At 37.2% G+C, this 123,544-nt stretch overlaps 1 protein-coding gene across 1 annotated transcript; it reads right to left on the bottom strand.

Annotated features, from left to right (window-relative positions):
• Window positions 1-20,884: 20,884 nt before the first annotated feature.
• Window positions 20,885-122,140, bottom strand: Homer1 (homer scaffold protein 1). The gene is made up of 9 exons (XM_070031203.1): window positions 121,139-122,140; window positions 88,802-88,958; window positions 86,531-86,662; window positions 84,496-84,588; window positions 78,088-78,227; window positions 43,933-44,089; window positions 38,118-38,228; window positions 34,798-34,878; window positions 20,885-24,281 (listed from the first exon to the last, which is right to left on the bottom strand). The coding sequence occupies exons 1-9, from the start codon at window positions 121,141-121,143 to the stop codon at window positions 24,093-24,095; spliced, it is 1,065 nt and encodes a 354-aa protein (XP_069887304.1). The 5' UTR covers window positions 121,144-122,140; the 3' UTR covers window positions 20,885-24,092.
• Between the last annotated feature and the right edge of the window lie 1,404 nt (window positions 122,141-123,544).

The following is a 123,544-nucleotide window of genomic DNA, read 5'->3' as shown; positions in this document are numbered from 1 at the left end:
GAATAACTGGAATGTCTCCATGGGTAAGTGGGCAGAGTAGGTATATTCCTAAAATGTAGTAAGAGTCATACAATGGAGTGCTGTAGCACATAAAAAATATGGCAACACAAAGTAATTTCCAAGAATATCTGACAAAACAGCAAAAAGAAGATGGCAAGAATAAGATTACACTCAGATGAAATAAAAAATTGGCAAGACTAAAACTCCAGTGGTTACTGATGAGATTGAGGTAGTAAAGTTATGAAGAAAAGCAGGTGATGACCATGGAGATCAGGTCAACTTTATCACTGCAAGTGATCCCTACTGAGACTGGCAGTGAATGTCCTTTTTTTTTTTTTTTTTTGCCCAGTCGTGGGGTCTGAGCTTGGGGGCTGGGAGCTGTCCTTCAGCTCTTCAGCTCAAGGCTAGTGTTCTACCACTTTTTATATTTTATATGTTTATTTATATATATATATATTATACATATTTATATTGTCTGCAGCAGCAGGTGTGATTTGTGTGTGTGTGTGTGTATGCATGTATGCACACACGCGCATGCGTGTAGATGCACCAGTCCTGGGGGCTGAACTCAGGGCCTGGACTCTATCCCTGAGCTTTTTTGCTCAAGGCTAGCACTCTTACCACTTACTTGAACCACAGTTCCACTTCTGGCCTTTTGCTGGTTGTTAACTGTAGAGAAGAGTCTCACAGACTGGCCTGAGCTGGCTTCGAATTAAGATCCTCAGATCTAGCCTCCTAGTTGCTAGGATTATAGATGTGAGCACCCATGCCTAGCTGGTGGGGAAATTTTAACTTTTAATTAAAAGAAGCTATTCCATCAGCATGGCATAATGGCCAAGAAACAGGCCTCGGGACTGGCTGTGTTGCTTGGTATACATACAGTAGCACATACTTAGCTGAGCTGTGATTCCTAGCACCACATAGAGTAAAAATTCATGTCCACCTTCTTGTGCAGATTTGGGTTGATTACTTCTCTGTACTTCTGTTCAACAATGGAGAGGACAAAGGTTCCTATCTCATAGTTATGGTGTGGGTAAGTGATTAAAGGTGTAGAAGAAGCTGGACGCTAGTGGTTCATGGCTATAATCTTAGTTACTCAAGAGGCACAGTGAGATCTGAGAATCAAAGTTCAAAGCTCTGATTAACCAGCAAAAAGCTAGAAGTGAAGCTGTGGCTCAAGTGGCTGAGTTCTAGCCTTAATTTCAAAAGCTAAAAGACAATACTGAGACCCTAAATTAAAGTCCCAGTACCAGATACACACAGACACACAGAGGCATAAAATAGTTCCTGACATCCTGCTGAATGCAAAATGCCAAAACTTCCCACCAAGACCCCACGGATGCTGGAGTAGTTGAGAACAAGGTATCAGAAGCCTTATGCTTTGTTTGCATATCATAAATGTCATTAGCTAACATTTTTAAAATTTTTATTGTGAAGGTGATGTAGAGGGGTTATAGTTACATGATTCAGGCAATGAGTACATTTCGTTTTGAACAGTGTCACCCCCTCCTTTATTTTCTCAGTTTTTCCCCTCCCAACTTCCCTCTCCCCAAAGTTGCATAGTTCATTTCCAGCATAGTATCTAGTGGGTTTCAGTGCTGAATTGGTTCACCCTTTGCCCCACTGTTTCTGTGCTTCCCCTTCCCTTCCCCAAATCAGATAAACTTAGATACAAGACAGAGGGTATAGAATTAAAAAAAAAAAAAAAAAAACAGAATCAGAAGGGAGTAAATCAAAGAAAAAAGGAAAGAAGAACAGCAAACAGTATAATAAAAGACTTCCTCCATTGAAGTTAATTTCAATAAGCATCATTTTATATGATCTTATGCACAAAGCTATTGGGCCCTTACGATCCTCTCCTAAGAATATCCTGCTTTATTCTCACTGTGTGAATGTGTATAGACTGCTGTTTAAGTCCATGTGTCAATTATTTGTCTTTTTGTCCATTGGGTTTACTTGTACATTTATAGGCACAATCTAGTTATTGCAAATGAGGGATACCATGCAACCTATGTTACTTTGGGTCTGGCTTCTTTGATTAATATAATTTTTTCCAAGTCTTTCCATTTCCTTACGAATGGAGCAATATCAAGTCTTTATGATGGAAGCATATAATTACATTGTGAATATATGCCACATTTTCTTGATCCTCTTGTCTACTGAGGGGCATCTGGGTTGATTCGATATCTTGGCTATGGTAAACAGTGCTACAAGGAACATGGTTGTGATGGTAGCTCTAGTGTAGCCTGATGTGTGGTCAATTCTATAGATGCCCAGAAGTGGAATTGCTGGGACATAAGGACGTTCTATGTTTAATCTTTTGAGGAACCTCCATACTGCCTTCCAGAGTGTCTGAACAAGCTTACATTCCCACTAACAGTGCAGTAGTGTTCCCTTTTGGCCACACCCCTGCTAGCATCTGTTACTGACAGTTTTCTTGATAATGGCCATTCTAACTGAGGTGAGGAATCTCAATTTTTTTTATTTGCACTTTTATGGCCAGAAATGTTGAGCATTTCTTCATGTGTCTATTGGCCATTCTTCTTCTGAGAAGTTTCTCTAAGTCTTTAGTTCATTTATTAATTGGGTTGTTTCTTTGAGGATTTGTTTTGGGGAGGTTTAATTTTTTGAGCTCTGAGTATATTTACTTCTACCCCCCCCCCCCCCCCCCCAGTTCTGAGGCTTGAACTCTGGGCCTGGGTGCTGTCTCTGAGCTCTTCTGCTCAAAGTTATAGCACTCTACCACTTTGAGTCACAGCACCACTTCTGGTTTTTGAGTGGTTTATTGCAGATAAGTCTCACAGGGACTTTTTGCCTGGGGCAGGCCTCAAACCATAGTCCTCAGATCTCATCTTCCTGAGAAGCTAGGGTTACAGGCAAGAGCCAGTAGCACCAGAGTCTGAGTATATTTTAGATATGAGGCCCTTATCTGATGCATAGCTAGTAAAGATCTTTTTCTCAGTCTGTGAGCTTTCTATATCTGACTAGCTATCTTTAAATTTTTTTTTTCTAGTCTAGGGGCTTGAACTCAGGACCTGGACACTATCCCTGAGCTTCTTTTTGCTCAAAGCTAGCACTCTACTAAATTACCCACAGTGCCACTACTGGCTTTTTCTGTTTATGTGGTATGGAAGAATTGAACCCAGGGCTTCATGCGTGCTAGGGAAGCACTCTACCATCAACTAACATTTTCAACTGACACCTCCATACCTTCACATTTTACTTTATAAAAAGAAGTGAGTGCAACTGAAAAATACAGACTTCTGATTTCAGAGTAAATGTGTGGAAATTAATCTTAAGAATCATATTGCTGGGCTGGGAAGGTGGTTCAGTGGTAGAGCGCTTGCCTTGCATGCCAGAGGCCCTGGGTTCGATTCCTCAGCACCACATAAGCAAAAAGAAAAAAGCTGGAAGTGGGGCTGTGGCTCAAGTGGTAGAGCACTAGCCTTGAGCTGAAGAGCTGAGGGACAGCGCCCAGGCCTAGAGTTCAGGCCCCATGACCGGACCCTCCCCCCCCCCCAAAAAAAAAAATCATTGCTCAAGGATGCTGATGTAGCTAGTGGTTAGAGTAATTGACTTCACTGCTGGTTTGGATCCCAAGCACCACAAAGAAAAGATGGAAAGGAACCTTCCCCAAATATAGTGAACAGCTATGAACTGTCAGTTAAGTATGGTAGACTGAGACATGCTTTTATCAGCCTCTCCTGAAGCCCTGGCATAGCAATGAAGAGGGAGAAAAACAGGCTTCCAGTATGCCAACAAATTAATGGCAAATTCTGATGGAGACAGCTAAGCTGTCTGCAGGGAGCTCCTGCGAGGCAGGGTCCTGAGGGAGAATCCTGTATAGAGGTACCACATTCTTCACAAGGTGGGGAGGAGAGGCAGACTGAGGAAGGGGAAGTAGAACGTTTGGAACTAAAGCCGTTAGATCCTTTCCCACCTTAAGAAACTGGATAAGAGAAGACAAGATCTGGGCAAAGTTCATGCTGGATCCTGGCGGTTTAAACTAAACTATCTTTAGAACCCTGAGATCTCTGGCTGCCATCTGCCTGGTTCTTACAGGCCCCCAGCTAAGCATAGCTCTGAAGGTCTTTCCAGAGATACTGAGCAGACACAGGAAAAAGACCCACATGTTGATGTGTAAGGAGAGAGGGGGTGGGGGGTGGGGAGTGCCAAGTGACAAAGCTGGTGGCCTACCCAATATCCCTCACATACCACCATCAGCATCCCTCCTCAGCTCCAGTGTTCCACTACAGAACATAGCAAGTTGAGCTGCGGCTGCCTGGGACTCTGGGACCCAACCAGCAATACTGCAGCATTCAGATGCAGAGTTTCCACAGTGCTAGGATTTGGCCAGCACAGACAGTGACACAGACCAGGAAGGAAAGACTGCAAACATCCATACTCAGCTGGTCAGCCCACAACCAATTCTAGGATCAGTGAGAACCCTGCCAGGGACCCCTCTCCCTAGCCCCCATGAGAGACCAGTGCTGGTCGTGACCCAGAAAGCTTGCAATTACCTCCCACCCAAGAAGGGGAACCACACTTGAAGAGGACAAAGAGGCCAGAGCCCCTCCTCACTCCTCCTCACCCCACCTGTTGGCTTCTAGGGGGAGACCACCGAGACATACTGGGTGGGCGCTAGGACCCTGTATCCTCTGCAGTCCTGGCCGTCCACTGGGAAACCTGACCTGCTACAAAACAGCATAAACTCCAGCACACACTGGGGAGCCTGCCGCTCTGGAAGCCTCATGCCCATCCTGGAGGCCTGAATCTAGCCCCCCAACGCCCACCCCAGGCTGGACCAAGCACCCACCAGCCTACTGAGAGCTTGCCAAATGGGGGAGGGAGGGCTGGGGGCTGCGAGCCCCAGGCCAAGGGCCAGCCGCCACCCAGCACTGGGACCCAACCTCCCCCACCGACATGTCTGCTGGCAGGGAAACCTAATCTGCTACAAGGCAGTAGAGACAAGCTCCCACGCACCTTCTGAAGCTCATGACCAGCCCAGAGGCCTCCTCAGCCCCTGCCCCAGACCAGACCAAGCGTCCACCAGCTCGCAAAGAGCTTCTGGCCTGAGGCCAAGCATGGGCTAATTCACCAGTGTGAGCCCAGGCCAAGCACAGGGCACCGTGACCTGTCAGACCTGGGCAGGCCAAGCTTGGGTCACAGTCCTGACAATCCCTGAACCCAAATGCCTAAATCTCCAAAAGATTATGAGATACATGAACAATTAAGACAACAAAGTAAATCCAAAAGCCCATGACAATCCAGGAAAGGAAAGACCCCAGTTTCAATGAAGAAAAGATGGAGAACTAAAGAACTATTAAAGAAATGACAGAATTGGACAACAAATAAAAAAGGAGATGCAAAACAATTTCAAGAATACAAAGAAGAAATGACAAAATCCAGGACTCCCCAAAAGATACGGAGATAGAAATGCTATATCCTTCATTAAAATATGAAATTAACACTATGAGAACTGTCTGAAGCATAAAAGGTTCAGTTTCCACACTGCAAACCACAGTGAAATGTCTAGGTAACAGAATAAGTGAAATGGAAAACAGTATCAGGAGCTGAGTTAGGACAAAAATCAAACCTCAGGATCTGCCATAGGGAAATCCAAGAATTGGCAAACTCAGCCAAGAGATCAAATTTACACAGAGTTGAGATTGGTGAATGGTGAAGAATTCAATACTAAAGGGATTGGAAAGTTATTCAGTAAAAAAACAGAGAACTTCCCCAATTTCCCAATCTTAAGAGACAAAACCTCACCCACCTGACAGAAGCCATACAGAAAGAACCTCTAGTAGACAGAATCCAAGAAGAAACATTTCTAGACACATCATAGTAAAAACATAGACTTGAAAAACAAGGAATTGATTTTAACTGCTGCAAAATCAAAGAAGGGCTTTTTTACAATGAAATAAAATCCAAATCACTGCAGCTCTCTCCACACAAACTCAATTTAAAGAGAGTCTGGGGGCTGGGAAGGTGGCTCAGTGGTAGAGCGCTTGCCTTGCATGCTCGAGGCCCTGGGTTCGATTTCTCAGCACCACATAAGCAAAAAGAAAAAAGCCGGAAGTGGCGCTGTGGCTCAAGTGGTAGAGCGCTAGCCTTGAGCTGAAGAGCTGAGGGACAGCGCCCAGGCCCAGAGTTCAGGCCCCACGACCGGATCCAAAAAAAAAAAAGAGAGAGCCTGGAACAGTAAAATTCAAGCCCTGAAGATCAACAACTGCCAACCCAAACTGGTGTACTCAGTGAGGCTATCATTTACATTTGATGGTGAAACTAAAACCTTCCACGACAAACAAAAGTTAAAGGAATTCATGAACACTAAACCAGCATTACAAAGAACATTAAAGGGAAGTGTACGATCTGAAGAAAATCAAAGCCAAAGAAACAGATTAGACAAAAAACACCAGAAGGCCAATTTAGTAAGCACAGGAAGAGAAAGCAAAATACAGGAAATCAAGAAAATGGCAGGCAACATGACACATCTCTATAATAACTCTAAACATTAGTGGACTCAATTCCCCAATCAAAAGAAAAAAAGCAACAGATTGGATCAAAAAACAAGATCCATCCATTTGTTGTCTCTAAGAGACCCATCTCACAGTCAAAGATAAAAAGAAACTCTGAAGTGAAAGGATGGATAAGATCTTTCATGCAAGAAGGCAGGAGTAGCCATATTGATGTCTGATAAAATAGACTTTTCACTAAAATCAGTATGAAGAGACAAGACCATTATATAGTAATAAAGAGAATGATCCATGATGAGGAAATCACAGTAGTCAGTATGTATACGCCAAACAATAGAGCACCTAAATATGTTAAATACTTTCACACTTATAGAACAAGATAGACCCAAACACAATAGTGGGAGATAGAGGAAGTAACCAGAAGTCTCCCAACAGGAAAAGCACAGGCCCAGATGGATTCACCACTGAATTCTAGAAGACTTATAAGATGAACGAATACTAATACTCCTCAAGGTTTTCCATGAAATAGAAGCAGAGGGAGCGATCCCAAACTCATTCTATGAAGCCAATATCACACATTCCCAAACCAGGTAAGAATCTAGCAAAAAAAGAGAACTACAGACCAATCTCTCTGATGAACACAGATGCAAAGCTCCTCAAAATATTAGCCAACAGAATCCAGAAACGAATTATAAAATCATGCATTATGACCAAGTAAGCTTTATCCCACAGATGCAAGGCTGATGTAACATAAGCAAATCAATAAATGTAATTCACCAATCAACCAAGCCAAAATCAAGAACCACATGATCATCTTTAAAAATGCAGAAAAAGCCTTTGACAAAATACAACATCCATTCATGTTAAAAACTTTAGATAAACTAGGAAAAGAAGAAACATTCCTTAAAACAATAAAAGCTATAAATGACAGATCACCAGTCAATATCATACTAATGGGGAAAACTAAAACCATTGCCCCTAAAGTCAGGAACAAGGCAAGGATGCCCACTCTCTCCACTTCTCTTCAATATAGTCCTGGAATTCTTAGCCAGAGCAGTAAGGCAAAATAAATAAATAAATAAAAGGACATTAAAGGGATTCACATAGGGAAAAAAGAAATCAAACTATCTCTATTTTCAAATGACATGATCTTATATCTAAAGGACGCAAAAAACTCCACCCCTGAACTCCTAGAGCTAATTAACCACGTTGCCAAAGTAGCAGGAAATAAAATTAACCCAGAAAAATCTGTAGCCTTTCTGTATGCCAATAATGTACAAGCAGGAAAAGAAATCATGAAAACAACCCCATTTACAGCAGTCTCAAAAAAAAATAAAAATAAAAAAACAGCCCTAGGAATTAATGTAACCAAAGATGTAAAATATCTTTATAGTGAAAACTATAAAAATCTAAAGAAAGAAATCAAAGAGGACACCAGGAAATGGAAAGACCTTCCATATTCATGGATAGGTAGAATCAATATTGTGAAAATGGCCATTCTGTCAAAAATTCAATGCAATCCTCATCAAAATCCCAATGATGTTCTTTACTGAGATAGAGAAAACAATCTAGAAATTCATATGGAACAACAAAAGACCTAGAAGAGCCAAAGCAATTATAGACAAAAAGCAATGCAGGAGGTATCACAATAGATTTCAAGCTCTATTACAAAGCCATAATAACGAAAATAGCTTGGTATTGGCACAAAAATAGACCTGGAGATCAATGGAACAGATTAGAAGACCCAGAAATAAAACCACATACTTGTAGTCATCTGATATTCAACAAAGCCAAATCGAGGGAAAAGAGTGAAAAAGTACAGCAGTGGAGTGCACTGGCTGCACTGGACATTGATAAAAGTGAACTATGCAACTCATGAGTGGAGATGGGAGGGAGAGAGTAGAAAGAACATAGTCTCTTCAATACCTGGTGTTGGAAAAACTGGGCAGCCATATGCAGAAAACTAAAAGTGCTTGTCACCATGCACTAATATCAACGCAAAGTGGATCAAAGACCTCAATGTCAGACCCGAAACTCTGAAACTACTGCGAGAGAGTAGGAGAAACATTATGACTTATAGGTATAGGCAGAAACTTTTTGAATAGAGTCCCAATGGCACAACAGATAAGAGAGAGACTCAACAAATGGAAGTACATTAAAATAAAAGGCTTCAGGGCTGGGAAGGTGGCTCAGTGGTAGAGCGCTTGCCTTGAATGTATGAGACCCTGGGTTCTATTCCTCAGCACCACATAAGCAGGAAAAAAAATGCCGGAAGTGGCGCTGTGGATCAAGTGGTAGAGCACTGGCCTTGAGCTGAAGAGCTGAGGGACAGTGCCCAAGCCCAGAGTTCAGGTCCCATGACAGGACCCAAATAAAATAAAATAAAATAAAAGGTTTCTGCATAGTTAAGGACATAGTTACTAAAGTAGAAGATCTTTATCAGCAATACATGAGATAAAGGCCTAATATCCAACATGTACAAGGAGCTCAAGAAATGAACCCCTCCCAAACCTAATAAATCAATTACTAAATGGGCAAGGGAGCTAAGGAGAGACTTCTCAGAAGAAATAAGAATGGCAAAGAAACACATGAGGAAATGCTCATCATCCCTGGCCATAAAGGAAATGCAAATCAAAACAACTCTGAGATTCCATTTCACCCCAGTTAGACAGGCCAACATCTTGAATTTGAGCAACAAGTGCTGGTGTGAATGTGGGGGGAAAGGAACCCTACTGTACTGCAGTCTGGAGGTTCCTCAAAAAATTAAACATGGACCTTCCCTACGACCCAGCCATACCACTCCTAGGTATCTACCCTGAGCATCATGAACCAGGATATGATATAGACAACCTGCATATTCATGTTCATTGACGCACTATTCAAGATAGCCAAGATACAAAAACAACCCAGATGTTCCACAACAGATGAGTGGATCCAAAAAATGTGGTACTTACATAAGATGGAATTTTACACAGCTATTAGAAAGAATAAAATAATTTCATTTGCATGGAAATGGATGGAACTGGAACAAATCATGTTAAGAGAGGTAAGCCAATATCAGAGAGACACATAGTGTACATTCTCCCTGATATGCAGAAGTTAGATATAAAATGCACTGTGATGTGACAGATTGTATAGGATTCCAGATACTCACATACAGTGAGACCAAAAGAGATAGTCATAGGAGAGAATCTCAAAGGTATAATGCCTAAGCACCTCTTCATATTTATATAAAATAATATATATACTGAAATGAACTCCAAAGATACAGAAACAAGATTTTTAAATTTATTTTCTCTTTTGCTGATGATTCTGTATTCTTTACCTTATATATGGTTTATCCACATGTACATCTGCACAGAACTTGAGGGAAAAAGGATGAAGAAGTGAAGCACACTGGACATTGATGAAAGTGAACTATATAACACATGGGTGGAGATGGGATGGAGGGAATGCGAGAGAATGCGGGAACTGTGTGAAAGGAAATGTACTAATTACCTGTAACCTCTCTGTATATCAAACTGTATAACTATAAAGTTTTTACAAAAAGTACTTTTTCTCTGAAGAATAAAATGTTGCATCTATGGAAAAAGAACAGGATGCAATAAGAAGAAATAATCCAAAAACAAGTGAAGATGGACACTCAAACTATGAAAGCAGAACTTACAAAATCAAAACAAGGTATAAAAGATAAAGACATGAAGCTCCTTAAGCCGAATAGGCTAAAGCTGGGGAGATGAACAGGGGTAGATCTAATCAGTCTAATCAATGGCTGGAAGAAGAGAACCCTGGAAGAGAATAACTAAAAACAGTAAGAGAAACTTACAGTTCTCCTTGTAGCAGTTGGAGTTGGGCTTGTGAGGAAGACTCCCTGGGGCAGGCAATATGGAAAACCCCACTGGTTACGTTGGTAAGAGTAGTTTTGCCAGAGTAGTGGGGTTAAATCCAGAGTGAGGTCTGAGGAGTGAAGGGATAAATAGGTTACAGTTATGAATGAATACAGTTTTACTTTGTGAAGTGTGATTCAAACCTATAATCCTAACACTTGGGAGGCAGAGGGTAGAAGGATCAGGCTAACCAGGATGAAATAGCAAAACTCGCTTCCCTCTTCCCCCTACCTCACGACATCCCCTATATACAAAGAGGAATAAAAAAAAGGAAGAGATGGAGGGAAGAAAGGAGGAAAGAAGGGAAAGAGGGAAGGAAGGTAGGAGGGAGGAAAGGAGAGAGATAAGTAGAAGGACAGAGGGAGCAAGGGAGAAAAGGAGGGATGGAGGGAGAAAGGAAGTAAGGAAGGAAAGAAGTCAATTCAGCTGCCCAAATACTAGGGTCTCAATGATGGGTATGAGTTGAATTCAAGGAAGTGGAAGAGATGGGAAAAATACGGTTTTAGGTATGTGCCATGGTTATATAATGGACATGAAAATAATCTGCTCAAAATAAACTGCTGGAAAAGCAGATAAAGACTCAACAGGGGGCTGGGAAGGTGGCTCAGGGGTAGAGCGCATGCCTTGCATGCCAGAGGCCCTGGGTTCGATTCCTCAGCACCACATAAGCAAAAAGAAAAAAGCTGGAAGTGGCGCTGTGGCTCAATTTGGTAGAGCGCTAGCCTTGAGCTGAAGAGCTGAGGGACAGTGCCCAGGCCCAGAGTTCAGGCCCCATGACCGGACCCCTCCCCCCCCCAAAAAAAGACTCAACAGGATTCATTTCACACCAGTCTGCATGTCAGTACATGTGAGTCTACTATAGTCCAAGGTGGTGGAGCTGGGAGCAAAGCCCAGATCTACTGTCCTCTTGGTGATGAGTAGAATAGGAAGTGCTAGACACCTGTCCTAGACCCAGGTGAAGTACCCACAAAGTCATGTGATTGAAAAGATGTTTACCACCAACACCAAGGCCTCAGGAGATGATGACCCTGAAAGCCAGAAAGATGTCATCATTGGGAAGTGTGTACAGCCTCACCCCCAACAGCCCCCACTTAGAGGAAATCTTAGTGCTGCTTCCTTACTGTGGTTGATTCCAACTCCCTGATATCTTCCTCCTAAAGTTCTCCTCTGGCCATTCTGCTCCCCTCTATCATCAGTTTTCTGGGAAGTTTGTAAGAAGAGCACTTCTCTTACCAGCACAGCAGGTAAGCAGAAGGTCAGAACTATCTCCCAAACCATTGGCTCTTTAGTGTCACCAGGAGAGGACACCATCACCTCCAAACCAGGCACTACAGGGCTTTATGTGAGGGAAGAAGGGGGCAGAGACAGCTCAGGCTGGGCCTGCCAAGCAGCTACTCAAAATTAGAGTCATGTTGGACTGAATGTTAGTTCAATTTCCAGAGAGGCCTAATTTACTAACCGGCAGTGGCTGATTCACTTGAAGAATGTGATTCAATTTCAGTCAAGAATGTGTTGTGATGAATGTTTTGTCTGTATAAAATAATTTTCTTTCTTTCTTTCTTTTTCTTTTTTTTTCTTTCTGTCTGTCTGTCTGTCATAGGACTTCAACTCAGGGCCTAGGCACTGTCCTGAGCTCTTTTGCTCAAGGCTAGCGCTCTACCACTTTGTACTACAACTCCACTTCTGATTTTCTGGTTAATTGGAGATAAGAGTCTCATGGACTTTACTTCCTGCTTCCTGAGTAGCCAGGATTACAGGCTGAGCCACCAGTGCCCTGCAAATATCTGCTATTTCAATAGCCATCAAAGAAAAAAATATGAGTAAAAGGAGCAGTAATGACCAAGAAACAATTATCAGTCACAGAGGCCTTCTACTCAAGAAATAAAAACATCACATTAAAAAATAACAAATGAAAATAAGAATGGGAATTTAGCATAGCCATTTCCTTTATGTAGCAGGCTTTATAATTTCTTCCAAGTTGTATAATAATCATAAATATTCTCATTTATTCACTCACTCACATGCTGAGTTGGGTCCTTATGCTTCCTCACAGTATGTCAGAACTGACAGCTAGAACCCAGACATTGTACAGCTTTCACTGAAAAAGAGTGCAACAGAGTTGGATGTTGTGATGCAGCCTGCAAGCCAGCGCTTGGGAGGCAGAGGCAGGGAAATCAGGCGTCTCAAGTCAGTCCAGGCTACAGAGTGAGAGCTCATCTCAAAGTAAAACCAAACGACCATCAAACAAGATTCAAGGTCTGGGTTGAGGCTGCTAAAGATAGGCACATTGTTAGCAAGTCATAGATGAGCAAGATGCAGTGGAGATTCCCTGAGGGCAGAAATTTTTAGTCTTGTTCTGCTGTGTTGGTTTAGGCCAGTCACCCACTTCCTCTGTTTCAGCCTCAGTTTCTTCCTAGGGGACATGAGGTTGAACAGTTCTTTCCAAATCTCCCATCCTATAATTCTGTGAGTCATACTAATTAAAACAAGTCAGTCAGGGTGGGAGAGAGGGGGAAGAGATCACCAAAGAGCTCTAAAGTTTTCTAGTTGCTGATTAAAAGTCCAAAGTAGAATCAGTTCCTAAGCTGGCAGATAAACCACCTGAGGCAGGGTGAAGGGTTGCAGGTATTAGGTCTGTCATGGTAAAAAGGATGCCTGCCACTGTCAGAATGCCTCTTTCCCCTGCTCTCAGGAATCCATCCACCAATGAGGGACCCTCTTTAGTTTCTATGGTAGTTCTTTGTTCTTGGGGACTTAGGTCAAATCATAAAAGTCCTACAACTTTATGACTTTGTGCATGTGTGTTCATGGAACTGGGGTTTGAACCCAGAACCTGTGCTTGATAGATAAACACTGTACCTCTGGAGCCATGCCCCCAGCCTTTGTTTGCTGATAAGGGCTCTTAATTTTACCCAGGCCAATTTTAGACCATGGTTTTTCTACTATGACAATTCTAGTTCTGACTCCTGCATAAATATGATAGTGTGTACTATCATATTTAGTTTATTTGATATAGAGTCTTGCCAGCTTTTTGCCTGGGCTGGCCTGAAGTTACAATTCTACAGATTTCTCTCTCCTAAGTGGTTAAGATGACAAATATGAGCCATAGTGCCCAGCAGGTCTGACTTTCACTCAACCTAATGAGAGATTCAAGATGAATGTGTGTGTGTGCATGCACACACATGTGCACGCATGTGCACACACACATGTATGTGCATTTGTGCCAGTCCTAGGGTGTGAACCCAGGAACTAGACATTGTCCCTTAGCTGTTTTGTTCAAGGTTGGTGCTCTACCATGTGAACCACAGCTCCACTTAACAGCTTTTTAGTAATTGTAGGTAAGAGTCTTATAGACTTTACTGCTTGGGCTGGCTTTTAACTGCAACCCTCCTGATAGCTAGGTTTACAGGCATGAGTCACCAGTGCCTGGCTTGTTTGTTCATTCTTATTGCTAAACAGTAATAAATGGATAATGGATTCTCAGCTTTGTTGATCAGCTGGTGCTCCACCACTTAAGCCATGTCTCCAAACTGGAGCCCAAGGGCTTTATTATCTTAGAAATGGGGTCTCATGGACTTTTCTGCCCAGGTTTGCCTCTAGATCTCAGCTTCATGAGTAGCTAAAATTACAGGTATGAGCCACTGGGAACGCAGCATATACTAACTTCTTGATGAGGATCGTAGTTGGAAGCTATTGTGGGAGAAGATTCATCTTTGTGTGGATCTTTGTGTGAATATGTGCTCTTGCTTTACTTGAATAACTAGGAGTAGAATGACTAGAGCACATGATCGGTATATGTCTAAAGAAAGTTCACAATTGTTTTAGACAAACAGTGACTGCCAGGCATGCCTTTGCCCTCAAGAATAACCTTTAAAGTTTCTTTAGCAGTGGTAATTTTTTGGCTGGCTCCCATAATGTTTTGAATATTATTGGCTTAGAAAAAGAGGTAATGAGATAGAAACCACTTCCCTTATTTCCAGAGCAAGAAACTGGGGATGGGGAAAATAATTGTTCCTATCAAACCAGTTCTGGCATATGTCAAAGATTTTGGTAGGTCACATGTGTGAAGAAGACTGACAAACAGAACTGTGTGACATTCTTTAGGGAAGAAGAACTGTATGGCTCCCACTTTTATAGTTATGGACTGTCCACACTGGAAATTACTTTATCATTCAGTTTGGGTAACATTTCATCTCTCCCCACAGTCTGGGGGGGAGGAAACCTCTTTTTTAGTGTGAGCTTCTGGTAAAATCCCCCAAACTCCAAAGATTTAACAGATATTTGAAGAGACCTCACTTTCTTTCTATACAAAGGAAGGTCTGGGTTTGGGAGTGAAAGAACAGCCCCATACCTTATGGGGATGCTTTATGCCTTAATTCAAAACGACTAGGAATACTTTACTTGAATTTCTGTCAGTCAAATCCAATGGCAGTATCTGTTCTCCTTTCATTCTCATTTATTCTCCAAACAATGAAGTCACTACCTATCTTTTCTTAATCCAAACAAAAGCTTAACAATTCTAATTAAAATTAATTCTAATTTAAAATTAAGATTCTAATTAAAATTCATTTACATTTGATCTTCATTGCATATAGTAGGCATGGTTTTTAGGACTATTTGTGAGGCCATCAATGATAGCTGATCTTACTTTTAGGCAGGATGCTGCTTGATGCCATGACATTTAAAGAGTTACAGTCATAAAGTTCAGAAAATATTTTGAGGAAAAAAAAAACATGTTATCAGAAATGACTTGACCATAAAGTCAGCAACAAATAACATTGCTTTTATTCTCTAAAAACAAACAACAAACAACAACAACAACAAAACCAGCCAAGCACCGGTAGCTCACGCCTGTAATCCTAGCTACTTAGGAGGCTGAGATCTGAGGATCATGGTTCAAAACCAACCTGAGCAGGAAAGTCTGTGAGACTCTTATCTCAAAAAAACCACCAGAAAACTGGAAGCGGTGCTGTGGCTCAAGTGGTAGAGTGCTTGCCTTGAGCTGAATAGCTCAGGGACAGTGCCCAGGCCCAGAGTTCAAGTCCCACAACAGACTTAAAAAAATACAAAAAGACCCAACATTTGAGGGACGCATTTGTGATATGTAAAGAATATATTGGTCAAATGTTTCTTGGTCTGTTTTTTTCTTCAGGAAGTGAAAAAAATTGAAATGAAATTAAAAAATTCTTTGAACAATAAACAGAAAGAAATAACTGCTTGCTGAGAATTCTTATCTTTATTAAATTGTCACATTTGTCAGTCTTCTCTAGGGAAAATGTTTTCCAAAGAAAACAAAAGTTCATCATCCAGTGCTCCTTGGAAGCCTGGAGAGGAAGCTGCATCTCAAAGTTGAGTACTTTGTGGTCTCCTGCTGCTCCATGCAGTAAGGAATGTTTTCCTGCTGTCTCCAGAGACACTGTCAGCTCCTAGTCTGTACCCTCAGTGTTCAGCAAAGGTGGATCTGAAATCTTCATGTTGAAATCTAAATTGCTAGAGAAGGTATATGGGGAAAGACAAAGTCCTCTTTTATTACACTGATCCCTTTGTTATCTGATTTTGACTTCACAGCCCTGGGGCTCTTTTCAGAAGCTCAGGGAGAGAGATGAGAGTACTAACTGTGCTCAGTATTACTGCCAGAATTTTTAGCTGGAATTTTTAGAATTCCAGGGACTGGTTTTCCAAAAGCCTGTCCGCGAGGCTTTTAGGGGTCTCTGTGCATTACTGTATTCTGTCATAAATGGAAGTGCAGCTGAATCATTGTGTCAACTGTATGGAACCTATTTCCCTCCATGTGCAGGCCTAGGAGCACCAAGAACAAGGAACTTGGTGGGAGGTGTGCGTACTTAAGACACTCAGGTGTACCTTCTCACTCCCAGGATTTCAGCACACTCTTGGGAGTTAAGTTACAATGAGGCAACAGAAAGGAGACTAGAATCTTCCTAGCGATCCCCTCAGTCTCCAGCAACAGCCTCAAAAGAGAGCAGCAGAGCCGGGCGCCGGTGGCTCACACCTGTAATCCTAGCTACTCAGGAGGCTGAGATCTGAGGACTGAGGATCAAAGCCAGCCCCAAAGTCTGTGAGACTCTTAACTCCAATTAATCACCAGAAAACAGGAAGTGACGTTGTGGCTCAAGTAGTAGAGCGCTATCCTTGAGCTGAAGAGCTGAGGGGCAGTGCCCAGACCCAGAGTTCAGGCCCCATGACACCCCCAGCCCCCCTTCCCCCCCAACAAAGAGAGCAGCAATCAACCCCATTTCTTTCAATATCCCTTTTATGGCAAAGAAAAGCATAGACCTCTTAGGAAAGCCATCTGAGTTCAACTGTAGTTAGTCCTGGGCCTGGGAAGGTGGCTCAGTGGTAGAGCGCTTGCCTTGCATGCATGAGGCCCTGGGTTGGATTCCTCAGCACCACATAAGCAAAAAGAAAAAAGCCGGAAGTGGCCCTGTGGCTCAAGTGGTAGAGCGCTGAGGGACAGTGCCCAGGTCCAGAGTTCAGGCCCCACAACCGGATCCAAAAAAAAAACCAAAAACCAAAACTGTAGTCATTCCCTTACTAGTTCAGTGGTACAGGGTAAGTTCTGATTCCCTGGAGGCTCTGGGTGCTTCCTGTGAAGGATAGTCAACACTCACCTGCCCAGTGCAGTGGTAGGGATCAAACGACATAACATGTAAGGCACCCAGCACAAGGTATGTGTTCAAGGTGGGTTCTGATTCTTCTTTCCCATGGCCATTTCACTTTCAAATAGTATGAAATCTGTTGAGGAAATAATGAAAACTGGAATGATACGTTGGAGACTTTTTGACACACAGATGTCATTAAAAAAAAAAACAAACACAAAAAATTCACTTGTGAGAAACGTGTCACTGATCAATCACCATAAGACAATGGAGTTCCATGTTGATATTCTAAAGGAGCACTAAGATTTTAATATGCAGAATATACTCTGGGTGGGGGGAGGGTGGGAGAAAAATGAGGGAGGGGGTAACAATGTTCCCCAAGAAATGTACTCACTACTTTACATATGTAACTGTAATCCCTCTATACATCACTTTTACAATAAAATTAAAGAAAAACAAAGAATATAATCTAAAATAAAGGCTCTACTAAGGAGATCAAGATCACTAAGTAGAAAAATATGAATAGCATTGGTTTAAAAGTTACTGTTTGACAATTCAGAAATGACTCTCAAATTTTATGGGTTATTTTGGGATATAGGTTATTTGGGATAACCCATAAAATTGTAATGTTGATGCTGGGTGCCAGTGTCTCATGCCTGTAATCCCAGCTACTCAGGAGGCTGAGATCTGAGAACCATGGTTCAAAGCCAGCCCAGGCAGGAAAGTCTGTGAGACTTTTTTTCTTTTTGGTCCAGGGGTGGGGGGGGGTTGGCTGTACTCTGGGCCTGGGCACTGTCCCTCAGCTCTTCAGCTCAAGGCTAGTGCTCTACCACTTTTGCCATGGCACCGCTTCTGGCTTTTGCTGCTTATGTGATGCTGAGGAATCGAACACAGGGCCTCATGCACGCAAGGCAAGCACTCTACCACTGAGATACCTTCACAGCCCCATCTGTGAGACTTTTGTGTGTGTGTGTGTGTGAGACTTTTATGTCCAATTTTAAACCACCAGAAACCCAGAAGTGGCGCTGTGGCTCAAGTAGTAGAGTGCTTGGTTGCCTTGAGCTGAAGAACTGAGGGACAGCACCCAGGCCCAGAGTTCAAACCCCATGACCGCAAAATAAAATAAGCAACAAAAAACTGGAATGTTTAACATGCTCGATTATCCAAGTAGGGTAATTTGTATCTATTCAAGGAATTCAAACAAATTTTAAATGTAACAAAGTAGAAATAAAAATAAAACACCATACAGCAGTGTAAAACTAAACTCAAAACAATTTTGTGGTTGTTACCATTTGAGATAATTGCTATTGGAGAGAATATGTACAGTTATCTCTTTATGGATTACTGAAAGAAGGCAGGAACTTTATTGTAAATGCAAACTTACCTGGACCTAGTGATAAAGACATCAGATCTAACATGGTAACAAGTGATAAAACATCTCACCCCAAATCATTAGGGAAAATAGAACTATTTTCATAAAGAAACATGAGACATTGTCTAGAGAGGACAGATGTCACCTTCCAGAGATGTTTTTGTTTAGCTACATGCACTGAGAAAGCCCCGAGGAATTCTTTCTCAGCTCACCTAGTCTGTGATACAAAAAAAGGGCTTACTACCCAGAGATGGCCTTTTCTTTCAACCTGTGGGAAAAAAAACCCCACAAATCTGCTAACCTGGTATCTCATGATGTCTGCTCAATTTCAATGTTTTAAAACATTAAACTCAGTGTATTTGTTTGTGAGTTTTTATTGCCCTTACAGCTAAGATGTATCTTAAAAGTATCAGTAATCCTAGCTCTTCAGGAGTCTGAGATCTGAGGATTGTGCTTTGAAGCCAGCCTGGGCAGGAAAGTCTATGAGACTTGTATCTCCAATTAACTACCAGAAAACTGGAAGTGGCACTGTGGCTTTAAGTGGTGGAGCCCTATCCTTGAGCAAAAGAGCTCAGGGACAGTGCCCAGGCCTTGAGTTCAAGCCCCAGGACTGACCCCACTCCCTCCCCAAATCAACTATCAGTGAAAGATATCAACTGAATAGTATGATGACCATTATTCCAAGATAGGAGTTGAGGAGCTGTTTTGTTTTATGTGAAATCTGGCTTTCTGGAATTCCATTCTCAGCTTCCATGATGAGGCCCAAGTTCATGTACTCATCCTGAACTCTTTACATTTCTTATGCCCTAATCACACAAAATTCCCAAATGTACATCTTCAAATGTCTGTGGATTTTTCTCCTAAGCTATACCTAAACTCAAAGCTGCACTCAGATATCCTACAGGCTTGCCAAACTCAAAATGAAACAAATTTCTTTACCCTAGCTCAGCAGAGGAAGAAACAAATCTGCACAGAAACTTGTTCATCTTCTCTCTGCCTCCTCACCTCCACCAAACCAAGCTTGTCTCCACCTTGAGTTCACTAATGGTTGTCCAATTCAAGAGGTCAAGTGCCATCCTATACTCTTCTCTGGCCTGCCATATAAATGAATCAAGAAGAGCAAACTACTTGCTGACTCCATCACTGGGTTTTCCCACCCCCTCCCCCTCACATGCTGTTACAGCAGTCTCTTAGGAGGGTTACTGTGATTTATAAAACTGCCTGGTCTTGAAAACTTAAATTTGATACTATTCCTTTGCATCAACAAAATAACAAAGACCCCTTACTATCTTTCCATTACCTTTAAGAATGAAATCCAAATCTTCCATATAACCTTAGAAAGATCCTGACCTGCCTTGCCTTCTCCTCTATCCCGTTCCTCACATCTTATCCCATGTTTTATCTGTGCTGGCCTACTCTCATCTTCTAAATGTCTGAATACTTTTCATTTAAGTTTGTCACTTAAAATCAATAGACTGAAATTCTGCATACGAAAAGTTACTTATTAGAAATTGAATTTATGGGCTGGGAAGGTGGCTCAGTGGTAGAACGCCTGCCTTGCATGCATGAGGCCCTGGGTTTGATTCCTCAGCACCACATAAACAGAAAAAGCCAGAAGTGGCGCTGTGGCTCAATCAGTAGAGCGCTCACCTTGAGCTGAAGAGCTGAGGGACAGCGCCCAGGCCCAGAGTTCAGGTCCACGACCAGCAAAAAAAAAAAAAAAGAAATTGATTTTGCTTCAAATTGAGACTAAAATATGCTCTATAAATAAAGCATGGACAAAGAAAGTATAATTTATATTGCCAAGAATTATAAGCATTATAGAAGTTTAAAAGTGAATGTAAAATGTATTTAGTTAAGTGTCTTATGATGGATGTGGTGATGACTACCTGTGATCCCAGCTACTTGGTAAGTGGAGATCATTATGATCTTGGTTCTAGGCCAGCCTCAGCAAAAAGTGAGACTTGTAGAGTAAAATGAAATACATATCTATTTCCATTCCAAAATTATCCTTTTCTAATGATTACTAGAAAGAATTATCTTAACAAATAACTTATTCCTGCTGAAGTGAAAGCATTGAGAATTATTTAAAAATGCATCAGTCTCAGCTATTTCTTACCTGCAAGTTTTCTTCTTTAAGATTTTATAGGGGTGCAGCTCATTGGCAGTGTACTTGCTCATGATATTCAAGGACCTGGGTTTGACACACCCCCCGCCCCCGCCCCAGCATTATACACAGAAAAGATTTCATCGAAACTAATTTACCTCATGAATGAAGAGGGAACAATGCTACACATGCAAAAGACAAAAGCTGAATGAAAACTGCTTCATGTTTCTAAATATTAAATTTCAGAATGATAAATCATTTCATACCAACCAAATAAAGGGGTGAAACTACAATTTTAACCCCACAAGCTTTCCCTTAGTCTTTCTCCAATGCCAGCACAGCAGAAAGGTAGGACCACAGAAGAAAGCAGCTGGAGTGCATGCTCCAGAGTTAAAGGAAAACATGGACGACGGAGGCACACATGGTAAAGAATATGTTTAATTTCAACAGGGCAAAGAAATGAGTTTTCAAAGATGATTGTGTTGGCTTAATTTTGAGTGTCCTTTTTAGTTTCACCTAAAAAAAGTACAAGGATTAAAGTATTTCCCAACAGTTCCATGGCAGCCAAACATAAAATCTATAATGGTGCAGGAGGTCTTCAATAGGGACAAGGAAGGATGCAACTCGGTGAACTCTTTCTTGTTGCAGGGGTGGGCGGGGGGGAGTGAGGCAAGGGAGGGAAGAATGGATTAGGGCAGTAGGAGAAGTATAAAAACTAATTTTCCAGGCAGGGAATACTTATAAAACCTTTTATGTGAAAGTTAGGATTTCACAGCATGACACACTAATGTAAAATCCAGTAGCACCTGTGAGATTTAAGTAAATGCCGTCATCACTTAAATGCTTTAAAATATAGGTAAAAGACTGAAGAAAAAAAAAGATGAAGTACATTCTCCAGAGAACAACAAATTATATTTCAAAATAAAAAGTGTATTTTTGTCTTTTTTCCAGTTTTCAATTTTGTACAAGAACTCAGTTATCATGGAACTTATACACAATGGGATTGGTCACTGCTTTTCTCCTGTGTGTCACTCTAAGTCCACGTGTTCAGGCTATAGTCCCCAATATTATGTTCTGACAAATATATTACCACAGTTTGATCTCAAATATAGATACATTATAGAATACTAGTCTCTGGGAAAAATCAAATTTTAATATGCAAATGTTATTTATATAATACAGAAATGAAAAAAATTACAGTACACAACCTAAATATGACTTATGATTTCTAGATACTCTCCTAACTGTAATATAAATAAGTGTTTAAAACAGCCTTAATAAGGTTTTATTTATATGTGCACTTGTGTCCACCTTATCCCATTAGCTGTACATGTCTATTGACAATCTGGGAATTTAAAGGTGCAGCCCTCAAGAAATTGTTAAATCACTAAAAAAAAAAAGAAAAAAATCAACAATTATGCTCTATTGGACAAGGAAGACACTCACAAAATTTCCAATTTTAAGTTTCATATCAGTAGGAAAATATTAAAAATAATTTTCTGTATATACATATGGGTATATGTATATATTGAATTACACGTCTCACATTATCAATACAATTCCTGTGGAGACATTTTGGTGAGTTATTTTCCCATTAAATGATCACTATGCCAAAATTTAAAAATATTTTATTACATCATTAAAATAATTCACTTACCATTTCAACAGCCTATATTGGTTTTTTAGATTGTTTAACCTTTCATAACTTAATTCCCTGATCCCTACTTTTAGCCCCTTATTTAAATTAAAACTTGTCATTCTGTTTTGTTCAGAAATTCATGGATAAAACCATATCCACTTCAAAATTCTATCCTCAGTTACATTTTATTACCTGATTTATCAGAGAAACATCTTAGCTCTGAGCATATGAACCTAAACTATTCTCCCTCTAATAAATAGGTTAGGAAATATCCTAAAGTAGATGGAGGCAACTTACATGATGTTACAGCACATATAATACATGAGGAGTGTCAGAGACACTTGCAAACTCACTTGCAGAAACTAACTTTAGAAACAAACCGTTTATTTTCCACTCTAATATAAATTAATATGTATGTATTTATGTACATACACATAAATATAAAACAAAATTATCTAGTGTTAAATAGCTGTTTATGAGTGAAAAATGGTTACAAATTGATTAATTAGCTTAATTTTGTACTTAACAATTCAATCATTTGGGGTACAAACAAAATCAGTGCATTCATCAGCTCCATGAGTCAGATATTCAGGCATACACTAAAAAAGAACCTTCCTCAACATCACAGGCATTGTACAGCAAGAATATATGTACTCTGATGCAATTCCTACTCCATAGCAGACCAGATAGCACTTGGCTTACTTTTAAAATAGCTTCATAAAAGAAATATATAAAGAAATGCATATTTGCTAAAAGTCTTTTAAAATTACATCAAAACAACATTAAAACCTGCTCACTGAGAAGAGCTTGTTGAATGTAATTCCTGTTTTGAAATGCCTAGTTAACAGTTCAGAATATTGCCTTGTGAAGTTTGAATAAAGATGTGGTTGATGTAAAGACCAGATAGAGTACTTAACTCCATCTCATATGCCACGATCACAATTTAGATATAGTCCTCTGATGTAAATGGATCCCCTTGAAAATTGCTATACACCTTAAAATTATCTATAATAAACAGTTCCCCAACAACCATTAATATTCATAAATTGAAATGTATTGATCATTCAGAAAAGGTTTCTTGCAAAATATATAAATAAATGTAACTGCATATTTTTCTGTAAAGATACTTAACATCGCTAGACCAGACCGTCAGTGACGGGCTGCTGTATTTCAGTTCTGTGTTGTCAAATTTATTAGAAATTTAAAAAGAAAATTTCTGAGGGACTCAGCTGCCTTTGTTAGTTGGCTTTAAAATATGTAATAAAATGGGAGACAATATCCTCTCATAAATACATGGAATCAATATGGAAAAGTAAACTACACAACAGACAAGCTTTAGAGAACACCAGAATGTACCAGAGTAGTCACCAGAGTGAAAAATCTTCCAGTACAAAAAAGGGAAGAAGTCTATACACCCAGTTATAGTGTTTTTGTTTTTTTTTTAAATTAAAGATGCAGCGTTCTCTCACTCCTGGCAAGAATTAATTGGTAATGGCACTGCTTCTCAGCAGTGCAAAAATATCCTGAGAAATTATTTAGATTACAACAAAAGACAGGGCTGTCATTACTCAGTTTTTGCACAAAACACAGCTCTAGATATCATAAATAAATTAATTTTAAGAGCCGATAATCTTCACTGTGTTGAACACAAAAAAGAGGATGTGACCCAGACATTGTTAATTCTCCCATTGGCTAATATCAGAAAAAAAAGATTGCATTAAGTGTCTATTTATATCATTCTAGTTAACTATGGCCAATAATATACATGGAGGTAATTTGTAGTTCAAGTTTTTCATCCTTTTTTTCCCCAACTACCTATAAGCTGAATTCTAAAATTTACACTGAAATATACAATTCCAATTTTCAAAAGATTCTCCTCCTGGAGGAGTGATAATCAAAAAATTTTGTGCAATCTTGATGCAGAGCCCATACAGTCCTATGAAAAGAGACAGTGTATCTTTTAATCAATTGGCACTGAAATTTAACTTTCCTTAGCTGCATTCTAGTAGCTTGGCCAGGTTATCTCGTAATTCTGTTAGTTCAAATATTTTTCCATCCAGAATCTCTAAGAGTGTCTTCAGATTATTGCGAAAAGCTTCTTGTTCATTTTGACTCTTCTCCAGACGTTGCTCTAAGTCAGAGAGTTGTCCTTCCAGGTCTTTGTTCCGAATTTCTACTTCCTTTAGAAACAAAAGTATAATATACATAAATGTCAATTCATTATTTATAGAACAATATAACTTTCTGCTATTACCAGTATCATGTAGTAAGTCTGATGATCAGGATAAGCTTCTGGAGCTCAGTTTAACATGACTGAAAGAAATATCAGATTAGGTCATCTTAGAAAGTCATATGGTTTATGAATCCATCTATCCCCCCAACAAACTGTCAGCGTTGATTTCTTACTTTGTGCCAGGCAGCACTCTAGGTGCTTCACATACGAGATAGGCTTAAATACCTACTTTGAAGAATATTTGCATATAATTTTTGTTGTTGCCTAGCTACTGTAGGAAACATGTAACTACAAACAATCCCAAGTGAAATCAGGTAACTCTGGAGAGCTAGAGTAGAAAGTAACTCTCAAAAATAGGGCTGAAGGGTTGAATACATTAATTGTTCTGGTCTCAAATATCAAAGGAATGAACTATAAGAATATAGTTCACCTGCTAAAAAATATAGTGAAGATACATACTAACTGTACATATTAGAAATATAAAGCTGTCAATTCCACTAGTCTGGAAACCGAGAAGAGAAAAACATGACAGAAGGGAAACAAGAGTTTATAACAAAAATTGTTTTACAATTTTCATACAGAATAAACTGACATACCTGAAAATTATTAGAAATTATTGTAGCACTTAACAGTGTTTCTAAACATGAAAAATATAAAAAAAATGCCAGGAAAGCTAATATGCTTTAATTTCAATTAAAATTCAAATAAAAAAATGGTAAAAATCAACTATTAGGCTTTAAATAAGATTCAGATAAGCAATGGACTGAAAGTTATGAATTAGAAAACACATATATGAGACAGTATGACACAAATCATATTCAAATATGAATGAGACAATGGAAAACATGTTAGTTACACAACATGAGTTAGCCACAGAAAATAGGATACTTCAAATATATCATCTAACTGCAAATTTCTAAATGACCTTCATAGTTTTTAAAGAACAGTGGAAAAAAATCTTAATTGTATTTTTCAGAGACAATCTGTTAAACATTGAGTGAAAAGAACAGATTAGGAAGCAGCTCACTACAACTGGGCAAACACCTGTTACTATGAGGACAAGCACTGGGAATCAGTGCACAAAGAGAAAATAGGAAATAGTTCTGCTGTTGGGATTATGAGCACTTTGTCCCTAAATTTATTTTTTTCACACTACATTCAAAAATTAAATTGAGAAAAATAATTAGAAAATAGACTCACATACATTTAAGAAAACAGTAGTAGATTTAGAATTCTGACAATAACCACATTAAAAAAAAATTTTTTTTTGTGGGTCGTGGGGCTTGAACTCTGGGCCTGAGTGCTGTCCCTCAGCTCTTCAGCTCAAGGCTAGCACTCTATGACTTGAGCTACTGCACCACTTCCAGTTTTCTGGTGGCTTATTAGAATTAAGAGTTTCATGGACTTTCCTGCCTGGGCTGGCTTTAAATCACAATTCTCAGATCTCAGCTTCCTGAGTAGCTAGGATTACAGGCGCGAGCCACCTGCGCCCAGCCAATAATCAGATTTTTGTGGCACGAGAGTTTGAAATCAGGGTCACACACTTGCTGGTCATATACTCTCCATGCAAGCCAAAATCCGTCTTAAGTTTTAGTTACTTTTTAGATAAGGCTTCATGCTTGTAGCACATGTAGACCTTAGACCATGACTGTGGCCTTTTTTGGTTTTCCAAGTAGCTGGAATTACTGGGAATGAGCCACTAAGATTGGCTTTAATCACGTTTGACAGATAATTATGTACAAGTCAAGTAAGTATGCCACAGATGAGTTGTAAGAGTCTTGCAATATTTAAGAAGGAAATAAAACATAATGATTTATAAATGAAGAGTTTAAGGATACAATTTCATCTCAAAGTATTTACTGTTGACATATATTAGCTATATGTTTCTATTTTTCATTCTTTGAAAGTCTGCAAGGTGCAGATAAGAAAAAAAGAACACAATCTGAAGTTAATAAAGTACAAATTCAAAGGCCAAATCCACAGAGGGTATAAACTATGAAGAAATGGTTATTATAATCACATGTGAAAATTCCACTCATGATTGCACAGCATGCTTTTATGCTGGTTTATACAATAAGCTTAAGAGATAGAATGTTTCCAACTTTAAAAATAGACTGAATGTCATTCATAAGCAAACACCCACATCACCAGCCACCACCCAGTTTGCCCTCTAAAGCCTTCCATAAAATGAAAGGTCCCTTGTTCTCTTTGCCAATCAATGAAACAGCCAACATTTTCAATGGAACCAACCAAAACAAAATACTTTCAGTTACTAAATTTTCTTATACCTCTAGAATAGATCGCCAACTCTAAGCCATTTCTCTGTTTAAAGGAGTTTTACTTGCTAGATAACAAAATGGATCTAATATAATTCTTATGATTCTAGTCTACGTTTAGGCAGAACGAATATTTTCTTTTCTTTTTTGTGTTTTTTGTGTGGGGCTTGCACTTTGGGCCTGGTTGCTATCCCTAAGTTTTTTTGCACAATGCTAGTGCTCTACTATTTGAGCCACAGATTTACTTTTGGCTTATTGGTAGATGATCATCAGTCTCACAGACTTCCTTTTTTTTTTTTTTTTTGGTCGGTCATGGGCCTTGAACTCTGGGCCTGAGCGCTGTCCCTTAGCTCTTCAGCTCAAGGCGAGCGCTCAACCACTTGAGCTACAGCGCCACTTCCGGTTCTCTGGTGGTTTATTGGAGATAAGAGTCTCACGGTCTCTCCTGCCCGGGCTGGCTTTGAACCGCGATCCTCAGATCTCAGCCTCCTGAGTAGCTAGGATTACAGGCATGAGCCACCAGCGCCCGGCTCACAGACTTTCTTAACCAGACTGGTTTTAAACCACAATCCTCAGATCTCAGCTTCCTGAGCAGCTAGGATAATAGGTATAAGCCACCAGTGCCCAGCTTGAGAATATGTTCTTAGGGAAGAATAGATAACCTAGTGAACAAGGGACAACCAGACATAATTAAAGCAAGGGCCAGCAATGTCAAACTTCTCCTCTATGATTTTTGCTCTCTCCCACATTTAGTCTTCTACTTAATATGTGCGTTTATTAATTCCCTCTTTTCCTTTACTGATGTAAGACATATACCACAAGCATGATTCTGACTCAAAGAATATTTCAGGTACAACTTTCAACTCCATTTTAAGTACTTTAAAGGGCAAAAACTAAGTGTCTAAAATTCAGCTGGGCAGGTCAATTCTGTATTAGTTAGCTTTGGAGATTAAAACACTAAAGCTTTAAAAATTTATACTATACCAGGTGCTGGTGACTGACACCTGTAATCCTAGCTACTCAGGAGGCTGAGATCTGAGGATTGCGGTTCAAAGCCAGCCTGGGCAGGAAAGTCCCTGTGAGACTTTTATCTCCAATTAACCACTCAAAAAAAAAAAAAAAAAAACTCCCTGGAAGTGGCACTGTGGCTCAAATGGTAGTGACCAAGCCAGAGTTCAAACCCCATGACCACCACCAACAACAACAATTTATATTATGACCATCACCAATAAATCCAAATCAGTTTTTCACTAAGTTCTAATCCTACATCATTTAATCTATATAAAGCCAAAACTTATCTTTATTAATACCTTACTCGTCTGTACCATCCTATATAATAGAACATAAACATAAAGACAAGTATAAAAACTAATTTTTGACCAGAAAAATGGGTAGAAGATGCACACAATGTACATTTTGAAGAACAACTATTAAACAACTGGTGACTAAATATCTTCTATATCTTCTATTATTAGGTATTGAGGATAAAGTAGTAAATAAATAAAGAGGTTTTTTTCCTTTTGTTTTGTTTTAGTTTTGTTTGGTTTTGGGCCTTGAGCTCAGGGCCTGGGCACTGTCCCTGACTCTTTTTGCTCAAGGCTACTTGAGTCAGAGCTTCTCCTTCCATTTTCTAGTGTTTAATTGGAGATAAGAGTCTTATAGACTTTTTTGCCTGGGCTGGCTTTGAACTGCAATCCTCTTTTCTCAGCCTCCTGAGTCACTAGGGTTACAGGAGTGATCCATCAGTGCCCAGATAAAGATAGCTCTTGTTTTAATACAGTATGCTTCCTGACCACCATCACTGAATTACTCTCTGACAGCAACAATGGACTGACATCTCAGAAACTGAGAATCAAGGAAGTATGTTGAGCAAAATGTGCTAATCCCACAGCTGAGAAGGTATTATTAAGAGGTTTCATAATATGGGCTGGGAAGTAGGCTCAGTGGTAGAGCGCTTGCCTTACATGCCTGAGGCCCTGGGTTTGATTCCTCAGCACCACATAAGCAAAAAGAAAAAAGCCGGAAGTGGTGCTGTGGCTCAAGTGGTACAGTGCTAGCCTTGAGCTGAAGAGCTGAGGGACAGTGCCCAGGCCCAGAGTTCAGGCCCCACGACCGGACCCTCCCCCCCCAAAAAAAGAGGTTTCATAATATATCTTCAGTTTTCTCTGAAAAGAACTGAAGAGTGAAACATTTACACAAAATATTACTTTGAAAATATGAATATAATTCATTTGTGGAAAAGACTAATATTAGGTATCATGTCCAATCATCCACTGGAATTAAGAATAAATATAATAAGCCAACTTTTATTATTTGCAGGAACTGTGTCTTTAATAAATTTCATTTTTAATATTATTTTAATTTCTTAAATTATGTTATTATCTTTAAGTATTTGTACAAAGGAATCACTGTTCAACAAACCAGTTTATAAATACAATGCATCTTAATCGATGACACCCATTTCATTATTCTCTCCCTTCTCTCTCAACCCAATCCCTCCCTTCAATTTTCTTTCTACAACCTGAGCCATGCCTCTAATCCTGCAATTTTCTTTTTTTTTTAATAAGTTTTTTTAAATTGTGAAAATAAAGTACAGAGGGGTTACAATCACATGAGCAAGGTAATGATAGTACATTTCTTATCAAGGATTGTTGCCTCCTCCTTTGTTTTTCCCCTACCATCCCTTCCCTCCCACCTCCACAAAATCCTGCAATTTTCTTAATTTTATAGGATATTCATTGAATAATTGGGCTGCATTCTCCCCACCTTCCTCATTTAATGGGTTTTCTTTCTTTCTTTTTCTTTCTTTCCTTCTTCCCTTCCCTTCCCTTCCTCCCTTCCATTCTTCCTTTCTTCCCTCCCTCCCTCCCTCCCTCCTAGGACTAGTTCACACAAGATTTGGAGTTGCCACTTTAGTAGAAACATCAGCATGATCATTTTAAGAAACCATTCTAGCCCAGCACAGATGGCTTACGAGCCTGTAATTCTAGCTACTCAGGAGGCTGAGATCTGAGGATCACAGTTCAAAGTCAGCCTGGGGAAAATCTATGAAACTCTTATCTCCAATAAACCACCAGAAAACACGAAATGGCTGTGGCTCAAGTGATAGAGTCCTCATCTTGAGCTGCAGAACTCAGGGACAGCATCCAGGCCCAGAGTTCAAGCCCCATGACTGACCAAAAAAAAAAAAAAAAAAGAAAAGAAACTATTTCAAGCTATACACCCCTATATACATGTTCTTTAGCCATTAGCCATCTGGCTTTTTTTTTTTTTTTTGGTCGGTCGTGGGGCTTGAACTCTGGGCCTGGGTGCTGTCCCTCAGCTCTTCAGCTCAAAGCGAGCGCTCTACCACTTGAGCTACAGGGCCATTTCCGGTTTTCTGGTGGTTTATTGGAGGGAGATAGGAGTCTCACGGTCCCTCCTGCCCGGGCTGGCTTTGAACCGCGATCCTCAGATCTCAGCCTCCTGAGTAGCTAGGATTACAGGCGTGAGCCACCAGCGCCCGGCGCCAGCCATCTGGCTTTTGAGGACATTGGATTATGTACATCAGTCATGCCTACAATGCTACAATGATTATAGGATTCATTGGACATGGAGCCCTGTGGCTAGTTGTGAAGCCCAACTCTGTTGTATAGTAACATTTAGTATAGCTGAGTGCTTCCTGCTGGCTCCCCTGGCCTACAGTTGCTATGTGGCCATCAGCTCACTCCTGCTTTTTTACATCCAAATGTTTCAGTATCTATATCCTCTTATTGGAACCTCCTATACGGCTGTTTGTATGAATGTTTGGACATTTACTAGTTGTTTATTGAGTCTGTGCTTTCATAAATCAAATCAGATAGATCACTTTTTTTTTGATGATTTCTCTTCTTTGTTAAAACTTTCCTATTCAGTTATCTCTGTTACTGAACTCTGTCATTGTCTCTTTCACATTGTGATGAGAATCCCGAATTGTGTTCCACTAAAGAGCAACACAAAGTCTTTTCTACCTGTGTCTCTCATCTCACTGAAATCACTCTATTACAGAATTATTGCCTTCATTTTGCGATGTCTAAATTCCCATTTGTGTATAACAGAGTGACATCTGTCTACAGTCTGAAAAACAGGGATATAAAGGATATGCTCTACAATCTGAAGGACAGGGAAAACAAAGAATACCCGGAGAAAAGAAACTGCCAGAATATATTTTGAGAATTTGTTCTTTGAATTTCAGTACACTTATAAAGATTTCCCTTGTTCATGTCACATTCACTGCTTAACTTATTGCTTTAAGTTAAAAATGTATTTTTTGTTCTCTCACCTTTATATACTTGTATTTTACTTGAAAGACACCTCAAAATCAGTAAAAATGACAGAAATAATTATCACAAAAATGAGCAATAACTGTTACAAAAACAGTAAAGCAAGAAATTTTCTATACAACAAGGTGACGGTGTACACTGACTTCTACTAATCATCCTCTTCAAACTATATCAACAGGTAAAAGGAATAAAAGCATTCAAGTCTCATGACTTTAATGCAGCTACAAGAAAGAAACTGAATAAAGCTCAAGTTGCCTGTCATTAAAATATATAAGTTTGATCAAGATGTAGGCTCACTCAAGAGACTGAGAAGTGGAGGATCACCCATGGAAGCCAGCCTCGGTATAAAAGTCTGTGAGATTCCATCTCCAATTAACCAGCAAAATACTGGGTCTGAGGTATAGCACAAGTGGCAGAGTGCTAGTAAGCAAGCGAACTGAGCAAGTGTGAGGCCCTTAGTTCAAGATCTAGTATTGGCAAAGAAAGAGAGGGTGGGGGGAGAAAGAATAAGAGAGAAAAGAATGAGAGAGAGAAAGAAAGGAAAATAAAAGGATAGGAAGAGTAGGGAAGGAAGGAAGGGAGGAAGAAGAAGGAAGGAAGGAAGGAAGGAAGGAAGGAAGGAAGGAAGGAAGGAAGGAAGGAAGGAAGGAAGGAAGGAAGGAAGGAAGGAAGGAAGGAAGGAAGGAAAGAAGGGAGGAAGGAAGGAAGGAAGAAAGAAAGAAAGGAAAGAAGGAAGGAAGGAAAGAAGGGAGGAAGGAAGGAAGGAAGGAAGGAAGGAAGGAAGGAAGGAAGGAAGGAAGGAAGGAAGAAGGAAAGAAGGAAAGAAGAAAGGAAGGAAAGAAGGGAGGAAGGAAGGAAGGAAAGAAGGAAGGAAGGAAGGAAGAAGGAAAGGTAAGAAAAAAAGAAAGGGAAGACAGGAAAGGAATGAAGAAAGGAAGAAAGAAAGAAGAAAAAGAAAGTGTAAATACTAATTTATGCAGAGTACTTCTCAAGCTCTCTTATCTTTTATTGAGGGAGGTCATGGGGACAATGCATAAAATAGTGAAGAGAAGATGGACGATCAGAAACCGAACCACAATAACCCTACAAAGGAGAAAGACCACTGACAGTTCCAAGACACTAAAAAAGTAGTAGTAGTAGTAGTAGTAGTAGCAGCAGCAGCAGCAGCAGCAGCAGTAGCAGTAGCAGTAGCAGTAGCAGTAGCAGCAGCAGTAATTGTTGTTGTCATGGTAGAACACAATGGATAACTTAAAAAAGGTGTGGGGGTGGGGGGACTCAACCTGTAAGCCTAGCTTATATCTGTAATTCTAGCAACTCAGAGGCTGAGTCTAAGGCTTGTGGTTCAAAGCCAGCCTGGGCAGGAAAAGTCTATGAGATTCTCTAATAAACTACCCTCCATCAAAAGCCAGAAATAGACCCATGGCTTAAGTGGTCAAGTGCTAGCTTTGAGGAAAAAAAACAAACAAACACGGATAGCACCTACCTCTGGGTTCAAGCTCTAGGACAGCACTAAAAAAAATTATATTTGAAACTTGAAGAGGCAGTCTAGAGATGGCAACAGCCTTTTGAGAAAAGGATAAAAGGAAAAGAGCCTTTTAGAATAAAGGGGAAAAGAATTAAGGAATAAACCATTTTAGATTTGTAGATTTTTCTTCACAAGCTATGGACACTATAAATGAGAAAAATTTACACTGACAAAAATGTTTTAAGTGTAATTAGGGATGGCTTAAGTATTTGTTGCTAAAAACATGTGGTAGATACAGAAAGGACAGAAGCTTTAGAATCAAACAAGTACTTTGATGTAACTTGTTAACATCTTTGAACAAGGTAGCCAAGGGCCTTGATTAAGCTTAATATCTTTGAACTGGTCTCGGCCCTTGATACCCTACTTGATAGTGTGAGAACTAGAGGTAATGTATGTATGTGAATAATAATTTATCTGAGTAATAGCCAAGTCGTAACATATAATGGAGTCACTCAAAACTGGAAAGAAAAAAACTAGGCTGAATTCTTCCACATCATTTGCTTCCAGCTCATATTACATGCTTTATATTCTGTTTCTCCCTCAAGGTTTTTCAACTTCATTACTCTAGACATTCTGGGACAGATAATCTGATGTTCAGCAGCATTCCTGGGTTTACCTAGTAGGTGTTTGGTTATAAAAATGAAAAATATCTCCACACATTGTTAAATGCCTCCTGGATGTAAAATGCCCCAAGCTGAAAAACAATTAAAATGTAATTGCACTTTTTAGACTAGAGCTCTACCACTTGGGCCATACCTTCAGTTCTGGTTCTGTTGCTGTTGGTCCCTTATTTTGGAGATAGAACTTCATAGTTTTCTTCTTAGGCTGGCCCAGAACCACAATCCTTCAGACCTCAGTTTCCTGAGTAGCTAGCAGTATAGATGTGAGCAACAACTGACCAGCTTAAAATGAGAAATTTCATTTCCTTATACTATGAAAAGCCAGTGTCAGTAGAGGCCAAATGAAACAGTTTGGTAGAAAAGGACATAAGTGTTAGATTTTGGCTGTTTCCATTTAAATATAAGTTCAATAAATTAATTTCTCTGAGCCTGGAATTCTTTTGGGTTTTATTGTTGTATGAATTAAATGTATAATGTAAGTAATGTGCTTAGCACAGCAGCTGTATAGAGCATGTACTTAATAAATGTTGTTCATTCTTTTTTTTTTTTTTTTGCCGGTCATGGGGCCTAAACTCTGGGCCTGGGCGCTGTCCCTCAGCTCTTCAGCTCAAGGCTAGCACTTTACCCCTTGAGCCATAGCGCCACTTCCGGCTTTTTCTGTTTATGTGGTGCTGAGGAATCGAACCCAGGGCCTCATGCATGCAAGGCAAACACTCTACCACTGAGCCACCTTCCCAGCCCATGTTGTCCATTCTTTTTTCAGACTTTTTAAATTCTTAAATTTTTGTTATCTTTATGCAGTTGTACAAAGCTGTTTCAATTCAATATATCAGTTTATAAGTACAATGTATCTTGTTTAATGTCACCCCTTCTGTTGTTTTCCTTTCTCTCTCTTAACCCCATCTATCCCCGTCACGTTATCTACTTCCATATTCACGTTTATTGAATTTATAATGACTATTCATCCACAATTTTCTCTCTGGCTCTTTACATCTCTGTCTCCCTCACAAAACACGTTTTAGCTTCCTGTATTCATTTTTGTTCATTCTTACTGGTTCACTCATCTGGTATTCTACGAATCTATCACATTCCTCTTAACTTGTCCTATTAAAATCCTTTACTCAGTAAGTACATTTATTTCGATTCTAAAGTGGTTCTATATCTTCTTTGAAGCACTCTCAGGTTAACCAAGGAGATATAAGAGGAAAAAAGTGCCTGAGTTGGCAAGAGGAGAATTTTGTAATGAATTCTGAAAAATTTTTCTTCACTAAGTCTGACTCTCATTGATGATAGGATGCATGTACATAAATGAAAATTAGGAAGCATGTTGCTTATACAAAGAAAAATAAAATGAATTAGAAAAATCTTGCATTTTACTAGGTTAAAACCACTGTTGTAAATTATATACCAGCTCAATAGATCTTACAAAAGCAGAGTACCTAAACAGAATGAAAACTATTAGAGAAAAATTTTCATAATTCATGATACTTTTAATGATAAAGGTAGAAATTTCCAAAATAAATTAATAACAATTTATAGATGGTGACCAATAATTATAAGCTACTTAGATGAAATTACCAAGTAATTTTTGAAAAAAAATCAAAGATTAGGTATGAATCAGAAGCACTGGAAAATAAAAATGTCCGAAGTCTGCTACATACGATTCAGAAAAATGTCATCGCTCAGTGAAAGAATAATGGCATCCTATTCTGAAATAAAGAAAAATTTCACTGTAACTCACCTGTAGTTTCTGAGTCAAAGAGTCCCTCTGTTCTTGTAGTTCTCTGGCATTATCAATTTCTTGTTTTAATCTTTCTATTTCCTAGAAAAGATAGAGCAATGCTTTTAATAATAACATTTAAATTTATTTTCTCCAACAATGATTAATCCAGATCTTAGAAAACATTAATTTATTCAGCTTTGCTTTATAAGCATTTAGATTTCATTTTACCGATATGTTATCTAGAATAGAATGATTAAAAAATAGCAAATATCATTGTATAAAAAGGTTCCAAAGGGCTGGGAATGTGGCTTAGTGCTTGCCTAGCATGCGTGAAGCCCTGGGTTCAATTCCTCTGTACCACATACAGAAAAAGCTAGAAGTGGTGCTGTGGCTCAAGTTGGTAGAGCCCTTGTCTTGAGCCAAAGAAGCTCAGGGACAGTGCCCAGGTCCTTAGTTCAAGCCCCAGGACTGGCCAAAAACCTCCAAAAAACAAAAAATGAAGTGGTGCTGTGGCTCAAGTGGTAGAGTGCTAGCCTTGAGCTGAAAAGCTGAGGGGACAGTGCTCAGGCCTAGAGTTCAAGCTCCATAACCAACAAAAAAAAAAAGAAAGAAAGAAAGAAAAGAAAATATTTATTAAGCTGGTCACCAATGGCTCATGCCTGTAATCCTAGCTACTCAGGAAGCTAAGATCTGAGGATGATGGTTCAAAGCCAGCCTGGGCAGGTAAGTCTGTGAGACTCTTATTTCCAATAAACCACCAGAAAACTGGAAGTGGTGTTGTGGCTGTGGTAGAGTGTTAGCCTTGAGCTGAAGAGCTGAGGGATAGCACCTAGGCCCAGATTTCAAGCCCCACGACCCACCAAAAAAAAAAAGTTTCAAGGTGCCATTTCATGTCTATCTATTGTATTTTGATCATATTGATGCTCTTTCTTATCCCTATCCTCTTACCCCGCCTCTTATTTTTAAACAGTTTTTAGTAGGTTTCATTATGTCATCTTCATATATAGACTCAATGTAATTTGATATTACTTTTTTTTGTTAGACATGGGGTTTGAACTCTGGGCCTGAGAGCTGTCCCTTAGATCTTCAGCTCAAGGCTAGCACTCTACCACTTGAGCCATAGCACCACTTCCAGATTTCCAGTGGTTAACTGGAGATAAGAGTCTCACAGCCTTTCCTGCCCCGGCTGGCTTTGAACCACGATCCTCAGATCTCAGCCTCCTAAGTAGCTAGAATTACATGCATGAGCCACCAGTGCCTGGCTACTTTGATATTACTTAATTCCCATTTTCCTTTTCTTCCTCTCCCTTTCCAGTCCCACAATTACATTCATGTTACAGATAAATAACATAATATAAATGTACAGAGACATGCACACACATACAAACACACACATATATTTTAGGTATTGATTCCACATATAAGAGAATATATGCAATATTTATCTTCCTGAAATTGGCCTATTTGACTTCACATGATAACTTCAGTTCCATCCATTTTCCTACAAGTAACATTCATTCTTCTTTACAGCCTTGCATGAGTGTCTGCTGTTTTCTTCCAAATTTTGGCCCTTAGAGATCCTTCTGCAGTTCCTTTTGTATGTTTGGTGCCGATTCCCTTTGGTTGGGAGCCTGTAGCAGTTCCCCTATAGGTGTAGTGTGGGCATGATGGTTGGCTCTGGGTGCTATAGCTTCAGGGAAAGCAGGGTTGTGATGGCCAATCCCTAGCATGCAGGTGGAATTCTTTCTGTAATATGTACAAGCAAGAGGTGCTTCCCAGCTCTGTGACTCCTAATACTGCTGGGGGTGTTGCTTGGGGAGGTTCATGGTGGTACTTCTCAGTATGATGGTTCTTCCAGAAAGCAGGGAACTTCTAGCTCTGGCGACATATCTGCTTCTGAGATCATGCAGCCTCAATATTGAGGTGGGGTAAGTCTCTTTTGATTTGATTTTGGCTGTGCTGCTTCCAACAAATGGGGGTTCAAAATGCTTCAGTTACTACTCAGCCCAAGGTTTATGCTGTGAAAAGCCTACCCTCACCTTCTAAATTCACTAAGTAGATCATACAGTTGTATATTACACTGGGTTGTCTCACATACATATATATAGTTCATTGTCTCAAAAAAATAAAAATCCCCACTGATTTGCTAAGTACTTGGTTAGTCCTTTTCCTTAGTGCAGTTGAGGAGGCCTTTGGGGGTTGGAGGAAGAAAAACAAAACACAATAAAAAAAACAACAAAAAACAAAGGTTGAGTCTGTTCTTCAAAGTGGGAAGCTGGACTTTAAGACCTTTTAGGCTTATATAGAGTCCTCCCTTCATAGAATTCAATGGTAAATGAGGATGGACAGGGAGCTCTAGCTCTGCTTTGTGACTGCTGCACAGATCCGCCATCCTGAGCTTCATTTATATAAAGTGCTACACACTGAAGCAGTCTCTGCCTCACTAAATTCCTGCAATGGATAGGAAGCTTGGACAGTGGTAAGTTGTTATTTTGCAACTAGAATTACAAGCCTGTCACCAGGGTCCTTTGGCTACTTTGTACTTCCACTTTCAGGTTCCCTTTCCTCACCCGAGGGGAGCCTCGTTAGAGTTTGGAACTATTTGCTGCTTTTCTCTGCTGATTGGTTTCTCCTTACTTTTCTTCTGATTGTATTCCTCTTTCAGGTTTCCAAAAGCTGTTCTTCTTATTTTCATTCTTCAAAAGATAGTCTCTCCTGAGTTATCTGACTTTTCTCATTCATGGAGTCAAATGGTAAATGCTCCTAATATGCCATCTTGCTTACTTTTTGTTTTGTTTTGTTTTGGACAAGGTCATGTCATGGAGCCCAGGTTTGCCTTGAAATCAATATAGTATTGCACTATCACACCTGGGCCTGGATCAGAATGATCCTAAGCAACAAATTCAACTTGATGGCTTTGATAACAGCACTACTTAGAAAAAAACAGTATTGACTTTTTATGACTGCTTCAACTCAGAGATACAATTCTATCCCAAGACATAGATTTTGACTAGAAACTGGAAAAAGCAACAGTTTAAAATTCACTTAATAATCTCATGATTTTCTGTTGATGCTATGAATAAAACTCTCACACATAAGACAACAGGCATTCTCTTATTTATTCTGATTGCCTCACCATAGTTTGATTGACATACTTGATAGCAACAGTAGAAACAAGCATGAAGAAAATATGAATAAGATTTACACTACTGAAGAAAAATGTCATTTAAAAAAATCCCACAATTCTACTTTATTGCATATCTTTAAATTTAACATGGACTGTAATTTTTATACACATATATAAGGTAGATTACAGGAAAATGAAAAGTGGTAAATACCTCTTCCTTTTCTTTCAATGTCTCTTCTAGTTCTTGTATTGTCTGATTTAATTCTGTTTTATGAGTATGCACTGCATTTGCTTGGCTACTAACACACTCAAGTTCAGTGACCTAAAATTAAATGAGAACAAAGGTTAAATTAAATGGCAATTTCAAAGGGTTTCTTACTGAAAACATAGAAAGCCTCTGATAAGAGAATACTTAATTTTAGATAGATATATGAAAATAAATTTTGAGAACTATCAAGACATTCAGAATGAAACAAATTGATTCTTTAAAGATACACATTTAAAACAAAGAAAACAGTTATTTCCATGCTTGGTTACAGGACAGATAAGGAAAACTTAAATGATTATTACAATAGAGAATAAATTCACAAGAAAGTCTTCTTTAAAAATTTCTTTTTAGGGCTGTGTGTGGATCAGAGTAATGTGCTTGCCTAACATATGTAAGGTGATGGGTTTGCTCCTCAGCATTGCAAATATAACAAACTTAAAAAAATTTCTTTTGAAAATATATCCAATATCAGACATGACCATCTGCTTTCCCATCTGTAATGTTCAAACTAAATATTGATTCTGAAAACTGGCCTTGCAAAGAATTTTTTCAAATACATTTCCAAAATGATAGAGAATCTAAAGAAAAGATATGTTTAAAATATAACAAATTATTTGAATCCACAAAAACTTCACATCAATAGTACCTCTTTTTTTTGTTTTTCTGTCAGTTGTGGCGTTTGAACTCTGGGCCCAGGCGCTGTCCCTCAGCTCTTCAGCTCAAGGCTAGCGCTCTACCACTTGAGCCACAGCACCACTTCTGTTTTTTTGGTGGTTAATTGGAGATAAGAATCACAGATTTTCTTGCCTGGTCTGGCTTTGAACCATGATCCTCAGATCTCAGCCTCCTTGGTAGCTAGGATTACAGGTATGAGCCACCAGTGCCCAGTTCAAAAAAGAATAGTTCTTTAGTCAATAATAAATTATTAAATGCTCTCCCCAAATAGGCAATTTCAAATAGTACTTGATATTTTTTAAGATAAGAGAAAAGGGGAGTCTCCTTAAAAGTTACACTAGCCAAACCATGGCTCATGCCTGAAATCCTAGCTCTTCAGCATGCTCGTAGCATCCTAGCTACTCAGAAGGCTGAAGTCTGAGGATTGTGGTTCGAAACTAGCTCAGTTAAGTCACTGAGACTCATATATCCTCCAATTAACAACCAAAAAACCAGAAGTGGAGTTGCGGTTCAAGTGGTGGACCAAAAAGCTAAGGGACAGTGCCCAGGCACTGGCACGCATGCACGCAGGCACACACACAGAGTTAGACCATCCAGAAAGAGAACATAGACAAAAATCATATAATTAGAAGTGTGTACATATATATACACATCCGGCACAGACTGTAAAAACTCTTAATACACAACAAGCTTACAAATTTGGGTAACTAGAATATAGTAAATCTTTTGAATTTTCTCAATACCTTATTACTCTCAACATTCTATTCGTCTACCTCTTTTATCACTTTCAATTGTTCTATTCACATTTTAATAGCTTTATACACCATTATTACTTAGGCCTATACAAAAGCAATGGCCCCAAGATGGACTTAATTATAACTTAATTTGTTTGTTCTAACTTTTACGTAACTGCTAACAGATTACATCTTTATTTATTTATTTATTTATTTATTATTGTGAAAATACTGTACAGAGGGGTTACAATTACATGGACAAGATGAGTACATTTCTTATCAAGCATTGTAGCCTCCTCCTTTGTTTCCCCTTCCCATCCCTTCCCAGCCTCCCCCCGCTCCCCCAATCCCTCATATCTTTCACTAGGTGATTCCTCCATTCAAAGTCTTTCAACTGTTTATATTTTTAACAATTCTATCTTCAAGATCTCTATAAACTGTCCTCAAATGACTTAACCATCTTCTTTGGCCAAGATTCATTATGTCCAACTAGTAGCAGGCAAATCTCCTAGGCCATGGTCCCCATGACCATGCCCAACTTGTTGACTAGTGTCTCTCTTATTTCTGAAAAACATTCTGACCTTATCAAAACAACAAATCACACCTTAGTACCTATTTTCTTCAGAAAGCCATTCCTATCTCAAAACTCTCCTTTGCTATGCTTTACAAAATAGAACATCTGATCAAAAATCTTGGAAACACGGCTGGGAAGGTAGCTCAGTGGTAGAGTGCTTGCCTTGAATGCATGAGGCCCTGGGTTCTATTCCTCAGAACCACATAAACAGAAAAAGTCGGAAGTGGCACTGTGGGTCAAGTGGTAGAGTGCTACCCTTGAGCTGAAGAGCTGAGGGACAGTGCCCAGGCTCAGAGTTCAAGCCCCACGACTCACAAAAAAAATTAAAAAAATAAAAAAATCTTGGAAACTATTTTCTTAGTGTTTAATATATATTAACTTTGTTTCATTAGATAATAAAACCTTCAACACAGTTTTAACTCTGATAGTAGAGCATTAATGGAGTGTTTTTTACTAGCATAACCTTCCCACAGATAACAACAACAAACTGCAAGTGTAAAAAAAAAAATTAACTGAAAGTCCTGACGAGTAGACAAACTGGCAAATGTCTGAAATAAAGCAATAACTTGACAGGCTGTGCTTCTTGGATGAACTCAAGCAAAAACTCCATTTATATTCTTATTTTCTTAGGTGACTGAACATTTTAGGAGTATTCAAAGTAGTTACAATAGTTAACAAATGAAGAAATGAAAGAAGGACCCCAAATACACAAATCTCTAGGTGACTCTAAAATTGAACATGCAGGGAGAATCCAAAGAGTCATGGTGGGGTTGGGATGGGAACTAGCTGTAGAAAGAACTAAGCTGTGGTATTATTTTCCATAGTGAAAACAGTTTGAAAGTCTAGTCCTGTCAAGTGAGAGGGCCTTGTAAAAAGTTTAAGCTTTCTAGTGAAACTCAGAAGGATTATGTATTAGAGATAAAGATGCCCTGGGACTAAGAGATTTATCCTAGGAGTTGGGAAAAATTAAAATAAATCAAATCTAACATTTAAGCCCACAATTCCATAAATTTAAAGTAACATAAAAGCACTTTAAGTACTTGCTAATACAACAAACAAAATCCCCCAACCAACACTCTTCAAGAAATGATAAGAAAATCTATGATTTCTATAATACCTCATTTGCAATAGCCAATATGTAGCTAAATGTTTAAAAAATGGAAAAGATAAAAATGTCTAAATAAAAGCTGAGGTAGTTTCTTGCCAGTAACCAGTATAAAAATGCTAAATAAAGTTATTAGGATACAGGGAAATAGCACTTGATGGAAATTCTGATCTACAGAAAAGGACAGAGAAACACTAGAAGCTATAAATAAAAGATCTCTCTCTCTCTCTCTTTCAATTTTGAGAAAAGGTCCAGGGTGGCCTTAAATTCATGGTCCTGCCTCAACCTTTAGCATGCAGATAGTATAATACCTGCACTACTTCTTTCATTCTAAAATTCTTTAAAATCTTTTGACCAACACAAAAATTCTTTGAAGGCATGGATTATATAATAAGGAGACATGATTCCTTCTCAACAAATATTCATTACAAGGTCTTAATAGTTTTAAGTTAGACTTTTGTTGTGATAACAAAAATTATAATATTAACCTTTTTAAGTTCAAAGCTTGGTCAGTAGTTTTCAGTATATTCGTATTATTGGGAAATGGATATTAAAATAGAATGCTGTTTATTCAGGATCTAGTCTTCCTTCCTTGTCTCTATTCCATTTTGGTTTACATCTCTGTTATTCTATTATACTCCTCACATTGAACTATACCAAGCAATTTCTTATTTGGCATCCTTTTATGTTTTCATTTTTCATTTAAATATATTTTTGCATTTAAAATTGTAATTTTTAAGTAGTTGTACATAAGGGCTACAATTCTCTAAGACAGGTTATGAGTACAATGCCGCTTGGTCAATGGCATCCCTTCCTTCATTCTTCCCCATTTCCCCCCTCCTGTCCCTACCCATGTTACATAGTTCATTTTTTCACATAGTGTACATTGAATACAATGACTACACTTGCTCACCCTTCCTCCCTCCATTCCTGTGCCACCCTCAAAACATGTTTCCACTTCCTAGTATTCATTTTGATAAACAGTACTTTAATTGTTCAAAAGTTATGCCTTTATATTTCTCCCCTAAGTATTCCCTCCTTTAGTCAGTTTGAGAAATTAAGGGCACCTGCTTCCTGTGGGGTGAATTTATTTCTATGCTTTGAATTTAATTTTTTTTTTTTGGGTCGGTCATGGGGCTTGAACTCTGGGTCTGGGCGCTGTCCCTCAGCTCTTTAACTCAAGGCTAGTGCTCTACCACTTGAGCCACAGCACCACTTCCCATTTTCTGGTGGTTAATTGGAGGCAAGACTTTCTTGCCCAGGCTGACTTTGAACCGTGATCCTCAGATCTCAGCCTCCTTAGTAGCTAGAATTACAGGCATGAGCAACCGGTGCCCAGCTGAATTTAATTTTTTTTTATTAGTAAGTTTTTTTATTGTGAAAATACCATACAGAGGGGTTACAATTACATGAGCAGGTAATGAGTACATTTCTTTTTTTTTTTTAATTTAATTTTATTTTATTTGTGAACATACTGTACAGAGGGGTTACAATTACATGGGCAGGATAATGCGTACATTTCTTACCAAGCATTGCACCCTCCTCCTTTGGTTTACCCTTCACATCCCCTCCCAGTCTCCCCCCTCCCCCCCAATCCCAATCCTTCTCCTCCCCCCCCCCCCCCCCCCCCCGCACTGACGTTGTAAAGCTCGTTTTGGACATGACAACTTGAATGAGTACATTTCTTATCAAGCATTGTTGCCTGGATGGTAAGGTGAATTTAAAATTTTAAAGTAATTATTTGAGCTTATCCTATTAACTATTATAATTTCTGATTTTTTGCCTTACATCGCTAATATTGTCAAATTTATAAAGAATTTTCTAGCTACATTTAAAAAATCATTCCTTCTTTAAAAATAAAAATAATACGCTAATAATCAAAATGATAAAAGCAATTATTGATTCACTGTAATACACTCAATCAGTTCAACTAAGTGTCATAGAAATTGTACAGAACATGGTTGTATATTTTTAATTTTTTTACTTACTTACATACTTACTTAAACAAGTACTCACCATATTGCTCAGGCTGGTCTTGAATTTGTCCAGTGGAAGCAATGCTCCTCCTTTATTATCCTGAGTAGCTATACATAACTATAGTTATGTATTGACATACGCAGATAGAATATGTATTTTGACTTAATCTCACTAAATGCTAGAGTCTGAATTTTCACAAGAATTATATAGAGTATATAATATTTCTGTGTTATAGAGCTGAAAGAAAGTTATTCAGCTAAAAGTGGTAAAACTAGAATCTAAAGTCAGTTCATCTAATTTCAAAAAGCTGTTTAATCTTCAAACTTATCAAACTATGGCTATTTTTCTAATCTGGTAAGAATGTTTTAATTCATGGTCTCATATTTCTATCATTTGAGCCATACCCCTAGCCATTTTTGCTGCAGTTATTTTCAGGCAGTTCTCAATGTTGATACCCAGGGTTAGCCCATGATCCTCTTACCTCTACGTTTTAAGTAGCTGGTACAGATATGAGTTACCTGGCTAACTCTGGAAATATTTTTCCTAAACTCACATGATACAACCATGCATGTATGGTATGTTCTGGCAACCAATGAATATTTTTGGATTCCCCTGTGTTGAATCTACATGCATATTTCCTCTGAACAAGGAAACCTGTTATCTCTAAATCCCTGAGAGCAGCCCTGAACTCACCCGCTTGTGCAGGCGTTCTGCTTCCTCTTGATACGCGGCAAGTTGCTGTTTCCATTGTTTCACATTGGCAGTGGACTCCAACAGGGCTGCAGTGAGTTTAGCATTATTTCCTTTGAGGGTAGCCAGTTCAGCTTCCCAGTGTTTGCTGATTGCTGAACTAAAATAAAATAAAGGAAAATTATGAATATGGTTTCTGAAAGGACAGCAGTACTCGGTTCTATTATTGGGTTTATTCCTAAGGATATTTTCAAAAACAACTCTAAAGCAATAAAAACCCAAAAACTGCACAGTTATGTCTTTGAGAAGAAAGCATGGTAACAAAGGAAATACAAGTACCAAAGGACTAGGCTTAACAAATGTGGGATAGTCCCCCCTTTTCATTGTGTCAGATAGTTATTCTTATAAGGAATAATCACTATACTGCCCTACTTTGCAATTCTAAAATAACATCTTACAATATATTACATTGTTTTTGTTGCTGTTGTTCTGATCCTAGGGCTTGAACTCAGGGTCTAGTGCTCTACCACTTGAATGATAAGGCCACATCTGGCTTTTTGTTGTTGTTGTTGTTGTTGCTTGTAGGGCTTGAACTCTGGGCTTGAACACTGTTCCTTAGTGATTCAGCTCAAGGTTAGCGTTCTACCAGTTTAGCCACAGCACCACTTCCAGCTTTTTCTGCTTATGTGGTGCTAAGGATTTGAACCCAGGGCCTCCTGCATGCAAGGCAAGCATTCTACCACAGAGCCACCTTCCCAGCCCACATCTGTCTTTTTGATGGTTAATTGGAAGTAAGAGTCTCCTGCCCAGGCTGGCTTGGAATTGCAATCCACAAATCTCAGCCTTCTGAGTAGCTAGGATTACAGGTGTGAGCCACTGGTGTCCAACTAATACATTATATTTTTAAAGGGAATCAAGGCTTACAGTACAATTTTATTCCTTAACGAAACATATTTGGATGCTTAAATGACAAAGTTTAGGCATATAATGTATTTTTTCTTTTAAAATTCTTAATTTATAAATCATTCAGAATTTTAAAATGCCAAAATAAAAAATTATTGTAATAATTTTATATACTAGACCTAGAAATTGGTTCTAGTGACTTTATATTATCACATATAGAATACTAAAGCAATTTTCCTTTCTTAATTTAATACTCTACTTAGTAAGTTACCTAGAATTAAATATCTAACCATGTCTCTTTTCTTTTTTCTTTTCTTTCCTCTTTTCTGTTCTCTTCATCATTCGTGGGGCTAGACCTCAGGAACTGGGCACTGTCTCTGAGCTTTTTTGCTCAAGGCTAGCATTCTAACACATAGAGCCACAGAACTACTTTCAGTTTTCTGGAAGTTAATTGGCGATAAGAGTCTCATGAACTTTCCTGCCCAGGCTGGGTTTGATCCACAATCCTCAGATGTCAGCCTTCTGAGTAGCTAGGCTTACAGCCGTGAGCCACCAGAGCCAGGCTAAGACTACTTTCGATTACAAAGACAATTCTATTAATGGAAAGACACCTCTATTTATAATTCCTGTCTTAACTGAATTGCCTTATTTGAAAAAGGTTAATTTTCTTTTTCATTATTGAAGTTTATTTCTATTAGTGAAATTCTGCTAACCTTATCCATTAAACAACTAGTGATGTTGTATCTTACTTCATTCTTTCTGTTTTTGGTAAGTATTTGTATCACAGTACATATGCTTCAACTGACTAATACTTTACAGTATTGTAATATATATTAAAGAAAGCAGTTTCCATCTTCAAAGTTTCTAAAGCTCATCACTAGTGTTAAGATGTATCTCATGGGACCCTGCTACAATGCACAGAGAAAAGATCATTTCCTGTGGGATTCTTGAAAAAACAAACAAACAAAAAAACAATGCAATGAGTCAAGTAAGAAAGAGGTCATATAACCCCCAACTTAAGAACCCTCATACTTCAAAAACAACAGAAGAAAAAATGAATTAGTACTATTAATATTACTTCAAAGAAGATATATAAATGGCCTATAGGCATTTGAATACTAACCATTAGGAAAAAGGAAGTCAAGATCAATCAGAGACTATCTTACACATAGGACGTGGGGAAGCTGAAACTTTTGTGTGCTCTTAGTAGGAATACAAATAGAGGGAATTCAAAACAGCACAAAACCAGTACTGGAAATGTTCCCTAAGCTTTTCTTTTATCTAAAGTCAAAGTCTTGTTAGAAAGCATTAAAGTTCATTGAATTATATAAAATAAAGTACTTCAATAGACTATAGAAGTCTTCCAGCACAGAAAAAGTGAAAGCAGAGATTTTCATATGTTCATGTGCATGGCAATATTATTATTATTGTTGTTGTTGGTTGTGGGGCTTGAACTCAGGGTCCCTGAACTTTTTTTTTTTTTGGAGTTGGGTTGTGAGGCCTGAACTCTGCGCCTGGATGCTGTCCCTCAGCTCTTCAGCTCAAGGCTAGCGCTCTACCACTTGAGCCACAGCGCCACTTCCAGCTTTTTTCTTTTTGCTTATGTGGTGCTGAGAATCGAACCCAGAGCCTCAGGCATGCAAGGCAAGCGCTCTACCACTGAGCCACCTTCCCAGCCCAAATGTTTCGTGTTTTTTTTTTTTTTTTTGGGGGGGGGGGTCCGGTCATGGGCCTGAACTCTGGGCCTGGGTGCTGAGCTCTTCAGCTCAAGGCTAGCACTCTACCACTTGAGCCATAGCGCCACTTACTTTTTTCTGCATATGTGGTGCTGAGGAATTGAACCCAGGGCCTCATGCATGCAAGGCAAGCGCTCTACCACTGAGCCACCTTCCCAGCCCCGGTCCCTGAACTTTTATACAAATCTAGAGCTCTATCACTCTGAACCACAGTACCACTTTTCTGGTGGTTAACTGAAGATAAGAATTTCAAGGACTTTCCTGCCTGAGATGGCTTTGAACAAAAATCCTCAGGTCTCCTGAGTAGCTAGGATTATAGGCGTAAGCCACCTGCGCCGGGCTAACAATATAAAGGTAGGGGCTGGGAAGGTGGTTCAGTGGTAGAGCGCTTGCCTTGCATGCCTGAGGCCCTGGGTTTGATTCCTCAGCACCACATAAGAAAAAAGCCGGAAGTGGTGCTGTGGCTCAAGTGGTAGAGCGCTAGCCTTGAGCTGAAGAGCTGAGGGACAGCGCCCAGGCCCAGAGTTCAGGCCCCACAACCGGACCAAAAAAAAAAAAAAGGTAGAAACAACCAAAGTGTCCAATAATATAGTTGGATAAACAGAATTTAGTATGTATACATATGGAATGAATACTCTTCAGCCTGAAAAAGAAAGGAAAGACATTCTGACACATGCTCCAACATCAATGAACTCTATACTAAATAAACCAGTCACAAAGAGAAATATTGTATTTTATTATTTGAAGTACCTAGAGTAATTAAATCCAGACAGAAAGAAAGTAGAAGGGTTGCTGTCAGCGGTGGAGAGAGAGGAGAATAAGCACTTGTTTTTCAGTAGATACTATATTTCAGATTTTCAAAATGAAAGCACTTATAGAGAATTAGAGTGGCAGGAGTAGTAAAAGAGCATGAGAGAATTTTTAGGGTCATAGACTATTCTCTACCTTGACAGCATTAGTAACTATGTGTCTGAATCTGCCAAACTCATAAAAGTATAGATTAGAAAAGAGTGAAATGATTCCAAATATAAATTATACGTTAATTTTTAAAAACTGTCTTATTGTCAAAGGAACAATGTATTTTTAGATACAGCTATGTCTTTTTAGATATAATTTCAGTGACTATAGAATTACAAATAATCATAAGAATTGGAAAGAGGCCTTCTCGGATTAAATAGATTGATCTTTAGGTTGCACCATTTCTGTCTGGATTTTTTGGCATGGAAAGGCACTGGGTGGGTAGAAAGCAAGAATTGCTGTGCTACAAAATAAGAGAGTCAAAAAGGAAAAGGAAATAGATGAGTGAGGCGATGAAGAAAGATAGCAAGTAAATGAGAGGAATAGTTTCAGAGGCAAGGTCATGTAGAAAGGGGACATGGGCTTACAGAAAAGTAGGTTGGAGCAGTAAAAGCCTAAAGCAAGTCCACAGGAACAATACAAAAAAAAAAAAAAAAGATAGAAGGACTCAAGTCTCAATATATACAACTTGTTTACTCGACATCCAGGGTTTGGGCCCTCAGTATATTAAGTAGGAAGAGGTGACAACAGATCTTACTATTTAAGATTTTCATGGATCTTTTCATTCATGACTATGCAAAGACCCAAAGCACTACTGATTGCCCTAAATTTAGTAAGAAAATAAAGAAAAATATTGTATCAGATACTTTTATGGATACCAAAACATTTATGGAAAACAATAAACCATGTAATTTAAGACTTAATATTCATGAAATGAATTATTAGGAGATCAGTTCAGTAAGCTTGTGTTTCTATTTTTTCTTATAATTGATTCTAAGGTAAATAAGTATGTTCTTAAAGCTATTTTCAATAATAAAGTTTTGTTGGTTTGTTTTTTGGCCAGTCCTGTGACTTGGACTCAGGACCCAGGCATTGTCCCTGAGTTTCTTTTGCTCAAGGCTAGCATTCTACCACTTGAACCACGGTGTCACTTCTGGCCTTTTCTGTTTATGTGGTACTGAGGAATCAAACCCAAGCACTCTACCTCTAAGCCACATCTCAGCCCAATAATAAAGTTTTATTACTTAGTAAATCTGAATCTTTGAAGAACACTGTTATTCTTTGCTGTATGAGGTATTTCTTAAGTAATCCATTTTTCTAGAACACAGGGTAAAATATAATGTAAGATAAAATTTAGTCAATTTCTATTTTTCTTAAACAGTCCATGCTATCAAGCATACAGATGTTTTTATGCTTTATACAATTTCTACTTATAATAAATTTCAAAGTTATTTTGAAAGAAGTTCTGTATTTGAGCTCTTTAGATGTCTTAATTCTTAAACATATGTATGCATTTATATGCATGTTTTTTTCATTGATCTTCAAATATTGTATTTCTCCCTGTTAGCTGATATTTAGCAGTAATTAATACTTTAAGTCTAAGGTATTAATCTGTTGTCAACATTTTAAGTTGGCATCAGACATTTCAAAGCACTAAAAATGCTTTGGTTTTCTGGAGATTAATTTGATCCTTTTCTATAGGAACAGTTGTTTTCATTTTTGTTTTGTTTGTGCTGGTACTGGGACTTGAATTCAGGATCTCAGGTCCTTGTTCAGCCTGTTCAATGAAGGCTGGCACTCTATCACTTGGGCCATCACTTGGGGCTTTTTGCTGATTAACTGGAGATAAGAGTTTCAAAGATCTGTCTGCCCAGGCTGTCTTTGAACCACCACCTTCAGATCTCACTTCTTGAGCAGCTAGGATTATAGGTGTGAGCTACCACTGTTTGGTACAGTTTTCATAGTTTTACCTTAATTATTTATAAAGAAATCTAAATGGTTTAGTCAGAGATACTAGTAATTCAGAGATAATGAAGAAACACTACTACGATTGAATGTCTAAATGCTGGAATAAGGAGAAATAATTTATATTCTTATGATTATTCTGTAAATATTTCCTTCAGAAAAGACAAGTAGGCTTCCTGTTGGCTTCAAATCTAGATGGAGTTCAAAATGGTCCAAAACCAGGGCTGGAAATGTTCCTTAAACTGGAATTTTTTATTTTATGAGAAAACACTAAGGTTCATTAATCATGTAAAATAACCATAAAGTATTTCAATCGTCTATAGAGTAAAACGAGTCAAATGAGTAAGTCATTTACTTACTTAACCTCTTAAATAAAAGTATATGTGAGTGGTTTCCTGCAAAGTCTAAAACCTGTCTCCATGGTTCTGGGCCAGTCATCAGTCTCTAGAATGGTAGTCCTTTGAATGTATTCTCTGAGAATGCTAACTTAGAAAAAGAATATCTAGATAATCTTTTAAAAGAGAATTTAAGAATAGGTTACAGAATTATTTTTTCTTTCTCTTCATGATTTTCTAGCAAGAGTTATATCAATATCTATCTATAAAAGCATTGTGCAGTACAGCATTGTTTCAGCATCTACCTGCTGATTTCTCTCCTCACTTTCTATTCCCTAATGGTAGCAATCAATTCTAATTGTTACTCCTCAAAGTGTCTCACTTTGGGGGCTAGGTGCTTTTACATTAGCCCATTAGTCTAAGCTAGATCCATTTTAAAACTATTTAGGTGTGTGTGTGTGTGTGTGTGTGTGTGTGTGTGTGTGTGTGTGTGTGTGTGTGTGTGTGTGTGTGTGTGTGTGTGTGTGTGTGTGTGTGTGTGTGTGTGTGTGTGTGTGTGTGTGTGTGTGTGTGTGTGTGTGTGTGTGTGTGTGTGTGTAACATCTCAGGGTCTAGATTTGGGGGCTAGGTGCTTTTACATTAGCCCATTAGTCTAAGCTAGATCCATTTTAAAACTATTTAGGTGTGTGTGTGTGTGTGTGTGTGTGTGTGTGTGTGTGTGGGTCTAGATTTGGGGGCTAGGTGCTTTTACATTAGCCCATTAGTCTAAGCTAGATCCATTTTAAAACTATTTAGGTGTGTGTGTGTGTGTGTGTGTGTGTCATCTCAGGGTCTAGATTTGTGTGTGTGTGTGTGTGTGTGTGTGTGTGTGTGTGTGTGATCTCAGGGTCTAGATTTTTCTTTCCTAAAATTTAAGTGTCTTTTTTATTCCCACATTTTTTATTAGTATCAGTTGCACAAGGGAGCTTTATTTTGAAATGTCCAATTATGCACAAGTGTATATTGATTCATCACTCTCCCTTATCCCTCTTTCCTAAGACAATTTCAACATGCTACATTGTTCTATTTCCAAACATACATATAAAGTATTTTGACCATATTCACCCTCTTCACTCTCTCCATTTATTCCTCCCACTAGTATCTCCCTACCCTGAGCTATTTTGAATTATTGTCATTCATTTTTAGCATATGCTAAAAACGCATTTCATTGTGGCATTTCACACATGCATATACCATATTTAAATGTGATCGATACCCCCCTTTTACTATCACTTTCCCTATTTTCCATTACTACCTACTATTCAGCAACTTTCAGTGAGTTTTGTTTTGCAATCTTCCTTCAGAGATGTTATTTATTTTGTCATTGCTTACCTTCTATCCATCTCCTTTTCTCTCATCTTAACTAGTCTCACAATTACAAAGATGTTTTCATATACATATTATATATATGATACACATACATAATATATATTATCTTGTATGTATCCTTTTAAATGTAAGATATTCCTTTTAAATAAAAGGAGCAACCTTGTGCATAAATTATATACATGTGTATGTACACACACACACACACACACACACACACACACACACACACACACACACACATATTTCAAAACAACTTGCATGAGTACAGATTTCAGATACAGCCAGGCAAATAGCCTAGTATATGAAAGCAATTTTCTGCTAGGTTTAACTCAAAGTCTTAACTTGCCTAAATATTTAAAGAGACTCTAAAACTTATTGTAACTTTTCTGACTTTGTGACTCAGTAACTTACATATCAATCAGGATAGTTCTTTGGATTTTTTCCCCCAATTTCTTCAGGTGGGGACTTGATATTTAGCCTATTTTGGTCTCAAACTCCATCCTCCTATGTCAACCTCCCAAATGCTGGAAATATAAGTACATGCCACCATATACAGCTCTATTTGGGACTCTTCCAAATGTTTTAAGTACTGCCTCCTCTGACCCTTGTCTTTTTTTACTGGATGCCTTTATAATGTTCCCAGTGTTGCTTTCTACCCTACCCCTAGATTCCTTCCCTGCCTAACTTGTCATCATCTTTTGCATACATTCTGATGAGCCTGGATTAACATACAATACAGAAACTAGTGGCCATGAGTAAATTGATTAAACTACATGTTTGCTGGAAAAGCTTTAAAGGCAGTTCCTGAAGTAAATGGGAAACTATTTTAAATTGATTAAACTACATGTTTGCTGGAAAAGCTTTAAAGGCAGTTCCTGATGTAAATGGGAAACTATTTTGACACATTCTGAACAAGTGTGTAGAACTGAAATGGAGTTGAAGTAATAAACATTGGTTTTAGAGAAAATCTCAAAAGATGAGAATGCATTTTTTTTTGGTAGTACTGGGTTTGAACTTGTGCTTGCTAGGCAAGCATTCTACCACTTGAGCCGTACTTCCAGCTCTTTTTGCTTTTGTTATATCTCACTTTTTCCCTGGAATGATTTGAATTGTGATTCTCCTATTTAAGCTTCCTGCATATGACAAATGCATGCCACCGAGCCCAGGTTTTTATTTGTGAAGTCTCACTTTTTTTTTTTTTTTGCTCAAGCTGGCCTGAGCTTCAACTCATCTAGTCTCAGGTCTCAGCCTCCTGAGCAACTAGGACTATAGGCATGAGCTACACTATACACAGCCAAGAGGAGGGTGATGTTTAAGAAACACTTATCATCAATGCAATTGATGGCATAAAGCTGAAAAAATATGAAAATAAATTATAAAGTAAAAAACGGAATCAGGGCTAGGTAAGGTGATGTAATTCCCAGCTTGTAGAGAGACAGGAAGATCACATTCCAAGGCCTGTCTGAGCAAAAGCGTGAGCAAATCCTATCTGAAAAATAAACTAAGGTAAAAATGGCTGAGTGTAAGATTCAACTGATAGAAGGTTTGCCACAAGTGTAATGATCTGAAATCAATTCCTAGTTTAACACACACACACACACACACACACACACACACACACACACACACACACACACACACACACACACACACACACACACACACACACACACACACAGAGTTAATCAGTTTTTCCTGAAATGAATTGTTTTAAATTGGAATAAATTTTGTTCCTAAAAAAGAAAAAGAGTGAATCAGAAGAGTGCGACTCTGAATCTGAGGAAATGTAATAACACCTTAAACTATTTATTTTGCATGTGTACAAAAGTAGCATATATTAACATCTGTGTCTAAATCTAAATGCTCTCACTCATAGTTTAATGGAACTTTATTTTTTTGTAAAATGCAAAATAATGACGAGCCCTGTAGTCTAAGGTATTTTAGCTCATATAAAATTTATTTAGCTCTTAGAAAATGAAATACTGCTGACTTTTAAAAATAAAGTATAGAATTTAATCAAATTACTTCAAAATGTTAACTAGCCTATATTTCTGAATTGTGAAGAATTTTAGTAAGTATATACATATATATGTATGTATGTATATAGAAGTATTCAAATAGTAGTTAAAAGCATAGGCTTAGGAGTTGGATGAGTTGGTTCAAATCATGACTCTAGTATCATTTGCCAGTTATAGCACATTAAGTAAGTTATTTAATCTCACTAGGTCTCAACTTTCTTATTTTAAAATTAGAGTCAATAATAGGATGATCTGAAGCAATAGCCCACATAAAACATATGGTGCTCCAATACAAATGTGTTCTCTTCATGCATAAACAAAAAGAATACTGAAAGAATCTTCAGTCATCTAAAAACAAGCCAAGAAAGAGTTAACCTTAGTGGCTTTTACCTATAATCCTAACTATTCAGGAAGCTGAAATATGAGAATTGTGGCTCAAAGCCTGCATAGTCAGGGAAAAGACTTTTATCTCCAATAAAGTATTCAAAAAGCCAGAAATGTTGTGTTTCAAGTAGTTGAGCACTGGGCTTGAACGCAAAAGTACAAGGACAGCCCTCAGACTCTGAGTTCAAGGCTCAAGGACTGGCATACACAAAAACATGTTAACCTTATTTGAAAAGGGCTTACTGATGAGAAGTTGTAACTTGAAAAATATTCAATTCTTATTAGGTATGCACTCAATGATTTAGGCTATCTTCCTTAGGTACAAGAGATATTATTTACAAGTTTAAACCTCTGTTGTAGATCTCAAAGAATCTATTAAGTTAATGAAGGAACACAAAAAAATGAGTAAACAAGTGATTCTCAAAAGCACTATAGTTGATTTTGATGGTAAGAGGTGAGAAGCTGTGAAGCCTGACTCTGAATCACATTATGTAGACCTCATAAAATATTCTGCCCTTCAGTGCAGTTTCCCATTTGACTTTAGGGGACATAAAAAGTCTAGCTCTACCTCCATTTTTATTCACTAAAACGCAAAGACCCATAAGTGACCCTCAAGCATGCTCTCACTGAGAGCAGCATTTCTATGTATAGATGGATAGCTCTTACTGGCAATAGGCTCTCACTGGAGATGGCTCTGTACTAGAGGTATGTTTGCTCATATTTGCACATTGCCTGCCTGGCACAATGCTTCCTATATTCTTTAACATGAGCCCCACTGTAGTTGTGGCTGAGAAATGGAAGTACAGGATAAAGATCATGGCAGGGAGGGTGGGGGTGGAATCCTATTTGAACTCCCACTTCATATTTTCACTGCTAACTCCTAACACTATGTTCTAAATCTCTTTGAACATTTATAGCAGGTTACTCTCTGTAAAGTAGGTGTAGATGTTTATTTTTTATTCAAAGACATTTATTATGTATGAAAAGTTCAACTTGCTTAATAGGTTGTTCTTACTCTTTTACCATAAACCATAGTTTTTCTCCATCAGTGAATTTGGAGGGTTTAGGGTCAAATCTAAGGAAAAAGCTAAGAGGAAAAAGCTATTCTGTAGATTCACTGCTACTTTGTAAGTAAAAAGAAAACCTGAATGGACCCAAGGAAAAACTGAAGTATACATCTATTATATCTATGCAAGTCATTATTTGTGTCATTCCCTTCTTAAAAAACTGATCATTAACTAAAAGCTTTCTTTGGAAATTTAGTCACCATAAGGTATTAGATTATTCTATTGGAGAGATGTCTAGAAGAGACTCATCTTACATATTAGGAAAAAATTATGTTTCTTCCAACTCTTATGAATATATATTTATTTCTGCAAAGAGATCAATTAATTTCAAGCCTGTCCTCTCATTTACAAGATTATAACCACTACAATCTATTCAAACCAAGAGTTATTTTTAATTATATATAATCTGATTTAATTTTAATGAGGGAGTAGAACATTTGTTTCTTTTTGAAAGCAAGCCACTTAAGAAAAAAACTGCCCAGAGAGTGAGGAAGGGAGAGGGAAAGTAGGAGAAAAATGAGGGAAGGGATAACAAGTTGTAACTGTAACCCCTCTATACATCACTTTGGCAATAAAAAAAAGAAAGGAAAAAAAACTGCCCTAAAAATTGCTTGGCATTTTAGCATTGTTGGGAAAAACCATAAGTAACAGAAATGACTCTAGGAAGTGGCACAATTGCAAAGAGGCTTTGCCAAAGCTGTAATTGTGTAGAAATAAATGGAAATGTTATAATGTTTCCCAATATCTTGCCATGAAAAAATATCGTATTTTATAAATTAGCAGTCAATACTTTTTCCCTGGTCACTAGAATCAGAGCAATTTGCATATTATTTTAGAATTATTTTTGAGGATCAAAATCAAAAGATATAATATTAAATAATTTAATGTTTAAATGACATGAACTTGTTTCTTGTTTGAACTTTGTTTCTTTTCTTAAACTTGTGACTTGTTTCTATTATTCTTTTCTTAGTTAAGGCAACAATCATCATTACCTCCATTTGTTAGTGCTAATACAAGCTATATAAATAATATTACAGTAAGGCCCTAGTCAAATTTTATTACATCAATGACTCTAAAGGAAGGAAAGATAATAGAACACAGAATAATAACTTAATCCATTACTGAATGTTTGGCTGCTTGGTTTGTCCTTTAAAACCTTCCTTAATGGTCTGGATAAAAGCAAAAGCTTCTGTAATTCTAAAAAACAGTATTTACTAGCCAATTTGATGAGGTCTGACTATATTCCAACTCCAGGTTAGTTCATCCTACAACTGAAATATGTCAGCAGGAAATTTGCTTTACTATTCTGTTGAACATATTTTAAAAACTCAATTCCTCTTGCTCATCTAATACCCACTTAAGTAATCTGTGACTTCAAAAGAATTTTTCTTTGTGTGAAATTGTCACATACAATACGAAGACCAGTGACCAGTGGCTTGGGCTTCATTTATACTCTTATATTAATAGTAAATCTGAATTAAGTAATACAGAATATTCAACCTAAATTCTGGGATATATTATTAAGCCCAAATGGGGATATAAGCAAGAGAGTTGGAACTTTAGCTACGATTCCTGCATTATGGTTTTTCCAACTAAGCTATAATTTCTTTTATAATAGTACTACTTCTGCTTCACTGCCTGAGTAATTTGTAATTGGTTATATATAGTCATATAATAAGGGTATTGCAGCAAATGTATACAAGTCACTAAAATGACTAATTTAATTAGTTTGAAATATGATTAATAAAAATTACTGATAATAAATTGGACTATTCAGATATGAAAATGTGAAAGTTAGGGATCAACTTGAATAGTTTGAAGACTTTATTGTGGAAATGGAAGATTATATGCTTTGCTTATATTTACATAAAAAGTATCTTTTGTTGTTGTTATTATGAGCTGGTATTGGGAATTGAACTCAGGGCTTCATGTTCTTGCTTGGCTTTTTTACTCTAGACAGGAATTCTACTACTTAAGCTATTCCTCCAATTGGTGAAAACAAAATAATTTTATACCATATTTAGATGTATTTCGGAAACAACTTCAGACCCTTTTATTAATATTTGCTAGACTGCTTCCTATATCTATAGCAATGAAGATTCCACTAAAACAAAGTGCTCACAACTAAAATGTACTTTTTGCATCTTAGTTTCTTCTACGTGAGAATTTTTATTTCTAATTTATTTAAACATGTAATACTAGTATCTGATGATCATTATGTAGCCAGTATATTATTACATATAATACAGCAACAGTATTTATTTTTATGTGCCTAATATTTTCAAGAATATAGATGTAGAAAATATTTATCTTATTCTTTCTACCATGATCATAAAAAACAAAAAAAGCTAGGGTCTGGGGGCTCACACCTGCATCCTCGCTACTCAAGAGTCTAAGATCTGAGGATGGAGGTTCAAGTGTAGGCCGGAAAGTACATGAAATTTTTAATCTACAATTTTAAACACAAAAACAAAACATAACAGCAACAAAACCAAAAAGCCAGGAGAGTTGTGTTTCAAAAGGTAGAGCCAAAAAACTCAGGGACAGAGCCCAAGCCCTGAGTTCAAATCCCAGTATTAGCACATAAAAAGAACATACACACACACACATACACATACATACCTACACACACACCTAATATATAAGAAATAAGCAGTGACTTGATTTAACAAATATTTACTGTGCATGTGCTATGTGTCAAGCACATAATAAGCTGCTTAATCATGCTATTGTCTTTCAAAAGCTTGTAGCTTAGAGAACTAGAAATATATTTTCTTTTTATTCCATTATTCTCAGAGCTAAATCATGAAAAATTGTTTCATTTCTTCTAACACTGTTGTTCTCTCTCAAGTCTTTCCAGTTGTCATTAATATTACCTCAAGATGAGGAGAAAAGAGAGAGGGAGAAGAGAGGAGAAATGGAGAAAAGAGAGGGGAGGGGTAGGTGAGAGAGGAGAGAGGGAAAGGAGAAAAAAGAAAGGAAGAGAGGGAAAAGAGAGAAGAGGGAAAGGAGAGAGAAGAAAAAGATATTTTCGCTTGTTCACTAATATTTGTCAAGTGTATATAGGGCACTATAAAGTCAGAGTGCTGAAATAGCCATTGGAATAGCTAAGAGGCTCTTCTTTGAGCTTGCAGAGCACCCAGTGGATCACTACTTTGCATTATCAATATTACTTATATTCTATTAGCACATGAATCTTCGTAAGAAAAATAATTTTCACCTTTGTATCAACATCAAGATAAGCTCAATAGTAGGACACTGATGGCTCTCTCCTATAATCCTAGCTACTCAGGAGGCTGAGATCTGATCTGAGAATAGAGATGCAGCCCAGGCAGGAAAGTCCATGAGATAATTAATCAGCAAAAAAGCTGGAAGTGGAGCTGTGGCTCAGATGGTAGAGTGCTAGCCTTGAGCGCAAATGCTCAAGGACAGTCTCTAGGCTCTGAATTCAAGCCCCAAAATTGGCACACACCACACACACACACACACACAAGATATGCTCAATAAACGACTTGGAAGTATTAAAATGGACAGACACATGGATAACTGCCAGAAAGGGCTACCCATGATTAGGATGATAACTTATGTAGGTGTGCTCATGATGAATCTAACATGTTACATTATTTCTAACACTAGTGATCTTAATTTAAGCTGGAAATTTGTTCATTTCTTTCTAACACTTTACATAATTATTCAAATCTAAGATCCCTAAATAGTTTTGCTTTGCAATTATAAACTACCAGTTACATAATCATAACTAGAACTATATAGACACACACATGTATTCACACTTATAATCATAAATATGAGTCAAAGGTAAGTACTTTAATAATAAAAAGAACATTACCATGATAACCTAACTTAAAGGCACAGTATGTTGTCAAATGAATAAATGCCTATACTCAATATTCATTTAAATTTCAACTTTAAATTTTAAACATTCATAACTTATGCTAAATTCATAATATTGTACCAAATAATGAATAAATTCTGTTAATTGTCTCTTTTTGATATTTGGGATCCATTTGGAGATTAATTTTCTTCAAGACACTTTAGAGGAAGACTGAAGCAGAGAAGCAAAGGATTAGTCGAATTCTATTTGAGATTCCTATGGATTTTTTTTTTTTTTTTTTTTTTTTTTTTTTTGCTGGACGTGGGACCTGAACTCGACCTAGGCGCTGTCCCTCAGCTCTTCAGCTCAAGGCTAGCGCTCTACCACTTGAGCCACAGCACCACTTCCGGCTTTTTCTGCTTATGTGGTGTTGAGGAATCGAACCCAGGACCTCATGCATGCAAGGCAAGCACTCTGCCACTGAGCCACCTTCCCAGCCCTTCCTATGGATTTTTAAAAAACTTTTTTAACCTCCTCATACTTCAGTATTTTTTCCCTCTGAAAATGTGTAACTGTGTCTATTTCTCATGACTGTAAAAAAAAACCCATAAAGTAAAATTAAAATTTATAAAAACATATAAGATTAAAAAAATTTGACTAGACCATTTAATGAACAGACTTTCATATACATAATATCACATGTCTGTACTTTCAGCTACTAGGAATGTGGAGGCAGAAGAATTTTGAGTTTGAGGCCAACCCAGGCAAAGTTAGCAAGATTTTATATCACAATAATATACAAGCAAAGGGTTGAGGGTGTGGCTTCAAGTAGTAGAATATCTGCCTAGTATGAGGCCTTAGATTCAATTCTTCAGCCCCACCAAAAACCCAAAGTAGTAAGGATAATGCACATAACCTAGCATTCAGTTTTGAACTGGTACAGGTAAATAAATTAGATATTAAAAACAATCCCTTCAAAACAAAAAAAAATGGAAGAACAAAAAGTATGGTCTTTCATTTGATATCACTGAACTTCGGTTAATTAAATGAAGAAGTATTCTTCCCTTGTTTTCTTGCACATAATGCTTTTTTTCTATATACTAGTCTAGAACTTGTTTAGGTAGGACTCACAGGTGAGGTTAAAACTAATGCTATTTGAAGTGCTAAATGTCTGTGCTATTTTTCAAGTTGCTTTCCCCCCAAATGACATATATCATACAGACTTGAGCAAAGTATTTTTCAGTATGCTATTTTTTTTTTCAAGGTTGGAGGCTGAACCCACTCAGGAGTTCACTGGGCTATATCCTTTGCCCTGCTGTGATTTAATACTGCTAAAACCCATTTACAATTGTAGAATAGTTAATTCATCCTATGTTATTAATCTGGTATATTCTAATAATACTAGATTATTGTCTACTTATGTCTAGTTATCAGACAGCTGTATAATTCACCAATTTATCTCATTAAAATAAGTAATTTCAGGACATTATGATGTTATCTATTATGTTAGTGTTCTAATTAAAAAATAGTAACTGATAGATCACATATTCTGAATCAATTTTAAGGGAATTAAAATAATTTTCATTATATTACACATAACAAACATAAGGTATTACTTTCACCTAGTGTTCTATTTAAAGACAGATAGCTCATCTGCCTTACACAAATGAATTTTCATATTAACATTACTAGTGTTTTAACAAACTCTGTCCTGAATCTCATGCACAGCTAATAAGAGACGCGAAGAGGAGGTAATTATTCATTTCTTGAACTAGTACAGATGAAGATACTTAGAAATCACATCCAAGTCTTTCTCCTTTATTTAACAGATGAAACCGCTACTCTAAGAGATAAAGTTATTTGCAAAAGTAAATGGAATAGCTCAAAGAATCTAAGTACAATACTTGGATATGACCCAGTGTAAGCTTGAAATTCATTTGTATTTCATATCCAATAAGCCAGGCTTCATATTTGTGCATTTTCTGCTATCAGTCTTAACCAAGCCCAGTCCCAAAACAAATTAAAAAACAACCACCACTTCCTCTGTGAATATGATGTAGTTCAGTAAATGTGAAGAAACTCTCAGTCCTAATTATCTTCAGTTGTGTTTAAACTCTATGCAACCTCACATTCTAAGGTTTTGTTTTAATGGCAGTTTCTTTGGAATTATGTATTGGTAGATACTAAGGGTCTACTCGTTACCTTATACACATAGGCTGAATTTCATACAGTATTTTTGTTCTGCCTGCATTTTTAGTATAACCTGTCACACGAGGTCAGATGTAAAAATTTCCATTTATGGCATCATATCAGCACTGAATAATTTCAGATTTTTGAACCATTTCACATTTTTAGAACAAGAATGGTCTACCTAAATTCACATTCTTCCCAATCATGTTCAAGATGCATTGTATAAAGAGAACTGATATAAAAAAGCCATTCTAAGATTTAAATATTGGAAAAATAATACTAAGAAGAGTTGTAAGTACTGTTAGATTTCTTCATTATTTCTCAAGCACTTATCCACTAACTTTTGCTTCCTGTAATTCATTTAGCTAGAAGAATATATACTATATTAGATGCTATTGTATTGTGGGGCAAATAGCACCCTTTCTCTAAATATTTTAATTGAAACATGACTTACTAGAGTTAGATTCTATTGTTGTTACTTTAAAAATAAAGTTCAGAATTATTTTTAAGAGGCTTTATTTTTATTAATTCATATGTAAAGTTTTATCAATGATTTCATAATTATCCTCAAATTCACTACATAGACCACTGTTTACATAGTTTTATTATGAAATCAGGATTTTCAAAATATTACTGGTTCAGTAAACACATCACATTAAGATGGATATGGTCTAATAAATACATTGAGTCCATTTAAACCACTCATATTACAAGTAAAATGCTTGAATGAGTCTAAATCCAGCCATTTCTTTCACTAACTTGAGTTAGCAAAGAAAAGTCCCTTCTAAGATTCCCAGTCCTACACAAAACAATAAGCTAACAAATGAGCATATAAGATAGCAAACCTAGGGTCTCTGGTGACCTTTGGAAGCCTTATCCAAAAACACTAGGGGGTGAAGCTCATAGTGAAGCACTTGCCTAACATATTCAATGCTCTGAGGCTAATCTCCAACAGTCTTTCCTAGGCTTATGATGTTTTCTTTTTGCTTCAACGAAACAAATACTTAAGAGATATTTTAATTTAGGGAAAAACATATTTATTTGCTAACATCAGCTTATTAGTTTGAATGCCTTAATTTACTTTGAATTGTCTTTTGCTACTAAACAGGAACAAGCAATGAAAAGTAGAAATTTGATAGTATTTTTAAAGCTTAGTTCTAGGAGCCAATATATAATTCGTGTGATTGTACTTAAGGTTTGATTTGACAAATTAAAAAAAAAAAAACCCTGAAACAACTAGTGGGTTGACTTATGCAAAACAGAAAATGTTATATAATTACTTCCCAGTTTATTATAAAAATGAAACTATACAAATGACACCAGATTTTGCAGGCTTTTAAGAATTTTCTATGTATAAATTTTAAGTCATACTTAAATGTTTTCTCTGATTTAGTAGACAAAAATTTTCTTTTTGACTTTCATGCTATGATATGAAACAAGTATTTATCGTATCTCTATTCCTACAACGATCCTATTTTTCATGAAAATATTACTGATTTCACCTCTAAGATCATAAGAGCTTTACTCAGTTTTTGAAAGTATAAATTCTGAGTATCTCTATATTCTTGAACCTTATTCCATCAACTGTTGCTTTCTCTTTAAATTCTATTTCATTGTATTTTTCACTTTTAGCATTAGAATTTGCTAAGCTAGGTTATCTTTATCTAGCAGGTATGAATAATAAGATCCCAATTAAATAAAAGGGGAAACCAGACATTTTTACTTTAGCTTTTCTTTAATTATAATTGTATAAAGTTCTTGATTGAAAAAGAATTTTACATTTCATGCAAATTACTCTTCATAAAAGGAGGCTCATGGATAAATACAATTTCATTATCTTACATTTAAGAATGTTACCTAATATCCATTCATAACTATAGTAAAGCACTTGTAAATTTAAAAATAAGCAAAATCTTGGTATAGAAACTATCAACAAAGAATAAAGAGTTATTTCTGATCTTTCCTTAAAAACAATTAAATTTTGCCTCACAACAACCCTGTGAGGTAGGGAGGTAAGTGTTTTCATATGACTACATTTGAAGTTGAGCAAGATTACAGGTACCAGAATTTATATAGAAAAGTGGCTCAAAAGAAAAGGCATCTATGGTGTCAGTGCTACATAAGTCCAGAAAAATTAAGTTGCTTTTTCTCCATCGATGGCTTTTAAGTCTTTTTTTTCCCCTCTGAAACTGGAACTCAAACTTGGTAACTACCAACACTTTTTACTCATTGGCTGGTGCTCTACCACCTGAGCCACACCTTCAACCCCGTAAGTCTTCTGAAAAACAGTGAGCAAGTATTATGGCATTTTGCCAAAAGAATAGCCATAAGATGCCATATGAGTCATTCTTTTCTTCCTCTTCACGTAGACAGACAGCATGTCATCTAGACATACGCAGGAATTCAAGCAGCTAAGTGTCTTCTTTAAAAGTACTAATCCTTTTGGCTCTTCCAAGTTAAAATTGTGATGTCTGAGTCTTTTTAAATGGCTGGGTCTCTTCCACTTTAGTTTTAGTCAGGGATTACTTGCAGGTTTTCAATTAAATCAACTGTAGATCTTCTTCTTTCAAGGAAAATAGTGAGTCCACTAAGTTCCAATACTAAATGAAAATTGTCCACCAAGGAACTGTCTGTCTCCAAAGTGAGGGAAAATTCAACTAAGAACACTGATTTTTTTTTTTTTTGAGTTTCAAAAAACTAAGTATTAGGTATCAGAATGTAAAGGGAATAGAGTCCAGCTTTTCACAAAAAAGCAGAATTTTCTTTTTTCTTTTTGTTTTGTACTGGTACTTGGTCTTGAAACTCACAGCGTAGATGCTATCTTTTAACTTTTTTCCATTCAAAGCTGGTGATCTACCACTTGAGCTAGAGCTCCATTTCTGGCTTTTTGCTGGTTAATTGGTGATAAAGAAGCCCAAATTGGCTTCAAATTGCAGCCCTCAGACCTTAGCTTCCTAAGTAGCTAGAATTATAGATGTGATCTCAGTGGTCCTGAGTAGGATTTACTTATTTAAAGTGGTAGTGGGGAAAAGGGATGGGATTTGTATGTGGCTTTTTTTTCTTATTACCTAGTGCAGTGATTGACAACCATAAGGTCTTATGGGTTATAATAAAGTACAACTAACTAAAAATTATCTTCCTTTCTTGACAACAAACCTAGGACTTTCTAACTGTATGCAATAGAACAATTCATAATGGCTTTGAAAAATAGCTAAAAACTGTTACTATTCGCTAGTTTTTGTATCTGCCTGGAATTAACAGTACTTCTGGAATGAACAGTACTCCTGAGAATGGGGGAGGAGGATTATGAGTTTAAGATGACCCTAATGTGAACACTTGTTAAAAAAAGGCTTAAATTATATTATATAGGGAAACCCTGTCACAAAAAACAAAACCAAAAATAGTATGACTACTGTACAGTAGCAGTGTTCTTGGAATCAGGTGACATCTCAAAATACTGTTCTTCACATATGTATGGTATATATATGCAGGCAACGAAGGGAAGCCAGGAGGAGGACTAGGAATAAGTGGGAAACGGAACAACCCATAACAAAGGGGCCCATCAGCTGCACTGGACATAGAAGAAAACGAACTAAGCAACCCAAAGACAGTGATGGGAAGGGAGGAATGAGAGAGAAAGAGGGAAAGCTTACACTAAGCAAAAGGAAAGAAATGTAAACATCACCTGATGTGGGAGAAATAATTGTATTGTCAAAGCTCAGAATTCACAAACTTTATAAACCATGATAAAGACAATTTTCCTTGGAAAGGTTAAAATGTGTTTGTGACTTTAAGTATCATTATTCCACAATACTGTGAAAGATGTGAAATTTATGCAATCACCTAATCTTAATTTAAAAAAAGAAAAGTGAGAGAAGGGATAGGTTAGGAGCAATGGACAACAATGTTGTCAGACATCTTGTATTTCTATACTGTTTGTAGAATGGGAACTTCTTTGTACAACTACTTAAAGGTAATAATAAAAAATGTTAAAAAGAGATTCAATTTTATTCCGTGCTAAAAAAAACTGTCCTTCACATAATTTAACAAATTATGAATATCCATTCTCTATATTTTTAAGAACAATGTCAGTTACTTTTGGTTTCTTTAAATAGTGACTTGGCTTATAAGTAAAGCATATAGTAGAATGATCAAATTTTTAAAACAACATTAAGCCATAGGATCCAATATGTTTTCTAAAGACATGTTAACACACCGTGACATTAACCTATGTTATAAATGCTCAGGCAGCTCTGAAGGAAATAATTTTCTGTAACTATGACTAAGTTTATATTGTCATGAAGAACTTCTATTACTGAAAATTAAAACAAAATACAGTTTCCTTTGGTGCCTCAGGTAAGTGAGACTTTAAAATCTGGGATCAATTTATTTAATGCCTTCATGTTCTATTTTGAATATATAGCTTTTCCAATGTCCTATGACAGGATTATAGAATTCTTGTATTGCTTCAAGATTAATGAACATGTATGCTGAATACTCTTAATATAGCTGTGCCTAAAAACACAACCTCATGATATAGTATTTAGAACACTTGATTAAAAAAGGATTGGGTCAAATTACCTATTGTTTAAAATAATCTCAGTTAACATTTCTATACTACATATTATAAAGAGAAAAAAAGCCCAAGTCTTTTCTAGAGTAGTAAACTAGAAATCAATTATTTGAAACAAATAACTCTTGGTATGTATATTTTTATGTTTAATAAAAATATGGTTTGTGTTTACTGATGCTATAATTTATCTATCACATATTATCTCTCTCTCTCTCTCTTTGTATATATATATTTAAGTTTTGCAAGGATTTATTTTAACTAGGTAAAAGTAGTGAGAAACAGAAAAAGAGAAAACCATTTCCTGTTCCCCATGCAGGAAATGGGAGTTCAACTCCTAACAAATATATTCTTTTTTTTTTTTTTTTTGCCGGTCGTGGACCTGAACTCTGGGCCTGAGCGCTGTCCCTCAGCTCTTCAGCTCAAGGCGAGCGCTTGACCGCTTGAGCTACAGCACCACTTCCGCATCACTTCCAGCTTTTTCTGTTTATGTGGTGCTGAGGAATCGAACCCAGGGCCTCATGCATGCAAGGCAAGCGCTCTACCACTGAGCCACCTTCCCAGCCCCAACAAATATATTCTTAAAAGGAGTTTTTATATTCCCCTCCCTTAAAAAAAAAAGTCTAATTTTTTTTTTTTGGTCAGTTGTGGGCCTGAACTCTGGGCCTGGATGCTGTCCCTCAGCTCTTCAGCTCAAGGCTAGCACTCTACCACTTGAGCCACAGCGCCACTTCTGGCTTTTTTCTTATGTGGTGCTGAGGAATCGAACCCAGGGCCTCAGGCATGCACGGCAAGCGCTCTACCACTGAGCCACCTTCCCAGCCCAAAAGTCTAATTTTATTACTTATTTTCTTTCAATAAGTAATACCAGCCCCCCCACCCCCCCACCCTACCCCCTCCCCCCCCCCTGCCAAAAAAATCAAGAACCACTTCATGGGCCAGGTATAGTATTTCATACCTATAATTCTAGCTACTCAGGAGGTGAAGCTCAAGAGGATTACTAGCTCAAGCAAAAAATGTTGGTGAAATCTGATCTCAACCAATAAGCCATACATGTTGGCCCATACCTGTAATGCCATGTATTTGGAATACACGGGTAGGAAAGATTGTGGTATAGGCCAACCTGGGAAAAACCAGGAGATCTTATACAAAAAAAACAAACACACACACACAAAAACTACAGCGAAAAGGGTTGGAGAATAGAACACCAAATGGTAGAATAACTGCTCAAACTCCAGCACTGCCAAAAAAATTAAAAACAAACAAAAAAGAACTGCTTCATATATTTTAGAGAGAGAAAAGAAGACAAGAAGGCTTCAAATTTTACACAGGAAGACTAAGACTCAGTGATAAACTTTTCAAAATGTGACATTAATAAAAAGTCTTTCTTTCAATTCAGTTCTTTTTATCCTTAAAATATCCGATGAAGTACCTTTCCAGAAGTAAGCATTAGGTAACAACACTGCTCTTTGTCAATGCCTAAGTACTAAAGCTACCATAATATGGGATATGAGGGAGGAAAATCACTAGTCAAGAGGAATAAATACTAATGAAAAAATGCTGAAAAGGTAGAAATACAGGGGAACTTGCTCACTCTAATAACAAGCACCATGAAATGTGCATAGCTGGCCTTATACTTAATAGTATACTTAATGTTTTACCCACAGACAAGGATATTCATTCTTGTCACTTGTTTAACATTATATTGGAGGTTCTAGTCAGGACAATTAGTAAAGAAAATAAAAGACAGATTAGAAAAAAGAAAGATACTTATTTGTAGATAATTTTGTATATAGAAAATAATAAGGAATCCACTTTAAAAGCTATTAACACTAATTAGCTTAATAAACAATTGCTATCAGACTCTCAATTGCTTTCTTTATGGAAATTCACAGTGAATTTCTTTTTCTTTTCTTTTCTTTTTTTTTTTTTGTCAGTCGTGGGGCTTGAACTCTGGGCTTGGGCACTGTCCCTCAGATCTTCAGCTCAAGGCTAGTGCTCTACCACTTGAGTCACAGCACCACTTCTGGTTTTCTGGAGATAAGGAATGTCACAGACTTTACTGCCCAGGCTGTCTTTGAACCAGATTCTCGGATCTCAGCCTCCTGATTAGCTAGGGTTACAGGCGTAAGCCACCAGCGCCCAGCTCACAGTGAATTTCTATGGACTAAAAGTTTTCACGGAAACTTCAGGTACTTAGGAGATTCAAAATAAATCTTGCAAGGGAAGAATAAGTGCTTGAATCAATCATACTTTCTAATTTCAGACCTTACCTCAAAGCTACAGTAATTAAGACAGTTTAGTACTGGTGTAAGGAAGATTAGAACAATGGGGAAGAATTGAGATTCTATCACAAAGTCTTCACACTTAGAGTAAATTGACTTTTTGATAAAAGTGCCAAGATAATTCATAGGTAAAGAAAATAGCAGGGACAACTAGATAATCACATCAGAAAAATACAATTCAAAATGGATCAGCTTCAATATAAGCACTGAAACTTGAAAACAAGTATAAATCTTATGACTGTGGACTAGGCATTGATTCGTAGATGCAGTAATACCAAAAGCACAAACAACTAAATGTTAAAAAAAAGCCAGGCACTTTTTGTATGTATGTATGTGTGTATATATATATATATATATATATATATATATATATATATATATATATACATATATATGTATATTATATGTATATTGTATTATATATGTATATATACATATACATAAAAATGTCTTGAATAAGTACATGAAAGCGTGCTCAAAATTATTAATCACCAGAAAAATAAAATTCAAAGCAACAATGAAATGCTATTTCATTCACCATGATCAAGTTTTAAAAAGTCAACTTCAAATTATACTACAGAGCCATAAAAACAAAAACAGCAAGGCACTGGCACAAAAACTGACATGATCCTGGCACCAGCAACTCACACTTAAAATCCTATCTACTTAGGAGGCTAAAATCCGAGGACTGCAGTTCAAAACCATCCTGGCAAGAAAGTCCATTACAAGCTACAGTACTAGCTATGAGCACAAAGGCTTAGGAATAGTGCCCAGGCCCTGAGTACAAGTCCGAGGTTACACACACACACACACACACACACACACACACAACACACACACACACACACACACACACACACACACACACACACACACACACACACACACACACACACACACACACACACACACACACACACACACACACACACACACACGAAGACTAATGAAGAGAAGATCCACGAATAAAACCATACAGCAAGCCAAGGCCGGTAGCTTACATCTGTAATCCTAGCTTCTCAGGAGCCTGAGATCTGAGGATTGAGGTTCAAAGCCAGCTTGGGCAGGAAAGTCCGTGAAACTCTTATCTCCAATAAACCACCAGAAAACCGGAAGTGGTGCTGTATCTCAAGTGGTAGAGTGCTAGCCTTGAGCTGAAGAGCTGAAGAGCACTCAGGCCCAGAGTTCAAGCCCCACACAGCTACAGCCAACTAATTTTTAACAAAAAAAGCCAAAAACATATAGTGTTCAACAACAAGTGCTGGGAAAACTGATTACAGTATGTGCAGAAGACTGAAACTAGATCCCTATCTTTAACCTGTACAAAAGTCAAGTCCAAATGGATCAAAGACCTAGTGTAAGTCCTGAAACTCAAATTACTATAGTAGGAAAATAAAGGAAAAATTCTGAAAGATATAGGTATAGTAATTATTTCTGTAATAGGAATAAAAACATTCAAACAAGACTGTATCAAATTTAAAAGTTCTGCATACTGTGGCAGGTGCTGATGGCTCATGTTTGTAATCCTAGCTAATCAGGAGACTAAGTTCTGGAGACTTGCAGTTCCAAATCAGCCCAAGCAGGAAAGTTTGTGAAACTCTTTTCTCCAACTAATGAGCAAAAACCTGGAAGTTGTGGTTCCTGTGGTGGAGCACTAGCCATGAGCAAAAAAAGCTCAGGAATAGTGCACAGACCCTGAGTTCATGGTCCAAGAATAGCATTGCCCTCCCCGCTAAAAAAGTTCTGCATATCAAAACAATTACCAGAACCAGAAGATAACCCACAGAATAGCAGAAAATCTTTACCAGTTATGCAATGAATTAAGAATTGGTAGAATATACAAAGAGCTCAATAAAACAGACAATCCAATTAATAGAAATGGGCAAATTGAACAGACAAATGGCTAATGAATTCATGACAATAATGATAATAGTAAAGAGTCATAAGTGTAAAAGTTACTAGAAGGGGACTATTCAGTGGGAGAGGAAAAGATGAAAGAAAGGCATACTGGGATATGAGGACTGAAGGATGTTATATGTGTATGTTAATGTATAAAATCTGTTTAGAAAGGGGAAGAAAAAGGTAATGGAAATATGGTAGAAGTGAATATGTTTGAAGTGCATGTGTGCACATATGGACTAAACAATAAAATCCCTTTATATTACACACACACACACACACACACACACACACACACACACACACACACACACACACCAACAAAACAAAACTATCAGTGCTCATGCCTGTAATCCTAGCTACTCAGGGGGCTAAGATCTGAGGATCGTGGTTCAAAGCCAGCCTGGGCAGGAAAGTCTGTGAGACTTTTACCTCCAACTACTCACCTAAAAACCAGAAGTAGAACTATGGCTCAAAGTGGTAGAGGACTACATAAACAAAAATAAACACAACAAACAAACAGAAACACAAAAAACTTCACAACCATAGTGACAACCACTCAAAGGGTAAAAAAAAAACAAAACAAAAAACCAGGAAAATAGAGGGCTGTAAGAGTAGTTCAGTGGTAGAATGCTCAAGGCCTGTTTAGCATCCCTAGCACCAAGATATGGGGGAAAGGAAAGACAAAAGAAGTGTGATATTAAGTAGGTAAATTTGAACTTTGTTCACTTCTGGTGAGAATGTAAAATGGTATAGCATGCTTTGTACAATAGTCTGGCAGCTTCTCCAAATATTAAACACAGAACTACCATATGATCAGCATATTATTATATGATTCTGTGCACATGAAATATTCAAGATAACAAGTACATTAGTAGTTGTTTCAGGTTGGAAGAGAGGTAGATGTGTGTGTGTGTGTGTGTGTGTGTGTGTGTGTGTGTGTGTGTGTGTGTGTGTGCGCACAAGCATATGTATGTGTGTGTATAGGGAAAAGAAGTGGCTGTTAATGGCCATAGCATTTTTAGTATATTTACCTAGTTGTGTAACTTCCAGTGCTGATTTTTACACCTTACATGAATTGTTTGGTGTATAAATTCTATCTTCAAAAAGCTATTATTAAAAATAGCACAAGATTGTTAACAGCTAAGTGGGTCCTAATAAAATAAAGGCATAAGCCAATTATTCTTCAAATCAGTATTTTTCATGCTCTACCCAATGACACTTTTATGTTAATGATCAGGTTGCACCAATCTTTTTTTTTCTGTCATCTCACTTAAAAGAAAAAATATATACACTTATTTAACAAACTTATTATCTATAGCATTTTTGATGGCAAGAAATTACATAGGATATCTAGAAAAAAAATAAAAGCTAGCTCAGAAACCAAGAATTTCTAAGGAAGTAAGCTTACCATGTAACTGCCATTGTTGAACTATGATAAAAATTAGCTTGTATTTTAAAAGTGAGAGAAAAAACAAACCTTGGAGTTTAGTGATTTGAGCTGCCCTAAGAAGGAAAATCTCTAATGATTTCCCTGGAGTAACCTAACCATTACCAAATAATGTTACTAAATACCTCTTCCCTAGATTTGCGTCCAATTCTATAAAATGAAGTAGTTGAGCAACATATGTAACAGCCAAAGCTCCTTCAATATTCAAAGTTCTAATATCAACTTAATAAAACATACTTAGATGTTTATTTACGAACTAATTTTTCTTTTTTTTAAAGTTAATGTAATTTTATTGTTATTATTAAGGTGTCCTACAGAGAGGTTCTCAAGTGAGAGAATGATTGTACATTTCTTATTTGGACAATGTCACCCCTTCCTTCACTTTTCCCGAATATCACCCTTGATATCAACTTTTAAACTTCAATTTGCAAGGGTCACAAAAATCAGTGATTTGATCAACACTGGACATATGGCTAAATTAAACAGTAAGTAAAAAATGAAAAACAGATACAAAGCACAATATATATTTTTTATTGTTTAGTTGTACCTACATTTTACACACTCCTTATAAGTGCCTCCCTAGACACAGCATGACTACTTTCAATATATTTCAGTGAATTCTCAGCTTATTTCCATATGAAATGTGAGTCTAATGTATTATCTATCCACAAGAAGCAAGAGTTGGCCCCAATATTTACAAGTGTTCCTTTTGAAAACCTAGACTAGGGTCACCTCCACTTCATCCCTGACTTAATTCTTTTTTTAAACCAACAACTAAAACAACAAAAAAACGGTATCATTAGATAAATTCTGCATATTTTACTTTACCACAGACCTCTCCATTCTTTACTATCATACACACCACAAATTTCACACATATATATGGCTTGCTTTGCCTCTGTCTAGGTTCTGTCTTGGCCCGTACTACTCTGCTAAGAGGGAAAATAGAAAGCCAAAGCCAAATGAAAAACATTTTCCCTGCTAAGTGCTAGAGTTTTAATGAGCTAAGATTTTTAAAAGACCTCCATTGGGAAGATATAATCTAGGATCAATCTGACCCATGGCAAATTACCGCACCCTATAACTCTAGCTATTCATGCTAAAAACAGCAGCTGATCATAACTAGAGATGGAATGATGAACATTCCTTCTCATTAATTACAGCAGAGAAAAGGACTAAAGGGAGGTAGCTTAGCAATATCCTTTTTTTTTTTTTTTTTTTTTTTACTTGTCCTAGGGCTTGAACTCTGATCCTGGGCACTGTCCGTGAGCTTCTTTTGCTCAACACTAGCACTCTACCACCTGAGCCACAGCACCACTTTCAGCTTTTTCTGAGTAGTTTACACATGAGAGCATGTCATGGACCTTCCTGCCTAGCCTGGCTTCAAACCATGATCCTAAGATAGCAGGTTCCTGAGTAGGATTACAGGTGTGAACCACCAGCACTCAGCTAAGTTCCAGCTTTATTTAGTTTTATTCAATGAATGTTATCTACAGAAATGTTATTTCTTTCTTTTTTTTATACTTACAATCTTCTAAGTTTTGCTTTCTATATATAAAAGAGGGAGATAGATAAGATAGTATGGGGAGTTTCAGTAGTGAGATTGATCTCAACATCATTCACCTCTATTTGTAACATCTTCAAAGACCTATAACTGTATTTAATTCAAGATAAAGTACCTTTTGTATATTTTATTTTATATTTATACTTTTATATTTTAGTGAAAATGGATGTAAAATTTTGAATGAAATTTTAGCTTTTGAAATTGTATAAAAATCCTTAGTCACAATGATAAAGTAGTGGCTTTCTGATGCTGTAATACGCACAAGTAGAGAAATCTACCCAGAAATAATAACTTTGGTAATATTATAGTTATTGCACTGGTTTAAAGTAAAACCAATATACTACAAAGTAACATTTCTGCATCCATTCTTTAATGAGTATCTGTTGGAAACATAAACACATTAAGTAGCAGAAATATCCCTTAACAGAATAGAAGATACATGCAGTACCTCCAAAATACATAAAGTCTAGCAGCACCATAAGAACATTCTATCTAAACATTAGAAGAATCCATATATAATTAGTGCTTTAAAGAGTCTAATTTTCATATAATAAACTTATCAAAATTTCTCAGTACAAAAATACCTTCACAAACTATTAGTAAATGCCTGTTCTCAACTCTCAAAAATATAAGCAGTTTTATTTGTGAATATAGTACTGCATATCTGAGCATCACAAAGTATAATGAGCAAAATAAAAACTTGTTTTCAGGATTACATTTCAGTATAACATTCCAATAGCAATAGACTACTATAAAATTAACTATTTCCAAAAGAATTCTAAGTATTTGTAAATCTTAAAAAAATCTATTATTACTTGTAAGAAATAACAACTTCTACAATTCTACACAGATGACCAAACAATGCCCTTGAATGACAGAACAAAACCTTTTCCCACTGTAAACTCTAGTCTATTTAGCCTAGAACTAATCTAAGACTTACAGTCTAAAACGATGCCCTAAATACTCCAATGTATATTTTATCAATCCCAAAAGGTTTTTATTATTTAAGTTGAAAATAATTTTTAAAAGAATAGCAATTTAGATAAAATCAAGTAATATATCCTCAAAGAAATTGGTGAACATTTCACCCTTGCGTGAACTCCCTATTGTACACATTCCTAAACCTTTAAAGCATTTTTTAAAAATATGCTAAGAAAGTATTAATTCATTGAAACTAATTTAATGAGAATATTTTGCATAGTTTATAACAAGGACATAAACAGAGCTATAGCACTTGAATAAGTAGTATCAAACAACCCATACATTTAAAATTTAGCTCAGCAGTATAATTGAAAAACAAAACGAAGTAATCTATAATGCTATTCAATCAGGTAAAATATAAAAAGTTGCAATAGTTCAGTATATAAGCTTTAAAAATAATTTAAAAAATTATCCTGAATGGAATCTTATTCTAGGATTTGCTTGACTAACATTTGTGTGCATTGGGGTCTGATCCTCAGCACACTCTCTTAAAAAAAAAAAAAACAGTATAGAGGAGTGGCTGAGGTAGAGATGAAACAAGACTCGCCATTTTTTAAAATAATTTAAGACTTCCTAACAAAAAATTGTATAGTAAAAAGATACAAAAAGTAAAAGAAATTAAAAAAAACTCTCTTAACTCTAAAGCTACATAACTTTAAAAACTTAAAGCTTATAGAGAGTATAGACAATCTATAACTGTAATACTAAAACTTTCAGGGCTAAATGAAAATGAAGGCTTCTATTAGTATCTTAATGACTCATGAGATTCAGGCATACATTTTTATTTCAAGAAGAGCACAAGAAGCTGTTTTTTTTTTTTTGGTTGTGGGGCTTGAACTCTGGGCCTGGGCACTGTCCCTCACCACTTCTGGTTTTCTAGTGGTTTATTGGAGATAAGAGTCTCACAGACTTTTCCTGCCTGGGTTGCTTTGAGCCAAGCCTCTTGAGTAGCTAGGATTACGATGTGAGCCACGGCACCCAACACAAGATGCTATTAGTATAAATCTTTTTTATATTTTTGCCTGTCCTGGGACTTGAACTCTGGGCGTGTGCGTTGTCCTTGAGCTCCTTTTTGCTCAAGGCTAGCGCTCTAGTACTTAAGCCTTAGCATCATTTTCAGCTTTTTCTATGATTAATTGGAGATAAGGATGTCACAGACTTTCCTGCCTAGGCTGGTTTCAAACCGTGATCCTGAGATCTCAGCCTCCTGAATAGCTAGGATTACAGGCATTCAAGTCAACTTTTAATTTAGTTAACTGGGTAGGGGGTTCCCTACATTCTTTTCTTAAAGACATTCTATGATTTTTGCTTACTTTTTAGAGAAGCATTTTGCTTTTTAAACGAAGTACTGAGACAGAAGGGAAAACAGTCTAAATAAGCCATAAATAATCATGATTGTCTTCCTTTGCATAGGTAAAAAGAATAGTGTATCCAATTTAAACATTTAAGAGTTTCAGGTTAAAATAAATATAGTCTAATATACTTTCTGGACCTACTTTATGAAATACTAACCTTATTTCTATATGGCCCTCCTAGTATAGGCACAATAATATGATCATACTTGCAATTTATTTTAAATGTACTATTAATCAACAGTAACAACAAGGGTGGACAAAGCTGAGCTGTCAACTTTTACTAATGAACTTGTGACTATCTAGGACAATTTGCCTACACTCTGGGATTTAGTCTTCTTACCTGTCCAAAAAAAAAAAAAAAAAAAGCCTTCAAACTTTGACATTTCACTAATCCAGAGCTTATATGTGCACACACACACACACACACACACACACACACACACACACACACGCACTACTGAAATAGGTACTACTCAATGTGAGTTTTACTTTGATGTTTTCTACATATTTTCATTTTCAGAATGCCATGGATAATTACTAAATTGATTTCAAGCTACTACAGTTACTCCATACCTGAGATATCTTCTATTTCTGACATTCTAGGATTCTAGAAATAACTACAGAACACTCAGTCTACCTCACATGGAAATACTGATTTCACCAAGGTACTAGGTGAATACTGATTAATTAAAAAAAAAAATCACAAGATGAAGTTCAGAGTTCTAAAATTCTAGTTACATTTTTGTAAAATAATAACTGTAACATGACATAATACTTTTAAGCCAACTAAAATCTTAAATAGACCTACTAAGCTTCTTAACTTTATAAACATATTTATAACTGTCAAACATCTATCTCCATGGTAAATCTATAAATTTGAGTAGTCAAGAAAGTTTATGTTCAAAGTAATTTTTTTTTTTTTTTTGGGTCGTGGGGCTTGAACTCTGGGCTTGAGCGCTATCCCTGTGCTCTTCATTTCAAGCTGAGCGCTCTACTTCTTGACAGCGCCACTTCTGGTTTTCTAGTGGTTAATTGGAGGTATGAGTCTCACGGGCTTTTCTGCCCGGGCTGGCATTGAACCATGATCCTCTGATCTCAGCCTCCTGAGTAGATAGGATTACAGGTGTGAGCCACGGGCGCCAGGCTCAAAGTGACTCTTAAGAGACTCCTTACAGAGAAAAAGTAATAGATGAAGACCAATCCCTGTTAAACATGCCAAATACTAAGGATCAGCAAAACAGGGAATATGAAAAAAAAAATTTAGGTACATAAAGTAAACTAGAAATAGCTTTTACAAATGTTAAATTTTAAGTTCTTATTTCTAAATGTTTAATGGAGATGGCTCAATTTAGGTGTTAACAAAATCAATTCTATAATTAGTTGAGTACAGTTAAGTTTATTTATCAAATGGATATGTTAATTAGAACTTAGAAGTCCAGAAACTTTTCCTTCCCTCATCATGAAGTATTTTAAAAATTGTATACTTAATTATTTTTGAAAGTGATACTAGGGTTTAAACTCAGGGCCTTCCACTTGCTAGACAAGTAATGTACCACTTACTTAGCCCATATCATCATTGCTAATTAAGATTATAAAAATTATAGTCTCTGATTAAAAGATTGCATGTATAACACATCAGTGTGAATATAGTCTTAGATTGGAAAACTAAAAATTTTCCTGTCTTTAGTCATCTTTATAGTTTTAGAAAGAAAAATACACATGCTAACTACAAAGTGTTTAATTTATGCAAAATAATTATCATTTTAAGCAAAAAGTAACCTCAAATTATTTTCTTTTGTTCATTTCTTTAAAAAAAAACCTTCTTTCTCAATTTTATTCTTCTTCAGTCTAATTACAAGGTCTTTCAATGCTAATTTCCAATGATCCTAACATTTAACAAATTTCAATTTTAATCAAAATCCTCATAGTTTAAAATATTTCACACGTGTGTGTGTGTGTGTGCGCGCGCGCACATGTGTGCCAGTCCTGGGGCTTGAATTCAGGGCCTGGGCACTGTTCTTGAGCTCTCCACTTAAGCCACAGCTCCACTTCTGGCTTTTTGGTAGTTAATTGGAGATAAGAGTCTCAGATTTTCCTGCCCCAGCTGGCTTTGAACCACAATTGTCAGACCTCAGCCTTTTAGTAGAGCAAGAATTATGGGCATGAGCCACCGGCACCTAGCTTTCATTTCATTTCACAATTCTTAATATGCCAAAGAACTTGATTTCCTAAAAACTGGTCTCTCAAAAAACATACAATAAGGTCTGGGAAGGTGGCTCAATGGTAAACTGCTTGCCTTGCATGCATGAGGCCTTGGGTTCGATTCCTCAGCACCACATAAGCAGAAGAAACTATAAGTGGCACTGTGACTCAAGTGTAGAGCGCTAGCCTTGAGCTGATTAGCTGAGGGACAGTGTCCAAGGCCCAGAGGTCAGGCCCCATGACCGACCAAAAAAATTAAATAAATAAATAAAATAAAACATTAGGAAGTTACATTTCTTCCCCCATCCAAAATGTATTGAAATCTAACTATACAGAAGTGATACCTAAGGACTCTCATTGGACTTTGGAGCTTTGTAAACTACTGGAAGCACAATGCTTCTCATTATTTTCATAAAAAGACAATAAAATTCTGCTCAGTATGTCAAACAAACTCCTTTTTTTTTTTTTTTACTAAATTAAGGTATTTTCTTACACTTATAATGACTGTCTTCTGCTCATTACAATTATTACATGAAAAGAAATCTTAAATTCTGTATTTCATTTGATAGTTTTAACTAAAACTATCAAAAAATGAAGTTTTCAAATAAAATATTTTAAAACAGATTACTGATAGATATTTAATTTTACAGTACTATAATATCATAAGCCTCCATAAATACCTCTTAAAATACCATAGTATGGTCAATAATTACTGTAACTGGTTTGCAACACTTGTAGGACAAACTATCTTTTTAAAACATTGAATTCTTTTAAAATTCAGAAGCAAATGAACTTCTTTTTCTTGATGTACAAAAATATTTATCATATTCCCTGGATCCCTACCATTTCCTTCAGTGAAATCATGCTCTTAGGTAACTTATAGGACTACGGTATAATTTCAGAATGGGAATTCTATTTTTTTTTAATTGCAATTTCCAAGCCTTAAAGAACAGATAGGAAAAAGAAAACAAGTTAACAAAGAGGTTTTTAAAAGCCTCCTGTTAAAAATAGGCAGAAGGATTTATATTTCATTTCACTGAATATTATAAATTCTGTAATAAGCTCAATATAACCTTTTCTAAAGGAAAACATTTACCTCAGTCCATCTCAGCAACTATGAACAATACATTAATAAGAAAAAACAATCTGCCCTGGTACTTTCATTCAAAGATTATAATTCTAAAAAGTTCTAAAACCAAATATATTTCCATATGTACACTTTTTACTTAATCATGATTGCTGAATTAAATCTGTACCTATGTGAAAATGGCAATGCATTCTGAGTTGGTTCAGCCCTTGGCTCTGAGTTCTGTGTCACATCAGGTGTTCTTTCATCATCCGTCCCATTAATACTTTCTGGTGTTAAAGGAGACTGAAGATCTCCACCTGCTGATTCCTGCAAGAAAAGGGGTGGGGGAGAAAAAATAGTTACACTTTTGTTTAAATATACATCTGACTTTTTTTTTTTGTATTTCTTTTAACCTCTCACATCTTAAAGAACAAAACTTCAATAGAAATTTAAGAAAAAGCTTAAAAATAATTTAAAGAGAAATATATTTTGAAGCAAAGCAAGCTATAAAATTCACTGAAACACAATACACCTTAGAATGATAAGCATAACACAATTTGGAAATGTAGTTTCAAAAAACTTGAAAAAGCTGGGCGTCAGTGGCTCACATCTGTAATCCTAGCTATTCAAGAGGCTGAGATCTGAAGATCATGGTTCAAGGCCAGCCCAGGGAGGAAAGTCTGTGAGACACTTATCTACAATTAACTACCAGAAAATCAGAAATGGCGCTGTGGCTCAAGTGGTAGAGTACTAGCCCTGAGCTGAAGAGCTCAGGAACAGCGCCCAGGCCTAGCATTCAAGCCCCATGACCAACAAAAACCAAACCAAACAATACAAAAACCTTGAAAAAATTTGGGACACTACAAGCAATTATTTGGTCAGAATAAAAGGTATTCAAAGGTGGAGTCAGTGGCTCACTACTATAATCCTAGATATTCATGAAACTGAGATCTGGTTTGTGGCCAGCCCAGGCAGAAAAGTCCTTGAGACTCCATTTCCAATGAACTAGTAAAATGTCAGTCTGAAGACATGGCATTTAAAATTCAGAAGCAAATTAATGTCTTTTTCTTTTTTTTTTTTAATGTTTTTTTCTTGATGTACAAAATTATCTATTATATATCCCTGGATCCCTTCCATTTCCTTCAGTGAAATCATCCTATTAGATAAACTCTAGGACTAGGGTAGAGTACCAGCCTAGCTCACGGATCTGAGTTTAAATCCATGGGCTATCAAAGAAAACCAAGTAGTCAAAGAATTACTTAAAAAAAAAAAAAAAAGATTACAGTGACTGTGATGGCTCATGCCACTCAGGAAGCTGAAGCCTTGAGTTTGTGGTCAGTCTGTACTATTGAGTGAGACCCTGTTCCAAAAAAACCCCAAAATAGCAGAAAAATGCAAAACAAACAAACAAAAAGTATGTAATCTTGCTTTGGAGAAAGAAGGAACTAGACGAGAAGAAGACAATGAGGAAAGGAGGGTTAAATGAAATCTGCAACAAATTTAAAATTTTAATCTGCTCTAAATTTCAAATCATTTAGAGCTATTTGGAAATGTAACCGGAAATACCTTAATAACATATATCATAATACTACTAGTACATTCCAGCTTTCCTTCTCTAGTAGTCATAATAGAATTGTCTTCACAAATCTTATCTTTACTTTTAATCAAGATTTGCCTATCAAAGTAAGCTTACTTTATTCTTCTAGAAAATAAAATTCAATATGTAACCCAAGTTATTACTTATTTTTTTTGTCCGTCATGAAGCTTGAAATCTGGGCAATATTTCTTCTTGTAAGTAATAAAAATAATAATTTATTCTTATAAGTGATTTCTAATACCTGGTTATCATTCATTTGATAAACCTGTTACACAGTAGCACAGAAAAAGAGCAAAAGGAAGAAAAAGAGAAAAAGAAATAAAGATGGGGTGGAGATCTCAGATAAACATCTTCTAATCTTTTGATATAAATTATTTCCTATCCTTGGTCACCATCCAGAGCTACTATCTCTGAAATCAGGATTTTCAGACACTCATAATAGGTCCTTTAAAAAAATATTTTATTGCTTTTAAGTAGTTGTACAAAGGAGTTGCCATTCACCAAAGCAGTTTATGAATACAGTGCATTTTGATCAATATCACTTCTTTCAACATTTTTCACCTACCTACCTACTCCCCACACCTTCCCGTAACTTAATTTTAGGCTAGGTATTAAATTTTTTTTGCAGCAAAGTAGTTTATGTGTACAATGCATCTTAATCTCTGTCACTACTTCAACATCTTCACTCTTACTCCTTCCCTTATATTTATCAATTCTGTAGTATATACAAGGAATTCTTGCCTGCATTCTGCCCCCTTCCTTTTTCATTCTTCTGCCCTTCTCCCCTTGGCCCATCCTCAGCTCCAGTGGCACAACTTGTTACTTTTAGGTGGAGTCAAAATAGTTTTTATAGGGCTACAGATATAGCTCAGAAGTAGAACACTAGCCTACCATCTTCAAAGCATCAGAACTATGGGGGGAAAAATCTCTTTCTGCATTAGCAATGTTCTGCCTTCTCTATGGTAAAGGGTATTGACTGATGATGCACAAGGTTAGTGGGTTATTCTTCATTCTTCTTATGTATTTTTCACCCACCATTTTCATTAAATGCTTAATACTTGTCCCTAACCTATTTATATCAATTATATTCATATAATGACTATTTTATAAATTAATAAAGTATGAATATAAACCAGAATGATTATCTTAATGAAAACCAAATGAAACAGTGAAGGTAAATGGCTAAAAATTAAAATATACCCCACAACTGAATTAGGCATATGTAATTTACTCTGTATTATTATATATCATAAGTACCACTATATAGCAGAAAAATGACATAGAAATCTAATATCACACTTACGTTTTTTGTTTTTTTTTTAATGTAAAGACTGCAGGGAGCAAGCCTCTGGGAATTGGGAGGAAATTCACTACCAGTATAGTTTATATAAGGAAGAAAAGGTGGAGGGCAGGGGTTGGGGAACATGGCTCAAGTAGTAAAATGTCTGCTCAAAAGCTCAAGGCCCTGGGCTGGGAAGGTGGCTCAGTGGTAGAGCGCTTGCCTTGCATGCTCAAGGCCCTGGGTTCGATTCCTCAGCACCACATAAGCAAAAAGAAAAAAAAGCTGGAAGTGGAGCTGTGGCTCAAGTTGTAGAGTGCTAGCCTTGAGCTGAAGAGCTGAGGGACAGTGCCCAGGCCCAGAGTTCAGGCCCCCACGACCGGACCCAAAAAAAAAAAAAAAAGCTCAAGGCCCTGTAAACAAAGGAGGAGGCTGCAATGCTTGATAAGAAATGTACGCATTAACCTGCCCATGTAATTGTAACCCCTCTGTACAGTGTGTTCACAAAAAAATAAAAATTAAAAAAAAAAAGCTCAAGGCCCTGAGCTCTAATCCCAATAACACTATACTAAAAAAGAAAAAGTAAAAAAGAAAAAGATATGGTAGGATTCTAGACAATAGATCATAATCAAAGTATTAGTGAAAAATAAGGCACTGTATTACTGAGTTTTAATTTATAAATTATAAAAGCACAAATTCTTTCCTAAGAAACTTCTCACATTAACTGACATCTGATAAATGGATTACTGGTTTTAATTCCAACAAGATAGTTTATGCTGTACAACCTCCTGTTCTCCCAATCCATCCCACTCCTTTACACATACATGTTCTTCAACCTTACCTAAACTGGATGCAATCTCTTGACTATAAGCTATTGTGCTACTTGGTCAGGCTCATTCTAGATTTAATTTTCTATACACATCCCTCCAAAAGTCTAAGAACGGTGAAATGGAACTTTGCTCTAAATGCCTGGCTTCTTTCTACTCAAACCTTTACGGAGGCAAAATGTCTACATACTGCTTCTAAAAGCATAGTCCAAACAGCATCAGCATCTCAGGAGTTAGAAATGCAAACAACCTGAGCCCCATCTCAGCTTTACTAAGTAATATAGTGGGGGAGGGACTCAATAATGTGTGTTTTACAAGCCTTCTACAGAATTGAGGCAACATGTATACAATTAAGGCATCTAAATTGTATTATGTAATTCTTATGTGCCAGCTACCATTTAAAGGCTTTATATCAGTAGCTTCACCATTATAATCACAACATCAGCCACAGATATTTACATTTATTGAGCAATTACTACATGCTAAATACTTCCCAACCCTCACTGAACTCTTCCAATAACCCTAGTCAGAATGTATTTTTCCCATTTTGTGGACAAAACAGGAGTACTCTGTCTTAATTTCTTAAAATTAATAAAGGTTAGATACAAGATTAAAATCATCCAATTTCTTTTTTTTCTGGGGGGGGGGGGGGAGGTCCGGTCGTGGGGCCTGAACTCTGGGCCTGCGTGCTGTCCCTCAGCTCTTCAGCTCAAGGCTAGCACTCTACCACTTGAGCCACGGCGCCACTTCCAGCTTTTTTCTTTTTGCTTATGTGGTGCTGAGGAATTGAACCCAGGGCCTCATCATGCAAGGCAAGCACTCTACCACTGAGCCACCTTCCCAGCCCAAATCCTCCAATTTCTATAGCCTACATTATTAAATACTCATTCTTCTAAACCATTCTATAAAGTAAATGTTATGCTAAGGCTACCAATATATATATACATATTTGGGTAAAACAACTTTCCCAAGATCCTACAGCAACAGAAAAAGGATTTGTCTAAATTTATCCGACTTGTAAATTTATACTTTTTTCTTTTTGATGCTAGGGTACCAGGGCCTGATAATATGGTAGGCAAGTACTCCACCATTGAGCTACACCTCCATTCTGAAGACCCAAAGTACTCTTAACTAATGTGTTAACTATGACCGATTTAGTATCTATTACTCTTGATTATTTCACCTAAACAGTAACTCATTATTCTGTTTATTCTTCTTTCTGCCCAATTCCTAAGTAACAGCCTACTTTTCAGGCAGAGAATTAACTCAATAGTGAATTAAGCCCCCAATTTTAGGTGAGTAGGCTAGAAGTTGGCCTAGGGTAATGTACTTCAAGTGAAACAGAAACATTACAAGAAAGAAGAGTAGGAAAGAAATGAAAGAAATACCTTTTTGACTACACTCTCTGGCTTAGACACATGACTAATCAGGTAAAATATTTTGAAAGATAAAAGTATGCCTATTTTGGGTCTCAAATGCTGATGACTTTGATTTTACACTTCCCTATTTTTTTTTAATTTTTCACAGCATTTCCCAAATATAAGTATCTTTGATATTTATCCCTCTGGCAAAAGTAAAGGCTTACAGACAAGCATTCCATGCAAGAGGAGTAGGTATCCAAACAACAGGTGATAGTATACAACTAATTAAAAAATATGTTATGATAAAGAGAAAGAAACAATGGCAAGCTTTAATGCACTATAATTAGTGTTCTTCAACTTTCTCTTACTTAATGTGTTGTTTCATCTTCCTGTAGAAACAGAATTACTAACTCAGGGCTTCATACTTCCTAAGTAGGCACTCTACTCATTTAAGCCAGGCATTCTGGTAATAGGGCTTTCATTCAGGGCCTAGATATTGTTCCTGAACCTTTCTGCTCAATTCTAGCTCTCTACCCACTTAATGCCACACCTCCACTTCTGGTTTTTTGGTGGTAAATTGGAGATAGAGAGTCTCACAGACTTTCCTGCACAGTCTGTTCAAACCATGATTCTCAGATCTCAGCCTCTTGATTAGCTAAGATTGTAGGCATGAGCCAGCAGTGCTCAGTTGGTATTAACTATTTCTGAGAAAGGGCTTCATTTTTTTTGTCTGGATTAGTCTGGCCCACAATCTTTCTATTTATACTTCCTGTTGTAGCTGGAATGACAAGTGTGTGCCCTATACCCAACGTTTTCTATTGAGATAGAGGGGGTCACATTACTTTTTTGCTCAGGACGGCCTGGAACTCAACCCTCCTGATTTCAAGCCTTAGAGGAACCAAAGACCCTGCAGGAAGTATCCCATTTGATATCAAATTACTAGCTCAAAGCCACATCTTCCTCTATCTGGCCTTCATACCTCAGAGACACTATTCCTTTACCTTAATAATCCTAGGGCCAGATGCCAGGTGACTTGATGCTATTGATAGCTAATTCTAAAGAGTTTTCCATGGAAAACCCACAAAAAGCTCTACCTTGGTTTTCCCTTTGCCCCTGCTTTCTGCCTGACCATCCCTGAGGCTTTCCCAAGGGACTCTACATGGTATATCATGCCTAGTTTCCATATCCTATATCTTGTATTTTTTCTGAACCTCTATTGTGGTTCCTTTCATGTCCTAATTTGTCTGACCACCACCATCTATGAAAAAGAAAATGAAATAAAAGCACAGGCCAATCTATATCATCTTTGGGTACTTTGCTTTTAAGTTTTATGTAGATTGATCTAAGTTTTCATTAATAACTTGAATTTTTAAATATTCTTACAATGATATGTACAGAAAAAAAACTACCAAAAGAGATCAGAGAGTGTATTTCTATGTCAACTTTGTAAACTTTTCCCAAAGTAACTCTAGCATAAAGGATAACTGAAACTAACAAGTCACATAAACAGAAACAGAAATGAAATCTTTACCTGTGAAGGTGTACTGGTAAGTTCCATCTTTTCTTGTGATTTCTCCTTTGCTAGTCGAGCAGCTTCTTTAAATTCCTGAAACTTTTCTGCAAACTGAATGTATAAAGACTATCTACATTAACAAAATAAGCCACAGCGATCATTTTTACCTTAGTTTGCTTTCATTTTCTTACACAAGCAGTACAGCCTCCAAAGCAATAACTTGTAATATGACAGAAAAAGAAGCTTATCATCAAATAATTATTATACATAAAGCACTCAAAATCAATTTTATAAAAGTATTATAAATATAAATAAGTTGGAATTCACTATTAACCATTGTATTTATATACCTCTGTTGTTCAGAAATTATGTAAGACCAATGTGGGCAGAGGGTGGGAAGTAGAATCAATAAAGATAGCATACTATGTTTTCTTTATTACTAAGAAAACTGAATTTAGGTATCTACTTATTAACATCAGAGTACTAAGGAAATAATTTGTTATTACCAAAGTATCAGTATTACAAATGTACTATTATCAATGACAAAAATAAAAATTTATTCCCAAAGATTTCTAAACAGTAATGTTTAGCACCAGAAAAGTGTGAAATACTTTACAAGGTCTTTAGGACTGATAATTTGAAGACAAAATATTGCTCATGAAATGCTAATTCTTAGAAAAACACAGGAATAAAATTCCTCACCCTGTTTATTGGCTCTCACTTTGTATTGCATCAGAGTTGAGACTCTAAATCCAGATAAAATACCATTTTCCCTAATATACTAATTTATATGTGCCTACTTTCATATCAAAAAGCTGAAATCTAGTTGAGTGCCAGTGGCTCATGCTGTAATCCTAACTACACAGGAGGTTGAGGTCTGAGGATCACAGTTCAAAACCAGACCAGGCAGGAAAGTCCATGAAACTCTTATCTCCAGTTAATCTCAGAAAAAGCCAGAAGGGGAGCTGTGGCTTAAGTGATAGAGGGCTAGCCTTGAGCAAACTGAAGCTCAGGGACAGCACTCAAGCCCGAAGTTTAAGCCCTAGAACTAGGGGGTGGGTGGTGGGATGGAAAAGGAAGCTGAAATCTGTGTCACTATTAGATTCAGAGGGATTTGTGGCAGGAAGTTACTGGAATTTGATCCAAGGGCTCTGCACTAAAGGCTCTGCACTTGCTAAGCAGAAATTCTACCACATTAGCCATGCCCAAGACCTTCTTTGCTTTAATTTCAGATAAAGTCTCATGCATTATTGGGCAGCAGTCATCTTCAGAGCAAGATCCTCTTACCTATGCCTCCCAAATAGCTGGGACTGCAAACATGAGCCAACATGTTTGAGATGTCTTACTTTTTGTCAGTTAGCCTTGAATCATATCATCCTCATTTCTGCCTCCAGAATAGATAAGATTACAGGTGTGTGTGCCACTATGTCAGGCCTTAGGTTCATGTTTCATAATTCAGAAGAGCTTGATATACTTTCCTATCTTGAAGACAATGCCTAACTGAGAGGTGTTAAATCTCTGAGCAAAACCCCTTCTGAAAGGGTAAGTCCCAACTTTTATATCTTGTCATACAGATAATAAAACACAAAAGCCCTTCTTAATAAATGCTAACCTTTTTTTGGGGGTGCTAGTCCTGGGGCTTGACCACAGGGCTAGAAAGCTGTACCTGACCTTTTGTGCTCAAGGCTACTACTCTACCATCACTTAGCCATAGTTCTACTTCCACCTATTTTGGTGTTTAATTGAAGGAAAGAGTTTCAAAAAATTTTCTGCCTAGGCTGGCTTTCAACTGTGATTCTCAGATTTAAGCCTCCTGACTAGCTAAGATTACAGGTATGAGCCACAGGCGCCTGCTATGATGACTATTTTTAATGTATACTATTTCTAAGAGACAGAGGAATCTAATGATCTCTTGCTTCTTGCTCTGAAGTCACTACTGCTATTCTGAGAATATTAACCAATTTCCCAAGTATTTTATAACCTGTTTGCTGTTATATATTCAATATGTCAGAATTAAAGATGAAGATTTTACAGATATTATGATTTAACTTACTTTTGAAAGATGGTGCTCAGAGGAGAATCCCAATCCATAGACAGTATTTGCCCGGCTATCGGCCCACTGGCCAAACTTCTGAGATGTTTTAGTAAATGTCATGTTTGGGGTGATGGTACTATTTATTATTGCCTGAAAAATAAAAACAAGTATGTGTAACCAGGCCAAAATTACCAAACAAGCATTTAAGCACAGAACTATTTAGTTCTAAAAATTTAGGATCACTGAAAAACAATCTTTAATGTATTAAGGTAAGTGTAGAAGTAGTTTCTGGCATAAATGACAATGGAAAATACAGTAACTAGCAACTATAAATACAATGAAATTCTTTCCACTAAAAATTCAATATCTTATATTTCAAAGTTTTTCTATAATCTAGAAAACATCAAAGCATTTTTAGCATGGTCAGTTTCTTCCCCATGAATGTTTAAGGTCATTGTTTATTGAATTTTAATGACATTCACTAGAAGCAAATAGACCTCAGTCACAACAGTGTTTGCATATTTAACAGAAAGATCCCACATTACAAAAAAAATCTTTCAAAACTGAATAGAAAAATCAATAGAAAAAGTGATGCTGGTTTTCTATATCCATAAGAAAAGAAGTTTTCCTAAGGTTGACTTACCTGAAATATATCATGATACTGAAAAGTCTTTCAGTTTTTCCTTTACTACAGGGGACAAAACTTACTAAATATAAGCTTTAACTTCTTTTCTTATATAAAGTAGTACAATTCATGACAGTATCACTTCTATTTAACACATAATTTCTTAAAAATAGTACTTTAACATGTTATTAAATATTAACTTGGGAGATCATGAAGATAGATTTCAACTATTACAACATCTTAATTCATTGCTCTGCCAGTACCAAAGTCATTTTAATGCTCTCCAAAATTAAAACTAAAATGTAATTCCAACAGTAATAAAAAAGTTAAAAAAAAAAAGCATGCATCTGAGAACATAGAAGAGGATCACAATGGCTCAATAGCTATGTCAATATGACCATATAAAATGATGTTTATCAAAATGAACTCCAAGAAATGGAAACAAGAGGTTTTGTTTTTTTTAAAAGTGGCACTGTTTGCAGTTATTTCTTTTTTCTTTCTTTTTTTTCCTTTTGTTTATTCCCGGTCACTGTTTTTGATTTCTCTATCCTTTGTCCTGTATGTGTTTATCTGATTTGGGGAACTGAAGGGGAATCACAGAAAAGGTGGGGACAAAGGGTGTATCAATTCAACAGTGGTACTCATTAGCAACTAGGTTGGAAATGACCTTTACAACTTGCAAGGAGGGGAGTCGGGGGAAGTGAGAGAAAATGAGGGAGTGGGTAACACTGTTCAAAAGAAATGTACTCGTTACCGTACTTACGTAACTATAATACCTCTGTATATCACCTTTACAATAAAATTTAAATTAAAAAACTGAAAAAAATGCATGCTATCAAATCCATAAACAGCCATTTGGTGAGCTATTAAAAGTGGAATGAAAAGTCAAACATAGAATAAATTTATCATACACACAGTGTAAATATAAAATACTTATGAGCTATGCAGGTACGGATGAATAGCTACATGGATACCTGCCTTATTAAAGACAATAAAACAAAACTGGCTTTCTCCTTTCTTGGACAGAAAGTAGATGTGCTGTCTATTGTTATATGAGAGCACCTTCTTTTTTATTTATTTATTTATTTTTGGGGTCCGGTTGTGGGGCCTGAACTCTGGGCCTGGGCGCTGTCCCTCAGCTCTTCAGCTCAAGGCTAGTGCTGTATCACTTGAGCCACAGCGCCACTTCCGGCTTTTTTCTTTTGCTTATGTGGTGCTGAGGAATCGAACCCAGGGCCTCATGCATGCAAGGCAAGCGCTCTACCACTGAGCCACCTTCCCAGCCCAAGAGCCCCTTCTTAATCATCAGCGTAGGCAAAAGTCCATGATACTCCATCTAAGTGAGAAAAGCTGGATGCGATGGCACATGACTGTTATTCTAGCAATCATGGGAAACCTAAAATAAACTAATCAGGTTCATGCATACACCCAGGTGGGAACTGAGTCCCTACTGTAAACATAATTAGTGCAATAAAGAGCTGGAGGTATGGTGATGTGATTCAAGTAATAGAGCACCAGCTTAGCAAGCACATGGCTCTGAATCAAACTCTAGCACCATAAAAAATAAGTTTCAAATATTTTAGTGAAGATGAACCAGAATAAAACAGAAATGCTAAACAGTATGTAGCAAAACATCAAGATTATATAAAGTAAATGTAACTTACCTTTGAGCCATCTAAACTGATTATCCTATACACATTTCTTGTGCTATCATAAAAATAAGACACAGTAACTGCGTGCTTGCTGGTGGGTACCCAATTCTTCTTTGTGTTTGGGTCAATCTGGAAGACATGAGCTCTAGTGCTGAAGATAGGTTGCTCCCTGCAGGACAGAAAAGAAAATGGCAAACTGAAAGCAGCGTATTTTATTTCATTCAACAAAACAACATGAATTAAAGGAATGACTCTGCATAGCTAACAACTCCCATATACCCCAAATCAGGAGAAATTTTATTTCTAATGTAAATATTAAGTATTCAGTTATAAGCTTCTTTAAAACAATTATAGAGCAGGGTGCTGGCGTCTTGTGCCTGTAATCCTAGCTGATCACAGTTCAAAACCAGCAGCCAGAAAAGTCCGTGAAACTCTTATCTCCAATAAACTACTCAGAAAAAGCTGGAAGCGGTATTGTGGCTCAAGTAGTAGAGTACTAGCCTTGAGCACAGAGAAGCTCAGGGACTGAGCGAAGGCCCTGAGTTCAAGCCCCAGGACCAGAAAAAAAATTATAGTCCATCCTTGTTATTCATATTCTACATACACAATTTCACCAAATAAAATTTACCTGCAACTCCAAAGCTAATACAGCATATTTTTACTATTAAAGATAGCCAGATCAGCGGAAAGATGTGAGCCATCTGATATGCTTCCATCTGAATTTAATCGAGACAACATTCTACCTTCTTTCTTCATCATTCATACTATATAAACAAGTGTCCTTTTTTGCATTGTTGGTATTTTCACTGTTTAAGAAGGTGTTCAACATAGTGCTGAAATGTTCCTAACTAAGCTGTCTGTTTCTAGGTACAGCAAAGCTATATATGCCTTGTGGAGAAAACATATGTTAGATAAGCTTCACTCAGGCATGTATTACTGATGGCCATGAGTTTAATGTTAATTCAGTAACAATACATAAACAGAAAAACACAAAATCTAGTTGTAGTGCCCCATACTATTATCTCAGGCTCTGAGAAGATGGGACAGGAGGATGGCAAATTTGAGACAGCTTCGGCCAAACAGCAAGTTTAAGGCTGGTCTGTACTAATAGTGAGATTATATTTCAAAAACAACCTCCCCCCAAAAATAGAAGAGATAAGGAAAGGAGGAAGGGATAAAGGAAAGTGGGGAGGAGAGAGAGAAAGAGGGAGAAATAAAACAATGTTATGTACTGCTAGTTTACAAAAATGCTGGGAATAGAGGCTTGCAGTCAACTGTACTTTTCCTAGAAACAATTGTTCAGTGTTTGCTAATTCAGTGTTCCTGGTGCCTTCACAGATCATAATTCTACTGTGAAGAATAATAATAATAGATAACTTTAAAAAAGTTTTGCCTGGCTCAGATCTACCTGTTATTAGGAAGTATAAGTTCAGAAAAAGTAGTACAGCCTTGCACTGGAGATTCATACCTGTAATTCTAGCTACTTGGAAGGCTGAGATCAGAAGAATTGCAGTTTGCAGTCAGCCTACACAAAACAGATCACAAGATCCCATATCTACCAATAAAAATTTATAAACAACAAACGGGTGTGATGGCTCAAACTTGTCATCCTAGCATAAATATAAGGAGTCAGGGTCTAGGCCAGATTAAGATTCTATCTCAAAAATAATGAGTGCAAAAAGAGCTGGAAGTATGGTTCAGGTTGTGGAGTCCTTGTCCAGCAGTGCAAGACCCAAGCTCAAACCACAGTACTGAAAAAAAAAGTATCTTCTATTTGACCATCGCATGCTTAACAGATTTTACCTATTTAAAACTAGGCACTGGTGGCTTATTTTACCATTTATAAGCCAGGAACTGGCAGCTCAAACCTGTAATTCTAGCCACTCAGAAGATTTATATCTGAGGCACTTGATTCAAAGCCAGGCTGGGCAGTAAAGTTCTCCAGACTCTATCTTCAATTAACCAGCAAAATGTCAGACTGCAGGTGTTGCTCAAATGGCAGTGCCAGCTGTGAGTGAAAAGGCTGAGAGTATGAGGCCCTAAATTCAAGCCCAAGTACTGGCACCCCACCCCCCACCAAATATCCCTAGATTATTCTGCTAACAGACAGCTTACTCAAAATATTTATGGTTAATATACTATATATACTTTCTTTTCTGAAGCAATTAAAAGTACAAAAGAACATTTTAACTGGTAATATTAAATGTTGGAAATTAAATGAATTCACCTTTTTTCACTTCAATAATATCAAATACTTTTTTATTAAAATATTGAAGAAAAACAGTAACATACAAAACAAAAAAATGATAAAAAGTCAAAGCAAATCTGGGCTGTTGGCAAAATGGCTCATCAGGTTGATAATACTAAGTAGCTGGGTATCACAGGTCTTCTGTGTCCATTTTACCTAAGTGTGCTTGATGTGAAAGGGAAGTACTTTTCCTATAAGTAACCTATCTCCCAGTTTTCTCTGGGAATGTCCAATACAACCTTTATTTTTCCTTTATTCCTTTCTGACGACTCATTCCCTCCTTTTCCTCCCCTTACCTTCCTTCTTCCTTCCCTCCCTCACTCTTTCCTCCTTTCTCTGCTTTCCATTCTCCTTTTTCTCCTTCTTTCCAAACAGGGTCTTGCTACATACATCCTGACTGAATCTGCCATCTGCCATCCTCCTGAGTGCTGTGAGTGCTGAGTCCTGGAATTACATATAGGTCTTAATTTTCCCTATATAGAATTTCTTCTGAAAATAATTGATAATTTTTTTGCCATTCCTTAAAAAATGAAACAGAAAGCTATTCCTTCTTGCTTAACTGCTATTATATATGGATTCATTTAACAAAGAATTACTAATCTACAAGACATCGTGCAGAGTGAAGAATTCTGATTTGTAAAGTCTTATTCTTTCCTCTCCCCCCCCATTCTCAATTCTTGACTTGAAGGAAGGTTCTGTTACAACTTGAGTTATCTTCTAAAAGCTGTGTAACTTTTTCCACCTTTTAAAGTTCCTGGTAAAAATGTAGCTTATCAAACTAATCATGGCTAGTTCTAAGTAATAACATATAACTCTATTAAAGAATATGAGGAAAGAAGACAGGGCCTTATTCTTTAGTGACTTGATTTTTTTTCTTCTGTCAGTTGTAGGGCTTGAACTCAGGGCCTGGGTGCTGTCCCTGAGCTCTTTTGCTCAAGGCTAGTGTTCTACCACTTTAAGCCACAGTGCCACTTCTGGTCTTCTGCTGGTTTACTGGAGATCAGAGTCTCATAGACTTTCCTGCCAGAGCTGGCTTCAAACTTGCAATCCTCAGATCTCAAAAAAGCTAGGATTACAGGTGTGAGCCACCAGCATCCAGCTTGAATTATTTTTTGTTTTTGTTTCATGTGTAGTGCAGGTTAAGGATTGTAGGACTGTGTTCTAATAGATAAAAAACACAATGATTTTCAAGCTCTCTATAACCAATTAAACAAATCCACACTCAATGAAAATGCAAGGTTTTCAGTCCAGTAAAAGCTCTCCAGCTGGGTGCTAGTGGCTCACGCCTGTAATCCTAGCTACTCAGGAGGTAGAGATCTGAGGATCAAGGTTCAAAGCCAGCCCGGGTAGGAAAGCCTGTGAGACTCTTATTTCCAATAAATCACCAGAAAACCACAAGTGGCGCTGTGGCTCAAGTGGTAGAGCGCTCACCTTGAGCTGAAGAGCTGAGGGACAGTGGCCAGGCCCAGAGTTCAAGCCCCACAACTGACAAAAATAAAATAAAAATAAAAAAGCTCTCCATATCCTTACAATTTAATTTTGTTCTGAATTTTAAAAAGTCTTTTAGTTATAAGGAGACAACATTTCAATATATCTTAAGTACACAGTTTTTTTTTTTTTCCCAAAATCTCCTATGAACAGCTGGCTTCTTAAAGAGTTATATTTCAAGATTTTTCTGAGATCAAATGCCAACCTATCCAAGTCTGGATGATAAATACCAGGGAAATAATTTTCACTAATATAAGGAAGAAAATTCCTACAATGACAGTGTAATGCATCTGAAAGTACATACTAATGAATCAGCCAACCTTTTATTGAATTCCAAGATGGAGGCTGGGGATGCAATCTAGCATTTGCCTAGTATGTGTTAGGCTCTGGGTTCCCAAACTGCTGTCCTTCTCACGAAAAGTAAAGAGAAAAGAGAAGAGACCAGGGACAATGCCTGTCCTTTAAAAGTGAGAGAAGACAGACGTATTTAAAATAAAATACGCTCCCCATCATGAACAATTATCTGAAAATAAGAAACTGAGGAATATTGAGTAGTATGAGGGAGAAACTGATGCTTAGAGAAAGTTTGAAACAAATTATGGCACAGTGAGAAGAGAGCACAGTACACTATTGTATTCATGAGGAACATTAATAAGTATGAGTGCCTTTGAATGAGACTGGAGTGAAGAAATAAAGAAGCCAGTTCATGAGGGTATGCACTGGAATTGACTGAAATTATAAATAGGAAATAGTCTTGCAGTTTGAAATTAAATAAGACAACGCTGTGTTTGCCTAGTATACACAATGACCTAATTTGGATTATTAGGGGAAGGAGAAAAACCCCAAAAGATTGGCATGTAGTAGGAAGCAGCCACTTTTGTTGCTGAACACATACAATGCAGGACAGATAGCTTCTTACAACCAAGAATTATTCAGCCCAAGAGTCTGGGCCAAAGTAGGGAAATCCTGATTAGGATCCTAATGAAGAAGGAATCTGAATCTTCTAGATTTTTAGTCTGGGATTGACTGAAAAGATCACAGTGCCAGTATGCAGGAAGAGAAGCAGAAAGAAGAAGATTAAAGGATCAGATGAGAAAAGCAATACTACACATGTTAATAAATGTCATTTAGGGGAAAATAAAACTTTTAAGAAAGCTGGGCGCTGGTGGCTCACGCCTGTAATCCTAGCTACTCAGGAGGGTAAGAGCTGAGGATCATAGTTGAAAGCCAGCCCAGCAGGGAAGTCCATGAGACTCTTATCTACAATAAGCCACCAGAAAATGGAAGTGGTGCTATGGCTCAAGTGATAAGAGTGCTTGTCTTGAGCTGAAGAGCTGAGGGACAGTCAGGCCCAGTGTTCAAGCCCCATGACCAAGAAAAAATTAATTAACTAATTAAGAAGTAGCAGAGAAGGCATAACTGAAATCTGAAAAAACAAAACTGCGAAATGAACTTGAAACTGATTGTCCCAGATGTCCAAGTATTCTGGTTAATATCTTTTTTAATACAATGGCTAACAATTATAAAGATTAGAAACACTATTTTCTTTATATTATTTCACACTCATACTAACCGGATCAAATACTACGGAACAATAGTCTGAGAAATGTGCTGTATATTTAAATAAGTTTGAAATATGTAAAATATACATTATAGTAGTGAAGGGTCTAAGAAATTCTACAATAGAAATACATTTAGCCTGAATCATTCAGTCTAGGGGAAATTATTTGGCCTCAGAACCCTTTTCCATGAAACACACATTAACAGCTCATAAAATTTAGATTTATTACAGTAATTAGGAGACACAAAGATAAGTTCAAGATACATACTACCTCACTGATAGTTGGTTATGAAATTCTATCATTATTACTGATATCACTAATTATATTTAGTTAGTAATGATCACTAGAAAATATATATGACAGCTCAAAATTAGGCCTTAAAATTGGTAATAGTTTCATTATTTCTTAAATATTTGTTAAAAATTTAACTTTACTAAGAAAATAAACAGTAATCTAAAACTCAAATTTTACTAGTGAATAGGTTTGGCATAAAATGCTTTAGATTAGTGTAGAAAAACTACACAGATACTACGGAATCACTTATATGGTAATGTCTTAGTATCTACAATCAGAATAATAAGCACTTTTAACTACTACATGGATATATGAAAAGCTTGTTAGATTACTTTCCTGTTAGTTCCTTAAGCAATTCCTCAAAACTGTTATAAAAAAAATAATAAGGCTTCATCCTGGGCTAAAATTCTGTCTTAGTACTATATAATGACAGGGTCTAAAACTGGAAGAATGTTAAGTATAAGGTAACTGAGGAAAAAATTAGTAATATCAGAATCTTGTTTTAAAAGTGAGGCTTTATTATTATTATTATTATTATTATTATTATTATTATTGGGGCTGGGAAGGTGGCTCAGTGGTAAGAGCGCTTGCCTTGCCTGCCTGCGGCCCAGGGTTCGATTCCTCTGCACCACATAAGCAAAAAGAAAAAAGCCAGAAGTTGGCACTGTGGCTCAAGTGGTAGAGCGCTAGCCTTGAGCTGAAAAGCTGAGGGACAGTGCCCAGGCCCAGAGTTCAGACCCCACGACCGGACCCAAAAAAACAAAAACAAAAAAAAAGTGGGGCTTATTTAAACTCATGTGACATTACATAACAAATTACGGTATTTAAACCAGATGAAAGTGTCACATGCTTATAAACTAGCTACTCAAAAGGCTGAGATTTGAGAATCTTAGTCAGACGTCAGCTCAGGCAGATAAATCCAAAAAACTACATCACCAATTATCCAGAAAAAAAGCTGTAAGTAGAGTGTGGCTCAATTAATAAAGGAACAGCCAAGAGTGAAAAGGCCAAGTAACTATGGAAAGCCCAAGTACCAAAAATCAATGAATAAGTATTTTTTTAAAAATTACTATATTTAGCTCTGAAGCATCAGTGTAATGAGGAAGAGAGTAGCCAAAAAAATAAGTGAAATGAGTATTTGCTGAGAAATTTATGTAAGTTCTACAGGAAAAAAAAGCAAAAAGTTAATATTTGTCATTTGAATATGTTTCATTAAAGAAAAAAATCAGTGATAACATTGTTTGAAATCACTATATGTCACACAGTATTTGAGAATACTGTGTGATTACTCACAGTATTGCATCTTTGTTCTGAGGAAATACAAAGTTATAGGCCCAATAAATACAATCAAACTCAAGAGAAAAGAAATGATACATTTCCTAGTTTACATTTAAAGCTTAGTTTACAAATGTTCTTTTTCGGAGGAGGATACAATGCTTGATAAGAAATGTACTCATTATCTTGCCCATGTAATTGTAACCCCTCTGTACAGTATTTTCACAATAAAAAAATAAATAAACAAATGTTCTTTTTCCATATGTAAGTACAAACAGATACTCCAGCAAAGGAGATAGAAAGGTTATGGTTTCAATTAAGTTTCCCATTTTATTTCATTTTTCAAAAGAAAGTAACATGGCAGAAGTCTTAGAAACGATGTTGGTAATACTTTCCACTGAGAGTTTGATTGTTGCAAACACTGTTGGCAGACTATCCATCAATTATGCTTCCTGCTCCTATCTAACAAACCTCAAACACTATACCCTTCTCTACACTTAAAATAATCATGTCAATCCCATTCTTACCAGATGCTAGCTTAGAAATGGATCTTTGAAGCAATTTTGGTCGATGAAGTAACTGCAGAAAGTTTTCTGGAAGCTTTTAAGGTCACTCATGAAGAGATAACCACTCATATAAGAAAGGGTGTTCTCATAAATAATGTTTGCACATGACACTCAGACTTGATGAGGCCATTGTAGCACCGTAATAGGAATATACCCGAGAACAAAGCCAACATTCTTAGTTAAGAATAGATGTCTGCTGATAAGCCCCTCACAATCATAGTTAACTTTCCAAAAATCCACTAGGCTTTTTGTAAAAATGTGTGTCAAACATAAACCTCACAAAATAACAAAGTACAAGAAGGGCAAAGATTCTATGTGCCCAGGGAAAGCAGTATTGTGACAGGAAGCACAGCGGTTACAGAAAAGGCTAAGCCAAACTCCCAGAAAAGAAGCTGAAACTACCAAGATTATACTGGCGGGCTGTGTTAAAGCCGTTTGGACATCTTGTTGGCTATTAAGAGATGCAAACATTCTGATCTGGAAGAAGATAAAAACAGAATGAGGCACATGATCCTGTTTTAAGCTCTAACTTTTGTTTTGAAGTCAATAAAATCATGAAGTCTAATTTCAAAAAGAAAAAAAAAAGTAAATGGAAAAACCTGGTTCCTTGATATGTCTCTGAACTTATGAATCAGTCTACCTCTAGACTGTATTGTAATAAAATAAGCTTCCCAGTAGAAACAGTTATCATTATAAAGATTATACAAATGACAATTGAAGAGATTTATATATAATGAACTTCGCAATCACATCCCTTACCTCCAATAAAACATTAATGTAGTCCTTGAGAACTCTTGACTGATGGTTCTTCCTTAACTTCCTAATAATTCCACAGTATCCATAAATGGACTTTAGGGATCCCACTTAAAATTGTAGAGCTAATAAAGAAAATTATTTTTTTTAACTGCACTGAGATGAGTGGGAGAAGAAATAGAAACAAGAATATGGAAATTGTGACACTTCACTATCTGTTGACTTTCTTCTACAAATATTTAATCTTCAAAGCTTCTAACCAAAAATGAGCAGTGAAAGAGTTTGTCAGCCACACCAAAACAACAACTGAAAAAACTAAGAACAGGGATCTTTAAAAGCAGTTTCCTACAGGGACAGAGATGAATGACAGCATTTTATGGGATAAGGGACTACTACTTTTTTTCATAATCATTTAACTATTTAACTTTTCAATCTTGTATAGGTACTAAAATTATCTTTATAACTGGTACTATGGAAAAATTAAACTCTGAAAAAAACTGAAGAAAGAATGCTATAGGGAACATTTTTAAACACTACTGAAAAACCATAAAGTGCCTACTTTTAGGAAAAGTGCTTCTATTATTCATAGAAAAGATAAAAATGTGGTGCTGAGGAATTGAACCCAGGGCCTCATGCATGCAAGGCAACCACTCTACCACTGAGCCACTTTCCCAGCTGGCTTGGGTTTTTTTTAGAGTGTAAAGTGGTAAGAAAAGCTGGACAAGGCTAAAATTGAGGACAACAGTAAGGATAAGTCAAGGAGTACACAGACCATTTACCCAATGGTCATTTAACTTCATTGGTAATGTCTGAAGAATTTGGTTTCAGTGCTACTCTAACCATACAGCATACCTTCACAGATCAGAAGGAGCTTAATCATTCGAATTTTTGAAAAAGAACTGGCTGAGTAAGTTAATATTAATTGCTTACCAAGAATCTGTTATCAATCAATCTCACTGCCCCTTCCACCTAATTCCTCTTTCTTGCATGAGGACATGCACACACATATATACCCCCTACAAAACTTAACAAAAAAGTTTTTTAATGCTGTTAAAGATTGCATACTGTGTAAAAGAGAACAATAAAACCCATTTTGTTTAAAAAGACAGAGGGAGACAATAAGTAATTATAAAGGGGGTGAATTTGATCAAAGAACCTAGTATGTATGCCATATATGGAAATACTATAATGAAATCCCTTTGTAAAATTAATATGCATTGACAAAAAGAAAAAAAAGCACATTATAACTGTATATTCCTATTACCATGGTATGTATTTAACAGCTGATTGCTCATCTAGAGAATATTCTTTAAATATATAAGTTTGAGGAAAGCCAAAATTACAGTATTGATGCCTATCCAATACATGTTATACAGCAAGAACTCCATCTAGTGATGAACAAAAAACATAGCAGGTCCAGGTTTTTTATATTGATCAAGTTACTATATATAACGAATACAAATTTTTAAAGTGATATTGCTAAGAAAGGTGAACAGACTTAAAATGTGACACCAACGAAACAGAGATGTGGTTCAAGTGATAGAGCACCAGCCTTGAGTAAAAAATGTAATACTAACTAAAAAATGTCTTCCCGAAAGTTTTGGGTTTTTTTGGTCAGTCGTGGGGCCTGAACTCTGGGCCTGGGCACTATCCCTGAGCTCTTCAGCTCAAGACTAGCACTCTACCACTTGAGCCACAGTGCCACTTTTCTGGCTTTTTCTGCTTATATGGTACTGAGGAATTGAACCCAGGACCTCATGCATGCAAGGCAAGCACTCCACCACTGAGCCACCTTCCCAGCCCCATTCCAAAAAGATTTTTTTTTAAATTATACTATCTGACTTCTCTGGTCCTTTAGCTGATTTAAAATACATATTCAAATAACAGATTTTTTGTCTAAATCACTGCATCAGAAATACGTTCATAACATGAAGTATTTAATTAAATTTGCATATTCCAGTAGATATCAAATGACACTGTACAGTTGGAAATTTTGATTATTAACTAAAATATACTTAAACAGTAGCATTACTGTTTATATTTTGTAGTGATAGAGTACCAGTACCAGCCTTTAAGTGTAAAAAAAGTGAATAAGCAAGAGCTCAGTCTCTGAGTTTCAGTCTTAGTACTGGTGTGTACATGCGTGCGTGCATGCACACACATGCACACGCACACAATGATTAAGGAATATGGTAATATTCAGAGTAAAGAGCAAGCACGCCCATTCAATGTCAAAAATCTGGGTTTGTTATTTATTAAATAATAGCCAAGTGACATTGTCTCTACATTTTAGAGACCTATTTAAAATACTAGGTTATTTTTAAATATTAAAGGAACTATGCCTGATACATATTACATTTAAAATAACAGCTTTATAAGTACATTTAAAATTAGTATACTATTTTCAATTTTATAAGACTATTTTTCTCTTCCCCTGTGATTTTCAATAAATAAAGCTAATTCAGAGAATTGACAGTATACACTAAGGAAATCTAATGAAAATAGTCTTGTAATGACTAGAGTGTAATTCCTGTTATTATAGGTGCCATATTACTAAAAACCTAAAATGATTCCCAACAGACATCTAGTTTAAAAAAAAAAAACACTTCAAAAAAGAATAAAACATTAAAAGGTCATTTAAGGGCTGGGAAGGTGGCTCAGTGGTAGAGGGCCTTGCATGCATGAGGCCCTGGGTTCGATTCCTCAGCACCACATAAACAAAAAGTTGGAAGTGGGGCTGAAGAGCTGAGGGGCAGCACCCAGGCCCAGAGTTCAGGCCCCACAACTGGGGGATGGGGGGATGGGGGGAAGGGGGAGCCATTTAAGTTTGTTCTTCTCCCTAGCTCTCCCCTTCTTTTGGCAGTATTGGGATCTGAACCAGGGACTGAAGTACTTTACTACTTTAGCTACAAAGCCACTTCCTGTTAAGTTCTAAAATCACCTTTAAGAAACAAAATTCTCTTCTTTTATGCCTGCTACTACACACTAAACAATAGACATTTTATATGAATGTGTAAATATTTTAAATATACAGAATTAAAACAAAAGATATGTAAGTACCATGGCAAAATATTAACACCTGCAAACTTGTTTATTCTCTAAATTATTTTGCATATTTCAAACTGATACAATTTTTCTGGTTCTAATTAACACTAAATATTTGAACAATTGGTCACATTTTATTTTCCACATGTATAGGCAATTTACTTTAACTACCATGTAAGAGGACATGCTATAATTAGAACCTCCCTATCATATCTGAAAGCCTCTAACCACACTACTGAGCATTTGAAATATGACTAGTATGATTAAGAAAATGAATTAAACTATCTGATATTCAATTTTCTTTCTTCTTTCTCCAACAGTTAACTTCATGAAACTTAAATTTGGATCAAGTACTTAGGATAAAAATTTAACATCTTAATTGAGATGTTTGAAATGCTATATATTTTTTTCAAAGACAGTAGAAAAAGAGAATGGAAAACATCTCAATTTTGAAAATATCTCACATTTGAAAGATAATATATCTTTAATATACATCAGATATATTAAAATTAATTTTATCCCTGTTTTTAGTGAGATGGAGGTTTGATCTTGGAGCTTCATGCTTCCTAGGCAGGTGGTCTGCCATTTGAGTCACAACCTCAGTCCTTGATTTCATCCTTTGTGAACTATAAAACAAATAAAATTACATGTTGTTCACATTATATTCTTAATGGAGAATGCTGGACTAGACAATGGCTACTGTATGCAGCCATTTTCCTTACAGTTTGCTCTCATTTTTGCACACAATGTTTCTGTATGCACATATGGTAAGAAATACACTAGAAGCAGAATTCTTGATCATATCCACCCAAAGCATATATCTAAACTGTTCTTCCTAGCATGTATACCAATTTATACTCTTATTAGTATTATATTCTACCTTCACTTGTAAATGTCCAATTAACATCTTTAATTTGTGTCAATTTAATGGGCATAAAATGGCATTCCTTGCTTAGCTTTGAAGGCTAAGCAACTTCTCAAGTATTTCTGAGCTCTCTGAGACCAGTGGTTTTCTGCATTCACTTGTGAACTTGTTTAAAATCTTATTTTAGTCCAGATAATAAAAAGCTAGATCTACAATTCAGCTCTCAAATCATATGTATGAGAACATCTCATATATCTAATATTAATCAGTAAATATTAAAAATGAATTAAATAAAGGCAATACCCACTACAGCACAACTGAGGTGCTTCTTTTTGCTCAATTTGATGACATTACATCATTATAGTACAGATATAGAATTATTTATTTTTCTTTCCCAAAAGTAACAAGGTTATTCCATATAAAATTTAATTTGTATAGGCCAAAATACTGACATTTGTCTAAATTTTTCTATGAAGTAGATAATTAGAAACAGTAAAGAATAGTAAATGCCTTAAACTTTTAACTTAGTCATTAAAATGTTTTAGTCCAGCATCAACTAACAACTTAAATAAAACATACTTAATCTTAAATTGGAGATCAAGAGTAATAGCACAATTATATTGTCAATTAGGTAAACTCCTGAATGGCTTTTTAATAGTAAACATCACTCCATTTTATGTCCCTCAATGCATTTTAATTCCAACATCCTCAGTACTTAAAGACTTACTTTCATCCTATCAAGTTTTCTCTCTTCACACTACTTCTAAGAGCTACTTCTGAGTGGTCCTCAAAGTCATTTGGATATCTAACAATGAACAACATCTGGGTATTTTATGTACAGTAGTCATACATCCTCAATTATCTAACTTTCAAATTCTTTTCTGTTGGAAAAAGTTGTATTAAAAATTACTAAATATGGGCTGGGAAGGTGGCTCAGTGGTAGAGTGCTTGCCTTGCATGCATGAGGCTCTGGGTTTGATTCCGCATAAGCAGAAAAAGCCAGAAGTGGCACTGTGACTCAAATGGTAGAGCGCTAGCCTTGAGCTGAAGAGCTGAGGGACAGTGCCCAGGCCGAGTTCAGGACCCACGACCGAAAAAAAAAATAAAATAAAAATTTTAAAAATATATATATATTACTAAATGTGAGTTAAATTTTGTCAACTTCTCTAATTAATATCAATTATAAACAAAATTCTTTTTCCACATGTGTCCCAATTTGGGAGTCTGCACTACAATTCCTGTAATAATGCAGTGTTTTGACTCAAACATGTATCTATTTCACAATGGTACTAATTATTCCATCAATAAAACATAATAGAAGCTCAAACAAATATATTTTCTGATTTTGTGAAGTTATTTAATGTTTGATACATGAATGTAGTGTTACTCTGGAGGCCTTTTGTTCGGTTTCTCTAAAAGTAAATTTTATTAGATAAAAAGAGAGGATGACTTCTGAGGTACTTGATAGAGGTAATCACTGAAGATAAAAGTGGACTAACAAGATAAAACATAACGATTTATTTATTGAACTCTGGGCCTGGGCGTTGTCCCAGAGATCTTCAGCTGAAGGCTGAAGCACAATTCTGGCTTTCTGGTGGTTATTTGGAGATAAGAGTTCATGGACTTTCCTGCCTGGGCTGGCTTTGAACCGCAATCCTTAGATCTCAGCTTCTTGAGGAGCTAGCATTACAGGTGTGAGCCACCGCAAGTACCTTGCTACAACATAATTTAGAACAGTGCTTTTCAAGCCAGAGGGCTGTAATCAATTGAATGGTGAATAAGAGCATAGAAAAAATTAACACGGAGTAGTGCTATGGCTCATATGGTAGAGCACTCGCCTTGAGCAAAAGTAGTACAGGGACAGGGCCCAAGCCCCAGGGGGATGCGGGGAGGGGACACACACACACACACACACACACACACACACACACACACACACACACACACACACACACACACACACACACACACACACACACACACACACACACACACACACACACACACACACACACACACACACACACACACACACACACACCAGACATAAAGAAGACAATATACTCACAAGGGCTGGGAATGTGGCTTAGTGGTAGAGTGCTTGCCTAGCATGCATGAAACCTTGCATTCGATTCTTCAGTACCACATACAGAAAAAGCCAGAAGTGGTGCTGTGGCTCAAGTGATAGAGTGCTAGCCTTGAGCAAAAAATAGCTCAGGAACAGTGCCAAGGTCCTGAGTTTAAGGCCCAGGACTGCCCCCCCCCCCAAAATTAATGACCAGGCACTGGTGGCAGCTCACACTTATAACCCTGACTACCCAGGAGGCTGAGATAGGAAGATCCTGGATTGAAGTCAGCCCAGGAGAAAAGTCCCCATGAGACTCTTTATCTTCACTCAAAAACCAGAAGTAGGGGCTGTGGCTCAAGTGCTAAGGTACTACTAGCTTTGAGTACAAAGAGGACAGTGCCCAGGCTCTGAGCTTGAGGCCTATAACCAACAAAAAGAAGAAAAAAATTAACATGAATATAAAACATCTAAGTGTATCACATGTGACAAGGGCATGAGTGTCACTCCAATTTCATGAAACTCTTGGCTACACATTTAAAAGTGTGTGATATAATTTAATTTTTTTACACTGTGGATCAAAGTCAAAAAGTTTAAAAACTTAGACCATCAAAATTCTTTAATGTTCATGAAAATCCTGTGAAGCAGAAGTCCTAAGTAACTTCAAGTCACACAACTAGCAAATTATACGAATAGTTATTTTGAAAATGGAATTCTGCCTCACTTGAAATCAAAGAACTTCAAATTAAAACCATGAATTATTTTTTCAACCTGTCAAAACAGGATTTTTTAAAAAAATTTCTGGCAAAATTCAATATTAGTCAAAGTTTAAGGAAACGTGACACTTTCAGAAACAGTCTGTGGGAGTATAAATTAGTAAAGTCTTCCTGGAAAACACTCTGACAATGTATTTTAAAAGCCTTTAAATTTCTGTGCATATCTTTTGACACAGAAATTCTATTCCAGTAACTTGACTTAAGAATTCTAAACATAAGCAAAGATATGTCTAAAGAGATATATCACCAAAAATAACTAAAGCCTATAAATTAACATGTCCAATAAAGTAAGATCATATAAATTATGGTGCAACCATTTAACAAAATAGTATACATCCATAAAAAAAACAAGTTTAGAGTATTCAGTGACATAAAATGTTCAAAATTATAAATGCAAATAGTTCATAAATGATGACAGTATAGTGGCTGTTCTATACAGATACTTACTTTGGCCCCTTGCCCTGCCTTCCCTCTCTCAACAGACACCAGAATGATCCTTTTAAAAACCAAGCTATCATTAAAACATTCTGGTTTAAAAAGGAGTGTAGGGAGAATAATAAAGCAAATGCTGCAATTTTTAGATGGCTGCTGAAGTGGTGAGGAGGGTGTAGATACTTTTCTATATGACTACAAATTTTCCTCATACTTGTTTAAAAATAATAAAACTTAAATCAGTGAATTCTTTGATATTTTCATAGTGTTTTCACATGTGGCCTAGTGACCTTTTATTAGTGTTTCCCAGCTCTGGCTGCACATTATAAACCAGCCTCCATTCACCCAATCAGTGGTCTAGATAGGACAGCCCAGCATCAGTGTTTTTTAAAAACTTCCAAAGCAATTGTCATGTGTTGCCAGGAGGGAGAACAGCTACAGAATATAACCCCTGGTCCCTCTCGGACCTCATATACCTCTTGTCTTTCTTTTGTTCCAGCCACAATGGCCTACTTGATGCTTCTGAGATATGCCAGGCATATCCCAGACCACAGCCTTTACCTGAAGTGCCTTCTTGCCTCATATCTACCCATCATCTTTGTCTCCTCCAGCTCTTTGCTCAAATGTTACCTTCTCAGTGAGGTTGAACCTGCTTACTATATTATAAATACTGCATCTCCTTCTCTCTCTTCTTCCAGGATTCCCTCATTCTCATGTTCATTCATTCAGAAGGGGAAAAAGTATCCCCCTCTGGTGATACTAAGTTTAAACTCAAGACCTTGCACTTGCTAAGCAGGAACTATACCATTTAATTCTTGCCCCTGGCCCTCTTATTCATTCTATTTCTTTTACTTTTCCTCCTCAGTACTTACCATCATCTGACAATACAATGTATTTTCTTATTATTCCTCTTTGCCTAATAAAGTATATAATCTTATCAAGGGAAAGAATCTATTTTAATAATTGCCGTATCTCCTTAGCAGCTGAAATAATTGGTATATATTAAGCACTCAGAAAATAATGAGTGGAAGACGACACACCAAAATGTTTAAAACTTCTTGGAATAAGTAACTTATTTTTTTTTATAATCTCAATTTTCTATGTGAATGTGTTATACATAAGAAAAGAGTTTAAGCAAAATGTTTAATCCAATGTATTTAAAAAATACAGCTATATTGGTGCTGGGAATGTAGCTTAGTGGTAGAGTGCTTGTCTAGCATGCATGAAGCCCTGGGTTCAATTCCTCAGTACCACATAAACAGAAAAAGCCAGAAGTGGTGCTGTGGCTCAAGTGGTAGCAGCCTTGAGTTCAAGCCCAAGGACTGGCCAATAAATAAATAAATATATAAAAAATACAGCTATAGAATGTTGTCATGGTGATCATTCAAGTACATGTAGAAATAGTGAGCTGTAAATTTCCATAATTTACTGAATATCTTAATTTTTTAAGTGAGTCCATTAAAATATTATAGCCCTAGAGATACTGGATTCATCCAGAAAAGTATATATTTGTGGATACTCTTGCCTATAAAAATGCTTCCTAAAAAAGAAGTCAACTACAAATCTCCCTTGTTTCAAGTTTTTTGTTTTTGTTTTTGGGGATAGGTCCTGGGATTTAACTCAGGGCCTAGATGCTGTTCCTGAGCTCTTTTGCTCAAGGCTAGTGCTCTATCACTTAAGCCATAGCCCCAAAACTTTCAGCTGTTTTGGGAGTTTGTTTTTGTTGTTTTTGTTTTTTGTGCTTAATTGGAAATAAGTCTCATGGACTTTTCTGCCTAGGCTGGTTTCAAACCACAATCCTCAGATATCTGCTTCTTGAATAGCTAGGATTACAGGCATGAGCCACCACTATCTGGCTTCTTCCCTGTTACAATACACAATGTGTTGCTGTACAAGAGGATGCCATTTTTTGTGTGTGTATGCCAGTCCTGCAGCTTGAATTTGTGGCCTAGGAGCTGTCCTTGAGCTTCTGTGCTCATGGCATGGCTAGTGTTCTACGACTTGAGCCAAAGCTCCATATCTGGCTTTTTTGGTGCTTAATTGGAGATAAACTTTCCTCCTACAGAATAGTAATAATACAGTGGGGCTGGGAAGTTGGCTCAGTGGTAGAGCGCTTGCCTTGAATGCCTGAGGCCCTGGGTTCAATTCCTCAGCACCACATAAGCAAAAAGAAAAAACCTGGAAGTGGCGCTGTGACTCAAGTGGTAGAGCGCTAGCCTTACAGTGCCCAGGCCAGTTCAGGCCCCACGACCAGACCCCCCCCCCCAAAAAAAGAATAGTAATATAGTTAGATGGCAAATTTCTGATTATCTCCTTCCCTAGAATACTTTCACTGAATTAAGATTTATAGTTCTATTTGGCATTGGTGGCTCACACCTGTAATCCTAGAGGCTTGGGATTGTAGTCTGAAGCCAATCTGGGCAGAAAAATGTCCTAAATTCCAGGCTGGCAGTACGATGCGCCAGCCATGAGTAAGTATAAAGTCCCAATACGAGGGGAAATTTTTTGTAGTTCCCCCTTGAATCTTTTAACTTATTGATAAAAAAAAGAGGCTTCTCTGAATCACTATTTAACTCAGTATCTTATATGATGACAGTTGTAGGGGGAAAATTTGCTTGCTGTTATGCCCAATCAAGACAACTCAATGCACACATTAATTTGCTAAGAAACTCAGCCAGGTTCAGTTTTCCATTACCCTAGTAATGGAAATGTAGTCTCCTACATTTATTTACCTGCTTCATGTCAACACTATTTTTATTCCTGATTTTAAGAAATACAGAAAATTTTCTGTAGAAACTAATTGTGTATAGAAGTTTACAGACTTAATAAAAACGGTTCAGCTTAAATACAAGATGTTAAACCAAAAGATGTAATAATGACAGAAAAGACTTGACAGTTTTAAACCTTTCGGATTTATGGTATCAGTTTTAAACCTTTTGGATTTATGGTATCAATAAGAACATAATAAATTATCCAACAACTTTAACCATTTTTGTGAAAGAAGCCAAAATTGGCTAGTCCAAACAAAGACTTTTAAATATACAAAAGCCTGAAGAACTTACAAAATAAGAATGTGGTAAATTCTTTGGGTGTAATGAACATTTCTGAGTTTACAACATGGTCACAGGGCTCTAAGCACTAAGCCTGTGTTATTTAATCTTTTAAAAATTTTAAGTAGTTATTACTACCCCCTTTTAAAAGTGTGAGGAATCTAAGGCATAGAATGTATAACTAGCCTGACACATTATACTGCTGGTATTCACACAAAGTCCTGCTCCAGATCTGTATCTGTATCTTACTGTGTGGAAGAACTCTATTATATAAACCTTAGTTCAGTATTGCCACTGAAGCTACACCTGGTCCGTAAGAGATATTCAATAAATGTTGGAAGAATATTTAGAAGTTTTACTGGAAAGAAAATTAAGATAGGAAAAACACTGGAGAAAAAAGCAGACAGTATTTCATATATGTAAGGTTTATATTTTATCAAAATATATTCTTTTTTATCACATCCTTTTAAAAAATACTGCTTTGTGATCAAATCTAGTCAATGTCATAAGCACTTAAGTAACAATTTGAAATAATCAACTTCTAGACTCAAAGAGCAACATATTAATCTCAATATGCTAACACTTGTCTTTTTTTTTTTTTTTTGGGGTCCGGTCACGGGGGCTGAACTCTGGGCCTGGGCGCTGTCCCTGAGCTCTTCAGCTCAAGGTTAGTGCTCTACCACTTGAGCCACAGCACCACTTCCGGCTTTTTTCTTTTTGCTTATGTGGTGCTGAGGAATCGAACCCAGGGCCTCAAGCATGCAAGGCAAGCGCTCTACCACTGAGCCACCTTCCCAGCCCTAACACTTGTCTTTTTATTTACTTATTTTTAGTCTGTCAAAAATGTAATCACAAGAAAAAACCCGGAAGTGGTGCTGTGCCTCAAGTGGTAGAGCTCAAGCCTTGAGCTGAAGAGCTCAGGGACAGTGTTCAGGCCCCACGACCGGACCCAAAGGAAAAAAAAAATGTAATCACTTGCCATGCACAGGTGGCTTATATTTGAAATCCTAACTACTCAGGGGACTGACATCCAAGGAGAGTAAGTAGTTCAAAGCAAGAAGAGTAGGAAGGATCATGACAATCTTATCTCTAATTAACCACCAAAAAAGCTGAAAGTGAAGCTGTGGCTCAAGTGGTAAAGCAATAGCCTTGAACAACAACAATAACAGCAAAAACAAAAAATATACACACACACAAAATGGTCAGGGACAGTGCACAGGCCCTGAGTTGAGCCATAGGACCAGCACGCACACACACACACACGCACACACGCGCGCGCGCACACACACACACACACACACACACACACACACTTTCCCTTGCAGAAATATTGCTTAAGAACTATGATAAATGGCATGACTAAAAATAAACTTTAGGATTCTTCTACTTATCAATCTAAATAACTAAGTATTCTAATACAACTATCTTCAAAATTCAAGTACTCATGAACATACATACATCTTATGAAAACACTTAAGTACCCTTAAAAGGGCTTAACAGGCAACTAAAATTACAGGTATGTTATGTCACTTTTGTCAATAAAATTCCAGCATGTGGAATTCTTCACAATGGCCAATTTTTAATTATAATGAAATATAAGGAGAAATAGAAAATGTCTCATTAAATCCTAATACCAAGGCTAGCAGGAGTTGTAAGCATGCTTCACAAGGCTATTTTATCATGATTCCATTTTCTTCTTTAGTGAAGTATCAGGTAGCAAGGTGATAAAATTTGAATAACTTTAGGAATGTCTCAGAAAGGATAATAAAAGGCCAAAAGGAATCTCAATGACAGCTACTGATCAGCAGGAAGCTGCAAGGTAGCAATAGAGAATGCAATAGAGAGGGTTATTCAGAATAATATATACATATATATGTATATATATATATATACATATGCATATATGTATACACACACACACACACACACACACACACACAGTGAAAACCCTTGGTGCAATTCATACACTTTTCCTTTGTTTGTTTGGTCTGAGTCTGGCGCTCAAACTCGATACCCTGATGCTTTTGCTCACTGGCTAGCATTCTACCAACTGAGCCATACTTCCAACCTCAATACAGACTTTTAAAAAAGTGAAGGCAAATAAAGCAGGCTCCGCTGGGAGGGAGGGTGCACTAAGGATTAATGACCCAAGTAGTTTGTTTGCATATATAAATGAGAACAATGAAAGCTGTTGAAATTGTTTTAAGAAATGAGTTAAGAGACAATTAAGAGAAGGATTGAGGTTAGCCTGAATATATTGCATCTGTCTGGAAATGTCACAGCTGAAATTCCAGCTGTGGACACCTAATGTATACCAATAAAAAATAAAAATCTTTAAATGTTAGCACTACTACGCTATTAAGTTTTTTTTAAGTAAACACTAATATGAACTAGGAAAAAGAGGTTAAAAATGATTGCTTTGTTAATAGTATTTTTTTCAGAGAGCCTTTTTTATTTAACAGAATATCTTGCCTGATAGAATTAATGTTGTATAATAGATATGGCAATTTTATAGACTATTTTTTAATTTATTTCATTATAAAGATGCTGAACAGTGGGGTTACAGTTACATGAGTAAGGCAATAAGTACATTTCTTGTCCAGCATTGTTACCCCCTTCCTTGTTGTTCTCCCACTATCCCTTCCTTCACCTACTTCCCTCACTCCTCCTCCCACCCTGAAGTTGGAAAGTTCATATACTGTCTTGTGGGTATCAATGCTGCAATGGGTTTTCCTGTGTCCATTTTTAAGCCAGGCACTGGTGACATACCCCTGTAATTCTACTTAGGAGGCTGAGATCCGAGGATCCAGGTTCAAAAGCCAGTCCAGGCAGGAAAATCTGTGACACTCTTTTTTTTTTTTTTTTTTTTTTTTTTTTTTTTAATATTTATTGCAAAGGTGAGACACAGAGGCATTACAGTTACATAAGTCAGGTAAAGAGTACATTTCTTTTTTGTTGTTGTTGTCGTCGTTGGTCGTGGGGTTTGAACTCTGGCCTGGACGCTGTCCCTCAGCTCTTCAGCTCAAGGCTAGCACTCTATCACTTGAGACACAGCGCTACTTCCAGCTTTTTCTGCTTATGTGGTGCTGAGGAATCGAACTCAGGGCCTCATGCATGCAAGGCAAGTACTCTACCACTGAGCCATCTTCCCAGCCCTCTGTGACACTCTTATCTCCAATTAGCCACTAAAATGCTAGAAGTAAAACTATACCTCAAGTGGTAGCTCATTCACTTGGTGCAAACAAAACTGAAGTACAATGGCCAACCCCTGAGTTCAAGCTACAGGACCGGCACACAAAAAAAGAAAAGATAGCCGTATCACTGGAAACAACATAAACTAGAGGACAACAGAACATCTTCAAAATATAGAACAAGGAAAAAAATCAGAGCTCAAAATCCTCTACCCAGCAAATGTACTTTTCAGCTGAGTATTGTACTGCACCCCTATGCTCCCACCTACTTGGGAGGTAGAAGCAGAAGAATCTCAAGGTCCAGCCCAGCCTGGGCCAAGTCAGTAACATTTTATCTCAAAAACGAAATATGAAAGGGCTCTGGACCTAGAGACATGGCTCAAGTGATAAGAGTACTTGGCTGGCATGGAAGAGGCCCTGGGTTGAATTCCCAGGACTACCAAAAAAAAAAAAAAAGTGAATTTAGGGTTATGAAAATGTCTTAAAGCCAGGCACAGGAAGCTCACACCTGTCTGTAATCCTATCTATTCAGAAAGCTGTGATCTGAGAGTTGTGGTTCAAAGCCAATGTGGGCAGATAAATCTGTGAGACTATCTACAGTTAACCAGCAAAATGCCAGAATTGGAGGAATGGCTCAAGTGGTAGAACACCAGCCTTGAGCAAAAAAAACAGGCAAGAACACAAAGCCCTGAGGTTCAAGCCCCAGTACCAGCACAAATAAGAAAAAAAATCTTAGAACTAAATAAGAGTAATGCTTATAAACATTATGAATATATTAAATGCCACTGAATTTGAAGCTCTGAAATGATTACAGGTAAATTGATATCAGCATTTGGATCTACTCAAAGGAATAAAAAGAAAAGTGATAAATACGTGGACAAATATACTTTAGTATTTCTTTACTGTTTTTTGTTTTGTTTGTGTATGTGTGAGAGAGAGAGAAGAGAGAGGAGAGAGAGAGAGAAAGAGAGAGAGTGAGTGAGAGAGTATGTCCTGGGGCTTGAGTTCTCGGCCTGTCTCTCAGCTACTTTTGCTCAAGGCTAGCACTCTAACACTTGAGTCACAGCACCATTTCCGGCTTTTTCTGTGATTAGCTGGAGATAAAAGTCATAGGAACTTTCCTGCCCGGTCTAGTTTCTAATTGTGGTCCTCAGATCTCAGCCACAGGCGTAGCTAGGATTACAGGCATGGGCCCCTGGCTCCTCACTTTGTATTTTTAAAATACCTTCAAGCCTGGTGCTAGTGGCTCACTTCTGTAATCCTAGTTACTCAGAAGGCTGAGATCTGAGGATTATGGTTAAAAACCAGTCTAAAAGACTCCTATCTTCAATTAATTAGCAAAATACTGGTAGTGAAAGTATGGCTCAAGTGGCAGAGTGCCAACTTTGAGAGAAAAAGCCAAGTGAGAACACAAGTGCTGGAGTTCAAGCCACAGAACAAGCACTAAATAAAATCTCTTCAAAAGATTGTGAAAGTAGGGGCTGGGAAGGTGGCTCAGTGGTAGAGCACTTGCCTTGCATGCTTGAGGCCCTGGGTTCAATTCCTCAGCACCACATAAGAAAAAAGCCGGAAGTGGCGCTGTGGCTCAAGTGGTAGAGTGCTAGCCTTGAGCTGAAGAGCTGAGGGACAGCACCCAGGCCCAGAGTTCAGGCCCCACGACCGGACCAAAAAAAAAAAAAAAAAAAATATTGTGAAAGTAAAAAAAAAACACTGACAATATTAAAAGTAAAACATAACAAAAGCATAAAAATAGGAATGACTACACACTTGTCCCTCTTTATCTGTCTGTTGTATATCAATTGAGTTGGTCACAGACTGAGGGGGTGAAGGCACGGCTTAGTTGGTAGAGTTGGTAGAGTACCATCAGCTACCGGTTGGATTCCTGGTCTTAATAAAAAAATAAAATAAAATAAAAAGAAGTCTTGGACTGAAAATACTTGGGGAAGGACTAATGGTATAGTTCAAGTCATACAAAACTTAGATCATACAAAGCCCTAAGGTCAAGCCCTAGTATCACCAACAAGGAAAAAGTACTCTGGGGGTGAAAAAAAACTTTCATTTGAACAAACTTGTATAAACTTGAGCAGTTGGCTCATACCTATAATCCTAGCTACTCAGGAAGCTGAGATCTGAAAATCAAGATTCAAAGCCAGCACAGGTAGACAATCCAAGGACTATTAGCTCCCATTAAGCAGGAAAAAAACAAAACAAAAAAAAAGAAGCAGGAAGCAGAGGAATAGCTCAAATAGCTGTGTCAGCCACGAGTAAAAGAGCCAAGTGAGAGTTTGAGGCCCTGAGTTCAAGCCTCTGTACCAGTGCATGCACACATGCATATGCACACACACGCACACACGCATGCACACACACACACACACACACACACACACACACACTCACACATACACACACAAAACAAACAAAAAAAAAGAAAACCTGAAAGAATCATTGACAGAGAAAGAGGGATTCAAGAAGTCAACAAAAGAGATGAAAGAAATCTAGCTGAGTACAAGTGGCTCACACCTGTAATCTTAGCTACTCAGGAGGCTGAAAATATGAGGAACATGGTTTAAAGCCAGACTGGGCAGGAACATCAACGAGCTCTTCCAATTTGCCATCCAAAAGCCAGAAGTGAAGGTGTGGTTAAAAGCAGAGAACTAGCCTTGAGTGAAAAAGCTAAGGCACAGCTCCCAGGTCCAAGGTCTAGTACCAACACACACACAAAGAAATCTAAACTAAGGCAAAACAAAGGAAAAGGAACAAAGAAGAGATGGGACAAACAGAAAATTTATGATGCCAAATTAAAACCCAATTATATCAACATTCATATTAAATGCACATGGCCCAAACATCCCCACTAAAAGTCAGAGATTCACTGGATATATAATGCTTTCAAGAAAACTTTTTAAACATAAAGACACATACAGACCAAAGAAAAATGGAAAAAGATACAGTTTGAAAATATTAATTATAAAGTCTTCACTGATCCTGAATAAAGTTCTATGAGGACAGGCACCATGTGAACTTGTTTTTTTTTTCCCATTTAAGACACAACAGTCCCCCACTCCCACCCCCACTCCTGCATTGTCGGTCTTGGCCCTTTAACTCAGGCCTAGGCTTGAACTCAGGCCTAGACACTGTCCCTGAGCTTTTATGCTCAAGGCTAGCACACTACCACTTCGAGCTATAGCTCCACTTTGGTTATATGGTGGTAAACTGAAGGTGAGAGTCTCATGGACTTTCCTGCCCTGATGGCTTTGAACGGGGATTTTCAGATTTCAGCCTCCTGAGTCAAAAGGATTACAGGCATAAGCCACCATCGCCCCGCCACAATAGCCATTTCATTATCTATTCCCTACCCAGTCTCCAGAAAAATCTGATAACTAATCTTATTATGTGTGACAAAAGTAAAAGACATCTGGCTCTGAGTGAGTTTCTAATTAGTTTTCCTTAAGTAAAGCACGTCTATTTGGTTATTCCCTGAAAGCATTAAGTACTTCTTAGCCATCATGTTTTCCTTGCAACATAAATATTTTAAGTACATACTAGAATATTCTTGTCATGAACATGGCTCATGAATTGGTGAGTCTGCATTTTTTTAAGTTAGGGGAAAGCAAGTAGAAATTCAACTATTTGAACTGTTTTGTCCTTTTATCCACCCACTTACAAAATTTATGCATAAATGTTTCTCCTTTTCATCTCATCCTCACTTTAAGCTAAGCAATGAAGTATGAGTTCTTACAAGGACTGCTTCTAGTTTTTCTATCTGCCTGTTCCCATCTTCACATAAAGTTTGGAACATGCTTTCCTTCATTAAAATGTGATATAAAATAATACATTTTAACATTCAATAGACACAATTCTAGATATTGGGTATACAGCAGATCTAACCTTCATCTACTTGGAGAAACAATTACAACTATGTTCAGTGTTGCCAAGAGGATGAGAGGAAAGGGCTGTGAGGGGGAAAAAAGAGTACACAATGGGAACAGAAGAAAGGAAACCCAGCAGTGGGAATTTGAGATATGGTTACATGTTCAAATTCTTTTTTATGGATTCGGTTCATCAAAAACATACAAAAACTACTCTTTGAGAGGAGAAGTAGAACCCTGTTAATGTTACATGGCTATATTCTGGCCCCTAACTACTTTTCTAGTCACATCTCCCTTAACTACTTTTAATTTTTTAACTATCGTACTTCGCCTCTGAAACCAACTTCCTGAAATGTCCTAACAATTCTCACAGACCTTTCTACTCCCCAACACTTGTTTGTTCTTTAAGGCTCAAAACAAGCATCACTGGCTATATGAAATATCGCTAATCTTCTATAGCAGAAGTGGGCATTTCCTTCTTTGAGCTCTCAAATACAATCACCTGAATCATAGTGATGCAATTTCTTGTTAACATGTTGATCTAATCTTTGTGTTGCCAGTGCCTAGCATGACTCATGACATGAATTAAATGTTTAATGCTTTTTTTTTTTTTAAACAAGAGGCACAATGTTAGAGGACAAGCCGTAGCAATACCTTACTTACTCAACACGGTTGAGAATGTATTCTATTATGCTGGAGTTTGGGTTGACGACCAATTTCAAGTTTTTAATTTTAAAATGTGCTTATATCATACATTGAGTTTTCGGGTGTTGCTTACATTACATTTTTAGATAGTCAACACTTTATCATCTACCAAATTCCAACCAATTAAACATCAACAGTGTCAACACATTTTGAAGAATGCCTTTTATAAATTCATGAGCTAAAGGCTCAGAGATTCTGGTCAAACATAACAAATTAATTGCACACATTTGTCTTCCTTGGCTAAACTTATATTAAAATGAAAATGAAGTAAAAAATGAAGGATAAAACTGTAACATCAAAGAACAGAAAAGTGGCACCAATATGTAAGTAATTTTAATAATAGTGTTTATGGACAGAAAGTATAAGGAACAGTAGCTGAAGTACAAGGAAACTATAAAGTGCTCCCCCAAAAAAGAGCAGTAATTACCTGCTGGTAAAGGAACTGCAGAGGAGGTTCAGTGAGGTCTGAGAAAAAAGTTGAGGAGTTGAATAAAATTTTAAGTAACGAGTTATAGAAACTATTCAAAAAAGACTTAATGCACTTTTCTTAAATCTATTTTTCACCCCTTGTAATGGGGACTGACCCCAAGGTCTCAGACATTGTAGGCAAGCACTATATACTAAGCCACACCCTCAATCCTCCTTTAAACATTTTTATACATATAATGAACATTTTTTTAGTTGAGATCATAAAGAATATATAGTTTTGCATCCTGACAACTATACCTTTCGCTTCCTACCACCCCAATAACCTACTGATTACTCAGAATACACTAACATATTACAAAATAAAATTAAACAATACTGACACTAATGTCTTTGTGTCTATTCTATAGTAACATAGGAATACATACACTTAATATTAACAAAATGCCAAATGAAAGCAACAATGAAAATAGATAATTAAAACTTTCCAGATGGTAATAGAGTAAGAAAAAGAGCAGCTTGCAAGATCTAGCACTGCTAGTTACTTAACAAAATCTCAAGATACATCAGTTTAAGGTAGTCTTCTCTTTCAGCCTAACATATATGGACCATAGAGTAAGTGGAAACCTCATTTTGCAAACATGTTGAAAGCTGGCAGGGTGATTAAACAAAGCTTATCAATTTTAAAAGCCAAGAGACAGAGATTCAGAAAAACTCAGTAAGGAAAGAGCATGGTTTTTCAAAAATGTAAGTAGAAACTAAGCACAGGAAAAGTAAAGGAGCTAGGCTGAGCTCATTAATCTAATAATAATTAGATTCAAATAACTGTCCCATATAAGTTTAGGAAGGTACAGATTTATCCTGCTTTCTGGAAAACTGATAAGAATTTCTAACCTAAGCATTTTGAGGTCTTTGATAGTCAATTCAAGATAATTTCCTAGAGAACATTAATGGGAGCCTAATGGAAGAAACTGAAAGTAACTAGGACAGAAAATTCTGAATCATCATCATCAAAAAAAAAAAAGTCTTATAAAACAACCCTCAGAGTTCCCTCAGCCTTCTTACAAATACCTACATGAAATGGAAGAATAATAAGATTGGGGCATACTTAAATACAAGTGAAAGAGTCCAACTATTTACCAAGAAAATTAGCAGAAAAACAACTGGCAATACTAGTTACTAGGAGCCCTACTTTTCTGTACACTAAAAACAAGTTCTAATTATTTCATAACCTCTTAGCTAGAATTGCATACATGCATGCTGGAGTTGCATGTTTCCTAATCTGTTAGGAAGCATACTGCTATAGTCATGTATCAAAGCTATGGCTCCCTAACCTTTTTTTTTTTTTTTAATTTGCATGCTGGGGATCAAACTAGGCCTCAGTGTGCTGGACAAGTACTTTCAGTATGTTTCTATCAAGATTCTGCAACTAATGCCCAGTTTGGAATTAGGAACAAGTCCTTGTATGGGGGAGAAAAAGTCAAGTACACATGACAAGTAGACATGACAATGATAAACCTGACTGACTGTGAATGTCCTTATAAAGTAATGAAACTGCTTTGTTATCTGAGGTCCCTCAGGACAGTTTTTGTGTTTGTGTTCAATTTCCATTCCACTCTTGCTTGATAATTTTACAAAAAGACCTCGTTACCTATAACCATTCTGCTTTGAACATTCAGTGCCAATCCTTTTCAGAGATAATGTGGCAGCTCTCCATGTTTTATAGAATAATATGAAAGTAAAATACCCACAAAGAAAAGCTACTTTGAGCTAATATTAGGAATTAAGAGATTAAGGTGATTTTTTTTCAAAAGCTGGAGAAACTGTAAGGGGAACTGTACTATGAAGATAAAATATTGCTTGAACTGCTAATGTTCTGGATTTTATAAACAAGTTTATTTTCAAATACAAGAAATGACTGCATTCTTTGAGTAGCTTACCTTAAAAGAGAATAGTTAAGCACAAATGAAATTAAACCAAATCAAAATTTGGCTATATATTTTAGTTATTCAAGAGCCATAACTTTGATTTTTAATTACAAAAAAGCCAAGTGAGAAAGTCTTGTTATTGTTTTCTCCTTTACAAGATCACTAAAAAGATGTCCCTACAAAATTAAGTTTGGCTTCCCAGAGAAATGATTTTTGGAAACGCAAAATAAGATGAAAAACAAAACATGAAGGACAGAAAAGAACAAAATATTAAAAAGATGGCAAATCTTAATTACTTTATCCCTCTCTCTCAGAAATATTGCTTAGAAGAAGTAAAAGCAGCAGCACTGATTCTCATTAATTTCATCTTTGTTTCCTTGAGGAAAAGAAAAACAACCAACATGTAATATTTACAGTAAATGGGGAGAAAAAGAGGTACAAAATGCTAAAATTAAGTTCATCAATAAATCCATCTCTATAAGAGGTGTCAGAGTTTGTTGCCTAAAATTAACATTCTAAACATATGATTTTACTTACAAAACACTGAAGACCACTGTATGAGTTAGCAGCTCTTTAGAAATCGTATCTGTTCATAGAATACCATTTAATAAGATTGGACAAATTTTGCTGGCAAAATAAGAATTAAGGACTTGCATAACTTCTTTGTGGTTAGAAATAAGATGATTGTTTTGCCAATGAAGTGCATTCATATTATAGTGAGGTATCAAGATTTCCATACTTTTGCTATAACCCCAGAGATCAGAAACCCCCATGCCACTTCAGGCAGAAAGAAAATAGGGACATCCTGTCTTTCAGCACCCCCTTTCCCCCAAAAAAGCAATCTGTTTAGGTTGCAATTGGAAGCATCAAAACAAACAAAAATCCAGAAAAACTTTTATTGTTCAGAAGGTTAAGCAGGGAAAGCAAAGGAGAAACTGAGGAACTGGAGGTTCTCAAAAGCAAGCGAGATAATTTAAAACCAAAGCAAAAACAAACAAAAATACTATTAACATACTCCATTAGCAGAGAGAACCCCCATTTTATAATTCTATATATGTATATATATATATATATATATATATATATATATATATATATATATATATCTTAAGGGGGTGGGGATAGGGTTACCAATATAAGCTAAGTAAAAACAAAAGGTAGAATGAAATAACTGGTTGAAGTTACTTGGATGTCTGTTACCTACTCTAACAGTTCTGAAATAGCTACTGACTCACTGCTGTCATTAAGAGATACTATTTGGACAGGAGGGGGCAGGGAGTTGGGTCAAACCGAACCTGCTCCTCACTGAGACATTGAAGGTTTTTACAGGCTTCATCTTACATACATAAATGCCTTTACTTTTTAAGATGTTTGATATACCTATTATACAAACCCACACTTCAGCTGCTTTCACTGCAATTCAAGAGTTCAAACAACATCCAAGATCTTTGAAAGACTCTGCCAACTGTCAGTTTCAGCTGTTCTTTTCCTTTTGCACATAGTTCAGAAACTATTACAGGGGCCATATTTCTTTTCTGCCTAATCATTTATTTTATTCAAAAAAAATCCTTTGCTTAAACTTTGATACTAGACTTGCAATTATACATAAGTAAGACAAAGACAAATCCTTTAAACTCGACATTAACAACAGATCTATTTATATGAAACTCTTTATCCACAATATTAAATTTTAGATACCTGTCACAGGAAGGTAATTTAGGACTAGGAAGAACTTGAAATGTCAATTAAAGCTCTGTTTCTTCTTGTTTTAAACAGATCCAGGTGACTACTTATTCCACAAGCATTGATTAAATATAACACCTACAAATGGGGGAATTTCTGCCAGACTTATTTACTGTATGCTCTCCCTTTTTCCATCTGTCCTTCCTCTTTCAAAAACCCAGTTAAAATAAGTCATTCTCAATGAGAAAGGATCTTACTCCCAAATATAGATGTTGGAAAACTAACTCCACAGATCTTTGCTCCATTTCCTCTTTAGTCCATTTTTAAGTTATTTATGAAAGGGCATATAAAACATTATACTAAGTGTTCTACATAAGGGGCTTTCATGCCTTAAATACTAGCCTCCTTAAGTTCATCTCCTTCTTCCCTTTGTAAAATGGTCAAAATAGTTGAAAGGTTGTGGAAAATTCATTTTCTTTTTTTTTCTTTTTTTATTTTCTTTTTTAATTGATTTTCGTTCATGATTTGACTCCAGTCTAGAGAATATAGTGTCAACACAAAAAAAAAACCTGTCATGTGGTTCTAGTGTGCGCATAAAGTACTCCAACACGTTTTAAATAACACATTTTAAACTCAAGCTGCAGATGCTCAAGGGAAGCCATATTTCAAAGGCTTTAAAAACATAGTATTTTTTTCAAGTTTGAATTGGTGCAAATCACCCAAAACATTTTTGAAATGCCATACCTGCCCAGATTAAGTGCTTAAACAGCTTAGATAAAGAAAATATCTCTATATTTGCAAGATCTATTTCAACATGATTGTTTAAACAGAGGGAAAGAAAATAATTTATTTTTACAGATTACAAAAGTCTTTATAAGTTAGTTTATCTAAATTCTTAATTTTACAAATAAGAATACAGTCTATAGAGGTTAAATAATTGTCTAAGGTCACCAAGCTACTAATAGCAGCACTAGAAATAAAGTATTTTAATTTCATTTAACAGTACCCAAATCATCCAAGTTATATATATTCTAATTACCTGTTAAAAGTTACCAAAAAAACTTACCTCATTAACTACTTAAGTGACTCCTGTAACATATGTTTGAAATTTTTTAAGTTAACTAACGTATAAATCCCAGAAAAAAAGTACTACCCAAAATGTATGAACACCCTGACCTGTCACAATTTCAGAGTCCCTCATTTTAAACTCTGTACCCAACTACACTTCAGAAGATCTGTTCAAACAACAACAAAGAAAAAAAAAAACAGAAAATTCTGGAAGTCCTTCTTAGACGAAAGCACTGGAAAGAAACTAATAAATTTCCAGCTTAACTTAAATCACTAGCGTTTTATCAAGCCGTAAATAGTTAAAAAGTTTGGAAAATGCCTTCTTGGCTGACTTCGGAGTTGAAGGGTGTAAATCAAGATTAACACAAACTTAAAGTCTGAACTTAAAAGCAAAAAGCAGTGAACAAGTTCCTTCAACCAAAAGCTTTGCTTTTTCCAGCTCTGATCTACCAAGTGCATTGGCACAAAGGAGAGCCCACCAGCCAGACTTTCAAATTATCCTTTTAACATTCCAATAAATTAACTACATTGTAGTTTTGCATAGTCAAGGGCAAAACAGGGAGCACTGTAAGGGCAAAGATTTACATTGGATCAGATTCAAGCACCGTAGAGTAATCACTAGTCCTTTGTGCTTCTGATTTATTTCCAAAGTCTTGAGAGAATGCAGTACCTCTCCTGGTAAAATACGGTCAACAAAACCTAAGGTGACAAGATTTTGGTAACTGATTCAGTGGGTTTGATCAATTAAGTGGTATTGGGTAGAATATAATATCTATGTAAACATTACTAATGAGTCCATAATTAAGTTACAAACAATACACTCCCTTAATTATGACCTCCAATTTCACTCCACAAAAAAATACAAATAACTTGTTAAAAGGTTAGCACATCTACATTTTAAAGTAAGACTCGTTATCAAGAGGCAAATTTGTCGAAAATCAGTCACCACTACCAATCTCTCACCCTCTTTCACACATACACACACGAGCGCGCGCGCGCGCGCACTCACACACACACACACACACAGATTTAAAGCTGTGATAAGCACAAAAATCCTTACCCCATTTTGCCCAGTGAAAACTTGCTCTGAAGTTTCTGCTTTTATGCTACGGAATAACTTCCAAAAGGATTTCTCCGTCTGCTATTTCGCAGTTGCTTTTCCACCTCCCCACGATCTTTTCCGGGGTTATTTCAGTGATGCTGACCAATTCAATTATTTCTCTTAGGTAAAATGAGCTCTCTCTCGTAGACACCAAATCGTTCAAACAGAGGTGGCATTTGCTTAGTATCAGTTAAAAATGCTGCGTGGAGGATACAGCGGTCAAACTATTCCACAAAATGAGTGCACATGTAGGAAAACGCAGAAACCAGCTTCAAGGAGTCCTATAAAAAATGAGTTCGCTGGTCATTTCACTCATGTCCTCCTCGACACTCCGAGCGAGCCAGGTAATTCGGCCTTAACGGCGCTAAGGCTGTGGGTTCAAATTTCTCCACCCCACCAGCTCCCGGGGGGCGGGGGGTGGAGCGTGCAACCCAATGCGACGTGCACTCCAATAAAAATCCTAAAAGCAGCAATGCCACTGCTTCCCAGCGCTTACATTACAAAAGAGAAAGAGTATGTAGAAAAATCTTCTGGAAGTGCGAACCCGGCAGCTCGCGGCTGGCTCGGCACTCCACATTGGAATCGGTCTTTAAAAAGAAAAAAGGAATTGTTTTGTTTTGTTTTTCCTCTCTCCTAAGATTCGGAGCGGAGAGGAGGAGAGGTGGAAGAGAAGGCTAGGCAGGATCGATTCATTCTCCCCAGGAGAAGAAACGGAGCCATTTCCAGGCTGGCAGCAGGCTGGGGGCGCCGCGCGCGCCGGGGAGCAGGGGGAGGGGGCCCGATCCCACCTCCCTCAGCCCCTTCCCGCCCCCCGCCGCCGAGCACAATGGAGCCCGACCCGCGCCCGGCTCTTCAGGCGAGGCTGTCGGTCCCCGCTTGCCTCCTCTCTCTTCAGAGCACGGCAGCTCTAAGGCTCCAGTCCGCGGAGGAGAATGAATGAATCAGACAGCCGAAGCCCCGCGCTTCCCCTCCCGGCACCCAGCCCCCCCCCACCCCGCCAGCGCCAGGGCGGCCGAACAGCTGCGGCCAGCGGCGGAGGCTGAAGAGCCGCCGGGCGCTCTCCCGGGCTGAGGCGGGAGGCTCACGCCGCGTCTGAGGCAGAAGAGCCGGGCTGGCAGCGGTGCGAGCCGCCGCCGCGGCTGCTGCTCCAGCGCCCCCACCCCGGCTGGTCTCTCGCGCTCCGCGCCGCCGCCACGCGCCACCTCACATTCCCCGGGCCCGCGGCTGCCTCCTCACACTTCCATCACAGGCCGCCTCCGCCGGCCTCCAGATCCCGCTGGGCCAGGGCAGCGCCGGCCGGGAAGCCCGCCGGGGGGAGGCTGCCGGTGCCTCAGCCTCTGCCTCCGCGGACCCGCTCCCCGAGCGGAGGGCGCCGCTTCCCTCAGTCAGCGCCGCCGGCTGGAGGCGAGCGCGGCCCCGAGCCGCGGGGGGCGAGGGGCGGAGAGGGGCGGGGAAAACGCGGGGCGAGCGCGGCCCCTCCCCTGCTCGCGGGAGGGGGCGGGAGCGGCCGCCCCACCGAGCCGCGGTCGCGGGCCCCGAGGCCAGCGGCAGACCGCAGAGCCCCGGAGCGGCGGGGAGGCCAGGCGTCCGTCAGCGGCCGAGCTGGCCCTCGTGGAGCGATAGGCCGGCCGGTCAGTCCGGCTGTCCTTCCTTCTTCTTCCCCTCCCCTAGCGACCGGCGGCAGGCGGGCAGCGCGCTCGGCTCCTCCGCTGGCTCCCGACCCCGCTCCCTGCCGCTACAGCCTCCTCCACGCCCCGCACCAGGTGCTCGCGCTGTGTCTCCATCCTCCCATCAGGAGGACCTTTAAATAGCAACGTCAGCGCGCTCTCCGCCGCACACACGTCACCCGCCGCTTACGTCACCCTGGTGCGGGGGATGATGTCACGCGGCCGGAAGTACTGCTAAATTAGGGAAGGAGTGAGGGGGGGCGGGGGAAGGACTCGGCGAGCAACTCTGCCCACCTGCTCTCACTTCTTCTTAAAGGCCACAGCGGAGACAACCGGAGAGGAGCTCCAAGAAGGAAGCGGCAGGAGGAGGAGATTTCCTTGCAGCAAATGTGCCAAACACAAGTGAATCATTCGTAGCAACAGTGGCGAAGTGTCAAGCGGGTAATATCCTATCTCCTACTCGCATCCCTGCTGCAGCAGCCTTGGAGATCCAAGTCTTCTCAGGTCCCTTCCAGCAGGGAAATGTGAGAGGGACAACCCGTCACTAGTGGAAAGATATTGCCTGTAAGAATTGGGATACATTACCCTAAAATTCTATGTATCATGTGACATAGTCAACTAGTCAACTATTCAACTCCGGCTCTAGACTCCTTTAATAGTTAAAGTAATGGACTAACAGTTGAATTACAGACGATTT

The sequence above is a fragment of the Dipodomys merriami genome, unplaced genomic scaffold (genome assembly GCF_024711535.1).
Source record: "Dipodomys merriami isolate MVZ:Mamm:240054 unplaced genomic scaffold, mDipMer1.0.p SCAF_20, whole genome shotgun sequence".
Classification (NCBI taxonomy): Eukaryota; Metazoa; Chordata; class Mammalia; order Rodentia; family Heteromyidae; genus Dipodomys; species Dipodomys merriami.
The sequence above is the reverse complement of the archived record's forward strand: the minus strand, read 5'-3'. Positions and strand labels throughout refer to the sequence as shown.

Coding starts and splice junctions, on each gene's coding strand:
- Homer1 (XM_070031203.1), bottom strand. Junction 86,663..88,801: donor TCAGTTTAGATGGCTCAAAG/GTAAGTTACATT, acceptor TTTATTTTTCAG/GCAATAATAAATAGTACCAT. Junction 34,879..38,117: donor CATTGAAAGAAAAGGAAGAG/GTATTTACCACT, acceptor TATCTTTTCTAG/GAAATAGAAAGATTAAAACA.